At 39.4% G+C, this 116,072-nt stretch overlaps 5 protein-coding genes across 5 annotated transcripts; 3 read left to right on the top strand and 2 right to left on the bottom strand.

The window, feature by feature from the left end:
• Positions 1–7,580: 7,580 nt before the first annotated feature.
• Positions 7,581–13,836, top strand: LOC140245086 (protein phosphatase 2C-like domain-containing protein 1). Its single transcript, XM_072324683.1, has 3 exons — positions 7,581–7,684; positions 9,981–11,288; positions 11,890–13,836. Exons 2-3 carry the CDS (start codon positions 10,004–10,006, stop codon positions 12,945–12,947), a joined length of 2,343 nt encoding a protein of 780 aa, XP_072180784.1. The 5' UTR covers positions 7,581–7,684; positions 9,981–10,003; the 3' UTR covers positions 12,948–13,836.
• Positions 13,837–20,651: 6,815 nt separating this feature from the next.
• LOC140245478 (ras-related protein Rab-5B-like) lies at positions 20,652–55,897 on the bottom strand. Its single transcript, XM_072325049.1, has 6 exons — positions 55,779–55,897; positions 50,797–51,143; positions 40,751–40,902; positions 38,461–38,583; positions 37,058–37,151; positions 20,652–25,264 (listed from the first exon to the last, which is right to left on the bottom strand). Exons 2-6 carry the CDS (start codon positions 50,954–50,956, stop codon positions 25,140–25,142), a joined length of 654 nt encoding a protein of 217 aa, XP_072181150.1. The 5' UTR covers positions 50,957–51,143; positions 55,779–55,897; the 3' UTR covers positions 20,652–25,139.
• A 795-nt stretch (positions 55,898–56,692) lies between these two features.
• Positions 56,693–69,470, top strand: LOC140245098 (EF-hand domain-containing family member B-like). Its single transcript, XM_072324696.1, has 9 exons — positions 56,693–56,946; positions 58,370–58,429; positions 58,821–58,964; positions 59,809–59,989; positions 60,774–61,014; positions 63,547–63,853; positions 64,753–65,095; positions 65,658–65,839; positions 66,401–69,470. Exons 1-9 carry the CDS (start codon positions 56,812–56,814, stop codon positions 66,590–66,592), a joined length of 1,785 nt encoding a protein of 594 aa, XP_072180797.1. The 5' UTR covers positions 56,693–56,811; the 3' UTR covers positions 66,593–69,470.
• Positions 69,471–79,763: 10,293 nt separating this feature from the next.
• On the bottom strand, positions 79,764–93,324 carry LOC140245337 (uncharacterized). The gene is made up of 6 exons (XM_072324915.1): positions 93,083–93,324; positions 87,797–87,865; positions 86,577–86,844; positions 85,543–85,647; positions 83,047–83,213; positions 79,764–82,241 (listed from the first exon to the last, which is right to left on the bottom strand). The coding sequence occupies exons 1-6, from the start codon at positions 93,322–93,324 to the stop codon at positions 80,177–80,179; spliced, it is 2,916 nt and encodes a 971-aa protein (XP_072181016.1). The 3' UTR covers positions 79,764–80,176.
• Positions 93,325–95,323: 1,999 nt separating this feature from the next.
• LOC140245119 (uncharacterized) lies at positions 95,324–101,075 on the top strand. The gene is made up of 3 exons (XM_072324718.1): positions 95,324–95,832; positions 99,006–99,211; positions 99,926–101,075. Exons 1-3 carry the CDS (start codon positions 95,405–95,407, stop codon positions 100,456–100,458), a joined length of 1,167 nt encoding a protein of 388 aa, XP_072180819.1. The 5' UTR covers positions 95,324–95,404; the 3' UTR covers positions 100,459–101,075.
• The last annotated feature ends 14,997 nt before the right edge of the window (positions 101,076–116,072 follow it).

The raw sequence follows: 116,072 nt of genomic DNA, 5'->3' as shown, positions 1-116,072 counted from the left end.
GGGAGGGGGGATTAGAGCAGGAGGGAGGACAGACAAAAGGCAGAGGAGGGTCATTCAATAGCCTGTCAAAGCTTCGGGGTTGATAAAATGATGGCTTTGCAGTAGATGAAGCAGTGGTTATGCCCAGGATTTCCGATAGTTTATAGACTATCACCACCTAACACCAGTAACCCTTGGGGGAAGTTAACCCTATCTGAACATTGCCCTTTGTGATGGGGTACAATTACCCCATGACAATTGTGCCAGTTGGTCAGTGGCCTGAGGGGTAATGGTCAAGGGGTTAAATGGCCTTGAACAAGACTTTGTGCTGTACAATGTAGCCATATTTTTTCATGTTATATACTGAATTGAGCAAGATCTAGACAAGTACAATGTGTAGTTGTTTAATGATATGCGATAACACCGTAATCATCATTTACATATCCTGCCATTATTTAATTAAAAACTGAATGTCAGAGGGCATTGTGACCAAGTGAAATTCTCATATATCGGGATGTACCTCTGTCCTTTTTCTCATTGATTATTTCTGTACTGGCAATATAAACATCATCAAGATTTTCATCCTCGATCGTTTTGGATTGGTGTTTTTTGTTTGTGGGGTAATATCAATAATTAGAGTAATGTAAAGTTATCAAAATGTTTTTGAATTTTTCTCTGCGGACCTTTGCATGCTATAGTTACTCCTGGTGTGGTGGTATTAATGCATCCAACTTATTTTGGCTTTTCACTAGTAGTTAAGTATTGGAGAGTCAAAATTGCCTTGCATTCCAGTGTTTTATAGGCTGTGGGGCAAGTTTGATTGACTGTTCAGAAAATACTAGAGTAGTGTTTGTGGTTTATGTGAATGTATAGATATATCCATACATACACACAAAGTGTAGATATGTTTTCTTTTCTGCTTCCCCTTTAAAACTCATGAAAATGTGCCTCACTAGTTTTCAAAAGCTGCTTCAATCACTGTAGGTCTATGGTCACAGGTTAAATCTGAGGGAAAGTTATGAGTTTGTGCTTTTGTTGTTTCTTTTTTTTTGGGGGGGGGGATTGGGAGGGAGGGTTGGTTCGTCTGTTGCCTTCTTTCAAGCCTCCAACTCCATTTTTTCCCCCTCTTTCTTAACTGGAGTGCCTCAATCTCAGTTTGCAGCCACAATCATGGTGCTTTATGAAACTACATTTTGTTTGTGCTCCTGTGTGCATTTATGGTAATACTGAAAGATATTTTACTATTCCACACCGAGCGTAACCATGAGTGTTTTGTGATAAGCTATGGTGTATGCGATAGTGACTGCTTTTTCTTGAAAAGTAATGCGAGTGAGCAGATATCTGATATTATGGAAACTTGATATATGGAAGTGTTAGTAAACTAATGCACCTTCATTATCAATTCCCCCCCCCCCCCCTGCCATTTCCATGCTCTTATTTAATCCTCTTATGACTTGAGGGTTATGCAAAGCAAAAGAAAAATTCTCGTCTAACTTCGCAAGTCATGTTTGACGTGTCACTGGAAAGTAAGGTCTAAGATACAATAAAAGCAGTTCGTGATTATGCAGGAAGTTTCCCATTCAGAGGGACACATTTTGAATCTCTTGTCACCAATACTTCAAACTGCTTTAAACAAAGACATTTTGAGGATGGGACAGAAATTGTTAGATGATACTGACAGTAAATTGCTTCAACCGTAGAAAAGGTTCCTCTATAAAAAAAAAAAAAAAAAAAAAAAAAAAAAAAAAAGTGAAGATAAATAATTTAAGTAAATTGGGTGCTGATTTCTGTTGCTTGTACGAAAGTCGATCTTATCTATTTCATTTCTAGTCTGCAACCAATATGCAAATAACTTTGTGATTTGTTTTGTTTTTGTTTTTAATGAGTAGCATGATGGCAATAGAATGACTAACACACACATACAAATCTTAGCATATAATTGATTTGAAACTCCTTGAGATTTTACATTGTATCTTGATTGATTACAATCATTGCATTGATGGGATTGGGATAGCTGTGAGATGTGCAATGAAAACAGCCATTGAAATACGATGGCAAAGCAGAATTTGCTTTGGATAATGTGATTATTCTGAGTCTATGTGTTCAGGTTATTGACCTGTTTAGCCGATTTCAATCTGTTGGAGTGTTGGTATTATGAGGTACATATTTCAATCTGAAAAGCAACTAAAAAGTTTAAAGAATGGTTAAAAGAAAGAAAAATATCGTCTTAAAAAGTGTTAAAGCCTGTTATTCCTGTAACACAAGTCAATTGAAGCAGAAAGCATTGTCTGTTGTTTTGTTTTTAAGTAGATGCATAAATTAGTGTATTTGCAATGTGAGAAAAAAAAAAAGCAACAAAAGAAGAGAAAGCTAGTCTGTGCAGTTAGAAAGTCATCTTCCTTTAGGATATCTAGCATCGAGTGTCATGCCTGCTGAATGCTGTGATGGTGGGCATCGCTGTACGATTGTCGAGAGTGATCTGTTGATACTTGCAATTGCTTCCTCAAGATATTAATCAGTCAAGATGTTAATCAGTCAAGATGTTTGGAAAGTGGGCATGATGAGGCGAGTCTGCAACGTGTGCCTCAGCAGCCTGGCAAGGGTGCACATAAGTCTACTTGCCTGACAGTGAAAGGCAACTGTGTATCACTCTTGGATGTTTTGGGTTTCCAGTGGAGCAAAAGTGATCCGTGTGCTCTTCAAGTGCATCTGATATGTAAAGCAGATTTCTTATTGGATCATCAGCCAATCACAGATTAGATTGGATCTAGATTTTGTAAATACAAGTATGTATTCACTCCTATTGAATCCTGAATAACATGTGTCTTACTGTGAAGAAAAAAAAAAAGACCTTTATATTTTCAGAGTGAAAAGTTATATCATTGTGGAATTCTGTTGACTTTTTTTTTCTTTTCTTAATGTGATTATGATTCCTTTCTTTTAAACAAGGTATACATGGTGTACATACTAAAGAGGTATATGTACATATGGACATTGTCTAGAATTAACGATTGCAAGTATCATTCAAAATTATAGTGGGGAAATATGCAATTACTATTGTTTGCATTTTCTATGTTTGTCAATATGTTGTTGTTTTTTGTTTATTTATATTTGCCTTTCATTCATGAGTTTGTTAGTAAGGTGTAATCATTGAAAAAAGAATAAAGTAAATACCAAAATATGGTTTCTCAAGAAATGACACCATTGTGATGTTTACTTTGTTAGTCAGTACAAAGCTGGATTACTCTGCTACACGAAGAAAACGACATACTACCCTGGTACTTCTGGCCTTCCATTGACGAGCTCCCTGAAGAAAAAAAGACATTACCTTCTTGATTCTTTTCCTTGTCTACCATATGTTGTACACATTATGCCCCTGCCTATCTTCGAAATACTCTTTCATTCTCTCATTTTCATCGTCATCTAACTCAAAACTTTTGCAGACACCGCAGATCAAACGTGATGTGTGTGTGTGTGTGTGGGGGGGGGGGGTTGTGCTTTTTCATACATGGGCCCAAAACTTTGGAATAATCTTGCAATACCTCTCTGATAAGCACCTTCTATTAATGCTTTCAAATTGAACCTTAAAACTGACCTTTTTGATTTACATTGACAATTATGTATATGTTTGTTTGCTTATCTGTTCTATTGTTCCATGTTTCATGATATTATTTACAATTACAATTTTATTTATTCCACATGCTAAAAAGTATTTTAAAAAACACAAATACACGTACACGGACATATTGCACGTAACGTTTACATAGGAAACAAAAGGAATGATGCAAACAGCTATAGTTAGCATGTGCAGGAATCAGAAAAAGACCACATAGGACTTATCAAGGCTGATTCCCTTACAAATGAAGAGGCTACAAATTGCAATCAAAGATATACATTTTTGGAATAAATCTTTACCATTAGAAACTATACGCAAAATTGCAAAAAAGGACAAAATACACACATACCATATCATACTCATTTCTGTTTCTGTAGCGCTATGAGTATCTTGGCTAGAATGTAGTACATGTAGTAGCTCTTTATAAGAGTTCACTGTTATTATCAAGTAGCAATTGTTATTAGACACAACAGTGAAGTGTACATAGATGTTATCCTTCCTCCACCCATTATTCATTATGATAACATTAATTTTTTTTTTTCTAAAGCTAGTTATCACATTCTTTCATTTTCAAACATACAGACATTACAAATTGAGTGATGACATGACTACTTGTGAATCTAAGATCAACAATACAGACAATGGTAGACAAACAAAAGTATATCGGGGAAAATTGCAAAGTCCAGATGTTGAAACCAAACACAATAACACGGGTTGCTCCAAGTACCCGGTAGATCATGCTCATGTTGCGAGTACAGTAACTGCTTTATACACCATGTATTTCACAAGGTTTTTATTTTCACGTAATTTCGCGAGTCGGGTCCTTTTGCGAATTTAACAACACACAAAAATATTTACTCTGATTCTGACTGTGAATTTAACCACTCACAAAATTGTCAAAAAGTCCCGATTTGCGAAAAAAAAAGAAAAAAAGAAAAAAAAAGAGAGACTTGCTAAATATATGGTGTATACAGTATTACTTGAAATCAGATGGACCATTTTTCTTTCATGACATACCATGAAAATACAATAAAAAACCCCAAATATTTGTATACATAGATATAGATAGATAGATAGATAGATAGATAGATAGATAGATAGATAGATAGATAGATAGATAGATAGATAGATAGATAGATAGGTTTATTGCAAATGGGAATCTACAGTGGTAAGTGGAATTTCATGGAAGCTTGCCAGGTTCCATGACATTTGCTATTGCGACAATAATTGCTCCTATGAAATATCTGCACGCTGAGCCAAACATAAATTCTACCCACAAACATATTGATTTTACCCTAACCCTAATCTTGATCCTCACATCAAACTAAGTCTAGAACTCTATCACAACCCTATAACCTTAACCCTAACCCTAGGTCCTTGGAGAAAATAAGAGCGGAACAAATGTCGCAGGAGCAAATGTTTTGTCATCAGTTTGCCAAGTAGCATGCTTGTCTTCCATGATGGTTCCCCGGCCAGGGGGATACTGAAATAAGCCAGTTTCTAATTAGCTTGTGTCCATTTCCCAAAATGATCTTTCCTTTTTTTCTCAGTTGATGGGCACTTCACTCATTTTGCTTTGATGTAACAACTTGTTGAATTTCATTCATGTCCACTTGAAGAATGGTATTGTGTAGACAAGGTAATCTCATTTTTGGAGTCACCATTTCATTGTTTTGCATTGAAAGCATTCATGAGCTTTTTCTATCATTATTGCCAAATACATGGCTTTAATGAACATTTAGTTGCTCTCAGGTTGATATACTGGAAAGCACCATTTATGAAGATTGCATGAAAAATAATTACATCACAGATGCTTATCTTGGTGAATCTAAAATCCACCAGCCTGATATCATAAATGACCTTTGTTTCTGCTCATGGGCAAAGTGGAACTAGGAAATGGCTTTTTGCCATAATAATAGACCTAGACCTTGTACGGAACCTGTATACCAGATTGCTATACACTTGTAGACAAAGGGCAAATATTAGTCTCCTCTGCTGATCTTCAGGAGACTAAAAGAACAAACAAACAAACAAACACACAAAACATAAGCTGTGAGTACTTGAAGAATTTGATCATAAAAAACAGAATTTCTAAACATTTTTGAATAAGTCCATCATCAGAGAAAAATAAAACCTTCCCAGTGATTACTTATTCATTACATAGTAAGAAATATTTCTGAAGGTATGATTAAGAATATCCCATCTTTTTATTTGCTTTGTATTTTTAGCAGCTTTAATCACAAATAGCTCACATTAAGAAGGAGTTAACTTGTACTGCAATTAAACTCTTCACTTATTCATGAGCACAGGTGAGGTCAGTGGACTTTTGCTCATTGCAGGTGAGGACTAATGTCAGATGAAAGACCTAGGGCCAATGATATATATATAAGTGTTTTTTTTTTTTTTCTTTAGGATTCTTCCAGGCCCAGAAAATTTTGATGAATGTATAGGTCAATTCAAGCCAATTCAATACAGGTCTTATCAAAATCATGTCTGGCAGCCAAAGGCTGAATTGCACATGTTTTACAATAATAGTCATTCATACAATTTAATATATATAAGTACTCTAAAATAACTGTAATTCAAAGCTAAGATAATAAAAAAAAAATCTAACCTTCTTGGCAAAGCTATAAAAGGTAAACTATAAGGTATGTGATGTGCAGAATAGATAAAAAGACAATATGATATGATAATGAAACAAAGTAGAGTGTATATGAAAAGATTATATGATTTCAAATTCATGAAAAACATGTAGTTGTGTTTTTTTTTGTAAGTATGCATAAAGGTTTTTTTTTTTTAATCTAATATGCGACAATATGAATTCATACTAAGCAAACTTAATTTCATTTGATAACAAAAATCATACTGAATAAACTCCTATTAACATATCTAAATGAATAAGTGTATCAAAAAATATATATCATGGCCTATATTCATGAATTTCATGACACAAAGCTTTATTTTTATCTTTAAAAAATGAAAATATATTTACCCACATGACACAACAATACCATTACAGAACTAGATCTAGTTTACAATTCTTTTTAATGTATTGCAAATATGACAGGTTGGCACAAGGAAAAAGCAAATCTCCCAGATCACCCCACAGGAAAATGGTAGCTGGTAGAACAGGAGCTGACCGAGTTTTTCTTTCCTGATGTTTTGTATTAAAAGGAACTTATTTTGACAGCAACAATTCATTTCATAAAGGAGAATAGAATATGGTGTGTGGCTAGTTTGTTCACTCTTTATCTTTTAACTTATTTATTCAACTATTTATCAGATGAATAATTAATTCAGTTGATATTTAAACTTGTTTTATCTATCATGATACTAATTAATTAACCAATTAATTCATTCAATAATTAAATATATTCATTTATCTTTTAATACAACTGCGTACCTACCTCTCCCATCATTATTTTTCATCTGATGTTGCCCGTCGTTTTAAAGCTAATAATATAACCTTGTACTCTATATTTTTTTCCATCTCATCTCCTAGGTCAGTTACTGTGTACTGTGCAGAAATCAAGGTGAATTGATGACAGAAATTACCGCGATGCTGGTCTATTCATAACGCTGTCGCTTTTAAACAACGGTAAATGGCACATCTAATGGAGGGATAATACAAGAGAAGAGCATACTTCATTTGCCTTCTAACTGTTTGCATTAGTATGTAAACTATCGCGAATGTAAAAGCAAGTGAAAACGGTCTGACCGTCAGCGCAATGAAAAAACCTCGTTGTGCGAGAGCGAGCCAACGGATCCGTCAGGTGGAGGAGGGGCATTCCCCTGGTCAGACTTTCCATGGAAACGAGGAAATTGTTTGAGAGGGCGCCATCTCTAGTCCAGTATTTTGGATTCACAAGACGCACACAAACACTGCACACTAGCTAGCACATTTATACAGCTAGCTTGAGCTGCTCACATGCACTGCATGCACAGCTCAGGCGTTTACACACACGTACACAATCACCACAAATGTAAGTTGACATTCATTCCTCTTCCCGTTCAGATGTCAGTTTTCAGGATAAACTTACTTCTCTTTCGGCTAGGCCTACGTGAAGTTCTATCGAAATTCTGAGGAAGGTAAGTATAGAATCTGTAGACCTATAACATAACTTTCCAAACTGAAATATGACAAAGGCAGAAACAAAGATCGTAAACATGGTAAAAAAAAGTAGGATCTTTGGCAGAAAGAGAATCAGCGCAGTATCTTTACCCAGTAAACTTTAGTAGTTTCCGTCCAGTCCAGCTGTACAATAAAGTTTAGCCATCTAAGCTGTAACAACTGCTATGTAGCTGCTGTAGGGGTGTTGCCTACTGTGAATGCGCATGGAGGTCTCTGAGCTCTTGCATAATCCCTAGGTTTCACAACAACAAGGGACTGGTAACACGTAGGTCACCAATGGTCACTGAGGTAACACGGTACACTGATGGTATCTGTCTCTTTACGGTGGGCTTTCTTATCTGATGTTGGGACATGGTCAGCCAAACGGGCGGCTGACCATCAACGAACTAGATCTAGGCCTACATGTCCCAACATTAGATAAGAAGCCCACCGTGACGAGACAGATACCATCAGTTCTCGTCTAGTATTTAGTAGTAACACTGATGTAGAGTCTAGTGATGGTTGTTACTATAAACCTTTACTACTGAAAATATTTGATAAAGGGCCTTGTACTACGTATTGGCAGGGTACGTTAGCGTGTAAATTTCAGTAAGAGTGAAAAGGTATGTGTGGGATTATAAGCACCATAAGCCTTGAAAATAATACAAATGAAGAAACGAAAAACAATCTCATAGTCATAAACAAACTAACGAACTAAACTTAACACGATTCAGTTACACATCCGCTTAGTAAATTAAGATTCAGAATAAGAACACTACGCATGACTGTGAAATTCATGTGTAAACGTTAGGCCTAACCGCAACAGCGACCACAACGTGTACCCAGTGCCCCGCAACGGGGTTAATGTAGGCCTGTTACCTATTAAGGGAGGGGGTGCTGGTCTTGAGGTACCCTTTTAAGCCGCGCAAAGAAAATGCATTGCACACACTAAAATGGCATTATTTGACTATATGGAGATTCAGAATCAACAGGATGGTCATGAGATTTGAAACTGCAGTATTTACGGCATATTTGAGGCAAAAGGTAGGCGACTTTGTCCTATACTTTTGGAATAAACGAGCAGCAGATCCTTAGGGTGGTGATAGGTGTTACCCTCAATCATACCGTAGTTTATGGGTAAACTCGGTCTAGCGCCAGTAGCGGGTAAACTCGGGCACTTGTTATGAGAGTGCTAGTGGCTGAGTTTACCCGCTAGGCTGAGTTTCCCCAAAACTATGGTACTTGCTAACGTCAAGTCTAACCCTTAATTGGTGGTGGTCCGTTGACATTCATGTCTGGAGAAGACCTTGCTTGGTGTAATAACCAGATGACCTGTCTAGAAACACTTATTCAGCTGATGATTGTAATTGTGTAGCAGAAGTTATAGCAAACCAAACTGATTTTGATTGAGAGCAGATTGCAAATGTTTCTACTTTAAGAGTAATCCAGTGATAATGTGATGGCACTGAAAGCTTAGAAATTAATTTTAGCTTTTGAATTAGGACTTAACTGTCTGATTTTTCTCAAACTTTCACTGATGTGTTTTACTAATATTGCTCCTTTCACTCATTCTATGTTTGGGCTTTGGTTTCCTGTAAGAAAATTGCATGTGTGTGTGTGTGTGTGTGTATTTATCCTCCCCCTCTCTTCTCTTGAAGCTCTATAGACCTACATGTACATGTATGTGGCTTATCTGTAACCTTCATCACTGAAAGTAGTGCGTTTCCAATCACATTTATAGTGGAGAAAAAATATGTTTACAGGCCTACCTGCAGGTAATGGTAATTGCAGTTAGTGATTGCAAAGTGGCATAAGCACTCTGTCAGTTTTGGTCCAGGGTCCAGGGAATTATTGTTTGGTTTGCCCCTTTTCCCTCACACAGACATGTATAGTCCAGAGAAAAATTGACATCAGGATAATACAGCAAAACACAATACCAACCAAGATATTTTTATCATCTTTCTGGCCATAAAACCATTCAGAACTCATTTAAAATTACAGGCTTGCACTTGTCATCAGAATGCCCTTGAGGCGTACTCGCGAAACTAACTTTCAACCTTCTTGATTGCATAGTTGTACAACATCCACTGCTGTTAACAAACACCCCCAGGAAACAATTATTTCTGACCAGAAAAAAAAAATCTAGAAATTTGGTTCAGCTATAAGCTTCAAATTATGTACCAGTATATACACGCATGTGTTTTGCAGCAAGACATGTAGACTCTCAAACTCTGTGTTAAATTGTGATTTTCTGTGCATTTTATGTCATTGCAGATTGAAAGGTGCGGCCTGTTAAGATGAGCAGCGATATCTCCTCTGTGTCTGGAGGAGGGGGTGGGGCCGGCGGGCCAGCTCCATCGGTTCTTCAAATCAAGACACGCAACATCATACGACCCCCAACCCCCGAGACAGTCATCACTGAGAGACCTATGGACCCGGACATCAGCATCTATTGTGACAGCTGCCGGGAGTTCATCAGTGTCAGAGCCACGCAAGAGCACCGGGCATTCCACAGCGCTCTGACGACGCTGGGATACAAGGGGAGTCAGCAGCCTGACAATGTCAAATCCCTCCTGAAGAGGCGGCAAGCGCTCATGAGGGAGTTGAATGCAAGAAGCGACTGCAACAACCCTGTTCCTTTCGACCGCCTCCAGAAGATCAATGAAGCGTACGAGATGGTCAAGGCACATCTTGAGGACACCTATGAGGAGTTGATCCATACAAAGGAGAATCTAGTCTACGAGTGCAATGGCATAGCGCTGAACTGCAGTGCTCCTTGTGTTAGAGCCGTGGGCTTTTGCTCAGACGACAACAAGAGATGGAAGTCCAAGATGGAGGACACACGCGTGTTTCAAGATTACTATGGCAACGATGTGAACAGGTGTTTCTTTGCCATCTACGATGGCTATAATGGGAGGTTTGCGGCAGACATAGCTGCCAATGATTTGCACCACCTCTTGCTGAATGAGCTGCAGAAAGTCGATCAGGACGTCTCGTGCACGTGCACCGTGAATCTCGCGGACAAAAACGACCTGAGCGATTACCAGCTGGAGCGGAAGTCCGTGGTGGTGAGGCGGGACAGTCTCCGCCACATTCTGCACGAGGAGAGCGTGAACATCATCCAGCAGATCATGCACACGTGTGAGAGCAACCTGATGAAACTGAACGAGACGTCTCCTGAGGAGGAAGAGGGGGAGACACCCGCGCGCAGAAAGAAGTACCGTGATCCCGAGTCGGAGAAAATGGGTCTTGCGTTTCACAGAGCGTACACCTCCCTTGATCGCTATCTGTCTTATGGGATAAATGAAACATCTTTGGTGCGCTGGAGTGGGTGTTCAGCCCTCACTCTAGTCATTCAAAACTCTATGGCCCCAGAGGATAAAGAGGAAGAGACAAAAGAAAAGAAGGAGGAAGAGGAGGAGGATGTGAGGACAATTGAAGAAAAAGAAGAGACGGTTACCAGGAAAAGTGGTAAAGAGGAGGAGGAGGAAGAAACACATAGTGGGAATGACAATGAGGAGACCAAAGACAAAGAGCTACCACCCTTACAGGAACTTGGTGTCTTACACCTTGCTAATGCTGGTAAGACTTTGTGCTGTAACTCATTTGACAACTTGCTTTTAGTATCTTATTGCTTTGTCAATGACAATAAAACCAGGACGGAGTATGAAGCTGTTTTTAAAGGGTAGCAGCATGTATCAAGACCCTAAGTTTATTCCGAGCTCATGCAGGATAAATGGTAGCTCGTAATGTGAACATTTCTAATCAGCTTGATTTCACTGCAATATTTACCCCATACTGTACATTAGTACCTCTTACTGTAAGGGACTGGGTTATGCCATAAGCATTCAGGCAAAACTTGGTGAATGTTTCCACACCTCACAACAGAGTGCAATGGTCATTCACATTTCGATCCAAGATGTGACTCATTTCATTTTGTCACTTCATCCTCAATCAAAAGTTGGATAAACATTTTTGAGACCATGCAGAAGGGCACAACAATGGTATCCATGTTTTTTTGTCAGCCACAGCAGATCAGTAAAGGACTACTTTTGACTATACTTTTTGAAATGTTTGGCAAACAAACTGTTTAGATTGTTCGTTTATAAATTTGACAGATGATTTCCAGCACAGTACTCTCAATGACTGAATGAGGATACCTTCTTACCATTTTCCTTTTCAGGTAACACCCATGCCGTCTTATGCAGAGCTGGAAAGGCCTACCGTTTGTCCCGGGACCACACTCCTGGCAATGCCCAAGAGCGATCACGTGTCAAGAAGGCTGGCTCATCAGTCCAAGCAGGGGGCACATGCGGGCGTGTCAATGGCATCCTTGACACCACCAGAGGACTTGGTAACTATGGTGATCCACATCTTAAGAAAGCAGTCATCCCAGATCCCTACACCACCAGTGTCAAGATTGACCAGCACGCCCAGTTTATCATCCTGGCAACGGCTGGCCTCTGGGAGGTTCTCACAGATGACGAGGTGGTATCCTTGGTGAAACAGACTCTTGTAGTTCAGCACACCAAGTCGGGGATCGCTACAGTTCCTGATGGATATGGGTATGAAATGTCCGAGGCAACAACCTTCGGGGAGGACTTTGGTGGATCGGCTGTTGGTGGCCTTGAAGCAAGCTTGGGTCAGACTGCCTTCGACAACACCGAGGCCTCGCACATTGACATTGATGGGGCAGAGGAGGCAGATGGCGCTGGTTCCAAGTACCAGTACAGGAACCCCGATGCCTTTCCAGAGGACAATGAGGAGGATGCAGACAGCAAGTCCCAGATAACATGGAACCAGCCCCTAGTCAATGGGGATCAGCCGGAGTCGGACCAGCAGAAGAGTGTGGTAGATGAGGAGAACGGTCCGAAAGATGGCATCCGTGTGAAGGCAGGAACAGAGGGTTCCCAGGCTGGCAGCAGAACGGACGGAGGATCGCTGAGAAACTTCAAGGAGGAATTCAATGACGACGTGGCCAGTGTCAAGACGGACTTTGAGAGCATGATCTCCGCTCTCTGTGAGGATGGCAACGAGGCAGACATTGATACTCTGACTGAGATGCACACGCTGTACACCAAGTCTCGCTTGTCAGAAGGGCTCGGAGCTGTGGACAAGAAGGAGGAATACCGTATGATGGCCCAAACGGTCAGCGAGAGACTGGTCCAAAGTGCCCTGTTGGCGGGGTCGCAGGATAATGTCACTGTCATGGCTGTCCTGCTTGACGGCTGCCAGTTGTGAAAGAACAACTTTCTGATTTGTCACGAACTTCAGGCTTTGTGAATTTTCAACTTTGTACTTCCCGACAGCTGACCCTTTTGCTCAGTCCAGTGCATTCGCAGCAGTTACAGTATCCCACAGTCAGTTCTATGGATTTGTGCTGTGATGTTGGCATCAGTGCTTTCAATCACTAAGTGATGTAACCTATGTCGTCATCCTCGTGTTAATCGTAGCTGTGTCAACTAACTTTAAATTTGAGTGTAAAATGTCATTACACACTTACGAAACATAAAACACTTATGGACTCACAGGGATTTGTGCATATGGTTTATGATCTACAATGATATCTTTCAATCACAGGATTTCAAGACTCATGGTTACTTGGCACTTCAGAAAAAAAAAAATTCCAAGATGGTCATATAGTATGTACATGCAGTGAGTGTGGAAGAAAATCCATTGCTGACACAAACAAAAAAAGAATGGTTGTTTTCAAAATTCTCAAGTAGCTGTTGTTGTGTTTTTGTAGTTGTTGATACTACCAAAGGTAAATAGCCAAAATCAAGATATTCCGTCCAGTTATGTGTGTATTCAAAGCATTACTGTGTTAAAAAATAAGAGGTCTTTTTTTTATTGTTTTTGATGTGGATTTGTATACTGCTACACAATGAAAATTGTACATTCATGAAGTTGCGCAAAGGTGCAATAAACACATTGTATACACTTGCCTGGGGCTACCAGGATGAGCTGTGTAGGTATTTTATGCCTGATAAAATCAGAACACGAAATACTAAGCTTGGTAACTGTACTTGGAAACTATTTGTGCAAGATGCAGTGCTCAACTAACCAAACAAAGGGATAGATATGTTGTAATTCTCTTCTCTTGTTATCTTATTTTATTTTATTTTTGTTTTTCTTTCGATGGGCAGGTTTACAGCTGTCATCAAGTTGGACAGCCCATTTTTTAATGTTTAAAGCCAGTTCGCAGTTAGCTCATGGGCACATTGGTATGAATGACCTTTCTTTTTTCTCAGTCGGCTAGGGGCGCTGCACTCGTTTTCAGCGCATACGCTTTACGTAACAATTTATGGGATTCATCAATCCTGTTCAAACAAAGAATGAACTTGTGTAGACCAGATGGCCAGAATGATCCGTCAAATAACACAATTGGAAAAGCATCCATTTCATTACTTTGCACAGAATGTATTGACTATCTCTTTCTATTGATATTGCCAAATACCAAATTTTTAGGTGGATGTGCTGGTAATCACCATTTATAAGGATTGAATAGGAATGAATAATCATTGTACATCACAAATGCTTATCTATGTGAATTTTAAAAACCAACGTGCCTGTTGGTTCCAATGACCTTTTTCTGCTCATGCACAAAGTGGAACTGCGAACTGGTTTATTGTGCTGTAAGTCCCTTGTTTTACATAGTCATTATATGAGTTGTCAAATATTCCCTTTGATTGCTATAAGTACATAATTCTTTCTCTTCAGGTCTATTGAGTGTATAAATGCACATGATTACTGTAAAACCGGAAGTTTTCGTGGCATGAAATTTTCATGAATTGCCACAGGCATTCAATGCATAGTGGGGACAAAAACTTTTGCGTGCATTTCAATTTTGTGCATCGTTGCTCCTAGCAAAATTTGCAAAAATTTCTTGCACATACAAATTTTCTGGTTTTACATTATGGCAAAATTGTAAAGTGGAATTGAGAGCAATAATTATGCTTGTGGAGTTGCAAATCACCACTTTTGTACCCAGTCTAGTCAATATCCTGCACAAAATACAATGTACCTCCTAAGACGATAGGGGTACAATTAATTGTTTGTCTTGTGAAGAAAATCGTAGATGAGGTGTACAACATTTCGCTCGCTACCTCATCTACGATTTTCTTCGCAAAGCAAATGATTAATTGTACCCCTATTGTCTTAGAACTCACGGCGCGATGGTCAGCATCTTCACAATGTATCTCCTGTCTGACAAGTAGAGCAGGGTCTACAGTGGAACCTTATGTCATACATCTGTAACAAGGTTGAATGTAGTGAGATGCGCGACTTTATGAAATCAATTTTGCAGGTTCTATTCCTTTTATATGCTCAGTACTGTTTTTAGTCCTGATATAACAAGGTACTAGCTTGTTACGAGATCCCCCTGTACTGTATAATGAATTTTCTTCCAAGATAGGATAAAATGGGATGCATATGACTGTGAGTATACAGGGTAACCCCATTATAACAAGTTCACTAACAATGAAGTACTTCATTTAATGAGGTGACTTCAGCGGTCCCCGACTTTCCATTACTGCCCTTAGCTGGTCTACATTTACAACAAGAAAGATTGTCAGTTCCAGCGACTTTGTTATATAGGCCTAACAAGGGTTTCCCCTGTACAAGACTGTCACCTGATCACACCGTCATTTTTATACCCCCGCCAAACGAAGTTTGAAGGGGGTATATAGGAATCAGCGGACGGTCGGGCGGTCGGTCGGGCGGTCGGTCGGGCGGTCGGTCCGTTGCAAATCTTGCGTCGCGAACTACTTCCTCAGTTTTCAACCGATTCCCATAAAACTTGGCACAGATGTGTGCCTTGGGTTGTAGATGTGCAAGACGTATTTTTTGACAGTACCCAAAAGTATGTTGCCATGGTAACGGCATATTATGGGCAAAAATGGGTACAAATCTTGCGTCGCGAACTCCTCCCACAGTTTTTGATCAATTTTTATGAAATTAGGTACAGATGTTCATCTGAATATGTTAATGTGCAAGACACATATTTCTGCAGTGGCAAAAAGTGCGTTGCCATGGTAACGGCATGTTATTGGTAAAATATAGGGCAAAATGCTTCATGGCAAAACTGCTTCATCAGTGTTCTTCCAATTCTCATGGAATTCATATTGAATGTTTGTCTTAGGATATAGGTCAGCATGACACATTTCTTGACAGTGACAAAAAGTGTGTTGCCATGGTAACAGCTCACATATTATGAGCCAAAATGATGGAAAATTTTGTTTTGCAAACTACTTCCTCAGTTTTTGCCCAATTTCCATGAAACTTGGTACAGATGTGTGCCTTTGGTTGTAGACATTGCAAGACGCATTTTTCGACAGTACCCGAAAGTACGTTGCCATGGTAACGGCATATTAATGGCAGAAGAGCAAGGAAAGATCTTGCGGATTTAACTACTTCCTCAGTTTTTTGACCAAAGCTTATGAAATGTTGTTTGGCGGGGGTATAACCAGTCGCTGTAGCGACATTTTTTAAATACGTGTTCAGGGGCACCTCGTTATAATGAGCTGCTCGAGGCCTCTAAAATTTCCTTGTTATATCAGGTATCTTGTTTCATATTCAGAGGGGGAAAACAAAGAATATCAAAAAAGAATGGGACCAACAAAATTACCTCATGATATCTGGTTTTTCACTACATCTGACGTTGTAACGATCTGCCACTGTATTACCTTGAACATTTTCTTTACAGTAGACAATGTGAAGCAGTGTAAATGCGAGGGTTTCACATTTCTCTGTTCTCCCTTTTCTTCGTTCTTTGCTCCCGTCTTCTTCCTCATGCTTCCATGAAACCTTGGAGACCAAAACTTGAGCTTCAGATATTGCTCTTTGGAACCTTTGAAGGGGCAATATTTGCCTTAATAATTGGCTAATCAACTACAAAGTGCCCAATATCACAATGTTGACTATATGACGGCATTTCCCTCTCGGTCTAGATTTTATCGCGTGTATTGGATAGGCAAACAATAGCCCGATTATATAAAATGACTGACTAATGGGTGATAATGCCACTGCATTGGGGTTCGGGGTGCAGAGTGGTATGCTGTACCTGGAATTTGTACTCGCTGATGTTTCAGTGTATGATAATGATGTATGTACTTTGGGGGGGGGGGGGAGGGGGGAATCAGAATCTTAAAAAAAACCAAACAAACATAGTTTAGTGGGCTGGACTAAAATACACATGTTGTGTATTAAAAAAAAATCCCCTTTACAAAATCAATGTTTCTTTCTATACAGTACATTTTTGCATTTTCTGAAAAAGAACCCCATACATTTAGAGCCTTAGGAGCAGTGTAACACACCTTTCCATAACAGACATCTCTTCAGAAGTGTCCACTGAACATTAGGGTATACATTTGATTAGACATGCAAATACTTGTACCTTTCTCAATATAGATCAGTGCCCACTTTGTGCCTTTCTCAATATATGCCCACTGTGTGTGAGTGGCTTTCAAACTCCATATTGTCTTTTACTATGGGCACATTCACAGAGTTTCTAGCTATTTTCTCTTGGGATACAATGTACATCTCCAGACTTTAAGAGGTTATCTGGACTGTCCACTCAAGTGCCACAGGCTGGCCTCCTCGCATAGTCCAGTTCTGACAATCCGTGCCGAGTAATGCATTGATATCCAATGTTTCCATTTGTACAGATGTCCACAGCCAAATGAGTTTACAAGTACAGCACAAGTGTACAATATCTTGCTTGATTGGACAATAAAGATGCATGTACTTCTGTTGAATTCCAGTGTCATGTCGTAATTTTTGCACAGTAAAATGACATGTATGTCTGAAGGAAATACCTGGTACTGTAAACGTTAATACTTTCACGCGATTATTATTATTATTATTATTTTTTTTTTTGGTGCTGAATGGCTCAAAAACATATTCAGAGGTTCTTGAATTTGTGCTATGCAATTGTCAACCCATTCAAAGTGTGCAGAGAAAATTGTGAAGATACTTTCACAGGTCTCAGAATTTGCACTAGCCAAAAGTAGCCCGAAATCTGTGAAAATTTCTGTGTTAACAGTATACAATGGAATGGGATGACTGAATGCCTTGAATTAGCCTATACTTTTGCTCCAATTTGCTATTTTCATCCCCCCCCCCAAGTGGAGTGCCATTATTACCTCCTCCAAGGGGGGAGGTTATGTTTTCGTTAACCGTTGGTTTGTTTGTTTGTTTGTTAGTTTGTTTGTCTCTGTGCAAAATAACTCAAAAAGTAGTTAACGGATTTGGATGAAACTTACAGGAAAGGTTGAGAATGACACAAGTAACAAATGATTAAATTTTGGTAATGATCCGAAATTTTTTTCGGAATTTACGAAGGATTTTTAATATTTTGACAGGTAGGGTCAATGAATTTGGGAGTTCAAGCTGCGCATTTTTTGTGGTTTTCAAACGCGTACTAAAGTGCGTGCTCCACTTTCTGCTAGGGGCGAGGCGCGCCGCGCAGCTGAGGGTTTATGATGTAACAAAGGCTTCTATATTGGGAAATCGGGCAATTTTTCAGCATGTACAGTATACCTATTGGTGGAAATCGCAATCTCTATGGAAGAGCCCAAAGAGCTTTTCCCCAGGGGTGGAGAGGAGAAAAATCTCCTTGGTGGAAAGTAGGTGCTTAGCGGAGGTCTGCTCTCTCAGAGTGCTTTTCTAGTTACATAAGGGTTAATTTTACTCAAAGTGTATATTTCACTCGGTGACTACAAAAGTGACCGTTCTTTTAAAAATATGTATACATGGATGAGAATGGGTGAAGTAAAAAGTAATCTTTAAGCTCCAAATGACATTTCAAGTTGTGATACTATTGGACCAATATCTCATCATCAGAGCAGCATTCATGTGTATTGTATGTAAACTTTTCCTTGCTTTCAATAACTAGATCACATACACATTGAAAGAGATGTTGACCCCCCCCCCCAAAAAAAAAAAAAAAAAAAAAAAAATCCTTGCTTCTTATATTTTGACCTGTAGATATTTTGTGCAATACATGTAGTTGAGCATTCACCTTTCTGATCTCATATCATGGATATTTGGGATTTCTAAGATACTGAGAAGAGGAAGGAAAATGACAGATATGCAGTGGCGGATCCAGGTGGGGGCGCGCCAGGCGTGTGCCCCTTTATTTTTTGTCAAAACAAAAGAAATTTTTTTAAAAATGGGGGGGGGGGGAGCATGTGTGTGCCCCCTTTCATTTTGCAAAGCCCCCCCCCCCCCCCCCTCCATTTACGGAATTCCTGGATCCGCCCCTGAATACGTATTATATGCATTATGCATCTTTTCAGCAAGAGAAAAAATACTCAACATAAGTAGAGTATGTATATGTAAGAGCATGCAGTACAAAACATCACTGGGGCTCTCTCTGTGTCAGCATGTCTGTGTCTGCATGTACTGTATACGGCATTTATTTCACGAGTCTAAATTTTCGCGTATCGGGACTTCCCTACAATTTCGCGAGTCGTTAAATTCGTGGAGTCCTGTACTGAACGGAGAAATGTTTACGTGTATGTCACATTCATATCGGCATTAGAGTCAATATTTTCGCGTCTTTAATTTCGCGAACAGCAGCTGACTTGGGAAATATTCGGCGTATACAGTATCTGTACATTTCAAATAATACTGAATCTGACATAAAACACTGTACAGTGTATTTAACTGCAGTTGCATTTTGCCAATGTCGCCAGTTGGCCAACAATAACATCTTTCAACAGGAAGCCAAATGATCGTCTCTTACAATACAATGTCTGTTGTTGTGTCCAAGGTGGCAAATGGCCAACTTTGCTCTTCTTGCAAAAAGGTATATAGTACTCTTTGACTTCAACTATGTACCCACTCACGACATTGTTGTACGAAGCCTTGTTTTCAAAACACATGTATGATCATATGATGATATACTATGTACATGTACATATACATATAAATGCATATTACACAGCAAGTTGTTCTGGATGATGGAGCACATATTTTACATGTACCGATGACATTTCAACTTACTAGTACTAGAGGTTCTTGGGCAAATCTACTGTAATACAGGTCGTAGTGCATGTACACAAGAAATGACAGAGAGACCCGTGTTCCATAGCAAAATTGTTTTATTTATTTCGCACTGTGAACGGAGTACACATATGCCATTTTACATGGTAAATAGTATACACATTGACGTTTCATTCAATTTTCTCTAAATTACATCATTTTCTTCAACATTTTTTCCTTCTTTTTTTTTGTTGGGATAGAACAAGCATGATCAATACATTACGACGAGAAAAGAAATAAAATACACCTTAAACTACATTGTAATGTCGGGACATAGTGAAACCATTCCAATATGAGGACATACATTCAACATTCATTCCTGTTTGGCTACACTGCACTGCTGTAACAATAGTATCTTAAAGTTAGAGCTTGGTAGTGTCACGTATAAATATCAAAATATCCCTTGCCTTGAACACAAGCATTCAAACGTCTGAACGTCCAAAGAAAATAATACACAAACTAACTCCCCACCAAGTTCCACCTTAGCAAAGAAAATTCTCAAGCCATTCTACAAAACACTGCTGCAAGTTTCATTCTGCATAGTTTCATGCAATCCAAATGACTTGCTTTTTAAAATTCTTTGCTACTTAAAAAATGCATGTTACTTAGATAAATGTGCAGTTCCACCATGTGTTGATCCCTTGGATTTCAGGTTAAGCAGCCAGAGGGCCAAATGTGAACATTATCATATTTTTCATACTCTACAAACACATAGCAAAAGCAAAACTGAAACAACTAACAATAATTTGAATAATAACAATAACAATAATAACAATAATAATAATAATAATAATAATAGTAATAGTAATAATAATAATAATAACAATAATAATAATAATAATAATAATAATAATAATAATAATAATAATAATAATAATAATAATAATAATAATAATAATAATAATAATAATAATACAGACAACAAAAGCAATGCTAATAATTATGACAGTGCCTAAAAGTTTGCTATTCCCTTCTTTCCATGTCTTCTAAATGTAGTCAATCATGTTTACAAAGTGAGATGCATATCACTGAAGAGAAATATTGAAGTCCCTTGATCTTAAACTACTGGCAATGTTGATAAGGATAAAAGATCATCAAAATCATGAACCTAGCATTTCCTAGCTGATACGTCTAACAGCTCATCTTAAATAATATCCATTTGTTTTTTTTTTTCACGAAGAACATTTACATGATCCCAAAATTACGAGTATATATTAATATGCTTTACTTTGTTTGCTGTCGGTTTCATACAGAACTCAAACAGCGCTCGCCCACTCGTATTTACATCGACCACTTACTACCTAAATCCTTATATTGTGGGTCAGTTCTGCCGTGCCATTACCACAAGTTCATATGCACATCTGTGAGATAGACTGATCTACATAATGTGTGAAGTCTTGCCCCCAGAGGACACTTCTAAGGGGTGCTGGAGTGCTCCTCTGCGTAACAGGCACGGAGTGACAACCTGCTTACTACATACCTGGCACCATGTACATGGGTAGGGCTACAGTGCTCTTTGGGTACCAACAGAATTGCACACCACATGGGGTCTGGAAAACAAGTCTAGCATGTCCTGTCCAACGATGCTGATTTAAAGTGCCACACCACACTCCAGAATGTCAGATGCATAAAACATGTGCTTGTTCTGGTAGCTTTACAGTTCTCTGCTGTGTTTTTGATGTGACTAGAAACCATACAGACCTCGACAGCAATTTGCTACGAAAAATGTGAAGCTAATCTCCCTTCCTGTGATCATTATCTAGCATGGAGGGGTGATACATGGTTAAAATGAAAACAGGTGAAAAACAAAATGAAAGCTAATTCCGTACAGAAATCCTTTCAGTGTTTCCCCACCCACACAGCAGGAACCGGAGACAAGAAATGTACAAAAATCCTACATGCACTTAAAATATACTAGCATGCGACATAAACAAATCCTGCATACATGTGGGTATAAAATCTCGGAAACACCATTTTCTCGTCCTCAGCGCAAAAGAAAAGGAAAAGACAAAGATAAGCACATAAATATTTCGTATTGTCCATAAGTTTACCGAGTGCAAACCAGTACTTAGCTAGTGCAGATGATTGGCATATTCAGCATGGCTTTTTTTTCCCCTTCCCCCACATGAAATTTCCAATCTGAAAGCATAAGATGTCTTTTGCTAAATATTACACGAGCAAGAAAGCTATTCCCTAGAAAAGTTCATAAAACAAAATGCTAAAAAGGCAAAATATCACAGTGGTTTATCATCTCAAAGATTGTCAAAGGGCACCTTTTAAGTACAACCTTTTCAACACAGCAATTCTCCCAATCGCATATAAATGTGAACATTTTGTCATAGGGGTTGGGTGCGTAAGCTGGTCATATGCTACTAGAAAATGAATGAGGTGATCTCAAGCACCCGCGTGCAACACACGGAGGTCAAGCGGGGTTGAATTTTCGGTGTTCTCTTGTGCACACCCAGTAATACAGAATCACTGTGCATCAGGCATGGGCAGGGCATAATGTGCTGTATTCAAACCACATTTAATTTTTTATTTTTTTTTTATCAAGTCTGAAAAGATTGTCACTTCACAACAGAAATGCATTTTCAGAACTTATGTGACCTTTCTTTAACCAACATGCAACAATTCCCAAGAAAATCTACAAAACTGTGGTAGTTTTGAGATGGAAAAAATGCTCCATGTTTGCGTGTATGACCAACTAGAGCTTGCGCTGTGCATCGTCGAAGCGTTGATGCCACACCGTTGATAATGAAATTAAACGGCGCTGCCGCTGTTTGAGTTTTCATAGTTATATGCAATGGGGAGAATTCACATTGGCAACTGGAAACAAAATTAGATCTAATTATGTCTGTTTTCATCAGAAGTAATGGTATGTGCCATTGGTATTGATAAGTTTCATTGTTTATGTAGATGCTGGCAGAGAATACACACTCAATTCTCCAATGCATGGCAAGTGATTTCCATACACTTCAAATTGCTGGGGGTTTAGAAAAATAGGAACATATTCAAATAAATGAAGATGGGTCAATCGCAGCGGCTGGCACAGTGCTTGTATAATGCCTTCTAGCAGAGTGCATCAAATTGGTCAATAAGAGAACGCATCTAGCCAGTTGGTCAACTGAATACATAAGAATATCATTGATCATTTGTCTACATAATCTGGCTAAGGTTTTTACAAATAAGTTTTTCTCTGAATTATACAACCGCTGACCAAATCCCAAGTATATAATCTAAACTTTGAAAGCAGAAAAGGAGAGATAAAGATACCCATCTCGTACAACCTGTATGAATTAAATATGTCTCCTTATCATTAGCCTGGCAAAAATTTAAAGATGGATTTCAACAAAAATGGAAAAAAAGTTGTCAGCGTGATCTGTTATGTAGGTTCTCACCATTTCAGCTTCTGAGAAAGGAATCTATGGACTCTTGAGAAAGGCAACAAGAAAAAAAGACATGTACATGTGCCTCTTGTTGCCATTTAAAGCAGAAAGTTCAATGATCAATTATGCATACCTATGGATGGTCTACTTTCCACGTTCATTAATCAGGGCTGCACACTAACTCTTTTTTCTTTTTTTTTTTCACTGGTCCGACCTGTCTGTTTCGCCAGTAGGTACCAAGTTTTTCTATGTTTTACTGGTCCATTCCTGAAAAAGCTACTGGTCTGACAGTAATTTTTACTGGTCAGGAACCGTCGGACCAGTGCCAGTGTGCAGCGCTGCATTAATGATCTTCTCGTACACATTTTCAGAGTGCATCGAGTGTGCTTGCACTAACAAAACATACACAAACAGAACGAACAAACAAACTCACACACACACACACACACGCACACATGCACTTACACACCCACAAGTTTACTTGGTGTAGACCATAAAAATATTAGCATCTGGATTGTTTTGATCTGTCTTTATAAACAATGAATTACCAGTTTTAAAATTCACTCATATGTCCAGCCACCTACAGACATACATACACACACACGCACGCACACACAAAGAGGAACGCCCACAGCGCAGAAAAAAAGAGATAGAATAAAAGAAAGAAAGAAAAAAAAGATGATGTCCCCATTTCCTTGTGTACAATCTCTCCCTACAGACCACACAGTTTGCTGCTAAGAGCAAACCACCAACTATAACTTAACTCTTAAAAGACTTGAACATTTTGTCAGACATATCTACCAGCGACACAGGTTGGAACTCTGGGGTGAACTGGCTGAGATATAACACACACAGATACGTCTGCTTCTGCTCGCTACAATGAAACCAGTTCTCTACAGCTACAATTCTGCCAGGCGTATACTGGAACTGCATCACGTTGCGACGGCATCGAAGGACGGCTGACGCTCGCCGTAGTAAATGATTTCTTAGAAAATATAGAGGCCATACACATACACATGTTAGTGAGACAAGGAGCTATAAAGGGCAACTTCTTTCCCACCGTAAAAATAACCAACCACAGGAGACTTTATGAGGGTGATAACTATACTGCAAGATTACTGGTATACTTTGAAAGAAATGGGAATAAAGAAATATTGGAACACATGATACAAATAATAAGCATATAATTCATATTTACAATAACATTCACTTTGTTTTTTGTACTTATTTATATTCAACAACCATTACATTTTGTTTTAATATACATATTGTTGTCTATGAACATGTTAATTTCTTGCTGCACAGGAGGAATCCCTTGTTGTGGATGGATTTGCGTGGGATGGTGATCACATCTTTACATTTATTCATACAAATTTAACCATGAATATTTTCTCCTATCCTTCCACAGATGGCTTCTCTTTGTGTCCACATTATTGGGGGTGGAATATTTCACCCCTAGCTTGGATTCCCACCCTGCAACACAAAACTTGGCAAATAACGGCTGATGAGCGTAATACAGTGTATCATCAGCCTTTGGACGCCCCCCAAGTCAGAGGTGAATAGTATTCTAGGGTAGAAGTCAACTGTAAAAGGGTAGCTTGTGATTTCCAAGAATTCATGGTACTTGGGAACAGAGTGCTATTTTTTTTCTTTCTCTACCAGGCCTGACAATTGTGACCCAATTCAGGATATGAAAACATATGCATGGGAGGGTCCAAGGATTTCTTTTTTCTTCTTTCCCACACCACACATCATGAAAAGGAAAGGAGAACCGTTGGTAATACTTGAATTCTTTTTGATATACAGACTTGTTTACTGAAAAATCACAAAGGGGAATTTGAAACACACGTTGGCTGTTAAAAGGGATATCTGATTAGTTGCTAGAATGTTGACTGATATGTCGCTGACTCGTCGGCTGCTGCTGGGCAAACCCACGCTGAGTTTTGCCCTGTCTCACTGTCTCTCATAAGATACCGACAACCGTCCCTCCAGCGGCCCTTTGCTAGTTTTTGCAGCAGCCCCCTGACGACTGTTGGTTAGTTTGCGTTAGGTCCACACCGCCCCTGGATCCGCCCCTCTGCGCGCTGCTGGCTCCGCCCACTTGGTCATTCTTTGGAAGTTTCTTGGCTGAAAGATGCAAGTAAGACAAGAGAGATGAACAAAATTTCAAATCTGAATGGATGGCGAGGTACTGTGCACTCATTTCACAGCAATGTGATCACTAGAATAAGCGATTTGAATGAAAGTCTGATAGCATGAGTAAAGGACTGATAAAGAAAAAAACTGTACAAATATAAAAAAAGATTGTCACTGAGTCCTCTACACAAACCGTTTGGATTGTACACCAATCCTAACTTGGTCAAACCATCACGACGTTGCAAGAGTCAGGACTGTATGAGAAGTGTCATACAAGCCCCATTTTCTCTAGAACTAGAATATGTTTTTAATTATGACTCGTCTCAGGATATGTCAAGCACATACTTCATCACTGCAATATATGCAAGTTATGACCAAAGTCATATCCTCCACAAAAAACAAACAACAAACAAACAACCTGTCAATTTTTTCTACCTGCAAACACAATGCAAACGAGTTCTCCACCAACAGTGCTGTATAAATGTAATTGAGTACCACTAAGACGTAGGGCGGTACAAGCCCACACGCCAAACTGCCCATTACAACTAAACCTCACTGTTGAGCAAGTAATAAGGAGCATAGCCCTTCCTTCTCAATATGGGGACCTTGCCAAAATGTCCATGCATGTCAGTAGGAAACATCTTCTTTTTTTTTTTTAAATGCACCAAGATGAATAACAGACAGTCAAAAACAGTTTATGATTTCATCTTTTCCCCCAATTCCCCACATCTCAACTGCTATGCTGTCTTCACATTTACGCTGTCAAAACTAACTCTCTTGTTGAATTCCTCAGTCAGCTGAACTTTTAATAGATACCTGCTTTCACAATCATACAGGTATCTAGCGAAAATGTGTAGACACCTTTTTCTCACAAGTGTTTGTACAGAACACACTGAGAAGGTAGAGGTCTGTCTCAAGACATTACAGACAGTCCCTAGATCAAAACCAGTGGAGCTCAAGAGAGAGATCGGTGAGATACTTGGTGTACTTCACTTGATTCGCAACGAGTAAAAAGTTTTACGACGTCTTGTCAGGACAAGATATCGAGAGATAGATAAATTGGAATTTCCAGGGGGCCTCCTGAAAAAAAAAAAAAATCTGGGAGACTTCACGGCTGTGCTCGTACAGGTACGTGATGCCGTCTTTGATGAGACAGCACCATCAGTGGACAAATTACTTCGGGCCTCGGCAATTACGCTCTCTGTCATCGACTCTGTTGCTCATTAGAATGACTTAGCAAGTTGTATGTGGTTTCCGCTGAACAGACTTATTTGTGTCTAACTTGTTCATGGCTGATGGTGCGCAATCAACACGCCGTACGACCACACTCCTGTCACCATTAATACCATCTTGTCGTTTTATCTGATGAAGGTGTCTAGATCTGGGAAATCACCTCCCAGACTTGTGTACATTTTCCCCTCAATCATCATGCTACTCTTTTAAAAGACATTCTTAAATACCATCTAAGGAAGACTTGTCACAAATGTACACACAAGTAGTTATGTACATGTATCAAGGCTGTATGCATGGTTGTTTAATGTGTATGTACACAGGGTGACCAGATTAATGGAGAACATTCTATATGATATAGATATTGTACATACAGGCTGACCAGATCAGTGGAGAATTTTCTATGTGGTATACAATGTAGCTACAGTACATGTATGCATGTGACAGGAAATACATTATAGCTCACTCAATCTAGAATGATTTTGCCCATTCCAGAATATTCTAGGAAGTGCTGGCTGAGTGAGGCACTGCCCTTGTAACCCAATGTGATTGGTAGTTAATTTTGGCAATGATGTTATGCACATATTAGGCAGTGAGTCATCCAGGATTCCTGGAATTTGGACTTGCTAGTATGTTCAGGTATGTGGCCCCAGGTTGGAGAAAATTACAGAATGTACTAGAAAGGGGTGAATGGATAGTATATAAGCAGGAGAAATTCTGAGGTAGGCAGAGTACCCAACACCTCTGCTCTGAGAGTTACGTCACTTCTGGCTCTGAAACGACTTGTTATAGTCAGTCCTGTGTTACCTGCTGACCTGCTATACAAACTGTGTTTGTGGAGATAAGGCCTGGGAGACATTTTGCCTGCAGAGAATTAATTTGCCTACATTGGAGATAGACTCCATATTTTAATGTCAGCGGACATTGTTGCGGCAAAGCTGTGACGGGCTGGATTCCTCGCTGGACATTATAAAGTGAATCGTCATTCAACACATCAACTGAACGTGGTCGTCATAACGTTTGGATTTTGCACGTTTTGCTGTGGACACATAACTTGGATTTTACCCCGGATTTATATTTTGGACTATCGTAACCTGCACCTCTGGATTTACGTCGAAGGTATCATTCATCGGTGCATCGTGGACCATTCCTTTGTGCATCGAGCATCGTATTTGGACATTTCCAGGGATATTGCATGTAATAAGTGTAAGTGATATTGATTTGTAATTGTTTTATTGATCATTATTGTACTGATGTGAAAACCGATTACGAGTCTGTACCCACAATATCACTGTTAATAAACCGCCTGAACATTAGTTGATTGTTTCTTTTGGTGCGATCATTCTCAGAGTGATTTTGGTCGTAACAAAATTGGGGGCTTGTCCGGGAAGTGAATTTAAAGCCAAAACTTAGAATTTGGAACGTTCCGGAATCCAGAATATTGGTACATACAAAATATCAGTTGAGTTGATTGTTCAATTGTACATTGTGTGTAATACATGTGACAATGTCAATCAGTACAATGGATGTTCAGGCATTTGTTCAGAGGACAGATTTGTCCCTCAAAGATTTGCAAAGGTTACGCAAATGTGATTTGACTGCTATTGCACAGCATTTAAATGTTGATGTTCCACAAGGTGTAAGAAAGGCAGAAATTCTTGACTTGGTAGCTGGTCACATGGAGCTCAAAGAAGAAATTGACACTCCAGATCAAGCTCAAATTTCAGATCAAACACGGCTTGAGCTTGCTAAATTGCAAATGAAGGAGAAAGAAATGGAACTGGAGAAAGAGAAGATGAGGTTAGAAATAGAAAGAGAGCAAAGGGCTAGAGAAATGGAATTAAAGGAAAAAGAAAGAGAAAGGGAAAGAGAAAGGGAGAAAGAACAAAGAGAGATGGAAATGAAGAAATTCGAAATGGAGCAGCAAATGAAATTGCGTGAGATGGAAATGGCTCATGCACAGACTGTTGGAAATCGTGAAAGGGCTCCCTCTGAATTTGATTTGGCCAAGAACATTCGATTGGTGCCAAAGTTTGAAGAAAACAGAGTTGATGCATATTTTGTGTCATTTGAGAAGGTGGCTGACAGTTTGAACTGGCCACAGGAATTTTGGCCCATGCTCCTTCAAAGTGTGTTTGTCGGCAAAGCAGCCGATGTGTACTCATCTCTCTCAAAAGAGCAATCACGTGACTATGCTACAGTCAAGAAGGCAGTGTTGAATGCATATGAGTTGGTGCCAGAGGCGTACAGACATAAGTTCAGAAATTCGTACCGCAAACCAGGCCAGACACATGTTGAGTTTGCTCGTGAAAAAGAAATGATGTTCGATAGGTGGTATAGATCCCTGAAAGTGGATCAGGATTTTGATAACCTACGTGAGGTTGTTCTTTTGGAAGAATTCAAAAAGAGTGTTGCTTTCAGTGTGAGGTCGCATTTGGATGATCACAAAGTGACAAGTTTGCATAAAGCAGCCTTGATGGCTGATGAGTATGAGCTGACCCACAGAAATGACAACAGACCACCTTTCAGGAATTTCTCTGGAAATAAGAGAGACAAAAATCAGTCAAGCAATCCAAAGAATGCTGGTTCTGAAAAAGGCACGAGTTCTGAAACTTCATCGGTACCAAAGCCTCAATCTGACAAAGGGTCCAGTACAAGTGCAAATGTCATCAAATGTTTTCACTGTAACAAGACAGGGCATGTAAAGTCACAGTGTTGGAAGTTGCAAAACAAAACAAAGAAGGACATGGGATTTGTCATGTCAAAAAGTGTCCTACCAGAAAATAGTGTCCCGTTCAGTGAAACACAGGCCATTGAAAGTCAATCTCCCAAATTCAAAGATAGGCTGAAGCAGGTGGATGAGAGCTATCGTAGCTTTTTGTTTGATGGTGAGGTGACCCCATGTACTTCTGGTGAGGCAGGTAAGCCAGTGGTCATCCTGCGGGATACGGGGGCCTCTCAGTCGTTGATGGTGGATGGTGGTATGACTTTTCCACCAGATAGTGCAGTGAATGCAAAAGTCTTGATTCAGACTGTTGATGGCAGTTATATGTCAGTACCACTGTATAGAGTGGATTTGAAGTGTGACCTAGTTTCTGGTCCTGTCACTGTTGGAGTTGTTCCTGAGTTGCCCATGGTAGGCATTGACTTTTTGTTGGGGAATGACTTGGCTGGGGACAAGGTGGTTGCGTCTCCAGTTGTTTCGGATAAACCAGTGGTGGTTGCTGAAACTGAGCAGTTGCAGGAGGAGTTTCCTGGGATTTTCCCAGATTGTGTTGTGACTAGGTCTCAGGCTCGTAGAGCTGTTCAAGATGATGCGGATTCTGTTGATGTGGAGGAGAATTCCGGTGTTTGGTTGGCAGAAACCTTTTTCAAGGATTTGAATGATGGGGTTGCTGTATTAGGCTCCGAGGCTAACAGTGATGGGCTGTTTAGCAAGTCTTCCTTGGTTGAGGCACAGCAGGCAGACTCTGAGTTGAAAGGCTTGTCTCAGACGGCGTGTTCTGAGGCTGAGGCTGAAAAGGTCCCTGAGTGCTATTATGTCAAAGACGGCATTTTGATGAGGAAGTGGAGACCTCCCCATAGGCCAGCTGATGAGGATTGGACGGTGGTCCGTCAAGTTGTTGTCCCTCCCTGTTACCGCGGTGAGATCTTGAGGATTGCTCACGAGTTACCTGTTGGCGGCCATTTAGGCGTCAGAAAGACAAAGGATCGGATCATGAGACATTTCTATTGGCCAGGGTTGAATGTGGATGTGGCTGAATTTTGCAAGACTTGTCACACATGTCAGGTGGCTGGTAAGCCACAGCATTCGGTGAAGCCGGCGCCATTGATTCCGATACCTGCGTTTGAAGAACCATTCAGTCGGGTTCTAGTCGACTGTGTTGGACCTTTGCCTAGGACTAGGTCGGGTCATAAGTACCTCTTGACAATCATGGATATGTCTACACGGTTTCCAGAGGCTATCCCATTGAGAAATATCACTGCCAAGACTGTGGTAGATGCTCTAGTGCAGTTTTTCACTAGGTATGGGTTGCCCAAGGAAGTGCAGTCTGACCAAGGGTCAAATTTCATGTCAGGCATATTTCAAGAGGTGATGTATCGTTTGGGTGTGAAGCAGCTGAAGTCGTCAGCTTATCATCCCCAATCCCAAGGTGCGTTGGAGCGCTACCACCAGACCCTAAAGACAATGATTAGGGCATTTTGTGAGGAGTATCCCGAGGATTGGGATAAGGGCATCCCTTTCCTGCTGTTCGCAACGAGGGACTCCCCAAATGAGTCGACGGGTTTCAGCCCATTTGAGTTGGTGTACGGTCATGAAGTTAGGGGCCCACTGAAGCTCATCAAAGAGAAATTCATGATTGAGGATGATGAGGTCCACCTACTTGACTATGTGTCAAAGTTTCGTGAAAGGCTTTCAAAGGCTTGTGAGGTAGCTAGGGAACACTTGAAAGTGTCACAAGACTCTATGAAGAGAAAGGCAGACAAAAATGCCAAAGCCCGAACCTTCAAACCAGGTGACAAAGTTCTTGTACTGCTGCCCATACAAGGTGAACCACTGAAAGCCAAGTTCAGTGGCCCATACTGTGTCAAAAAGAAATTCAATGATGTGAACTATGTGATCAGTACACCAGACAGATGCAAAGAACAGAGGATGTGTCATGTCAATATGTTGAAAGAGTGCTATGACCAAAAGTCAGTTGGTGTGACATAGATAGTGGATAGCACAGTAGAAGTTAAGGGTGAAAAGTTTCACCGGCATATCACTTACAGTGTATGTGTTTAGCATATCCATTAATGTATGCAAAACAGTTTGACATGATTGTATAAGCTTCGAGAATCCAAGCAATATCATTGTAAATGGTATCCATGAAAAGAGAACATGGAATTAATGCAGCTATTCAAAAGGCATGTGATAGTATGTGATTATTGTTGCTTGACTTGGATTTTACCTCACATTTGTTGCAAATAACAATGAGAAATTGTGAAGGTAAAAGAAACCCTTGCTACGGCAAGGCTTTCTTTTTCCCATGGGGGATGGTGTCACAAATGTACACACAAGTAGTTATGTACATGTATCAAGGCTGTATGCATGGTTGTTTAATGTGTATGTACACAGGGTGACCAGATTAATGGAGAACATTCTATATGATATAGATATTGTACATACAGGCTGACCAGATCAGTGGAGAATTTTCTATGTGGTATACAATGTAGCTACAGTACATGTATGCATGTGACAGGAAATACATTATAGCTCACTCAATCTAGAATGATTTTGCCCATTCCAGAATATTCTAGGAAGTGCTGGCTGAGTGAGGCACTGCCCTTGTAACCCAATGTGATTGGTAGTTAATTTTGGCAATGATGTTATGCACATATTAGGCAGTGAGTCATCCAGGATTCCTGGAATTTGGACTTGCTAGTATGTTCAGGTATGTGGCCCCAGGTTGGAGAAAATTACAGAATGTACTAGAAAGGGGTGAATGGATAGTATATAAGCAGGAGAAATTCTGAGGTAGGCAGAGTACCCAACACCTCTGCTCTGAGAGTTACGTCACTTCTGGCTCTGAAACGACTTGTTATAGTCAGTCCTGTGTTACCTGCTGACCTGCTATACAAACTGTGTTTGTGGAGATAAGGCCTGGGAGACATTTTGCCTGCAGAGAATTAATTTGCCTACATTGGAGATAGACTCCATATTTTAATGTCAGCGGACATTGTTGCGGCAAAGCTGTGACGGGCTGGATTCCTCGCTGGACATTATAAAGTGAATCGTCATTCAACACATCAACTGAACGTGGTCGTCATAACGTTTGGATTTTGCACGTTTTGCTGTGGACACATAACTTGGATTTTACCCCGGATTTATATTTTGGACTATCGTAACCTGCACCTCTGGATTTACGTCGAAGGTATCATTCATCGGTGCATCGTGGACCATTCCTTTGTGCATCGAGCATCGTATTTGGACATTTCCAGGGATATTGCATGTAATAAGTGTAAGTGATATTGATTTGTAATTGTTTTATTGATCATTATTGTACTGATGTGAAAACCGATTACGAGTCTGTACCCACAATATCACTGTTAATAAACCGCCTGAACATTAGTTGATTGTTTCTTTTGGTGCGATCATTCTCAGAGTGATTTTGGTCGTAACAGACTTTTTAAGACAATTTTGCATTAAGTATCATCAATGTTCAGTCAAATGTAACTTAATTAGTGTATGTGTGTATGAATGAAACAAATATCTCACTCATCCGATGTATTGTTTTTAAAACATTTTTAACAAAATCAACAACTTAAAATACAGATCACAGGGCTGATTGAATTATGATACTGGTGTGTACAAGATGTATGATGTACATTTGTCTGGACAACAGTCAATGCATATCAAAGCATTTTTTTTTTATTCATTATTTTTTTTCTAACAATTTCACTTGTGAAAAAAATCTTGCTACTGTCATCTCTGTGGCATTAAAGCTGACCTGATAAGAATGATTTTCAATCAAATCAAAGAGTCTCTTTAATAATAATAATAAAAAAAAAATGGCATTTGCAGCTACTACACTACACTACACATTTTTGTACACAGTACACTGAAAAAATAAACAGGCATGTGCATAGTACACATAACACTGTTTATTACACAATGATAAATGCTGTACTTTTAAAAACAAAGGGCCAAATATGCTTACATTGATTCTTCTTGAGCTCTTCAAACAGAGTTCGTTCTGAAAGAGCACGTGAGAATCTCTCCAGTATAAAAAGCTGTTTCATGGACAAAATCTCCAGCTACACACTGAACACTGCACACACAGCACACATAACTGGATGAATTTGGATGGCTGCACTGGAAATGACAACTAATTCATCTAAACATGTTTTACACTGTGGCTAGATGTAGAAATGATGTATGTCCCATTGAAGGTACTTTTGTTGTGCTAGCCTTTCTACGTTTATAGCAAGTTTTTCCAGATTACATCGAGCTGGATTTATACACACATGTGACGCTAGAATTTTCGCATGCCAAATTTCTATCAAACTGCCCAGGTACAAATTGTACAGGGGCAAGTTACACTGATTCTTGGATTTATCTTTGAAGATTTGTCATAGCACACTGTGTATGGAAACATCTATTGTATTACTCTTGTGCAAATTATTACAAGCCCATTTGCCTCCTTGCCCACACCAACTACAACTAATCATCAATCACATAAAATGAATGACCATTTGTTTGTCTGAAGTATGGAACCTTCGCTCAAATGTTTATGCAGGCAAATAAAGCAACGGCAACAAGATCTTAATGCTCTGATATTATTACAAATTAGTAGGTCATGACTGCCTCATCAGACTATGTATACCATAAGTTGTGTTTTCATTTAAATAATTAATTTCAGTAATTAATCCCTTCTCCCTCACCCCCCCCCCCTTTTTGGTTACTTACTGTCTTTACGGGTGAGTATGCATAGGATGGAGTGGACAATTAAGGGGCGAGTACATGTACTTTTTATTGGCAGCACACATGCTGTACATGTTAGTGCATGACTGAAACACTAGGGAGGCGATGCCTACGATGCTGTCTACACCATCAGCCTCATTGATCAGTGGCCCTTGACACACTGCACTTGTTGTGGTTGAGAGTATCATCAATCAATCAAGGCGACGGCTCTGGCACACGATTGAACACCATTTTATAATAGGTAATGCCTGCCTGTATACAATGTAATGTTAGTTGGGGGAGGGGGATGATTACCACACACTTGCACTTGTACTATCAAGTGAGATTCAGCTTCTTTGAAACACAATTTTTATGAACACAGTTACATCACTGTATATGAGTGTGACTTTCTTATTCCTAGGCCTGCCATTGCGTTATGGCAAATATGTGCACCTTTACAATGTACATGGCAGTCATTTTGGTTTCAAACTTGCACAATGTGAGTCATCTTTGTGGACAAAATGCATATTTGACTGCAAACAGTAGCATAAAAGGTATGCCAGGCTGGGTGATGCAAAGGAAAGTGGTTTCTCATCCTAGCTAGATTGACGACTGTAACTAATCAGGTTATGGACACAGGAACCCTGAAAACACTAGATTTATGCATACGTGATACAGATGTAATGTTCTTTTGGCAAGTTCCAAACCTACTTCTGATAAAAGAACATCTAAATGACAGAAGCACACTGCATGGATGGTTGCGAGATGAATGGCTCTTTGTCTTACGAAGACACAGCAGCAACTGCCATCATGTACCGTGGAATGACACAAACTTTAAGCATTTTCCATGAGTTGATGCAGAAGGAGAATTGAAACATAGGCAAGTGGTGTGTTTCAATTCAAGCTCGTCCTGCTCTGGGCTTCGGTCCATAATTCACATGGTGTTACTTAACACAAACGTTTTAAATCACGAGCTTCAATCAATGAACAGGTATCATCCCATATCATCATGGGAACGAAGTAGAGTGAAGTAAATGAGTACAAGTACTGTACATGTATGTCTGACTGAGGGAGGAACATGTAAAAAGGCTATATCCGCCATTCCAGTCAAACTTGTTGAAATTGAATAACCTGGGTTGAGCTATTAAGATGAGGGCCTACAGTGTATCTTGTCTAGTCAGCCTCAACACAGTATCGAGGCAAGTATTAAATGTTCAGGGGACTTGCCTGCTGAAATACTGAACTGTTGCTTGGTCGTCTAAAGAGGCGAGTGTGAAACACTTTGGCAGAATTCATAAAAGCGGTTTATATCAAGCCCATGGATTAAGCAAATTTTGTTTGCATTTCAAATGTGAAAGAACGTGTAGCCAACATACATCTTAAAATCAATGCGCTGATACGCACATAAGGAAGGTATGCCAATTTTGTGCTTGTTTAAATCCATGGACTAGACTTTAACAACCTTTGTTAATTAAGGCTATACCTCTTCTGTTGTTGTTGTTTTGTTTTTTTGACGTAAGTGCAAAGTTTGACATCACTGTCAATAGCAGCTCATTTGCATTATGAGGCAATTAAATGACAGAGAATGTCTCTGAGGCCATTTCCTTTAAAAAGCCAAGGAGTAATGAGTAAATTCATTCACACAGGCAGATTCAAACTTGATAAGCGACTTCATGATTTTTTTGAGCAGCAAAGCCTAAACAACTTTTGGCGATGACAAAACTGTAGATGAAAACACTGGCTACAGTCATACACATGTCTTCCTTGCATAGGTAGACATGGCTCAAGCAGCTCAAATAAATATAACTTTGACATGATGGATATATTAAAAGTAATGAAATGGGAGCTGTTCATGCATTACAAGACTTGTAATAAAACAAAGAACTTTAACACTGAATAGAGGAATGATAAAACACACAAATTAAACAAAACATTCATGCCTCTTGTACCCTTCTGGACAGAGGGATAAAAACACCTTTAAATCTTTGTTTGCCATGGTACAAAACCCCTGCATGCAACATTATTCTGAAACTGCAACATACAGGCTGTATATTTAAGCACGTCTGGAAAACAATCTCTTTATATAAAACCATGTGACTTTCTACAGAAGCATTGACATCAGGAATGCAGTAAAGAAAATTGCATGTTATGCTGTAGTGTAAATTTCATGACAAAGCTAAAGGCAATGGCATTGTCAATGTACTGTGGCAAAGGGCAATCTATTAACTGGCTTGTCCACAGTTATACATGTTTTGGGGAAAATATGTGAAATTGGCATGTCAACAAGGTCGAGCATGTGACTGTGGCAAACAAAGAATTAAAGCTCATGACACTGTCATTCTGATATCAATGACAATGGCTGTATGAAGGAATTAACACTGCCACATGTTTAGAGATCTGATAGAATCACAAACCTTTACACCAAATTCCTATTTAAATCACAAAGCTTTTACACCAACCTCATCTTAGCCCAACAAAGACATACAATGGGCAACTCACTTATCGTCAGAATAATTTGTTCTACTTTTCTTTGAGGAGGCAGAGGTGGTTTTGTTTAGGAACCAAGGTTCTGTAACTTTTTTAAAATTCATTTATTCATTTTTTTTTTTTCAAATTCATCTATATTCATCACCAGAGAAACACAGCGTTTGTTTTTTCTTAATGATGTGTTATACATTTGTCAGTGTCTTCACTGTATATGGCATGTGCTAGAGTCATCTGGAAACTCTCAGAACAGGATTACCATCTTGAGCATCTGTTAACATGTACACACGACACACTCGAACTATTCAAGTCACTACTGCTCATCAGTGCATAGAATTAGGTTGCCAGATAGAATACAAAAGCATGTATATAGGCTTTCTTCTGGTCATTAAAATACGGCTCTATGTCAGATGCTCATGTATTTTTACTTTTTCAACTTTTATAATCCAAGGCTGCTTTGCAATCAGAAACTGCACCACCTCAATGAATCCCTATTGTTCTCACTTATCTTGATTCTTGAAGTTTATAAATCGAGACATGACAAAAGATAAGGGAACAATTCCTCACAGGTGGTTGGGGAAGAAAAAGGGGGCAGGTTTTACACTCTCCTTCTGACTGCAGCTTACCTATTGCCAGGAATATGTCATTGACGTTCATGGCAGTCTTGGCCGATGTCTCCATAAACAATAAGCTGTTCTCCTCCGCGTACGCCTGGGCCTCCTGCCGATTGGGCACAAACACATGCATAAATGAATACAACCCAATGCCACAACACCGGCTCCCTGCGTAACCGGCACGTAAATGTACAGTGTACGTGCCACATGTGTGGTTATGAGTAAATGTGGTGTTTCATGTGTTGTGTGTGCAGCCTTTAGGGGCACACAAGAGCATTGTGTGTTGGTTAAGTGTGTGTGTGTGTGTATGTGTGTGTGTTTGTGAGCATGAACAAGTGTAGTACAACAAATATACACTATGTGACAACTAAAATCCACTTGCATACACACACACACACACACACACACACACACGAACACACAATACCTGAAGGCATAGAAAAATATGAGGATGAGAGAATGGGAGGGGGAATCACCTATCATAAGGAATGAGAAGCAACTATCAATGATATGGTACCTTTAAAGAGATGGTACCTTTAATCTAAGTTGCCACAGAACGAAACCATCAGTACCCACATATTTACATTTTTCAGTATCATTCTCTCAAACCAGCTCCACTTGACAAAATTAGACCTACACCTGTATCCTTCATATCAGTATTAACAAAATAAGAGCTTTACTACCAGTATATTTAAAAAAAAAATCCCATTCTCTTCTTTGTAAACTGAGTATGAACTATTGTCTTCTTAATCCTGTATTTGAAAAGCACACAAAAAAAGTAACTTCTGTAGTGCTTAGAATGACTAAGACAGAAAAAAACAAACAAACTAAAGTGTGTTCTCGTATGTACAGACATATGGCACATGTGTGTCTATGGGTTATGTACTGACCCACACCATGAATATCCATGTACACTTGTGATGTTATAATGTTCTGTACCATGTCTTTATTGTGATGTTTGGCTGGCTGCATCGACATTGTATTTGCACCTTTCAGCAGCGTTAGATTATGCTTCATAAATGTAACTAATATACATATTGTATTGTTAGATATAATTTTTTGAAGTCCCATAAATATCAAACATAGTTTAGAATATCACTAACATGTCTTACTCCATTGAAATGAAATTCAATTTAAATTCAAATTTTCTATATGATTATTTTGTACAAAATTTGTTATTATGCAACTTTCGAAGAATACCTTTAAAAGCAAAATCCAAAATGTTTTAATGAAAACATGAGAAATTCAACAGAACATGTTATCAGTATTAATGCCAGAACCATCCTCTATTATGCTACATATTTCTTGAACTTTTTATTTCTAAAAATACCCGTCAATATTTAGACTCATGGTTTTATCTGTATGCTGGAATCTAAAGGAAGTATAATGTATGTGCTGAGTAAATTCCACTGCACCTCAAATTCCACCATCCTCTTGTTGGCAAGATCTGCCTTGTTTCCTGCCAGCGCGATGACAATGTTTGGACTAGCTTGTCTTTGTAGTTCTTTTACCCATGTCTTGGCCCTTCCGAATGTCTCCTGCAACAGATCAAAGTCATGTTTAAAGAAATATAATTCGCGATGCCACATGTGCAGTGTACTCAAGCTTATCACATTTGCACAACAGAATATGTTTTGAAAATCGGTGGCAACACTCAAGTGCACAGTGCAGATCCACATCTACATTAAATTATCAGCTGAACTTTGTAACCCCTTGCAAACATTTTCAAGCAATGTTATGTCTTCGCAAAAAACAGCTCAAGTGATATACATTCTTTGTCCTACAATACACACCATCTAAGTCTGACTTCAGTGCTTGAAATACCCATCGGCCATCGGAAATTTGTGCCATGCCCCTCCAACGGAATGCACCTTTCAAAACAGTTCACGGCCACAATCTTTTTTTTTTTTTTCTTCTTTTTTTTTTTTTTACTCACTAGTGCCCCTCTGAGTGGATTTGTGCCCCCTCAAAACAGTGGCCTTGACCCAAATTTCATGAAATTTGAGGCCTGCGACTTGTACTTGTATACTGATAGCTACAAGACAGGCATACAAATTCTCTTTCCCCTTACAGCTGTATACCCAACAGGCTCACAATGCCTACATATGTACAATGTATTTGTATACAATTACCTCCATAGTGCAAGACACAATTCAATGTCATCCATGAATCAAGCAGAGAGCTCACCTTTTTTGATGAGACGATACACAGGGGGAAACACAGGCTATTCAATAAAGCCCTGCTTATCCAGGTAAATCATACAGCTCATACTATAGTCATTACACTTGATGTGTCAATATCCCCCCCTTTGGGCACCATTATTATTCAATGAACATTCCAAAACAGTGAATAACCTATTGACAAATTATACAACATCAAAATGACTTTTGAATTTATCATTCAAAGAGTAAAGGGGGGGGGGGACATATTTTATATGCTATCACTTTAAGTAACAGAAAATTGCTGTATGTGATTCTGCAGTTGATGGTAATTGCACTAGACAGGAGCCCATACTCTGCTCATAATCTCATCATACGACAAGTGCCCTGTGATCATTCATGCTATCCTTCTCATCACTTATTTTTATCACATCTACATGTACATGACAAACAACATATGTAACATGTAATAAACCACAATAAAACATCAAACAATATGAAACAATTTGAACAAAGTAATATTTATATATTCTTTTTAAATGACGGGCACAAATTCACACAGACTAGAAGGGGGCTCATTCATTCTACCTGGACTGCAATTATTTTCTCTCCACAATGACAGCGCAAAACATGCTTTTCTCCAAAATATTTGGATCCCAGTATACAAAGTACACCTGAAAGCTTCCTTTCAGCTGGTCCAAGCACGCACCAATCTCGCTGATCCCAGCGAGAGAAAAAGAAGAAGAAAAAACCCACAAATAAAACAGCTGTCACATGACTGGCTCCTTCCTTCCATGTCGTTTGTTTTCCCCCATACCCTCCAGCCGCGGGAGCTGAGTCATGTCCTGAAAATACATTTTGTTAGCGTTCTAAAGAAGGGCATTCATTCGTGCATTCCTGCTGAGCTCTCATATGTTTGCTGGATGGCTGTATTGTCACCAACTTGACAATAATCTCATTGATATTGCAGTCCTCGGCCAAAACGCTGACAAGTACATTGTAGGAAAGCATCACTCTCTAGACCCGTATGTACAAATGTACTTGCTTTTCAAGTAGACAAGCATGAGCTGACAAGGGGGTAATTCTAAACTTTACCTGCTTGCTAAACTTTTACCTGTCTTGACAAAAGTTACTCTCATTCACAATTTATGCAGTGGACATTATAGATGAAATGTGATTATTCTCACAACAATATGCTTCCAAACATGAAAACAGATTTCATTGCCAGAAAAGGTACATGAATATTCAAAGACTCCATTCTCTCCTCTGTCTCTACTGTACGTCTCCCATTTTCCAGCTGAAGATATAACTTTTAGTCTTTAGCCAAACCTTCCAAGCTTTGTTGAATTTTCATTTAACAATTAAAAAGGATGTTCAAGGGAGGATAGAGCATTAAAATGACAAAATATTACAATTCTGAGAGATTATAGTTTCCTTCTCCACCTGAAACTGAGATGTAATCTACATAAATATGAAATCTTATTAATAAAACAATATAACTACATCTCAGCACAGAAGTGAATGAATGGGATATCTTTGAACTTACTTGATTTGTAATATCGTATACTACGATGGCTGCTTGAGCTCCGCGGTAGTACATTGGGGCTAAACTGTGGTAGCGCTCCTGCCCAGCTGTGTCCCAGATTTCAAACTTTACCGTTGTGTCATCTAGGCATACTGTCTGTGTCAGGAATGCAGCTGCGAGGATTAAATTGTAAAAAAACAAATCTTGAGTTAAAAAAAAAATCAAATGGGGAAAAAACAAAACACAAACAAATCTGGCACATATTGACTTTGACCAAGTCAAACCATTTTTTGGCTACTGGAGCCACAAACATTTGTTTCCTTATGTAGATTTGGGGGAGTGGATTAAACAGGAAAAATGGATCGTCAATATTGAAATTTTACAATATGTCACTGCCAACAAGAAAACAAAGGAATGTAGTAACATCAAGGCCCTGTTGCATAAAAGTGGACATCAATGATACTGATACAATGTACAACATAAGTTAGAAAATTAAACATTTAAGTCTCTGAATACCTTGAATTCTGATAGGCTGACACATGGGGCCTGCTGCATAAAACGTTTAACCTGAGAAAAACTCTGGTAAGACCTGAAAACCCAGGTTGGTATGATTCTACCATTGACTTTACACAGGAACAAATTTGTTCAAAGTCAATCTGAGTTTTTCTCAGGTATTTTTAAATTCATTTTGTTGTTGTTGCTGGTGCAACAGGCCCCTGATGCATGATTCATCTGAGTTTTAATAATTTGTATGTTTAGATTGCATCTTTTTTTTGCAATACCGTAGGTCTCTTGATAATGATTTTTACAAAGTAAGCAGCTCATGAATGCATTTCATTATGATGGTAAACTGTATACATTGTACATGTTCTTTTTTTTTCCCTCCCTCCTTTTTTTTTTTTTTTTCTTTTTAACAATGCACTGATGTTGCAGCTTACCAACTTATTGCAACATGGAGCAAAAGTGCCCATCAGATCTCTTCTGGCATAGAATTTAAATACGGTTAGAAACATGTTTCTGAAAAGCCAGAAAAAGTGTGATGGTAAGTATGTTTGAGCCAGAAACGCGTTTCTGTGAAAATGATAATTCATAAATGCAAAGTCATTTCAAAACGTGTTTGTAGCTCTGACATGTCCAAGTCAAACACTGCCAACTACAAATTTCTGCTCCTTGGGTCAAACTGGACAATAGAGCAGCGCACTGACAAGGCCTCCCAATCAACTCACAATAGAGATGATAAATGCAACAACTCCAGAAACGCGATCTGAAAAGCCTTTGCAAATGCACAAAATGTGTTTCAAACATGGGAAAGATGATTAACGTATCTCTTGTATTGTATGCATGTATGTCTGGTTCTGCACATACAATGTAAACATGTGCAACAAACAGGATGTGTGCATACATACATGTACTCGGTATGAAATCAGTAGGCTAGCAAACACATTTGCCAGAGAGTGTGAGCTCCAAGAGCACTTAAAAGGTTACAATTTCTTGAGGTCAATTCCTTTCAGTTCAAGGAACATCCTGCATTTATCTACATTACAATGTATGTATTGTGCACTGATAAGCATGCAGCATGCTTAACAACATTATGTGAATGTAATGATAACTCTCTCCCAAATGGGTAATATTACAAAGCTAGAAAAAGGCTTGTAATCATGAAGTTGCACATGGGAATATGATGCAATGGATACATTGTACAATGTACCAACAATGTTTGCTGAATACAGAACACTGGGCACTTGTTCTGTCTCCAAAATTAACCCTACATTCACTCATTTTCACATGTGAATTCAAGCCACGAGCAGTAAATATTAGATACAAAAAGCATGGAACACAGTTGTAAGAACACAGTACTGTAACTGTGAAGACAGCCTCCTCCAGCCATATCTATCCACACTCTGTCTTCAGGCACTGTGCTGTATCTGGCTGTGTAAAAGCACATACTGTTTCAATGCAGTGTACACCCCCCCCCCCTTTTTTTTTTTTTTTTTTTTTTGGGGGGGGGGGGACCCACACCACATACATGTACTGCTGATTATCATTGCATGAACTGCATTGAAGGACTGCATTCTGCATAATGCACTGCATTCATACAATGTACAAAATGTGAGTTTGTAGAAAGACAATAGTCAGAGATCTATTCTAATTATTAAATCATTATGATAATGAAATCCCTGCCACATCAAAAGTGTACTTTGTAGTATATTGTACAGTACTAGACAAAAACAAAACAAAACGAAACCAAGAAAAATGTCTGCGGCAATGTGGCATTTGCAATGTGTACATTTTGTATCAATTATAAACTACAGTCATCTAAATGGCAAATTAAGTATTAAACTGCATGTTGATGTACAACTTGCACATCATACAATTGTATCATCAAGTCTGTCCCCTTTTTTGATAGAATATTTTCTACCAAGCATAATAAAAAAGAATGTTTTACATGATGCATGGGTCATTTGTTCTGTTATGCTTTTCTCTAGGAAACATGTCACTCTGACTCAAATCCAGTTAAAATATGATCCCATCCCCGCCCCCCTGCCCCCTCTCGCCCCCTCTCGCCCCCTCCCCATTCACACAAACCACACATACATTTGTACATTGTACCATGCTTTACAGAACAAGAAACATTTAAGAAACAAGCCCCGTTATACAAACAGCATCCAAATGCAGAGGAGAAAGGAGGATGTGTTTTGATGCCGAGCTTCATCTCGGTCTCAAGTGGCTCATGCATACATGTATTACCCACCGGCTGTATTCGCCACATTGCGACACAACCTAACAGACGTAGTTGTCTGTGTATATTCACTTGGATGCATCTGGTTTCCCTTCCGTCATTTAAAAGGTCACCAGCAGAAAGGGTGCAACAGCACATGAATAACTCTGCAGCAAACAGTGAGAGTCAATAGACTACTGTAGGCACGTGGTGTTAGCATACATGTACATTGTACAGTTGAACCTCTCGTATCCGGACAAGTCGGGACCGGGGCTCATCCGGATAAGGGATTTGGCCGGATAAGGGAGACTCAATGCTTTATACATGTACATACATACACATGTACTGATGTAGCCCATTGTAGTACCACATGTAGTAATGTGTATACTGCAACCTTTTCATTGTTACATTTGGGGATGTTTGGGGATGTTAAAATGTCTGAGGGTAAGCAATTTGGAAGGAAATTTGATGTAATGTATGTTAATCATGTTGGAAGTAATATGTAATTCATGTGTGTTTGTGTAGGACTTCTCAAGGAGTTGGGCAAAATCACGGCGAGATTGCGTCCGGATAATAGAGAGATCCGGATAAAGGGAGGCCGGATAATAGAGGTTCAACTGTACATGTCCAGTCAAGTGTGAATGTGTACACTGCAAAAGCCATCAAAAATCAAAAAAAGGGGGAGAGGTTGGATGCCCTCATCATGAATGTAACACACTTTTAAATTTAAGAATGCATCGCACACTTATATTTTGTACATATTACCTGTAAAATACAAGTCAAATAAATTACTTCTAACTATGACTCACACATGTTCTACAACATGTGGATTACACAGGTTACAACTTACAGAACATGTTCTCCAGCATCCCTTGAGATTATTCACGTACAGTACAAGTGTACATGTACAATTACATGTACGTGTACATGTACAGCTCAGATTATCTATAGCAATAATAATTTATGTCAAAGAAGAGGAATGCATTAAATGCCAATTGCCTTGATTTTAATTCAAAATCCGAATTTTCGGGGGGCCTCCCTCTTCGTCAGGGATGAAAGTGCAAAAAATTTTCACAGTGATATTAATATCACAGTGATAATAATATCACTGTGAAAATTCATTAGCATCCCTGACGAAGGGGGAGGCCCCCGAAAATTCGGATTCTGACTTAAAATCAAGGCAATTGGCATTTAATGCATTCCTCTATTGTGACATTATCATTGCTATTTCTACTACTGTTAGTACTGCCAATATGCAAAGCAAATACAATGTTCATCTACATGTACAAAATAATATGTGCACATGTAGACTTCTCATGGGGGTTTTTGTATCAATAACACAAACAAACATCTATCTCCATGAGAACCATCTTATAATTGTAAATTGTGATCGCAAATCTAGACAATCAGTTGTACAATTTTAAAGTATACGATGTATTATCCATCAAAGAGAATAACATTATCTTTCTCAGTCATATCACTATCTGGTGAATATTTCCTCTTTATGACTGCATTCTTCGCATAAGGGGGAAAATCTGTACATCGATGTTGTAATTAAAAGTCATTCTCAATCTTGTCCATAAGCGTGTAACCAAAAAATAATCCGAATAGAACAAAAACATAATAAAATCTAGAGTAATTGTACTTCAACAACTTTCGACTAGGATATCATGATTTCCTCTGAAAGCAATTGAATCCCTACTGTATGTCCTATAACTGCCATGAATACAATTACAACAACTGTACACATTGTAGTACAGTGTACAGTGTACACTGTACATGATGTACAATACAATACTTTTAAAGGGATGGTACAGTATTGGTGGAGATGAGAATTGGGCTTTTAACTTTTTGCGAGATACCAAGAAAACACTTACATGTATGATATACATGTACAATGTAGTACAGAGCATACCATTTTAAGAGGAATTCAAAGTTTATTTGATGAAAATTGGGCGTGGAATGACTGAATCATCCAAAAGCAAAGTAAAACAAAGCGATCGTAATAAAGTGTGGGTCCCACACTTTGATAGAATCGCTCTTTTTTGGATATCTCAGCCATTTCAAAACCAATTTTCATCAAATAAACGTTGAGTTCCTCATAGAATTACATGCTCTTTCATATTTCTTACGAGATTTCTCATTATCTCATCAAAAAAATGTTAGAAACCTGAAACTAGGTCTCAACCCAAACTATACGATCCCTTTAACAGATGTACACATGTACATGTACAACTGAAGCTACTCATTCAAATTTTGATTTAAAGGCCCATGGAACAGGAACAAGAACCACATGGCAATCCATCTTGAATACATGTGTCATAACATGCATTTATAATGAATGTCAAATGAGGACAATCGTGGAGAAAAATTGTCTCATTTGAGAGAATGCATTCAAGCATAATTACACAGTTGAACATACATGTACATGTACATGTATAACGTACCGCTGTAAACTACTGGTACTGGTGGTACAAGGTTGTATGGCAAAGCAATCGTGTGAAGTCACTACAGTCAACTTTGCACACAGCTGGAAGGCCAATTTTGAAGGGACTGAAGAAAATGCATCAACTTTACAGCGAAGGTGATATTCAACATGTCATGCACAGAGGAATGTACACACGTAAATGTATGTTTAAGGCTATATGTAGAATGTATTATAACTATAAGACTTTTTATTTTCATCAACTTTATAACCGATGACTCGACATAATACACTGTCAACTTATGCAGAGTTGATTGCATTTTGAAGTGCAAAGAAGGTAGTATAGTGTTCATGATATTATGTAATACTTAACTCGGTCCAATGTATTGAACACCTACAGTGTACACTGTACTGTAGATCATTTTATTATCAAAAGTAACTGCTGTGGTATTTTACATCAGCCTTTTTTTTTTTCCCCTGAATGTGCACCCCTAAATCCACTACGAACAAATCCTCTATTTTGGCACACACACACAAAAAAAAGATGAAGCAGTCCAAATTTAGAAACTTAGCTATTATTAATATCATCAATCCATGGTTTAGAATAAAGTCAATTAACTGATAGACGAATTGCCCCACACTGACGTAAATAAGCACTGAATTGATCAATGTTTTAGTAGTAGCCATGATAGAAAATCATGGGCGTACATTCTTGAGCATGATTCGAACCTACAACCTCCTGATCTCCGGACGGGCATCATTTCCACTAGACCAACCAGCTTCCGCCCGACAGCAAGTGTTGGTTCTAATCCTTATAAAACAGCAATTAACTATTCAAAAGCAAGATGAGTGTGAAATAAGTGTACCATAGACCTACAGTTTGTACACTGCAAATGGTAGCATGGCAGCAAAATTGTGAAATCTTTGGATCACTTTTAAACCCCCTTTGTGAATTCTGGCCTAAACTTCACTGTTGGATAGATGGAGTTCCATGCACTATTCTGCACAAATGACAATATTGATTTTTCTCAAGGACAGATGAGTCACTACTGATTTGCACAATTTTTTTTTGCACATATGTCGGACTAGACAAAGCATTACAAATTCGCATGTGAATCAAGTCCACCATGCACAGTGACACTGCAATTTGCATACATGTACATGGTACATATACAGTAGCTATTACAAAGCTAGGGGCTATAAAATAGAAATAGTAGATAGTCAGGACTACAGTAGAAGTGATGTGAAGCTAGAAAATCTACACTTTTTGTGAAGGTTGCAGATCTATACCTGTTTTCTTCCATCATAATACATGTAGGAGCATATCAATCCATGACACAAGAATATTACAACAAATTTTTAAAAATTGCCTGCTGCAAGAAGTTTGTTTGTTTTTTTCAGTGTTGGTTTATCATGTCTTTATTGTATTGTCACACATGCATGATTAAGTGCGGTCTGACCAGTGACTTCTTCATTCCATAGCATGGGCATTAACAAATCCATTCCTTAATCATGGTCCCAACACATTCATAGATTTGTTCTGAACACTCATTTGTCCCTTCAAAGTTAAATTTGTCTGGAGTTCAGGCAAATTCCTTAAAGCGTTCATCTACTGTACGCGTATGACTACAAGTCCTTATCAACTCACTGCACTAGAAAAGTCATAGCAAACTCATTGCACTGTGAAAGTTATAGCAAATTCAAAGAAGAATCTCATCAGGATATATATTCTACATTGGTACATTGTATGTCATAATATCACAACAATAGGAAAAAGGAGGAAAAAGGCAAGGCATGCACTCATTATCTAAGCCCAAAGGGGCTTACTATGGCCTTTGCAGTGTAGGTTTGCTCTTATTATTCAATGGTAACATACATGTACGTCATGCAATTGTATCAGAATAATCAAGAAATGGAGGCACACTTGGATTCTTCGGCAATTCCTCCATTTACTTGGGACAAAAATCACAGGCAATAAAGTCTGGATGGTGAACTTGCTGACATCAATGGTAGTCAGGTTTGAAATTTCTTCTTTGCACAGGTACCAAAGTGTGTCAAAATAAAACGGCCAAAATCACAGTGTATGATAAACCACATTTCCAGGGCATTGCATACAATGTACACTAGAGGAGGGGAGACTGGGAATGCAGTCTTTATGCCCTGTAATGACATGATATTGTAACTATAGTTAAACTACATGTAAATTCATGATTGCACTTCAGAGTAGGCAGCTCTGTCTTGAGTGGGCTTCAGAAATTGAGAAGCAAAGTTCTGTCTTTGTACATGTAGCTGCTCCACACACTGGATGTTGGAAATTTCTGGCACATTTCTTTACCTCAAAATGCTTTTATACTAAATGGAAAATGGATGTACATGTACATGTACATCACAAAAGAAGGCTAGAAACTTTCATGCAACATGCACATTGTACTGGGGAGCTAGTACTCTCGCTTGCAAATCATGTGCACATATAGCCCGACCAGACGCTGTTAGTACGCTGTGCGAATACAGTGTCTGACTAACGAGGCATGCACCTTCAAAATGGGGAACCACAACACGACTACAAAACTTATTAACATTTATATGTTACTCACGTGAAGTGCATGCTTGTATTACAGAAGGTTCATAAGTCCATAGAGAGCCCTCACGGTAAGTCCATTGAACAAAAAAATAACACTTTCTAGCGCAGCAGAACAGCGAAGGAGTCCCCGACCATCGGGGTTCATCGTTGCAGAATTAAAAAATGGCAAGTGGACTACTCAGAAAATTATGCGTGCACGTGCGTGGCTGGAAGTGCAGCGATCTATTGCGTGCGTGCGCTCTATGGTAGCAGCACGCACGGTCGACAGATCGAGTGAACTGCCGATTATCAGATGTTCCGTTTGAACATGCTGCATATTAAATCATCATTTTCGGTAAGTTGTAAAATGTGAATTTCAATTTTGATAGCATAGATATAAAGTCTCAGTATCATTTTGTTCGTTCGATTAGTTTGAGGTGACAAAAAATGAACTAAAGTACCAAAATTCAAGCCGATCGCCATGCGATCGTTAGAACTCTCTTCGTGTTTGTCGGTCCGTTGGTACAGCCCTGTCGCGCTACTTACAGCAACTGGGCTGTGTATAGTTAATGCACATAGAACACACACAAAAAAAAAAAGAAAAAAGAAAAAAAGAAAGAACAAACAATGAAACAAAACATGAACCATGTGGAATCTTTCTCACTCTCTCTCCCAAAAAGTTTAAGTGCAGATTTCAGTAATGTAAGTTACCACTGAGTGGTTAACCACATGCATTACAGTATTTGCACTATTGACTGCAAGTTGGCATACACCTGTATACAAAGTGCTAGTATTTGCGGTTCAATCTCCTCATTACAAGTGAGACTAATTTGAAACTACATTTACATGTAATTCTCACCCCCACCCTCCTTTGTGCACATGCAAATGACTACCTGTCAGACTCTTTGACTCTTTGCTTTGTAAGCACTCTCCTGCTTTCAGTCTCAAAAACAAAAATTTAGTAAGAAGACAATAGCTTGCTTGGTAATGATAATCATTTCCACTGAAATTTGGGCAATGTACATGTAACATGACATCGGTGTAAAGAATACTGTGTATGCCATACTTAGCAAACTTTTTGTGTTTGTGTTAAGATCATCCAACAACTTTGCGCTTGGTTAAATCTGCCATTGTGGAGTAAAGCAAAGGAAGGAGAAAGGTTACAGTACTTGGCACCCCACTGTACCAACAACACCAACAAAAACAAATCTGCCATTTTGTTGAATTATTCATTCAGGGAGGATGTATACTTGGCAAGGAACGCCCCCCCCCCCCCTCAAAAAACAAAAAAGAAACAAAAAACATTTCAACAAACCAACAATATACTTCCCTGAGGTTGGCCGACTATCCTGAATCTGGCTTCTCTGGGCCAACACTGTTTACCTATTGATATGGTACTGCTGTTGGGTTGAGAACTTGGGACACACGGTACACTGCCCAATGGCTCTATTAAAAATCTACATTGTACATGTACATGACGGCATCACTATTCAGTAATGAACAATTATTGGGGAATTCCCCATGAAGTTAAAATGCACAAGAAGGGGAATACAATATCACACAAGAGGATACGACAACACTTCAAGAAACACAATGCTTCCTCTCTTTTTTTTTCTTTGGGGGGGGGGGGGGAAATTTCAGATAAAGGTGCCTATAGATCATGATGTGACCTAAAGTGGAATTGTATGATGTTGATGTTCTCTTTTTATTTTGATACAAAATGTTACATGGGGTTAGCTCCCCCTTTCTGCTGTAATCAATGCGCAAAACTTCAGTGGGTAACTGTTTACGATAATCATTTTCTTGTCAGTCTGGGGCTTATCAACCAGGCCTTGCATCCTTTGCTTTGTCTATGAACTCATACTCATGAAAATTATCTCTGAGGAGATAAAGGTCACATCACCTTGTCACTGACATTCAAGTCCTACTAAATCAAACGATAAAAACAAATCTTTAACACAATTTTGTTGTTTGTTGTTCTTTTGGCAAACCACGCACACACACAAGTAAATAGTCCCAACATGGGTTTCGGGTGGGTGGGGGGTGGGGGGGGGGGGGGCTTAATTAGGAAAAAAAAAAATACAGATGCATTGATACACATGTGCGAGTTCTTGATTTTGAGTGCATAACACTACCCAAAATCTTGGTGATGGAAAAGTGAAAACTAAACCTACTTTCGGGTGGTATCAGCTGCACTTTTCTGTAACTTTTATCCTGATGTTTTGTCCGAACAATAATCAGTTTAACCCATTTGATTGCTTGCCACTAAAAGCAGTGATCATTGAGCATCCCATGCGAAAAAAACAAGTGGTCACATAAAACACAACAACAGACGAGCCAATGACTCAGACACAAATGATTACCTCCTATTGTGCTTTCTTGAAACTCGTGGAATTGGCCCTTCACAAATCGCAGGACTAAACTGGACTTGCCGACAGCAGACTCTCCGAGGAGAACGAGCTTGAACTGACATATCTTGCCCTGTGTGCCATTTGGCCTCTGTGCCCCTCCTCTATTTGCCATTGTTCAACATAAATTGGGACGAGCAAAAAGTTCGACAATGCAGACTCCACCACAGGTTACCGTTTGCGGGCAATGTTGCAGTAAAGGTTTGCGGTGATGTCGACTTCCAGAATGAATAAATTGTCTCCTCACTTCAGTCTGGCGGGCTGTATTCAGAGTAGACTTGCCTTGACCAACAAGAGCAGTCCTGGTAGAGAATGATAAACACAAAATATCAGCAGTGTAGTAATGTGCAAAAAGAAAAACATTAATAAGAACATGGACTGTACAACTGGGAGGTGTTTAGTACCACAGCATCCTCGACAATCACACAAATGGTGTAAAGCTCCAGTACACGCGAATGGAAGACTTCTGAAGCATTTGGCAAAAGGTATTTGCATTTGTTCATGAACTCTTATCACTTCAAAAGGTATCAAATACTGTGTCCTAACGTCTGGTCAAGGAGATTCAAAGTACACACTACAAAATACTTCATCAGAGTCACATGTTTAACAATGAGTCACAACAATCTACAATCTAATGTGTAAACATACCAAAGACAGTATATACTAGTAAAAAACAATAACAAGTTTTAATAAATACTGAGGAAAATATAATACTGAGAATGTGCACAGTACATCTCTCAGAAGTATTAATGCCAAAATACATGTACGCAGTGTACTTGCTTTGGTAGCACCTTGAATGGAGGGGGATGGGCAAGATAGTACTTCATATCTGTTATTGAAGGTATAACAGATGAAATGGTTTCCCAAATACACACATACATTATTACATATGTAACAATTGAAGCTCAGTCAGCAGAGTTTAACAATATTTGAATGAAACTGCCAAACAGAAGCGAGCTTTCGATGTCAGAATGGTATGTAGAGCATAAAATATGCGCATGCACTGAACCAAACATCCCTCCATACTGTCAATTTTTTTTTTCCAGTGGAAATTGTGTTTGGTTGGTAAATGGGACTAGTGATGTATGTTATTTAAACAGTGTACACAGTGTAGGTCAAGGGCATCAGCTTATACAGTACAGTGTATGCAAATGGGGAAAGATACTTATCCTTGTAAACTACAACGATCACCACATATTACTCTACATACTACATAGCCAGTAATTGCCACTGGAATTATATACCCCCGTTTTTCATAACACTGTAGTACACAAATTTGAAATATCAGGAAAAATATTAACTTGTTTGACTTGTCTGCATATTTCACTGTGAAGATTCACTATTCTCTGCTCGTATTTCATAAGAATTTCTCCCACACATGAATTCAGGAGAATGATGCACAATTTCAAGGTCGGCAACATCCTTTGATGACGGAATGCTGTCAGTGTACATGGTAGCATACTGTAACACAGTAAAGCATAGATTCATCAAACTAACATGCTTTGTATATACAGTAATGGTTTCGTACTTTTTTTTAGTGAAAGCTCAAATACGGATGATCCTTGCATGGAGTTGGTCCTGTGTGCATGGAGGAAGGGGTGGTGGGTATAGCGACTGCGATTTATAATTTACAAGTAATCTCAAATGTTGATGTTTTTATTGTAAATCTCACATGTATTTTATCTGTTCCATTTTTTTTTTGTATGATCTGTGCATGTTCTTGTAAAATCTAATTAAATACCAGTACTGTACTTCTAGTAACAATACAAATCTAGACTAGTTCTACAGAATTCTCTGATTATGCTATTGTCTCATGTCACGAATGTGTCATGAAATTACACCTACACGTACAACTGTAGTTTCTACTCATCATATTTGAATACACATAAGTGTTCTGCATTCTCTACAAAATCTTTAAGCATAACATCCACATCCTGACCCAATCACAAAGTGGAATACAGTGGACTCCCATTATAACGAAGTCCTCGGGACCGGTAGTTTTCTTTCGTTATATGAAACTTTTATTACAACCTCGCTAAATAAACAATTTTAACAAAAACTAAAAATAGAACAGATAACACTGCGGTCTAAATTTTTACTTTGTTGTAACCATGTTTGTTATGACGGGAGTGCACTGTACATTAATAATGCAGGCAGTGTATACAATTACACACGTCTTAACCATCCAGCCAGATGCATACAACGTGGCTGTAGCCATGGCCCTGAGTTGCTGGATACAGCCACGTTTTCACTTTATATCAGTAAATACCACTATCTCTCTAGAGGTCAGTGATACACACACAAAGAAGCTGCATGCGCATTCTGGTGCGCCATATGGGGATCACCCGGTAGTTAACATGTGATGTATGAATGCAACACATACCACCACCTCACAAAACTACAGAAATGAAACTAACCTCATTTTACCTTCAAGTTTAAGTTTTAGAGAACTTTATTTCTCTACAATGTTCTTTTTTTAAAAACTCCATTCATAACCTTTTAGTAAGCAACACATGATTGGTGGATTCCGATTGATTAGGAATCCACCTGATCAATCATAATGCTACAACGGGGTCTTGATGTATCAGGATTTCAGCTAATATATAGCTTTAATATTCGCAGCACAGCTGGTGCTGGCCTACACATCAACACATTATGTCGCAACTATTGAAGAGCGTGCATGTGCTGCGTACTACTGTGTACCAGGTATGTGTATTCACAAAACTCTAGAGTAACTGCGGCAGTAAGCAGCCGTGCAGTCGTTCGCGGCAGGTACAACATACACGGTAATATACCGCTAAACACAGCATTGCACTGTTACATGCACACTACACATATACTAACACACTAGCAATCAACAAAAACCAACCGGTAAAATGGGCACGATCTCTGACAAAAGTGAAATTTTCTCACCTAAATGACAACATACTGCATCCAAAATAAAATTTTCGGTACTTCTTAACGTAACAATTAAGAAATTATAGTCCAAGAAACTTGATTTTTTGTCGTTTTCCCGATGCTCATCGATTTTGAAAACATATCCTCACATAAAATAGAACTTTCGCGAGCCGATGTGGGCCGCCAGTTTTGTTCGGAAAGTGGATGTTTACCATCGAAAAAATTCAGAAAACACGAGAAAGACATCAACAACACCGCCAGAATTGCGATCTTGTTTGCGGCCAATGCATGTGCACCCGCTATTTTCATGTGCTTTCGCAATGGGAATTGGCGCTTACGCAATGTTCGCGAGACATGTGAAGGCATTCAGCTAAAGATAGCGAAGCACGCGCGTATTGCATAGGGATTGTACATCGTGCCGCAAGCAGAAATACTATGTCGCATATCGCCCTTATATCGGCGAAAATTGTGCCGGGTATTGCAGTGGTAAATCATGAAAACTGCGTTGGTCAATGGTAAATTTCTGTCATGAAAACAATTGCGTTAATGAATAATCTTGTCTATGATATATGAAATGGTTGAAAATAATTTGCCTGATTTGTTAACAAGTTGAAAAAACCCTTAACAATGCTTAAAGTGCCACAAACGGGACATTTTACTCTAGATGTTATCAAGCTGCTGCGACTACAGCGCCGTGGTGCGCGCGACTGGCTGGCCGGCTGGTGGTGTAGGTGGTGGCTGTCGCGTCGATGGTGGAATTGATCAGAATGCAACATACCCGAGGCTGGCCTTAAGTTAGGAAGTATGATCTCTTTCAAGAAAACTTGCAGTTAAAGCGGATAAACGTTTGTGACAAGACTAAAAAATTAAAAAAATTTAATTAAAAAAGAGGAGAAAAGACGAGAATGAAATGAATTTGAAATGATTTAAAAGAAATAAAGTTGTGTAGAATGTAAGAAAAACAAGTTATTTTCATTGTAGTATTGCATTGCATTCACGTGTGGCTGTATCCAGCAACTTGGCCTTTTGGGCCATGGCTACAACCACATGCATGCGTGCGGCTGGACCAAATGATAGACACATGCGTGTGGTTGTAATGCACTGCCTTTTTAAAGAAAATGATGTTGATGATGATTGTGGTTAACTGTGCTGTGCTGATACACTCGTGCTGAAAACCAAAAAATAAATACAGCAAGCTGCCCGTAATCTGACCACAAACTACCCAAATTCGACTGCCTGCAACATGTAGAAACCTATGTGCTTTTGCGGACGGTAGAACCTTGGCATGCACAAGAGGTCGAACCTTGGTGCCCTTTACCGATCGGCGATACTGGATACAGTTAGTCAATTACACTAAAATATTCTAAAATAATCTGTGCTAGTAGATGTGGTGATGCAGACGACGAGATAGATCTGGCGGCTTTAAGTTAAATCACAGTGTTGAATGTGTTTTCTACCAACAAGCACTTGTTGTCAAAATAGTCAAATGCCTAAATTGTGTGGAACTAGGTTCAAGACTAGAGTCAAGTCTAGAGACTAAACCCCTTGGCGTCTTGGGCTCTATTTAACGTATCGCAAGTTAATTAATAATAAAGACTCAAGAGGCAGGCTGGCTGTTCAGCTGGTACTAATAAGGCAAAACGAGCTAGCCCATCTACTCTCTAAGAAATGATGAAACAAAAAGCCTCCTGCATTACTACAGTTTCAGTATCATATTTGGGAAATCATTACATTCATTTGGCCGTATAATATCTCATCGCACCACCATGGCATGGGTCCACAAGTGCCATTCCGCATTCGTTCCTACGCTGCGACAGGCACGGAATTACACTGTACATGACCTCAACCGGTACGGACATCAACATCGCACTGCAACGTACGCAAGTCAATGGGAATGTGACTAGGTGAACGGAGACACCCCCTTCATTACAGGCCTACTTTTAACCAGCAGGTCCTCTTAAGTTTACTTCGTGAGGTTTTACGGAAAGTTTCATCATACATGCACACAGCTGACATACTCATATTCTTAATATCCTTACCAAACGGCATATATTGACTGAAATTGGTCATCTACTTCAGCGAAAAATTCATAACAGGAAGATGCAAGCCCTTGTGCGCAATCGTGAAACCCCACCTGCATTACGTCATGAGATTTATCCTCTCGTAAAATGCGAGAAATTTCGGCAGACTCAAACGAGAAAGGCAATGACCCCATACTTAGCCTTTACAATATATTGCTTACGAGATATAAAGAGACAGATAATCTGCACATATACACCATATATATCTTGGATATAATATAATTTATCTAAATTTTAATTTTTTTCTAATACAAAAAAAAAATAATTGAAATCAAAACGGATAAATACTTTTTAGAAATAAATATATTGAAAAAGAGCCTTAGCAACATCACGCTCTAAACAAGTTGCTCTACGTACGTACATGTGTGTACTGCTTCGTATCTATGTGCACTATGTGCACTTTACGCTAGGTATACCTTTGTACGTGAGCTATACAACACACATACACACACCGTGAAATCTGTGTAGCGTATCAGTCTTCTGATGAAGAACGAAGGGCCAGGGGAGGCAACAGGTGTGTGGCCGCTCAGTCAGTAGATGTGGACGTGTGTCAAGAATTCTTCGTATGGATGTGTGCGGCAAACAAGTCCTGCAAAACTTGTGAAATATTGGCCAAGTATACCAGCCAGATATCTAGACTCTAGGTCTAGTTTGTAGTTTGAAACAGCAATAGTGATTCTATTTCTACCGCTGAGCTTTACATTGAGATCAACGAGACTCGATCACACTGCATTGGACTTATGAGAGTTCATGCGCCTGGACGGACGGCGTAGAGATCTGGTGCAACAGCCCTCACTCTGCTCAGCTCCAATTTTGTATTATAGCAGCACTGGCATGCTCTGTGAAGTGTAGATCCCGAAATCTATTTACATTTGTTTTGTTAGACCCTACTCAACGTCTCAAGTAACGTAGGACTAGATTTTCTACCACGATACGATTGCCCCTAAGCCACTGTCCTGATATCAGCAGGGAAGTGTGATCAACAGGAACCATGGCTGCTGTTGCCTCAACAAGTGCATCAACTGGTGTGCAAGGAAGAACGCCACCAAATTCAAATGGTAGTGAAATTCCCACCATTGCCAGCAACACAGGGAAGTTCATTGACAGAAATCGTGACATGACTGCGGTAAATAGAAATCCCTAACGTAATAGAACTAACCATTGTTTGTTAACAGTTAGGGTCTAGATGGTCTAGCAACCTAACGTTCGTTAGATTCTAACAGTTAGTAGGCCTACTCAATTAGTGGACTTCAGATCCCTATCTAACAACGTTAATGTTACATAATGCATTTTTAACATTTTAACTTTTAGGCCTAGTTTCTAATCTTAAATTATAAGACTTGAATTTGTAACAGGCCTAGGTTTGTATATCTAGATCTAGATAATCTAGGCCCTAATTGTTATTTCATATTTGTATTGTAACATATGACAAATGACGTAGGCCTAAATGTCATGATTTGTCACGGGTAAATTACAGAATACCGGCAATTCGCAACCAATCATGGAGAGCGCAAATCGCTCTGAAAAGAGCGTAATTACGCTTGCCATCACAAGAAATGTCGCAAGAAGAATTGTATTGTTTGTAGCTAGGTTCTAGAGTTGCAAACTTGTCCACTGCATTGTACTCTAGAATCCAGATCTAGAACCTTCTAGGTAGAACTCACAAAACACTTGAAGTTAAAAGAATCACAAGTCAAGTGACCACGCTGACACTGAGACTTTGACCCGAAGTCAACCCCCACCCCTGAAAAAAAAAAAGGAAAAAGGGAAAAAGAACTTAATTGTAGACCTGTGTAGTGTTAAGGGTTGTGTAGATCTATCGTCAGAACACTAACAACTGTTAGTCCACTTTGGGGGTGTAGTACTTAAGCGTCTAGTGAATGTATTTTGTTCATTGTCTGCTTTCTCAGTTACAAATAAAAGTAATTGTTCGTGTTTGAATATTCTTTGAGTTTTAAGCTGCTCAAATGTAATAAAATGTGTGTTTTTGTGCCGTTTTGCCTTTCTTGTTGATGTGCATCACTTCATGGTCTTAAACTTCCAGGCCAGGAGTGGGGGGGGGGGGGGGGGGGGAGTATGGGTGGGGCCACTGTGGCCCGAGTCATTCACTGCCCATGCCATAGGGGATAGATGTTCTCTCCATTTTTCTTCCTTCCCTCCCTCTTTTTTTCTCATCTCGGCCCTTCCTTCTGCAATATATTGTTTTCACTTTAAGATATCTGCATAAATGATAATTAAAGTAAAATCTATTTTATATCTTTTTTTTTTTTACTTTGTTTTTTAACTAGCTCTGCTTTTTTAGGTCCCACACAGCATTCTGTGTACCGATATATAATACAAAACCTGCTTCTGTTTGGTAATTGATACATTGCAAGTGATACATGCACATGTTCTGTGATTGTTTGAGAAATGAAGTCAATTGCACTGAATTGAGTTTTTCAAGTTTTTTTTCTTTTCTTAAAGTAACCTAAATAGCACAGAGACTAAATTTTTTTTCAACAATTTTACCTTCTTGTATAACATTTAAATCTGTTCTGTGTATTATACAGGCAGGGAAGCTCATCACTATGCCGGGAGAAACTGCAAGAGATTGCATGAATATAGAAAGGGTAAGTCACACTTTCTTGGATTGCTTCATATTAGACATCATAGCCTACATGTAGTACCGTCTGTAGTATGTAGTCTTTATGTACCGTGCAATGGCTGTCATGTAGTGAATCACTGAACCAACATGTTCACAGAGATCATTTTTGGCATAAAGAGACATTATCAGACTACTAAAAACTACTCAACTGTACTTGTAGGAATTTGATATTGCCTGAGATGTACCTGGATTTCTCATGTTTATAATAATATGCTATCTATTGCATACATCCTAATGATGAAATTAGTACTAGTATTGAATTCTAAATGTTACATTTTATCTTTTTATTTTCTGTATTCTTATGAATCTCAGTTTGAAGAAGTTTCAAAATCATGGATTCTCTCATACTCCTTCAGGTTCAAACTCCTCCGATCGTCAAAAAGTTCCGTAATATGACACAACCCGAACCTCAGGTAAAGAGAGTGTTCTGGGGCAAAGCCGGTGATCCAGACACTGCTTCCACAATTTCCCATGGAGTGGAAACCAGCGGTTCACTGAAGGTAAGTTATTGGTTTGCAGCCCTGCAGTATTTGAAATTGTGAATACAAGTTTAGAGTGAGAGTGTACATATGGAACTTACCTGATAGTGTAGCAATATCAATCTTGCTTGTAAAAATGTGTATATATGTCAACAGCTTGTCTGTGAGAATGATATCTTTTCACATTTTTGCAGAATGAGGGGAGAGGTATGTAGGTGGAATCATTAAAGACAGTATTTCATTTGTATGATTTCAATTGCTTTTACCTCAGAAGAAAGGGTGTTCAAAAATCTCAAGACTGGTACCAGTTGAGTCCCCCCCCCCGGTTCCTTTCACCTTTTATCATGCATTGATATGAAATGCACCCTGTCCTTCAGACACATGTCCACACTTACAAAAAGAGAAAGATACAAGAGAAAATGTGGAGTAATATCTATCACAGATAGATCACTCACATTGCACCCATACTAAGACCTTTATTGATTTTGAAGGGGAGAACAACTAGTTAGCCAAAGTTACATAGTGATCTGGGCGATTGGGGGGGGGGGGGGGGAGTCATAGAAATCATGTCATTGATGCTTATTAAACAAAGTCTTGTGTAATATCTGAAATGCTGACAATATTCATTGTACAGATTTGAGGTCCTCCCCTAACAGATGCACAATAATTGTAACAGTTTCACTTTGAGAAAATAAAGATTAAAAGCATGTGAATACCACTAGTAGAATGAACAATGAAATGCTGAATATTTTTATTTCCAGTGATGGAAAGGCAGGGACAAACCAATCAAAAAGAAAAGAAAGAAAATTATTGTGTATCTTTCAGCTGTGAAGTGTCTTGTATTCTTGTTTCATATGTGTTATAGGCTGGTGATGTTGTAAACCCACAACCGAAGACACTCTTTGAGCAGCGCCTGGCGGAGAAAAAGGAATCACTCTACGCCAGCAAGCAGAAAGCTCCCCTCGGACAGTCCCATGACCAAAGCCCTGGGCTGCCAGCAGACATTGACCCCTTAAAAACAGCATTTGGCACCAAAAATGTCTTTGGTGAGACGATTGTGTAGTCAGAACAAGTGCATGATCATTTCTCCACTACCTATCGTCTAGAGATGGTATTGGTGACTGCCACAGAGCAAAGGAAATTTTTAGATGCGGGCAGTAGAGTGAGAAAATTACCAGAATTCAGGACTGAGATGTAGACTTGATCTGCCCCAAAGTAGATTAAACTACCAGCTGTCAATTCACACAAATTGCAAATCTCTCCAACAACATACAGCGTAATGGTGTCTTTGACAATACAATGCTCTTTCCGTCTATGCAATCGAATCATCTATCATTTGCCTCACTGATCAACAAGATTTCATTAACTAATCAAGTTTTCAGATTTTTAGATTCTGTAATGTGTACATTTTACCTCACAAGAAGTGCATTTCACAGGATACACGTACATCCTGTAGTGCCAGATGATTTATAATATTTCTTTCACTACTGATTGATTTTGTAAAATTAGATTTCAATACTAGTAGTATCCTCTTGGAGCAGAAAAGGTAGTGATTTCGCACCTTGGAAATATGCAATGCTTTTGTGTTACAAGAGACAACATTTCTACCAAAATTGTGTTAATTTTGTGAATATCAATGGATTTGCCAAATGAGAAAAAAAAATAATAAGACACCATAAAATGAACCATGTATACAGTATTAATTTTTGGTAGAAAAAAATCAGAAAAAGTTATATCAGAAATTTTGAAGAGAACTCACTGATAAGATTAATCTCAACTAACAAAACTCTTGTCTTTCTTTCTTTTGTGTATGTGTGTATGTGTGTGAAGATTGCACAGCAGGCGAGTTAGTCAGTCCAGCCAAGACCTACCAACAGGTGTTTGCCGAGACTGAGCAGGGCAGGGACCTCTACAAGTTCACACACCATGACTTCGATGTGGGTGAATCTGTCGACCGCAACTACGACTGGTCTAGCTACCCGAAAGAGGGCTTCTTTGGAATCTCCACCCCCCACGACAATGATGGCAAAAACGTGGCACAGACCCTGAAGTGGTTGCGCAACAATCAGCTGTGAGTACAGATCTTCAAGGACAGTGAATGCATGCAAAGGGTTACATATTATGCATATACTCTGCAGAGACTCCAACCCCAAGCACCTTCTGATCTGGAGATTCTCCCGCCGGAAACCCCTAGCAAACGGGAGACTCCAAGTTCATCAGTGCGAAGTTTCTAGGGTTCCAGATGCTCTCTGGTGCTATCCAAGGCTTATTTTTTCAACATACGGTAGCAATAAGTAAGAAATCATTTCCAACGGGAGACACAGAGCCAGGGCGGGAGGAATTAGATCTCAAACGGGAGAACGGGAGATTTTGCAAAAATGGGTTTTTCGGCAGGAGATCTCCTGTCGAAAACGGGAGAGTTGGAGTCTCTGACTCTGGAATGGCCTACCATTAGTAGTCAGGAAATCCCCAACTGTACTCATAGCAGTCTTTAAATCATGACTCAAAACACATCTTTTCATTCAAATGTTTATTATCAAGTACATCAGAAGCTTTTTGCAGCGCAGAAGAATAAATGTATATGTTTTGTGCTTTATAAATTGATATTATTATTATTATTATTATTATTATTATTATCATTATTATTATTATTATTATCATTATTATTATTATTACTATCATTATCATTATTATCATTATTATTATTATTACTATCATTATCATTATTATCATTATTATTATTATTACTCAGAAAACATAGAGCACGATTCTGTTGGAAGTACTTTGTCATCTCTAAGGCCACCAGCTATAACCTGTTTAGCACTTTGGCTTGGCATGTGTAGCTTTAAAGAGTGTGACAGGATATTGATTTTCTTTTTCTTGTAATTGCCCTTTCTGTTCTATATCTATGTGTGATTTAGTGAGTACAGCAATACTAGGAGATCAGTGAAAGTTTGAGGAAAATTGGACAGTCTGTTTAAAAGTTATGAATTTTTTAAGTTTCAGTGCTGCCATTGCGGGATGGGAAGACTACAACAGTTTGTGATGTCATATGCATAGACTGATACAAAGAAAATATAAAGAAAATTCAACATAATCCCACTTATTCTAGAATAGTAAAAGAGCTTGACTTGCTCTTTCAAAATGCAGGGGGAGGGGTACAACTGTAGGATGGCAAGGAGAGATATGAACAAATATAATGAGTATTTAAAGCAATTGTACAATGTGTTTGGCATTCAGGACCAGATTACACAATAATAATTGCTGTGGCTGTGACCTACACTGAACGCTATGCTATATTTATGCCTCCGCAACGAAGTGGCCGGAGGCATTATGTTTTCAGGTCGTCCGTCCGTCCGTCCGTCCGTCCGTCCGTATGTCTGTCCGTCCCGTTTTGTTTTTGTCGATATCTCAAGTACCGTGTGGTGGTTTTACATCAAACTTGATATGAGGGTATATCCTTGGGGGATAATACTTTGTGTGGATTTTAGGGTCACAGGGTCAAAGGTCAAAGGTCACAGGTTATTTTGTGAAAAAAAAAAATTGAAATTTCATGTTTTTCTCCATATCTCGCAAATGGTTCAAGGTATCTTCATGGAACTTAGTATATATGCTTGTACCGATGGGCAGTGATTATCTAGGGAAGTTGGGGGTCATGGGTCAAAGGTCAGGGGGGTCAAAGGTCAAGGTCAACTCCTCAAAATATCACTACTTTCCTTAAAATGCAATATGCCTGAAGGTTTTTTTTTTTTTTTAAACTTGATGTATGGCATGTATTACCCAATATATATTTTTGGGGAAGTTTCTTGCCTAAAGGTCAAAGGTCAAAAGTTCAAAGGTCAAGTGAAAGTGCTAAATTGCACTTTTTCCTCCATACATGTATCTCGAAAGTAACTCAAGGTATCATCATGAAACTTACATGCATGTTCTACCTAACAGTTATTCTCTGTGGAACTGTGAGGTCAAAGGTCAAAGACCAGGTTTAGATAATGCTATTTTCCCATTTGATACTGAAATTATACTTTTTCTCAATACCTTGAAATTACTCAATGCATAAACTTATAAAAGGGTCAAAAGTCAAGTAAAAATCATCAGTTCCCCAAATACCTGCACTCTGACATTTGAATAATTCATCCAATTGAACCTAGTTCTAGGAAAGTGAACATTCAGCACATTTGTGGCAAACCTGTCATTTTAATATTTTGCCAATTGTGTGAAACTGTCATCACGCATTGTCAAGACATTGTACTATAGACCTATTAGGAGAACCATGCATTATGGCGGAGGCATATCAGTCGCCTTAGCGATATATCTAGTTTGTTATTGTTTTGTTACCTCTGCCAAAGAAGGAGGCGTTGGTTTGTCTGCAAAGACATAAAAAAAAAATGGTTCTATTTGGGAAATAAGCATGAAAGTAAGGGTGGAAAATGAGTTACAGGCTTGGCAGATGTCTGTGCTCTCCGAGTGCTTTTCTAGTTTTAATAAAATTGTTCTGCATTGTCATGCCTGGAGCATGGTAGACGTCCAGAAATTATAACCTGGAGCACAGATGTCTGCATATTGGAATTAATTTTCATATAATTGGTTACAATTTGCAAACCAGTGACAAAGGTACGAAGGTGGTGTCCAAGCGAGTGGATGACTTCCGAGAGCGCACCCAGCCCCAGCTGGGTGAGGTCCATGACCCCATCAAGGAGACCCTGACAGTACCCCCGGACCACTCCTTCGGGATCCTCCTCAAGCCGGACGAGTACGGCGCTGGGGACCTGATCCACGGCCGCTACCCCGGCAGCTATCTGCGGGGGAAGGACAGGGAGAGGGGACTGGTGGCTGCCATCCGCCAGCAGCTCAAGAAGGCCAACTACCACAACTTCAATAATCTTCAAGCGGCTTTCAACCACTACGACAAGGTAAAGCCACAATTGTTTTAATACCCTTTACTGCATTTATGATTTTCCATCAAATGTCAAATAAAGTGGAGTCAAAGGGTGCCTGATCTTTCTCGATCCCAACAGAATCTTTGTCAGAGGCAAAATGACAGTCATAAAGGGATTTGCAAACACTTTGTACTGCAGACATATGTAACACCATAACAATGCAATATAGTATCAAAATTAATATTCTGCTAGAACTGAAAGCTCATAGGCTCCTTTTGACTCAAATGTATTCCACTTGCTCACTGCCATGGAATAGGCTAAGCAGCTTTTGCCAGCTTTTTTTTTTTTTTTTTTTTTTTTTGACAATGTACATGTATAGCCAATGCTGATTTTGCATTTGTGATTTTGAACCCATTTTTGTTTTTATTTTCTTGGGTTGGGTTTGAATAGGAATTGCTATGTATTGATGAATGTACATATTTGATATGGTTAGACTTGAAAAAAAAGAAAAAAAAACCCTGGGAAATTTATCTTGTACTGTTTCTGATCTTAATAGAATTTATTGTTGTAATGTTCAAAGAGATTCAGTTTTGATGATTAATCAGAGCACTCGCATTGATGAGATCAAAGTAGTAGTCCACTGAAGTATCTCCTTGACAACTTCCTGATTATGTGAATTTCCTGACGGAGATCACCGAATCTCCCAACTGAATGAGATACAACAAAGTTATTGCTTGTAGTCACTGTAAGGCCAAACTATATCTGGCAATGGATGACCGGTTTGAAATAAGATATTAGACGTTTACCTAAATATGAAAACCAGGTTTCGGAGAATTAACTTAACACTCTGAGCATTCATGGTAAAATTGGAAGGTGTATACATACAATATTCTTAAAAACCAATCTGTGACATTTGTTTGCAATCTCTGCAGAATGGTGACGGAAAGATCGACATCAACGAGCTGCGGCTGTGCTGCGAACAGTTCAGCCTCCCCGTGGAACCGGAGCTCCTGGCCCAGCTCATCCTCTACGTGGACGCAAACTCCGACGGGTACATCAACTACAACGAGTTTGCCAACTTCCTGAACTGGAAGGACAAGATGGAGGAAGGCCAGAGGCTGACCAATCCCCAGTCCACCGTCCCCAAGCAAGAGGAGGAGAAAGAGAAGGAGGGGACGCCGGAGCGGATCAAGAAGCAAATCGACGAGGCGATTGGCGGTCATCGCACGTCCGCGCAAATGATTAATTCGGTGGTCGGTGGTGTGTCAACTAAAGGTAAGATTTTGTTTTTCTTTCCTGGTAAGGTGTTGAAGTTCTACATTGTAGGTCACACAATTTGCAAAGGTCAATAGGGTTATGCTGTATTCTGCATCTCTGTAGGGATGTTAGATATGCATCTGTTGACTCGTATTTGAGTATATGTCCATGAATATAATGACCAAGGAGTATTAGATGCCAGTGAGTGTCCGTAAGATAACACTTCCTCCCAATCACTAAAATATTCTGCAACATCAACTTAGACTTTGATTTAAATCAGGATCTATAATTCCAGCCCAGATGTATGATTTTTAGTAATCTCAAGATCCGTTATATTAAGGATGTCTCTATTCTCAGTGATATCATGCTCACTGTCAACAGTAAAATGAATTTTGCTATGTTCATGTGGGAAAGATCATTATGTTTTTTAAAATCTGTGTTTATGGGGGGAGAGAGAAGAGCAGGTGACTAAATAATTGGTGGGCAATTAATGACTGATTAAACTAATCTGATTTTTATGAATGTGTAATATGACCCTTTAAACCAATCTGTTTTCCCTCCTGCATACCTGCAAATTCAGATTACAGAACATATGGTGTGCCAACGATACGTAGTGACATCGCGGCTCCCAGGGTGAAGCGCATCAGCGATTCGAAGAATTATGGCGACGAGTCGGATGCCTATGGCCTCATCAACCCGTCCATCTACAGCAATAGGGGCGTTTATGAGAAAGATTTCTTCCAGCCAAGGCATCCAGAGCAGGTAAATTTGTGATGATTGACGCACCTGTATGAAAATGTTATGACTTGGCACTGAGTGAGTCAGAAGTTCCAAAGAGTGAGTGTCTGTGACTTTGCTGGGTGGTACAGCCATGAAGAGAAGGCATAAAATTACTTTGCTCAAGTCCGTACTAGTGAGACACTGCGTTTGTGTTTAATCGCGTGCTCAGCATTTGAGGTTCACAGGACTATACAATCATGTAGTTTGTACAGAAGGTGACGTACAGAATATCCAAGTAACTTACGCAGTCATATATTTTCTGTAACATGAAGAGTATGAATACGACTTTTGTAAGAGGCAGTGACCTGCTGAAATAGTAAGATAGAAGAGGCTCTTCTCTTAAATCTAAGAATGTGTCATTTTTCTTTGCGAACTTTCACAGAAACTTCCATTTTGTCTTTGTTTATTCTTCAAATTCATGAAATTCTTCTGTCGAGAAGAATTATTCAAATATGTTGTTAAATGTAGGACAATTTGTCAATCAGTTGTAATGAATTCTTGCATGGAGTTGTTTTTATTGCAATTATTCCATTGTGTTCACAGATCAAGGGCATCTTTTCCAACATTGGGGTCGAAATGGACCAGGACACCTTCCAGAAGCTGTGGTCTCTGGCGGCCTCGCGGAGCAACCGCGGCCAGGTCAGCGTGGAGAGCTTCAGGAACGTGCTGGACGAGGTGCAGGCCATGCAGCTGGCAGACGAGGCCCAGCAGAAGGGCAGCCCCGAGCTGGTGTAGGCTGATGAAGTTTTTTGGAACACCCCCCACTCACCAGTCGAGTCTACCAAGTTAACAACATGCATCGTATGCAGCGCTAGTTTGGCTGCGTATTCTTGCGGATTCTTGCGGATTCATGAGGACGAACCCTGAACTTTTGATGGATTCTCAAAGAAAAGAAATGTGCAAAGGGGACTTGGTTGCATGGAGTATTAAAAGTGTCCCAAGGCTAACCTGTCCTGCAGAAGGTCATCTTTTCATCTATACTCCTTTGTAAAGCAACAAGTATCAAAACGTCATTGAAGATTTCAAAGAGGACGAAACTTACACTATCGCTGCTCTCTGCCACAGAGCAACAACAACAACGAAAGACTGATGAATATGTGGCTATTTTCTATGGTTTCATTGGTTACATGCTAGTTTGTGTCTCTTGACACTAGTGCCTTTCATTTGCTTGCATCAATGTCTTCACAAACTCTGTCCAAACCACATTCTATGCAATTGAATTGAGCTGAATCCACCGTGCATGCAAATTTGATATATTGACACATAGTGCTTACTATCAGTCCTTCCACTTAGTTTGTAGATGTCTGATTGAAGCTTTTCTTGAAGGTTGACAATGCACAATGTCATCACTTGTTGCACAAGAGGTGGCATTTCTTTCAAGCAATTTGCGTTTGTCTTTTAATTCATACAGATGATTGTATTATATTACCAAGAGATATGTTTCAAAGGGAATTACGAGCATCAGCCTGTTTATATATTCATGCAGACTGTGCAGATCAGACAAAGTACTCAGGACAAATATATTTATGACCAGGTCCCACCATGTGAACTATATTGACAGTTCTGCATATCTAATACAAGTAATGTCTGTATTTCATACATCTCTTCCACTGCTGTTATTCCGGCCATCTGTGCAATGCACATATGAACTCTATGCAAGCACATTACGAGAACTTTTGTGATTTTTTTTTTTTTTTTATGTTTGTTTGCTTGTTGTTGTTGGTTTTTTTTTTTTTTTTGAGTTTTCACACCTGAATTGTCCATGGCATCTATTTCTTTCCTGGTTTTTGCATTCCACCGATTACCATACGAGTGATAGTTTTGACTGAACTGGTGCGTAACCACATCTTTTTTGAGTTTTTTTTTTTTTTTTTTTTCAAATGGAGGAATGGACTTGGTGAAATTTGTTGCTGCTATAAAATGCAGCAGTGACTCATGCATAATTTCATACGCAGAAATCATAGAACTTTGTAATCCCTGCTTGTCTGAATAACTGCTGTACTGAACAAGTGTTCATATCTGATATGAGTCAGGAATATTTGCACTTCATACTTACCTCTGGACATCTTTATGTTCTCTTGCAAGACTTTAAAGTACCCACAGGCTGTTTGGTATTCAGTCAAGTATGCATTCCCTCCATGATTTACTTATTTGAACATGTTTAATGAATAATTGCACAACACATGTGCTATATTTTCTTTTTCTATTTTTTTTCAATTATTTGATATCTTGCTTCTTCCAACTTCTTGTACTATGCCAATAATATCTACACACCATGTTCTTCATCAGCAGGGCTGAACTATTGTCATCAGATAGCCACCAAGAACAACCTGCAACTGCCCAACACTTGTGCAAATGAAGATGAGTTTAGTGAAGTGAAGGATGACTTGAAATTTACAGTCTTCATACTTGTTGCCTTACAAAGAATTAGGTTACGTTACAATATCGATCCGTCCATGTATTCATATTTGATGTATCAATATTGTCTGTGATGCAATTTTGAATTTGTGATGATCTCTTCAAATACAGCCCGAGGCTGGAGGGGTGATCTACCCTTCATAGGGAAATGAATTGACCATGTACTGCACATCAGGCTAGACGTATTGTGCCAGCATATTTTACTGATACTCTTCGATAGAGCTAGAGGATAAACTTATAAAGATTGTATTTACTTTTTTTTATACATATCGTCGCCAGTCACACGAACCGACGAATCACTCGATTTTGGGTCAAATTTTCGATTTTGAGATTTTCAATCATTTCGACAGTAGATATTCCATACTACATATTCTGAAATTCTCAGTGTGTAATTCGGTGTAATTTTTACGTAGTTATCACTTTTGTAGAAGTATGTAATTCCATTTGTGAAAATTATTTGTTTTCCCCATAGACGCGTGTGTTAAACAATCAGGCGATTCGACGGTTCGGTGAACGCGCGTACTAGTAAGCGCGTACGCGCGGTCACCGAACCGACGAATCAGTGCGCATTGACCATGGAAAATGACAACGTTCTTTGCAGACCGAAAATACATGCATGCGGCTCTTTGACGATTTCCCGCTTATTTGTTAACAATACAATTCGATAAAAACTTCACAAGTTAGAGCAAGAGTTGAAGTCTGATGTACTACAAAAATATTTGGAAATTATAGACATGAAAGTGTAGCAACCATAAGTCAAAAATGGGTTAACTTCAAACGCGATTTTCTCAAATTGTCATTCTTACGCAAACCTGAGGGATTCGTCGGTTCGTGTGACCGGCGACGATATATGCAAAAAACTATGCTATATTGCTAAGAGATACTTCAGAATAAATACATATCGAATTTCATGTTAAGTACACATCAGCTTCTCTTACTAAAGTGCTATATACAGTAAATACATTATATGCATTTCTCTCTGTGCCTTTTTTGCTGTAACTGTTTTCCATCAAGCACCCACTATGTACAATAAGTCTGTGGACTGGGAGATATAATTGATTTTTTTTGTTTTGTTTCTGTTTTTGAGGACAGAAGAATATTTAATGTGTATATTAATATTTGATGTAAATATAATGTATAGTACAGAATTATCTCCTCATACCTTGTAAGTGTTGAAATATATGCCACTTTGGAAATTCAATGGAATGTGTGTCTCGTGTCATTGTACAGCAAGAATGTGCTGCATGAGGATATTGTGGATGTATGCAAACTCTTAATCCTTACAAAAACATTCTTCATCTTTCTTTCCCTTACTTCCTTTCTTCTCTCCTTCTCTTCCTTCTTTCATACAAATCACTGACTTGATATGGTATGGATCATTGCACTGTAAGTTACTAGCATGACTAGTTGAATTGAATAGGACAAAGTAAACCATGCAACATCCCGGCATACCTGTAAAGGCTGCCGCCGCACCCTATACGACTTTTGGTCACACGACTGGCAGACATTGGATCTGAAATAATTCACAATAGCCTCAGAGTAAACACGCTTGTATATTTCAGCTCCAAAGTCTGTCTGTCTTGCGACCATAAGTCGTAAAGTGTGCGGCGGCCTTAATGTGAGCTGTGTTTCACTTGACGGAAGAGTTACAGAGAATCTGAACAGTGGATAGAAGTATTTCATCAGTTCTGAAACAGAGGGGCTATGAAGCTATTCAATAAATCTCAAGAAGAGAGTTGATAACCAGGGCTGTCAATATCCACATATCAAAACCAGACAAGAGTCCACATCAGCAATGGGGGAGATACCTATGTGTTGCATGCATCTTCAGGGGCGGATCTAGGAATTCCATAAGGGGAGGCGCCTTTGCAAAATTAAAGGGGGGGGGGACATATGCACCCCCCATTTTGTTCTTTTTATTTCTTTTGTTTTAACCAAAAATAAAGAGGGGGCGCGCGCCCGGTGCACCCCCTCTGGATCCGCCACTGATCTTAATCGGCAAAAATTGAAAATTGGGGAGACTCTCGTATTCTATTATCCTGACATGAAGAAATATTTATGTTTTCAGGAAGCCTCCAGTAGGATCAGGAAGACTGGGCAGCTCTGATTACAATTACCCTTGTGGCTCTAGCCATCACAAAATCACTGTCACTAAAGAGCTGAACACATCATTGCAAGTTTTCGTTTTGTGTCAGAATGACATTTAATGTTGTGAACAAAATGGCACAGGGACACATACACAAACAAAGAAAGGGATATGCTTTTTGGTTTTAAGAGGACAAAATACAGGAAAAACGACATAAAAAGTAGCTTTGCTACGAAGACACAAAATTTAAAAAAAAAAAATGTCTACCTAACCATAAATGGTGTACAAGGTCATTTTTGGGAACTTACATATCTAGTTTAAAAAATACTGATAGTTTATAATTTAAATTGTTTTTACATAATTTTAAAATCACAGTTGTGATTTGAAGAGCAAAAGAGCAACTCGCACTCGATGAACTCACTCACAGTTGGACCCTGTTGCTTCCATGTACAAAACTCTTCATACCTACCTACCCTTGTAATGAATAGCACAAGTATTTTTTAACGCATTTAATGCTAAACGTATCTACCCCTCATAACAAAACACATCTGTTCATAGCACATAATTCTTATCGTTAGTACATATTTGTTGGATGAAATGTGAAGTAACAACAGTGTTTACAATGATTTCTTATCAACAAGATATCATAATAGTCCATCTCTAGTGGTTCGTTTCAGGTTAAAAAAATGGGTACAATGATGCACTCTTGGGCTATAAACAAGCCAAACACACTGTAAAAGTCCCGTCCCTTCGCTATAAATTCACAAGGTGCAAATGGTATCAGTGAAGGCGTGTATGAATAATGGCGGGAAAATATCTAATCTATCTATTTCTCCAGGCATGAATTATCAAATAATTATTCTGAAGTTGGTACAGGGATTGGTGGTGTGGGTATCCCCACAAAGCTAACATGAATAAATTACCACAGGTTAACTGTACCAACAGCTGGATACAGTTGATTGATAGTAACCATCAATGGCATTTACTAAAATATAATGTATCATTGGAGCAAGACTACATGAAGTAAACTTTCAATGTGCTGGAATTCATTGACTTGACCACAGTTGATGCACACATTTAGAAATACATGTATTTCTTCATTTTTTCACAGAGCCTAAAAATGTCAACCTAGAGGATTACCAGGTACATAATATGAGAGATGTGCCAATTATGACTAATGGTTGTTGAAAGTCTAATTGAAAAGAACATACAAAATTATGCCGTTCACAACCAGGAGAAAACAGACAATTACCTCATCATGTAAGGGATATTGATAATATCTTGCAGTTTCAGTATTCCTGTGCTGTTAATCTTACAGGGTTTATGGACACGAGACACCTCGTTTAGATAACCATCTGAGGACAAAAGTCAGTGGCATGGAGCAGAATATGATGATGATCTGGGTCCCGTTTCATAAAACTTGTTATCAGTGACAAGTTGTCACAGATGTCATAAGCTACTGAAATCCTTGCATCTGATTGGCTAAGAGCAAATTTGTCACAGAAATGTGGCAGTTGTCACTGATAACAAGTTTTATGAAATGGGATCCAGATCAATATCTTTACCAAGGGATAAACCTCTCTGTTCATATTTCTGGAAGAATTCAATGCAGGAAATATCATCACAGAACTACGAACAGAAAGGACTATTCACGCAAACCTTATTAAAGGCAATCGTTTTGTTTGCAAAATGCGTGCCTCATGAATAATTACTTGTTACACAACACACAGAACAGGGTTACACAGAATGCGCAAGTTGAGTAACGCCATAATTTTTCTCCGCCTGTGTTTTGCACAGACAGTACGTACGGGACCAAGAGTATAGTATGCTTGAGAAATTTCTTGCTAAAAATGGATGAAACATCAGACCATGACGGAGACTGTATCCCAAATTTGACAAAGCAAAACAAGGGCGTACCCATGGGCTATCCCGTTGAGGACGGCTGAGTTTGCTACAACGTGCATTTTCCAAAGATACTTGCCCGAGTATGCTCGGGACTAGTCTTCAATGGGTGGATATGAATAAGAATGAGTGCACGCATGTTGATGCTATCAGAAGACCTGGTGGGAAGAAAAATTCTCTTGGTCCCTGTTGCCATGGATACAGCAATAAGCAGCATGGTTGACACTAGAAATAATGGTGATGATGATGATGATTACTATGCTGTCAGTGATGATGACAAAAACAATAATAACATGGATAATAACAACAACAATAGTAATAATGACAATACTGTTAATACATACAATAACAATCATAACAATGATGGTAATACTCAGTTTAGATTTTTGACACAAATATGGTGATTGCTCATTACATTACTATCAAGCCCTCATTTTTCTATGACATACTGCAAGTAATCTTTAGGTTTATTGAGAAAAGAGTTGTGTGTGACAGGGAATATTTGGCAATACATGATTATGGAAAAAGTAATGGAATACTAAGAGACTCATAATACTGTCAGCAGGAAAAAAAAATGTATTGGGAAATTAGGCAGAACTCTGATCCATGACATAGCCCGAATTGGGACAAGCAGGTCACACAAGGGAAACAGTATAGGCCTATACAAATGGCAAAATACTGTCCCTACTAGATGCCTATAACAAAGTATCTAGTTAAAAATTATTCTTGTTCCACAAAAAAAAAAAAAAAAAAAAATTACACAACTGTCAACATAAGACATTTATCTCTTCTATGGGAGCAACTACCAACCAGCAGTGCATATTGCAGTTGTTACCATGGTAACGATTATTACTGTTAAATTGAAGTTTTATGCACATTTCTATATGAAACTCGCCTCAGGCAGTGGCTACAAACAGACTGGCAACCAAGACTAATTTGCAGTTCATGTGGGCTGATGGAAGGGTATTGACAAATCTTGATTACTGAAAAAACAACACAAAAAAAAAAAAAACACAACAGTAACCACATTCCAATTTCATTGATGTCATACACTCTCTATGGTTGTCAGCATATAACTTTCCCGTCAGACCCCCCCCCCCCCCATAGACCCTACACAAACACACAAAGAGCACACACTCTTGTAACAGGCTTCAACCAGGGATAGGTCTACATTGTAGTTTGCTCAAGGAAACTGTGCATATATTACATTCCCGACCTTTCTGACTGAAAAAATACAAAAAGGATGGTTTGGCTCAAAAGTAGGAAAGAGAGAGCAGTTCCCACAGGAGTGTGTCGTAAAATCATTAAGAATAATAGGAAATTTTTACTGACACAAGAGCTGGGAATCATCGAAATTCAGACACCCTCCTCCACATTCAGAAAGGTTGGAGGTCTGCATTACTTGTTTCTGAAAAATATATTTTTCTTTATTTCGCTATTAAAAATTGACAATTGAAGCAAAATGGAAAACCAGTAAAATTATATTCAAATTCAGTTTAGTTTGCAAAAAAAAAAAATATGTTTAACGTAGAGCATGATGCATACTGTATTAATCAATGATGTACAAAAATTTCTGAATTTCCCCATTTGCCCAGTGTGAAGTAGGCCTATGTAACTACCGGTATTCACTCACATACAGGCATTGTTGTGCAGCATAGGACGGTGTACTATATACCTCTAAGGTGAGACCTACTCCTAGGGCCTTACGAGGGTGTTTTTTATAATTGTTTTAACAACTCTGTTTTGACTACCCTCGTGTAAAATGTATCCCTGGTTGCCCAGTGTGAAACTAACCAATGTCTCCAACTGAAGCCATTCACAAGAACACACACAGGCACAGACACACACATATAACATATTGAAAGGGAAGAAAATTAGTAACACATGTAAAAAAAAGTCAAAAAACACAAACCACAATTTGTTTTTGCATTTGGTGAGTGAAACAAGCATATGATCTATGTGTAATGAATAGTCCTTAGGATTTTAACTTTTGCTAGAAACAATAACAAAAGACCAAGCATCTTCAATAGCTATTTCGTTTATATCTAGTTTCATGCACAAAAAAAAACCATTAATTGTATATTTTTGCTACACTACTAAAATTTGGCTATTTACAAACACCATAGAATACTCACCAAGTAGTCTTATCTTTTGAAGAATTTCAGACCTACTGGTTTGCTTTCTGGTCTTTTTTTTTGGTATACTTATTACAGCTACAAAGATGGAAACACACTATGAAGCTTTCAAGGTAGCAGTCAGTCCTCCTTTGCAAATTTTCACCAAGTGATTTAAAAAGCTGCAAAGCTCATAAAGAGATTTAACAGACAAGTTTGATTTAAGTCTACGACAATGTTAGATCCAAGGCTAACATGCGAGATCGACTGCTCGAATCAAATTCTGTCATCTTAAAGATCCAGTAGCGTGGGGATACCATAGTGTCGGAAAGCTGACCCAGCTCGGATATTTTCAAGAGTCCTCTGCTGTAACAAAGTGTATCACTGATCTCTGTAACACACACAGCCAATTAAGACTCTTAACTGGAGTCGACCGGCGCCGGTAAGCGTAAGCTTCAACGCACATACTTGCCGGCTGGTGCTATTCATGGTTTTGCAATGTACCCAGGTGGGCAGTGAATGAATTGGGCAACCCATGAATCTTCATGTTACTGGGTCTTTTGAGCGCAACCGGAAGACATTCTCCCTGTGCTCAGAAAATAAAAAGATGATGAGTGGATCACAACTGCCTGGAACGAGCGACTCGCTGCCCAATTCTTAACGCAACATTTACGAGCAGGCTGGACTTTGTCCATGACCAGAAATATATTTTCGACACAAATTTACAATCTCTGGATGAAACTGTGTCGGTAGCCGAGAAAAGGGTTGGCAAAGGAGCACCACTACCTCGAAATCTCCACTTGTGGTCGCTCTCAGCTTTGAGAGACGACATCTACAGATAGAGTCAAAACACTGCCACTATGAGAGAGACAGAGAGCACACTTTTGATTTTGCGACAGAATTCGTGTGATACCAGCAGAATTTTGAATACACCATCTCCGGTACACAGACTTAGCACTTTAGTGTATGCTACGACATGCATTGAAAATATAGTAAACTTTGTCATGTTGCTTGGAATATCAAGCAGACCACCACTGACACACTGTCTTCAAACAAGTTCACACAACATCATATCATTCGAATCCATCTAAATTGTGAAACGTTTGGGAACCTTGCCAGTATCCCATATGGATTTGTGGAAGAGATTTTTTGTCTTTTCTTTTATAGGGCATTAGAGTCCTACTAACAAAGAAAAGTCATTCCACACGAAAATTTCTCATGCAGATATCTCTTTCTCTCAAGAATTTCAGATGTCACAGTCAAGAGTACACACATACAAAATTTCTCCTACGCTACAAATTAGTCCAGTTATACTGGGGCAACAACATCTAGAGAATATATAATATCGCACAAAACTTCACAAGCAAAAATTGTAAAAAGATGGCTAGCCATGCACTTTAGACCCTTTTGGGGGTGTGTTAAGGTTCACATTGAATTCTACTCTGACAAACAAGCTGAATATCTACAGCAAAGTCTCCTTACGATGCAAGCTCCTTTGGATAAACACACGAAATGTAATTTGTAAAGCTTTCATTAAATGCATAAATACTCATAATTTTTAAATGAAGATTTCAATTGCAATACTATTGATATTCAACCCAAACCAAGGTGTTAATAGCTTCTTCTTTTTTTAGCACATTTTCTTTGCTTTTTCATTACTTTTCATTTTTACATTTCATTCCTTTTGTTACAGCAACACCTTAATTTGGGTTCATGCAAATTTTGTTCATATTTTCCATTCATGAATAGCTGAACATGTCAGATTCGAAAAACAGAAAATACAGCATATATGGCGAATGTATACATTTCTTCAAAGGATATACCATAATAGCTTTATCATGCATAACTTGAGTGATACGACACACACATACTACAATGTACAGTACATTAGGTAATGTATTTGTTTTGGTGACTACGTGATGACATTCCGTTACCAGCTGTCTGGGGCTCTTCGGTTTTTAAACCAGCCACCAGAAGCAATTTCTCAACATACAATATTGGTTGAAAATGCTGAATGATTATTTTCATGATTTCTACTTTCATAGCACCTCAGAGAAAGCAAGTAAGAAGGAGAGAAAAAAAACCCCACAAAAATAATGAAAACTACTCCCATCCCCTACCCATAGAGGCATAAAAATCATGATACGACATATTAATATTGGCATCCAACCACAAGGTCAGGCATGTTTCATGTCTGGTGCTGAACAGATACCACAAAGCCTTTCCAACGGCATATTTTCTCTGCTCACGTTCGACATTAACAGCACAGCCATACTAGAGGCTTATTTGCTGGTTGCTGGCACCAATGCCACTTGACAAAACTTTAAATTTTTGTTTAGAGTATGCACCTCTCTTGAGAGAAAAAATAAAGCAGCATTTGATGTCGATCATGTTTCTCAATGAAGCTACCGTGCCAAACAGTGCACTGCTATCAGTCTGATATGATTTCTGAAGTCCATCTGATGAAAAAGTCAAACTACAACCATTTGTGGTATGACTGACAAGTAAATGGCATATATGGGGACATAGGTTGATTGTTCCACTTTTCAGCTGCATTGCTTATTCACTAATTAATCTTGTATTTTTCTTCCTCGTTCATAATTTTTTTTTTTTTTTGCAGCTATGATGCATTCAATGCTACATTTACTTGATTCATTAATCAAAATGAAAAAAAAAATTGCCTCTTGTTCACCTGAAAGCAGCAAAGAGAAGCCCCCTGTAAAGAGACATAAAAACTGAATCGTTACATGGCAACCATGGTCTTGAAAGGGTGGCACAAAGCATATCAGGATAATCATCATTATAATGATAATCAAGATGATAGATATCACGTTTATAAGGGCTAGCCTCTTGCAGTGTTGATACTATTCTACAAGTAGGCTTCTCCATCATCATTTATTACCCCTCTGAAGGGTGCCGTTCGTACTTGTGGTCCAACAGGGGCACAGCCGATAAAACATGCCATTTTATAGATGCATGCACCTGGTGGGACTTGAACCCCGGGACCTTCTCTTCATGGTCCCAGAACTGTGGGTTGCTGAACCCCAGTACTCTCATGTAAAGTGAGGAACGATCCGCTGAATGAGATGCAAAGGAATGGGGAGGTGATGGCAGTGCCATGAGAGCTGCGTGTGCTCTAAGCAAGCCTGATTTGCTTCTTTCCATGTGACTGGACACTGCTCCAGCGCTGTAAAGCTGTGTAATGCTGCCCTGTCAGTGGCAGCTGAAGTCAGTGGAGAGTGCAGTTACATTGTAAATACCTAGCTCTTTGCTAATATAATGCCACATGCAGCCATCCCTTTTACCTATTAACACACTATGACATGCACAGAGATATCACTGAGCTGCTGTGATGTGTACTGCTCTGCCACTGGTACACTCTCTTGACCTTTATAGAACAGGGTAACCCCCATTATAGAGAGCCGCTTGGGACCCCTGAAATTTAACAATTAGACTAGTTTTCTCTATTTGCGACATCATGGTGCCTATTGGCAGCAGGGGCAATTTCATTCATCAATGAAATAGCTAAAGAGCATCGAGTGTGCTTGTAATACTATAAAACAAAAGTGGGAGTTACTCGCAAATATTACAGGAAGTGAGAGTACTCTCTCACCAGATTGAGCAGTTCCATCGACAAATGAAACTGCCCCTGCTGCATATAACAGGGATAATTACTCTTTATATGGTACCTCATTATAACAGGGATAAAAAAGAAAGAAAGAATATCAATAAACAGAATGCAACCTGCAAAATCACCTCATTATATCAGGTATCTCATTATCAGGAGGTTACACTGTACATCTGATCAGCATGAGTAGCAATTCATTTGTCTCCTTCAGAGGTTTGGCACAACATGTATGCAAAAAAAAAAAAAGGTTCCTTGCATGTACTCTACAGAGACTACCTTGCTGCAGAACATAGAAATATCAGGCCAAAATAGGACATCACCGACAACACCCAATAAAGAGTCTCACATGCCAGTTACGAGACTAGCACCATTATGGTTCATTATAAATTCATTACAGATGTGTACTGTTATTCATTTTGAGTTGTTGATATTTCTGGCACACACAAGTCATTGGCTTAAGATGAAACATTCTTCAAGCCACAGGCATTTTTTTTCTACTACTGTTTGTTTATAAGATATTCACTTCATTACGCATTTTCTACGAAGCGCCTCGCAAACAGCTCATGCATGCAAAGATAACAAGGATTGTCTACTGCAACAGCACTTAAATAGACTACTTTACTAGAAGCCCATAAGTATGGATGACACATAACTGATACTGGATGATGAGTATCGTAAACTAAAGCTGGCACACTATCTGGAAATGACGCCATTTATCAAGGCTGTTGGCATTTGGATGTGGTGAGATGCAGTGAACTGTACTCTTGGAATTTGAAGGTCACCCCATGCTGGCAAATTACTTTAGAGGGCCTACCACCCAAGACTCCAACAGCACACGCCTCACAGCAGTGTTGATGATTGCCGATCACTTAGCAGTTTGGAATCATCACTGAGTTGAAGAAACCACATGGCACATGAGTCTTTTTTTTTTTTTTTTGGGGGGGGGGGTGGGTATAATTTGACATACAAATCCCACTCGTGCTTCCTGCAACTTAGCAGCAGTCAGCCGAAGTGCAGGCCTGTGACCAAAATCAGACTTGTAAAACTGAATTAAAAAGTAGATTACATCATCTGGTCTGATACTGCAGCATCAAGTTGCAACAAACGTTTGTACTTTTGTTAATTCCATTTTTTCTTCCTAAGGGAGAGAAAAAGTTGCTTGGAGGAGCTCAGGACTGGAGAAACCATGGAAGAGTTGAAAGTGAAGGGTGCAATCAATATTCATTCAAAGTCATCCAAGCTAAGTTCAACTTCTAATTTTTTGGATAAACAAGATAGCTAGACATGCATTGTTTTATTTGTTTATTTGAAGGCCCCAGCATTATGCATCTTAACATGTTCTTGTTTATATACATGAAACAACATACTACTCACAGCTCAAGGCAAACTACTGCTGAATTAATTGTTTTACCGTACCTGTACTCAATCCATGTGTACAGCATTGTGAAAAGTCTCTATCTGATCATGCTAAAGGTTTACTTTTCACGACACTTCTCAGAATGTACACATACTTTGTTCTAATCATTTGTGTATGCATACTTCCAATAATCTGATTTCTAATCATAACACTTGCTGTAATGCTGTTAACCACACAATGAAAATTGCATTAAAAAAATCTCCATACTTAGCCCTTATGATACTGATCATGCAACAAGAATAAATCTTTAAAAAAAAAAAAAGAAAATCAGAATATCTTACTGAATACACACAATGATATTAGATATCTTTCAAAAAAAAAAAAAAGAACTAAGTGGTGGGCACAAGTGCATTTCATGCTGTACAATGCTTACTTTTATCTTATTTATTTCAAGATTGCATAATTTTATATCTGGACACGAACTGAGTTTCTTAATTCTGATATTCAAATGTCAAAATATGCACAAATTTGACATCTGAATATCAAATCACATAATTTGCCAATATCAACATGTCAACATATCCACATCATCACTGCATGTAGTGAACGTGGTATCTAAACCATAGAACATGTTGAACCATGTCAAGATTATGCAGTGGAACCATTGCAATATTCAGGCATAACAAATATTCATCAATAAATGATTCCAGGGACTCTATGGATACTGCATTCTAAGCATTATTTCACATTGGAACATGTCAGAAAATGTGATTCATGGAAAGGGCTCGGCTGGAAGGCAAAATGTGATTATTGCCTACTGTGGAAACACAGGAAACCGCATCCCCATTCCATCTCCAACATTTCCCCAGGCGCCCCAGGGGTACGGAGGGTGGGGCGGGTTGCTCTGGTGAGGGGGCTGGTCCAGCTCCTTCCCTTTCTTCTGCCTGATGAGGTGCTGGTTCAAGTCTGGACGGGCGATCAGCGGAATGCCCGCCTGGTGATGATGCCCCATGTGGTGGCCATGGGCGTTGCTGGTTCTTGAATCGATGGGCGGGGAAAGCCCCTGCCTGTCGGTCAGGTGACTGGACAATGATCTCTCCAGCAGGGGCATTCCCATGGACCTTTCGAAGTGGGCGTGGCTGTGGCCACCCCCGCTGCCGCAACTGGTGTTTCCACTGGGACCGTGCCGGTCCATGCTAATCACAGACCTCTCTATATGCGGGTTTCCTAGGTGCTCTATGCTTGGTGAGTGCCCGTCGCCATGGCTTCCACGAGGATGGCTGTCAAGGTTGTGGATCGTTGCATTGGACCGCTCGATGGAATCCTGTCTGTCCCGGTGGCTCCTGTCTGGAAGTCGAGTTGGCATCATGGCTTGCCTGCTGTTGTCAACAGGTGGAGGGCTTTCAGGGGATTCCATGCTCAGATCCATGCCTTGGCGGTCAGGGTTGATGACGAGACCCATTGGCAAGTGGCTGACAGGAGGGGCGACCATTCTGCACTCTGAATACTGTGACACCGGTGGGTTGTTGATCACAGACTGGTTTCTCGTCTGGGATACCTTCTTGGCCGATGCGGACTTTGAGCTTTTGCTTTTCGGTGCTGCCTCCCCACTCCGCTTAGGTCGTCCCAGGTGAGGGTTGGCGCAGCGGCCAACGTCGATGCCGTGGTCCCGCTTCTTGTGGGTCTTGAGGCTGACGTTGTGCGTGAAGGCTCTTTCGCACATGTCACACTTGTAGGGCTTCTCTCCAGTGTGTTGCCTCATGTGTGCATTGAGCTGTGAGCGCTGCACAAAGCCCCTCCCGCACTCCTGGCACAGGATGGGCTTCACATCGCGGTGGATGATGTCGTGCCTCTTCAGCTGCCTCTGAAACAGAAATCGCCGGCCACAAATCTTGCACACAAACGGCAGATTACCCTGGTGCCGCAGCTGGTGATTCTTCAGATACTTTGCCTTGCGGAATACATCCCCACATAGTTCACACATGAACGTTTTCTCCTCTTCATTTCCTTTGGGTGGTTTATCTAGGTGCTTCTTCTGGTGGTTACGCAGAAGGTTTGGACGGCGATAAACCTTCTTGCACTTGTCACACGGGTAATCCTGCCTTGGCTTGCTGTGATGGAATTGATGTTTGGGCAAGCTGTATATACTGACGAACTCACTACAGTCCGGACATGCTACCATTATGACAATCCAACCCTGGAGTTCGTAGAGGACATCAACATCTTCCTCGGGGGACAAACTTTCAGATGCATTGTGACGATCCTTAAAGAGATCATCTGTTTGTCCGTCACCAAGGAGTGCTACTGCCCTGCGTCCTTCAGGCTCTCTTCTCTCACCTCCTTCTTCATCATCACCTCCCTTCTTCTCGTTGCCATCGCCTTTTCCATCCCTCTTCAGAGACGCTGCTCCACTGCGCTCGTCTCCTACTAATAGCGACATGTAACCTCCTTTTAGAATGCCTCCTCCCATCGCGAAGCCATCCCCATTCCCTCTCTCTCCAGAATTCTCCTCTCCCTCATTTCTCTCATTCCTGGCCTCATCCAGCTTGGACAGAGAGCTGACGGCGTTGCTGTTCCCGTCTCCTTGGGGCCCCACCTCCTCCTCCTCCTTTTCCTCCGTCTTGCAGGCCACGTCTTGTGACGTCCCCCTCGCCTGGCCAACCTCGGAGTCCGGGAGCTGCCAGACGACGGTCAGGCCGCACCTCTCCAGGTGAGGTCCGAGCGTTGCGCGGAACTCCCGGATCTGGTCCGGATGCTCGTTCTGGATGTGGTCGATGACCTCGGTGATGACTGCCATCTGCTCCAGACAGATCTTACACTGAAACTTTTTCCTGTATGCCATCATCTTCTTGATGCGGCACCTGTACCACGTTTCTCCCCTACAGACAAATACACAGAACAAAGATAAATATTTCATTCAAGGGTAGAAAGTACGTACTCCCATCCCCCTGAAAATTGAATCACATTTTCCCCTATCAATGGAGAGTATTGTAAACAACATTTCCTAGGCATACAGGCATTCATTCTTTGTATATTGATATTCATTGTCTTTGGTTCAGTGGAAGTTTAATATTCATTTGCAGAACTACATCTGTAACAAGAGAGAAGAGACCTGGGGGTCCTCACACTCACCTGAGTATCACAAGTTTGCCTTCCATGAATGAGAACAGAGCAAATTTGGGGCATCCAGGGGGACATGGTGTTTATCTGTACACTACTGTAAAAGTGGATATTTTCGCGCGAGTAATTTTTCACGCTTGGCCAGGTAAGAAGAGTTTCGCGTGTTTTTAATTCCACGGATCAAGACATCACGCACAGGAATATATGGCAAGCAAAATTATTCGCGTGCTTTTATTTTTGCCCTGGTTTCTGGTTGCGCGAAATGCACGAAAATTTCAACACCGCGAAAATTTCCACTTTTAAAGTACATCACTCTGGTAAAGATACCTGCAAAGTATTTTGAAAATTCAACTCTGCACTTAAAAAAAAAAAGAAGAGAAACATATCATGTAAGAACTAGCCCCACACTGGGTTCCTGCCCGATCCCTGAATGTATAATAAATGACCTTGAAAAGACATTTACTAATGCACAATTGCATAGAAGAACAGGCACATTACACATCATAGTTGCCCAGTGTTTGGTACAAAGGAAGAAGAAGAAGAAGAAATAAACGTGGGTCGTACTTTAACCTAGTCTTGTCTAGGTATTTCCTCTTCTTCGGTGGCAGCTTCTCCCCCCGCCGCACCTTGCGCTTCCCCCTGGCCGCGCCGACTCCTTGTCTGGAGCGACGGTCCTTCTCATTCCCATCCTCATCTGACCACTTTTCATCTCTTACCAGTTTGGGTCGACCCTATTGTACAGGACAACAATCAAAGACAACCGATGGCACTTTTTACTGCATTATACAGCTGTATGCATGAGCTCTCCAAACACTATTTAAACAGAAAGAAAAATGGGTCAGATGAAAAAAGATGAAAAACTGCAACTGAGACAAACAAAGAAACAAACAAACATATTACAATGAACAACAACAACAAAAAAGATTCATATAGAGAAAATGTTAACTTTTCCTTTTTCAGCACTAACAATCAATAGTACAGATCAGATAAGAATAGATGAGATTAAGGTACATAACAAGGCCATGGTAATGTGGTGTCTAGAAACTGGTGGGTTAAGAAGTTTGGCATGGTTTTTTTTTTGTGTGTGTGAGGTTTTTTTTTTTTTTTTTTTTATTTTGGCGATAACAGGAAGGAGTCTTTTAGGGAGACATTCACACAATGCCTTTTGCTTCCTGCACATTGTGTATCACTGCGGTGAGGACTCACAGGTTTGGAGAAAACATTACCTTTTATAGAGAAGTGAATGTGGACGAAGGATTAACAACTTCCAATCCCTGTGAGGCTATGACAAAGCACCTCTTGCGCAATTTGTTATTTTCATAGAAAGGCCACATCCCTAGAGACACTGTACAGTCAACCTTGTCTAAGTCAAATCTATTTGGACTTGAAGAAATAACTTTGACTTAGAGAAAATTTGACTTATGTGGGATTAAAATCAATAGACAATAAAAAGGAGAGGACTTGAAAAGATCTTTGACTTAGTCAATTATTTGATTTATTTGAGGTCGACTTAAAGGGAATGGCTAGTAACTGATCAGTGGGAAACAGTGGGAATGCTGGGGGATGATTGTTCCAATCCTTGTGGGATTCATTTAAGAGTACATTATATATCTATTGTTGTGTGAAAACTATTTGCTTCAGAATGGTCTCATATTCAAGTAATGTGCAGTTTAATGTTTCCAGGTTAGCATGCCTGTACAGTGACGAGGAGATCGTTAACAATCGCCCCGTGTGAATGTGGCACATAAAGAGATAAAACCACCACACCAGGAGGACCTCACAAAAAATTTGAGAAGTAAGAACCTGTATTGAAAATCTATTAACCTGTTCTTCTTGTAATTTTCCAAGAGCCTTCAATGCGCCCAAACGAGATTCTTTTTGCGATTCAACAGAGAGTGGACAGATTTGTAATCAACCTGTGCAAAAGCAGTCAAGTGGTACATGTATCCCCTTTCCACGGTCAACTACATGTGCCATGAACAATAAAAAACATAGATTGAGGCATGGATAGAGCATGCCCTGACGGGCTCACAAGCTCTTTTGTTCTACACAAAAGAGGCACCTGAATCGGGTCAGAGAAAGATGCTATCTACTGAGCTTAGCCTTGATCGCTATTTACATCTTCACATGAGTTCTATCTTGAAACAAGTGCACACTACATTGGGGAAAGGCAAATAATACTATAAGATACACACAATTTTTATATAGCAAAGCAACAGATATTGATAGAAAAAACTCTTTAAGCCATTTTCTGGGAAGCATAAAACAAATAAACATGAATTTAGGCCATAAATACAGGCAGTCTTGTCTACATTCTGGGAACCTGGTATACTAGGTTCCCATATATCAGTTGATCATATGGGAACCTGGTACACGTATACCAGGTTCCCGTAAGGAGCTAGCCTATCCGATAGGCGTCGGGCTGTATTGATACTAGACTGATCGCTATCTGGAGACGGACATGCGAGGGCTTCAGCCCGAGCGCCTATCATCACTCGTTTTCGAATCATTAGTTTTCGTAGATATTATACGAAAACCTGGTATGTATGTATGTTGAATATGCATAACACGTAAAGGCTATATTAGGCAACTCCTGAACAGCATAGGTAGAAGATGGTTGATAGCCAAAATAATTCTTTCAAATTCCCAATAAAGTGAAATTGTCAAGTAAAAGTACAAATCAAAACGAAAAATTTACAAAACACCGAGACTAATGAGAATCAAAATTGCAAAGTAATTATGAAATCACGTAGTAGTTCTTATAAAAATACCCTAACAAACATGGATTCGTCCAAAAAATATGCAGTGTTGGAGATGATATTTGATTGGTTTAATCGCTGAGGTCGATGACCACATAAGGCCTGTCCTATGAATCATGAATAAAAATACGCGTCTTGCATACGATCAGCATATCATGAATAAGGATTCAAAAACGAGTGATGATAGGCGCTAGGGCTGAAGCCCTCGCATGTCCGTCTCCATATAGCGATCAGTCTAGTATCGATACAGCCCGACGCCTATCGGATAGGCTAGTAAGGAGCGGGCTCACACAAGTCTTACCCTTCCTCGCTTTGCTTGGGGTCTGTAGTCTCTGTCATCATTATTGTCTTCCATGGACACGGCCCCATCATCTTCATCATCCGATGGCCAGACAGCAGTGTGGGGCTGTCATAGGACAAAGGACATGCGGAAGGTGATAATTGCTTTATCATAGCCTGGAATCAGGAATAAGATTAAATGACATCATGGATTCAATCACAATTTACTTTTCAGACTGAAGTCCTACAAAAATCCCAGTTCATGAGCTCGTGTACAACAGGATGATTCATGGATCATTGTGTCAGCTTTTGCAACTGCTGTAGATACACTGTGGAAAATATCAGACACACTTGCTGCAGTCACACTACCCAGTATTTTGTTTTGCTTGGGAAGTCTCTACGCAAACTTCTTGAACCAGCGAAACTTTCTACGGACTTCCTGCATGTATTTGGGAAGTTTCTCGCTTCTCGAAAAAGATGAGCGTAATTTTGTTTACATTGGTGTGTCACTAGCTTCTCAGTCACCTGTCCTATATCACATCACTAACAGGCCTTCTGCTACTGTAGAATGAGACATGCCATCCTTCCGCTGCTTTGATCCACTGCCACGATTCTACAAGAGCCATCCAGGAACAGCAGGTATATAATAGCAATACTAATAATATGTTAGTGGCTATTTGTATTGTGCACAGGTCCACCTTTTGGTCCACATGGCGCTTTAAAAAAAGGAAAAAAAAAATATACACGTACAGAACATGAAAACGAGGAAGAAAATAACAAACAACAAACAAACACATGCCTGATAAGGAACACAATTTTACTGAACATCATGGATGGCAGTTATGTAATTCTCAATGGGAGAGAAACATATACGTGTTTCCAGTTTGAATTTGAATGTTTCTGTAGATGACAGTTGGGGTAACTGAATAGGCAATTGATTCGATAACTGGGAAAGCATGATCCCCTCCCCCATCCATGTTTTATTCTGGGTGTTTGAAGTGACTGTGCATCTATCTGATGACGAAATGAGAGTTCGTGTCAGGTTGGTATATTTACCTTTGATGCCGGTGACTTTTTCTTTGGAGATTTGACGCTCGTTTTCACCTTTAGCGTCACCTTCTTCTTCCTCCCTACACCCTTCTTCTGGTTGGCTTTCTTTATGGCATCCTGCTTCTTCTGCAAGGCAACCTGTCGCTTCGACTTCTTCTTCCGGTAATCGCTGGTCAGCTTAACTTGAAGGATGTTTGGCTTGTAGACGGGACGCCCTCTACTGGTCATGCGAACTGGTATCTTGATTTTAGGGGCTGGTGTAGATGATTCATACCTGATGATAATGCAGGATGAATATCGAACGAAAAAAAATTAATAAACATTCTGATCTCTTTGCATCTTTAACACATTTTACCCTTTTCATATGGGCGTATGACTTCAATATTCATCATTTTTCCCATTTTTAAATTGGTTTCTGACTGTCAGTTGAGGACATCCTCTACAGTTCTGGTTATCATAACTGCACAGATAAACTGCAAAGTCCATAAAGAATAGGACAATACATTGTACACCGTATATACAATATGCAGGACAATTTCACACTAAACAATAACTATGAAGGTATTTTCCCTCATAATATTCTTTCTTAAAAGTATATGTAGGGAAGACTGACATTCCAAAGGAATTTGGAGTACAGCTGAACCTCTCGTATCCGGACAAGTCGGGACCGGGGCTCATCCGGATAAGGGATTTGGCCGGATACGGGAGACTCAATGCTTTATACATGTATATACATACACATGTACTGATGTAGCCCATTGTAGTACCACATGTAGTAATGTGTATACTGCAACCTTTTCATTGTTACATTTGGGGATGTTTGGGGATGTTAAAATGTCTGAAGATAAGCAATTTGGAAGGAAATTTGATGTAATATATGTTAATCATGTTGGAAGTAATATGTAATTCATGTGTGTTTGTGTAGGAGTTCTCAAGGAGTTGGGAATCCCCCTTTCCTCCTGTAATTATTAAAAAAAAAAAAATCACAGCGAGATTGCGTCCGTATAATAGAGAGATCCGGATAAAGGGAGGCCGGATAAGAGAGGTTCAACTGTATCTACATCTGTACTCATCAGAGCTTAATAAAAAATGTAGGGCTTTGATTTGACTTGCTCTACTTTAATGTTCTTGATCATGGGTAGAAGAGATGACATGTTATGTGCTTTTGAGATTTGAAATGACATCGCAAGGTTGGGGGCGAAAAAAGGAATGCTGTCCAAGCTCACCTTTGCTTGTGCTTCCTGCCTTTCTTCGTCTCTTTCTTTTCAGGCTCTGTGCAGTCTCTGTGTCCATACCTATGATTAAAAAAAGAATAGCGACTTCCGAGTAAATCAAGAAAACTGTTGACATATATGAGAGTACTGCTCAAAGCAGGGCTGCCGTCCTATGCAGAAAAAACAAACAAACAAACAAACAAACAAAAAAGATTGTATAGGCATACTGATGCTAAGTAAAAACTTTTTTTTTTTTAAACAGCAAAAACATATTTTAAATTGCACATATCAAGTATGCCTAATCAAACTGAAAAAAAGCAAACAACAACAACAACAAAACACAGCAGAAACTGGTAACATAGTTCCAGTGACATTTACTATTATACAGATTAAATAATTTGTACATCTAAATAATGCGATGCTTTGTAAGAATCTGCACAATTTTTGCCTAGCCCCAGGTCTCTAGATCTAGGGTTTCAGGCCCAGTTTCTAGATGAGTCAGTAAAAGTCTTCATGAGCGCAGGGGATGACACAGCAGAAAGTGTATATTATGGTCTATCCAGCATATTCCATGGCCTGCTATGGGTGATCTTCCATTAACAAGTTCCAGTCACCAACTTCATACCAGCCTTCCTCAAGCTACATCTGAAAATAAAAATTGCCACAAGTATTTATTCATACCAAGGATCTTCACAGAGTGGAATGCACTGCCATCAGCAGACTCCGCAAAGACATAAAAAACTAGGAAAGCACTCGGAGAGCGCAGACCTCCGCCAAGCAGCTTATTTCCACCCATACAGACACGCTGAAAATCGCCCTTACTTCCCAATATCAGTGATAAAGAAGCATTTCTGTTGTGTGTCCTCAGAGTATACCTCATCAGCAGCTATCCTGTGCAAGCTGTGCCTCAAGTACACACTCAGTGCACGTACGCACACCTCAAATATGCACAGCTTGAGCTCCCTTGTTTGGTGGCCCTATTTGCCAATGGTAATCTTTCAAAAAAGGAGAAAAAAAAAAGTAAACTGGATCCAGACAATTAGCCAGATCACTCCCAAAATTTAATCATCTGTTCCTTACATCATTATCATTTTTCCTGTAAGTGTCATCCAAATACTTTGGCAGCTTTCGGAGTTGTTTTGCAAACAGACAAACAAACAAACAAACAAACACACAAACAGCAACATAAACATAACTTCCTATAGGCCGAGGTGACAAAGATACTTCCAAAGCAGCAGTTCTCCACAGCATTCAAAAGCAAAGCCATTAAAGGGACATTCAAGACGATTTATATAATTTCAAATTACATGTATGTATCTTGCTGAAGCACGCCACGTAGACCAGGTAGCGCTTATGTAGTACATAAACTGATAGTGCCTAGTAAAATTTGTGGAATTTATTGTGGTCCTTGAGCAGATAAGCCAAACTCTGAAAAACATATTACCCTGAACACAGATGATGCCATAGGAGGCTCATTTCCAGTGATTACATGTACAGTGTAATTTCACCATACCAATTTAATTTCATTACAACACCACTTGCTTTACCAAAACAAGTTCACTTGTATAGAATTTATACAGGTTTTCTTCTTACATTATTTTTGCTTCCATGAGCACCCAATCACACATTATGTGAAGCTGAAAGTCATCACCCTTGCTAACTATGATTTGTAATGAATTTGGAACATTCTCATTCTTTATCCCAATCACTATAAATTCTTTAACTCTGTACCCAGTATAATCAATTACATAGATGTTCAAATGCAAAAGTCTGAAAATCATCCAGAGGTCTCCTCAATTTCTTCTCTTTTGTGCTATCAACATCGGCGTACTCAGTCCAGTTGGTCACTGCGTCGGCAGTATCCGCCAAGAATGGGAAGTTGATGGACCAATAACAGGACATACTGTGCATACAGGAATCCACAGAAGTTGCAAGTTCCATTTGTACTCCAATTCTTGTGTTCCTAAGTCATGTTCTGTTCTACCCAGATGGTATGGCTGTGGAAGTCTTATTCTTAAATTTCACCTGCCATCATCAGACATCTGCTGCATCTTCTTGGAGCTCTTCAACTCAAGCAGAAAGTGCAAACCATGTCAAGCTCCTTCTACCTGGTATTTAGCTGCAAACAGAATTTACAAAAATGGGAGTTCTAGGCTTTTTATTTTTAAATTATTTTTATTTTATTTCATTTTTTTGAGGGGTTTTTAAAATCACTTTTTTTTTTTTTACTTTAACGGCTCTCCTCCGTAGACAAGTATAGATTTATAGGAGAGGATTCCATGAAGCCAGACGTGCGTAATCTCCACAGAACATATCCCAGACGACAAGATACAGACTGATCTTTCAGTCAAACTCAGCAAAAGTTTTGGACAATAGGGGCCAAAGTGATCTAATAATCATGGATTTTAAAAAAGCCTTTGATGTGGTTCCCCATCACTGACTACTCCATAAGCATGATCATCTTGGAATTTGTAACAACATGCATACTTGGCTGAAGAATTTCTTACTCAACCGCCGTCAGAGAGTCCTTCTAGGAAGGATTATCAGTGACCCCTTACCTGTGAAGTCAGGCATCCGCAGGGCACAGTGATGGGTCCGCTGTTGTTTCTCATCTATGTTAATGACCTACACAGTAACCTCTCATCCAAAGTGCGCCTGTTCTCGGACGATTGCATCTTGTATCGTGGGATTGAAACCCCTTCAGACCAAACCTCACTCCAAGCTGATATCGACACACTCCGTGCCTAGGAACAAAAGTGGCAGATTGGCTTCAACACTTCCAAGTTAAGTTATTCCATCCATAGGAAACAACACACTAGAGCTGATCATCACACATACCTTGGAGTTGAGTTGATATCAGATCTATCTTGGACCATGCATATCAACCAAGTAACCAATAAAGCCAATCGTCAGCTTGGTCTACTGAGAAGGAATCTGTACGGCTGCGATATGCAAACCAGTGCCATAGCTTACATCACCCTAGTACGCCCACTCTTGGAATACTGCAATGCAGTCTGGGGTCCATGCCAGGAAAACAACAAGCAAGCCATTGAAAAGATCCAAAAACGAGCTGCAAGATTTGCATGCAACAATTATGACAGAACAGCTAGCGTGACAAATATGATGAAGCATCTGGAATGGGAAAGTCTCGAAAGACGGCGATTCAAATCTCGCCTTCGCATCATTTACAAAGAGACTCAAGGACTAATCCCTAGTAACATCAAACATCTACAAAGCACCAATTTGGCTCGGAGAAAATCAAGTACAAGGCACTCTTCTAGGAAATTTGTGTATGACCACATAAGGGCTAATAAGAGCTGCTACCGGCAGTCTCTCTACCCAAGGAGGACAATTCCCCAGTGGAATGACCTCCCAGATAATGTAAGGGAAGCCCCAACAATTAAAAAATCTAAAGACCTTCTTGAAAATATAAAGTTTGAATAAGATAAGCCTCCGACTCATGCATTGCTGCCTAAATGTATGGGATAGCTACACCAGGTGTTTGTACATCAATGACATCAAGATCAAATGATAAGCACAACTTTCAAAGTTTATACGATAACATGCCAGCAGCACAGCGGACTGCACTACCAGACCAGAATGATAAAGAATGTAGAGTCTAACTAAAGCACGGCCTGCCTGCTCTAGCTCTGCACAATGGGCCGGATGCATAAAACAAGCAATTGCTTGTAATAATTGCTTCAAGCAAAAGCACAAGCTCGTCTAGCAAAAAAGTCTAGCTCAAGCAATTGCTTGAAAATCTTATGCATAACCTTTTGCTAGTGCTTATACCTTTTGCTTGTCCCGCACAAGCAATTGCTTGCGTTTTCAACAAAAGGGACGTCACGCCTGTGCGAACACAAGAACAAAGGTGAGTGTGGCGGCATGTATTTGAAAGGGCATGTGTGTGCAGAAGCATTTCCTGACATAGCAGAAGGGCTATGAAATGACACTCATAAATGCACACACAGACGCACACACACACAACTATACACAGACTCGTATTACTGGCTGATTCCCATCACTGCTTACAGTAGCCTGGATTTGCCAGATCACACGTGGAGAGACGTCTCTTTGCTCCCCACCGAAGTGAGACATCCTACCTGTTTTTCATCACATTTTGCGTGCCAACCACTGGACATTCCCGTTGTTGAAGTGAAAAATTTCTTACTCTACTTATGAGTAATTTCTTGTAGATTTATACCACTCCTTCACAAGTGTGGTCTTTCTTCCATGAATATGAAAATGATACTTAAAAGGGAACGTCCCAGATAAGCAAAAGCTCAAGATCATTTTACAGAGCTTGGAAAATCGTAAGCAATTACTAGCAAGAACTAGCAAAAGGTATGTTTTATGCATACGTTTTTAAGCAAATGCTAGTCTCTAAGCAATTGCTTGCGGGCAGCAAGCAATAGTTTGGGATTGCTAGCTAGCAAAAGCTTCTTCTCACAAGCAATTGCTTGTTTTTGTGCATACGGATTCAAGTAAAAGGCTAGCACAAGCAATTACTAGCGTTTATGCATCCGGCCCAATGAGACACTCACTAAAGTTTACACTAGTCACTAGAACCTAGATCAGATGATCTAACACTTAACAGACACTTTTGTAGTCTCCTTAATTAGGCCATACTTGACATTATTTACATTCAGTGGTGTAGGCCTAGAGTGATTTTCTGCGAAGTATTTATGTTGTAGACTCTAGACACCAATGCAGTAGTAAAAGTAGGGTCAAGATCGGATTATCCAGTTAAGTAGAGCCTAGTGGAGGATCTAGACCTGTCTACATTCTTATTTCAGACCTTGTCCTTGACCTCCTTCACACATACAAATGTAAATTTTACTCTCTAGGTCTAGTCAGTAGTCCATCTGAATGCGACAGTTAAAATTTATAAAATTTTACTGCATCTGTAAATGCCTGCAATTTTAAATTATCTGTCATAGCTAGGTTGTCTACATCATGATTCAAATGTCATTATGCTTCGCTTCTGAACTGAACTTGGAAGTTCTGTCACGCCCCGCGCTATATGATGATAGACCTAGATAAAGATAGGGCCTTCACTTTCAGAATAGACACCTCATAGGCGTAAGTGTCAACACTATTTGCCTGGCATCGTATTTCTGAATATATTAGTCTACACCTTTTTTGGTTAAAGTAAATTCTTTCATATCGTTGTCCATAGTATTTGTTTATGTTGTACCGATGATGCATCAGGAATTTCACATTGCCAATAGATAGTTAAAACCCAGCGCAAAGCACACATTTATCAATACATGGGACCATGAAGCAAGTTCTATTTACCAGAAGTCGATGAGGAAGGCCGCTAATCGAGCGTCACTTTTGATCCCCGACAGACCTACGAGATCTTTTAACTTTGTCCATTTATCAAATTCTTCTTCTAAGTCTACACGTGTGTCTTCTTCCACTTCTTGCTCCTCAAGTATCTCATTAGACTGCCTGATATCCTCTCTCTTGTCATCTGGTTCCGAGCCTTCCTCACAAGGTTTGCTTTCGTCGCCCATTATTTCTGCAGTCGCCTCCATATTGTCCACTTGTGTGACACTACTAGTCTTCGTACCGGACCGTTGGGCATTATTACTACCCATGCAGGAATATGGCATAAGGACTCTGGAGTTCAAAGGAAATGTCAGTATCAAAATATGCAAAAGAGGAAAATTAATAGACGTTTAATGACAATAACAATACATAAATTGATAACATCGAGTAAATGATGTGATATGGCCCACACTTGATATAACATTTCGGCTTACTCTGAGTCTGAACGAAAAAGTTGTCTCAAATGCTTTTTTTTTTTTTTCCATGATTGGAAAGCCATTAGGCCTATATGTGTGTGTTTTTTTAAAATCTGTTCTCTTTTTTTGTGTTTTGTGTGTGCGTGTGTGTGTGTGCGCGCGCGTTGGGAGTTTTTTTTTTTTTTTTGTGAGGAGTAAGAAAAGGTCTGCCATGGGTGTGAAAGGACCCTGCAGCGTCGGGACGTCACCAGCTTTTTTTCAAGGGGGCTGGGGGGGGGGGGGGGGGGGGGAGAAAGGGCGATGCGTTCATTAACTGGTTCTACTTCCGGGTTTTTCAGCGCAATGTCTGATTCCACTTCCGAGTTTCTTCAGCTGACAAGCAAAAAAAAAAAAAAAAAAAAGCCTCTTACCCGCGCGCATGCGTGCGTGCATACTTGATAAGTAAAAGTTTTTTTTTTGTTTCTTTTTTTTTTTTTTTTTTGGGGGGGGGGGGGTTAGGTCTGAAGGGGGTGCGGGGGGTGCGTTCGCACCAACACACCCTCCCCCCACCGAGACGCCCATGAGCGTGCGTCTCGCCCATAATACATGAAACATGGTAAGTCTGCACACAATTTGATTCTGAGACATCAGACATCTGTTCTCGCGCGCATCCGATTTTGGCGCCGCGTCATTTTTTTTTTCTTTTAAATTCGTTATTTTTCAAATTACCAAGGAGATCATACAAATATATTTACATTTATATGAATATTCAATGGTGTTTAACTTCCCCGTTCGCATCATTTTTTAAGTTGCCACATCAACTTTGTGATATGTATTACCAGTATATCACTTTCGTCTAACCTGAAGTTCACTCCAGATTCAATTCAGGTAGATTTCGGTATAGGTCTTCATCATTAATGATTGACCACGTTCTTGTACTCCGCATTGATGTCGTATACCTCTGGATCCACACGGATAGAGCGTTTACAATTATTTTGGCAGAAGGCCGGATCTACAGATGCTCCTTCCTGCCTCAGCAATACCAGTAACTCATACATATCAAAAAGAGTGGCAGAAGGGCGTATCTGTAAAAATACGTCTTTCTAATCGATGGCAAAGTGCGAGAATTTTTCACGGTGAATCTACATAAATAGGCCCATCTGTTAAATTGAATGAGTTGTGCTAATTCCTTAGTATGATGTCGGATTGTTCATGACTTGAAATTTGGCCGATGTTAATTATCCTGCATGGGTGTACGTCACTATAGTCCGACGCCGCGAGCAGGGCCACGAGTCACGCAGCTCACGAGTCATACAGCTCACGAGTCATACAGCCCACGAGCTCGACACTGGACCAATCTAATCCATGCACGAGTCCGACACAGTCAAGCATCACGGGGCTTATGCATTGTTGGTCTTGCGGGCTTCGAGCTCATGGGATTTGATATGACTCGTGGGTTTTATGGCTCATAGATCTTTTTTCATTGTCAAGATCGTGGGCCGTATGGATTGTGGGAGTTAGGCTCGCGGGATGACGGCCAACAATAGAAACAGCAATCTTTGCCAGGTGAAAAATTTGAGCAAGCGAGTTTACGGAAATAGAATACAAAGTTTGTATTTTGACAACATGTAGTGGGAGAAAACATTTTTAAAGTTCATCGAGTGATGCACATGATTTGTTTTCTTTGAGGTAATGGTTATAGCCTTTATAAGGAGAAAAATATTTACCTCTTAGCGACCTCCCGCAGAGGATGTAGCAGGCTGGTACCCTTGATCCAGCTAACTTCCGCCCATTCTTTGCGAGAGCCCGATTCTAATATAAGAGTTCACACAAACACTGCATTCGAGTCGTCATTTCAGCCTATCTCGAGTTCGACAGTAGGTCTGAAAACATGTCGCGCTTCTCGTCGCCTGCGGTTCTTGTCCTCTTTCTGGGGCTTGCAGCCGTTGCCTGCGCCAGAATTGATGTAGGAAAAGCTCTGGGAAGGGTGAGGTTGGCAACCAGCTATCGAGGAATACTCCCGCATGAGAGAAGCAGACCAGTTCCCGTGGAAATCCCATCGGGACTGTTCCCGAAAGAACCTGCCGTCCGTGGAAACGGGGTGGAAGACCAAGTTGGCGCCGGTGGCGTGGAAGCGGCGTCGACGCCCACGGCTTCGGGACCCACAGCACAATGTCAGACCGTAGCCCAGTGGGAGGGGCGAGCGAGTGAGTGGGATCACCTTCAGGGGAACAACGACCGCTTCAACATCAGCTTCGACGGCATCAACCGCCGCAAACACATCAGAGAAGACAAACGCGCTCAGTTGCCTGGAAAAAGGTAGGCCTATAATTATTGTCTTCGAGTACGTTTTAAATCATTGAATGGATCTGGGTTACGGCGCGTAACTCATTTACAACTCTTTTCACTGGGTGCGAATTCCCAATATCACAAATTAAACAAAACAGTATGGATATATCCCACTCTCCATATTTGATTTGAAACAGCCACTTATTGTACCAATTAGGGAAACAGTGTATATTGGAAACGAGAGATATGATATGATAATGACTGTTCAGGGGCGGATCCAGGGAGGACCGCAACCGGCGCACGCCCCCCCCCCTTTATTTTTTGTTGAAACAAAAGAAATAAATAGAAAAAAATGGGGGAGAGGTGCGTGCGCCCCCCTTTAATTTTGTAAACGCGCCCCTCTTTACGGAATTCCTGGATCCGCCCCTGCTGTTCATGATTTGCAAATGTTGGATACGTAAATGTTATAGCCTAAAATATGTCATGTAAGCCTAAAAGTGTATGTGTGTGTGTGTGTGATGTATGCAGTGTATTGTGTGTGTTATTTTGTGTAAAATTGCATACGAGGGGGATATTATGTTTATTTCAGAGGTTATAACTCTGTAGAAGTTATATAATCTCCTTCAATAGGAGTTTCAGCCCCTCTTTATCCTCACCAGTTCTTATCAGGACGTATAGAAAGTGGATTCCTCTCAGTTTCCATGCCTTCAACATTGTTCAAAAAGCACAGGGTGTTGGTATGTGAGAGCTATAAATTCTACCATATCCCTCCTATGTCTTGAACAATATTATATAGATGACTGAAGTTTTGTCAACAAATCAGATGAAATATTTTGTTTCTGGACAGATATCGGGTTTTCCCGTACTCATATGTCACACACATACACACACACACACACACACAATTTGAGTATTTTACTCAGAAGATTGAATCTTCTGTCTTTAAGACAACTCTCAAAACAGTTCGTTTTGTGTTTTTAGACAGAAACGCATTCGATATTATCTTCTGAACTAATATAAGTGCGTGGTTTATTATACGCGTTAAATGGTGATATATGGAATCTAACCAATATTGATTGGCCGAGAGCAGTCACGTAACAAGTCTTTCATTTTGCCTAACATGCCCAGCGACCGCTCGGAGATGTTATTGCTCAAAATAATCCTTGTTCATTCCATGACTTGCCGTAAATCTATACAAAAGCCATGTCCACTCTACAGAATTGGCTCACGAAGTGTCAAATATGGACGATATATGGGGGAAAATTCCTTTTTTTTTTCGGCCGAAACTATCTCTAGTCGAGTTGTCTCATTACCCGTTAATTTTCAGGGTAACGATCGTCTCCGCTGGGCTAGCTGCATGGCCTATTTCACATATTGTATAGTACATTGTGTGCGGTTCCGCGGTCGAATTATTTCTTACACTTTGTCTTATAGCTTCGAATAGAACTGGTGCTGCTGGCCTGGGAATTTCTGTACAGCACAAAGCATGGGCATAATATGAAGTTTAAATCTAGTAATAAGGATCCATGCCATTTCTTTGTAAACAAGGATACACATTTCTAGGTCGGAAAATTATCCACCCTATGTAACATTGGAACAGTTCAAAACATAATTATATTCCGGCCTTGCCTCGTAGTTTCACGCTTGGTTCCAAAGTTACTATCGGGTGGATAATTCCTATTACCGCCCACTGCAATGTGCATTATTTGTATATTATCTTCATAATACTAGTAACACTTTAGCATATTCTCCATGATTTGCTGGCATGAACAACTGTAGTTATCTAAAAGTGATGTCCTTAAGATTACAGAAAGCGAACTCGCTGCAGGATCGATTAAGGTCAGGCCGATTTCCCGTGGCATTCAGCGTCCACGAAAGACAAACACGCAAGCTATAAAATGTTTTGGTAGAGAGATTACAGATCACCGTGATTTCCTTTTGTTTGAGACGAAGAGGAAAGAAAGAGGAAGTCATGTTGCCCTCGACATAGTTATCTATTGCTTTGCTTTTGTTTTTGTTTTTTTCGTGTGTTCATTTAAAGGCATAATTTACCATTTGCAGATGAAACAAAAACCCAGCAGTAGTGCTTGAAAATTATTGCGAAATTTTTATATGGTAGGATGTTTTGTGATACAACAGACCTACACATAATTATTATGCATCAAATGTGATACCTTGAACATTTTTGAAATCACTGCTCCCAGGAAGGTAGACCGGACCTTTAACTGTCACCAGTAAGTGGTAGGAGGTGGAAGGTTAAAGAAGGCCATTATCATCTGGATCATCAATTATGACGCTGTTGGTGTTAGCATTTTTGGAATAAAAACAGCTTAAGGACACATCACCCCTGGGATACTCATAGATTCGCATAATGTGCATGACGATGGGAAAGATTGCTTGAATCCCAGCCAGGTATGAAAATATTTTGGCATAAGAAGATCTGGTGTGTGTGTGTGTGTGTGTGTGTGTGCGCGCGTGTGTGTGTTTCACAGGGCGCACACTTCTCTGTTTTGCCTGCCAAGGTTCCTGTGTAGTGGTTGTTGTGTTAAAGCTATACCACCAAGATTATGGAGATAGACGGGTGTAGCTTAAGAAATATCGTAAATGTATATTCACAGAAGCAATTTTTGTCAATATAGAATAATATTGCCAACCAACAGATACGATATACTGGCAATACAGATTACAATTATTCCTGTTCTCAAACATTGACTAATTCCTTTGGTCACCTGTGTGTCTGTGATATTGTTTTGGCATTCTTACAATATTTCCTTCCTTTCTGAAGTTAGACTCTTCATGATTCAGCTAAAGATGATAGGATATGCTAAATCTTTAGGCAATTTATTCCCTCTTATATAATTATTGATAAACACTTCCGAATTCTTTTAGCAGTGATTGTTGCTGTGTTCATTACCAATTTCTCCCAAAGATTCTTAAGCTATAAACCTGACATTTTGCAAACATTCTTGAAAGAAACGTGAACTGATGAATAATTCTCCAAAGTTAACTCTACTTGCCACAAAAAAAAAAAAAACCTGATTCGCGGTAGCATGAGATTCAGTAGTCACGAACACGAGTCGCCATCTGAAACATTACAAATCTGATTTACTCCTTTAAACTGATGTTTCTAGAAGCGAAAAATCCTCAATATCGAAGAACTATTGTAATAAGTCGTATCTTATCTTTCTCTATCTCCGTTACAGGATCTACGAGTACATTCAGCTCTTCGATGACGGTATTCAGTATGTGATCAACCGTAATTACAACACTTGTCACGTTGAGCCTCTGGGCACATGGCGCAATCACACGATTCCTCCCAACGCAACGCTGGAAGACCGCTACGAGGTCGGAGCTCCTGGTAGTGGCTTCATGGTGCAGGAGTGGTCCGACAGGATCCCGGGACGACGCAGTAAGTTTGATTGATTGATTAATTACTAGTAGTTGACCGGTTGAATGAATGATGGATTGATCGATTGATCGGTTGCGCGATTGATTGGTTGGTCGATTGATTGATTGATTAAATTATTGATTATTTGTTTGATTGATTGATTGGTTGACTGGATGAATAATTGATTGATAATTGAGTGTTTGTTTGATAGATAAATTGATTGGTTGATTTGATAGATTGATTTCGTGATTAATTGGTTGATTGGTCGGTTGATTGACAGATTTCCCGACATGACCACAGATGTATTTTGGTTTGACCGATTGACTATGTAATGATCAATGAATTGGCAGATTGATATAAAATAGCAGCTAAAATTTGCAGTTGACTGCGAGATAGAGAGACATTCCGGGTAATCGACCGATTGTCTGATTGGATAATTACTTGGTTAGTTTGAGGGACTACTTCTTTTTCCAATAAATTAGCAATTTTTTTTTGAGTAATCGAAACTCAAAAACGAAACTGTAATGTTGTGAATTAGAAGAGTGAAAAGTTTATACTTGTTGAAAAAAAAATCCAACAGAAAGAAAGATAAAAACAAGGTGAGGAGAAGAGTTTAAAAACGTTTAGTGTTCAACACAAGTTTTCTTTTAATGGTATGTCATAAAATTGATATGAAGTCTAAACAAGAAATAATATGCACCATAAAGTAATTACAACGTTTTTATCCCTCTTCAGAGGAGACATGGATTGGTACGTTTACTGACGTTGGTTGCTGGCCAGTCACGGAGACTTTCATGGAGCGAGACGACGAGACCCTCGAGATGGTACAGTCAGTCAGCACTCGATTTTTCGACCTCTCCCAGGGCATCAAGGATATGTCCATCTTCACACCGCCGAAATTCTGCAACAAGTCGGCATCGTCGTCAGCAACAACGGCAGAACCATCGACTTCGAGCCCACGACGCGTCCCCGTCAGACCGAGCACCCAGTGGCGCCGTGTGGATGTTCCGCTCGTCGCCCCGCAGCGGTCTGCCGGACCTCTCTACGACGTCCTGTCGAATCCTTCTCGCGAGCGTGGCCCGATAGATCAAGATCACGGCTCGTTCTTTAACATGCTGCGAGTGACGTGTGAGAGAATTCTAGGCCGTCCAATTCACCTCCGAAGAGTCCGACCTTATCTCATCTCACTGATGAGTCAACAGCGCTTTCTCAGCATGTCACCGGATCAGAAGTTTAATTTCTGCTCCGGAAAATTCCTGCGAATGTAGAAGACCACGCAGCAGTGAATGGCCGATTTTGTTTTTCTTTTTCGCTGATGCCATGGTATCTTAATAAAGGTACGCAAATGAGCACCAAAAGTTAACATATTTCGATGTATTTTGCCAATACATTACGAATTGCATAAAAATCAAAATGATTTAATATAAAGATGTCTGTGTGCTTCATTACTTGCTTTGAGATATGTACGCTCTAATTCTGCTTTCGCTCAATTACACCCCCCCCCGAAAAAAAACAAACAAACCTCTTAGCGGTCGATGTGCCGTAAAAATAAGTAGGTCTATGAAGGCGTAGTGAAGAGACGAAACTTCTTCTCCTTTTTTTTCTTCTTCTTCTTTTACTTACAAACGAATAAACCGTAAAAGATGACACAAATTGTATATCAATATTCTCCCACACTGTCGCATATAAGATTTAGAACTTCTGTGTTGTCATACTTTTAATAATTTAAGCACGAAAGAATAATATCGGATCAGAATGTGAACATGTGAAACTCAAAACGTGAATTTGAAATGAATAAGACATGAATCTAAGCACTATATTTAGTTCGAAAACTAAACTTAGGTTTAACCTGAAGATAAACACGCACACACACATACACACACAAACACAGAGACATATATATATATATATATATATATATATATATATATATATATATATGGCGGACAAACAATGTAATTGCTATATAATCCCCAAAGTCGGGGACGTTTGTTACATACTGTATCAAATTTGAACGGCATACTTTTCCATAATTACGTCAGCTTGTGGAATGTACGATTCAAATAAAGAATCAACAATGCTAGCCTCAAAGAAATATGTGTATTCTGTGTTGTGATTTTTGTCACTTTCAGATGTTATACCGATCCTAGAATTAGTAAAAGCCTGGGTATCGCTGTGGTTATAGCTCCAATGATCACGAATGATCGTTCTGACTCCTTTGGCATATACTATCGGTCTAATATGTTTGAATGCACCTAAATTTTTTGTTACCGATAGCAATATAATGTTATATTCGTGTTCTAGTGACTAGAGTCAACATAATTCGGAAACAGAATTGAATCCTTAATCAAGTCGGACATGATAGTTATAACTAGAATGTTACGGAATTTGACAGTTTCACGTGCTTCCTATCATATACTTAAAGAATAGGTGAGATAGAGTGCACATGGTAGAGGCATGTGGCTTCATCAGTATCTTATTCTCTTCCCTTGCATACAATATTCATCACATTTTTTTTTTTTCATCCAAAAGAAATTAGATGGAGTATTGAGTTGTAATATTCTTGACTTTTAGCGGAGCAACGGATTGTTCAGGGAAAATTAGACATAATGAGAAGGTCGGCACCTTTTTGCTCATTATGACAAATACAGTCGACTCCCGTTATAACGGATGAAAGTCTTCGGGACAGGCAGCTTTCTTTCGATCTTTTTATCAAAATTTCCTTATCACTGAACAAATAAACAACAACAACATAGGGGGGATAATATTGGTGCTTGAATTTTTACTTCCTTGTAACCGGAATTTCGTTCTTATCGTGTTCGTTATGACGGAAGTTCATTGGATCTTTTTATGTTGTAAGCACAAAACGCACAACACATATTTAAATGTATGCGTGGGATTACATTTATGTCATTAAAGAGCATAGTAGATGACAGTAAGAGTACATAAATTTACAACGTGAATTTCTTTTATTCACTTTCCGTTTATCTATGATGTCATAGAGCTTTATACAATCACATAGTGTCATGGAAATCTAAATACACGACGGATCAGAGCTGTGGATAATTGAAATGACGTCAGTGCAAAGTCACTTATCTACATAAGATATGAACATTCTTCAGGTGCACGTCATGAGTTCGACACCCACGAAACATACAGCCCACGAGTCACACAGCCGATGAGTTATACAGCCCAAGAGTTACGTAGCCCATCCATGAGTTTGAAACTAAGCAAACAAGGACCACGAGACCGATATTCAGCCCCGCGTTGTAGTGTCGAACTCTGGGCTGTTTTTACCTATATAGTGTCGAACCCATGGGCTGAATGATTCGTGCATGGCCGGCACCACGTTTTCAAAAGTGTGTGTGTGTGTGGGGGGGGGGGCATTTCAAACTTCTGCTGCCACTTCTGGGTTTAACTAGCTAACAAGCAAAAAAGAAAAAGAAAAAAGAAAAGGTCTTCAACGCAAAAAAAGGCCTTACCGCGATCACACCTCAAGGTTTGTATCTAACTGTATTTCTTTTTAGTGCCACTTACGCACTTCCGGGGTACAAAAAAAGTGTGTGTGTGTGGGGGGGGGGGGGCGTCCCAAAGTGGTGACATCTTATGTATTCCTTTGTATGGTGCAAAAAAAGTGGCCGCCCAAGCCCCCCTTCCCCCCCCCCTTCCGCCGGGCCTGTCGTGGGCTGCATGACTCGTGGGTATCGGTCTCGTAGGATGACCCCCATTCTTTTAATTCGGGGATCATGAATCAGGAGAGAATGTGCATGCCTTTGTCGCATCGGCTGTCAATAAAGAGATTTATTGGACAGGTTTCTCCTGCCAACCATAAAGTTTTTCAATCTTCAGTGTAGAAGGGTGTTGATCATTATGTGCAAAGCAGACTTTCGAAAAATTGCCCGGATTCTCTGGTAGTCTTGTGTTAAATGGAAGTTAAAACATGAATATAAAAAACACTGAAGAAAAAAAAGCCAATGGTGTTATCAAATCTTACATAGGGTCTTCTACAACCTATTGGCACAGCGATCGATCACATCGATCGATCACATAGATAATTGCTTTCTCGAGAAAAGTTTCCATGCAGTAAAGGTTCTTTAAAGTATGAGCAATACGGCGGTGGTACAGAGAAGACAGAGAAAGAAAAAAATATATCGTAAGAAAGTCTTAATTGGGTGAAATAACAAAATCTGCATTTCACATTCTTGGTATAATGACACAAACGATGACAAAGAAGTGAGAAAAACAAACGAATCAGCAAATAAATTCTTAATTGAGCAACATGAGGATCTCAGTGTTAATTGTAAAGAGAAATAAATTACACATTTCTTTTTCTCAGTGCTCATTTTGAGGTTTGCTCAGTACATGACACTACGTGATAACATTCTTAGGCGGCATTTTGTCTTTTGTTTCTTACATTCTTTTAAATGCTATCATTCTATAATGTGCTATATTTTACGCTAATTCATGATTATGACAATATAAATGCTTAATGGTGATATCACTGCGTTCTTTAGACAGCGTAATAATTATGTCAAAAAGTGTGATATCAATGGAATGTACTCAAAACATTTATTACATGCCCTGTGGTATCTGGACTTTGGATTGTGCTCAATTTGCCGATTAGATTTGGAAACACGTCATCTCAAAAGCAAAACAAAACAAAGCAACTTAAATTGTCAGCAGCGTTTGACAGTGGGGGACACACAGCCACAGCGTCATATCCATTACGAGAGTTCTCTTAATCCGAGTATTTTCTGTATATAGTTTTCTACAATCTCTGGAAAATGTCATGTGCTTCTGTGAATTTACAATAGATGAAGAGCCGTACATTTCCCTAAATGAGTGAACGCAAATTTATCCTATCAGCAACTTTCACATTATGTTTTCAGTAAGTAATAAAGTCATTACCAATTTATTGTATCGATGAACAGATGAGCTGGGAATTAAAAACAGCAGTTTCACAACGCATCAGATAATTACAATTATAAGCTAGAATCTCTACCGCAGACCATCTCACTGAGCTGTTGAATTATAGCTATTAATAGGTCCCTATGAAAGAGTTATACACAGCACATGTGTTTTCTCATAGTTCTTATGTCAAACTAATATGTGGAACCAACGAGTTGCATCTTCTTCAGTTTGCTGTCTATAATATCGAAAAAGTGATTCCCTAAACTTTAGCTATCAGATAGTGATGTAGATGTAACATAAGAAAATGTTATGAATATTACAGCTTCATGTGTACAGCACATGGCCCGATCGTCCAGAGCTCATAGTTACACAGCGGACTTGACGACAGACGTCTTAGCGCTATATTATGCCACTATACGGATCCGCGTTGTGGGTTGGGGAACACAACTTCACTGATCATGCTTGGAGCGCGATGCAGCGCAGACGTTTTGGTAAATAACCTGCGCATCTTCATTAGGGGGGAAATTGGGTATTTCGTAGAGGCTCCAAGTACTGCCCACATCTCCACTCGATATCACTTTAAGATCAGGAGGAACATTGGATATTTCGTAGAGGCCAGCAGCAGTGTCCACATCTCGACTCGATATCACTTTCAGATTAATCGCACCGTTGTCCGATTCCCTGACTTTTCTCTTATAACTACGGCGATATTTTGTTTCGTTTTGTTGTGTTTCCAGAACGAACGATGACCACGTGAGGTATGTGTGTCCCGCCAGATTGTATAGCGAGGAAGGAAAAATAACACAAAGAACGAAAGAATAGATTACAAGACGATAAGACCATCCTAATCACTATTACTTATGGGTGCATGTTCACTTAATATACGAACACATATATTGTTATTGGGACCAACAGACTCTCCCATGTTAAGACCGTAAGCCGTATCTTTATTTGGACTGAAGAAGTCTCTTAATACCCATAGTGAAAGAAATTATGGACTTGAGGCGGACGTTGCTCTCTTGTTCTCCCATTTAATCGAGCTTTCGGCCTGTCATCGGGCCTTCATCTGGATAATTTCTTTCACTATGTGCTACCCACAATAAATAGGCACTGCGTACGTTTGGGAAGGAACAATCTCTCGCACTATACATATAAATATATATATATATATATATATATATATATATATATATATATATATATATATATATACATACATACATATATATTATATAATATTGTTTCATTGTTAACTTACCATGCACAAGTCATGGCCACAAGATTTCCAATGACAGAAATGGCCAAACTGATGCCATAGCAGAGGTGCAACCACATATCTCCTGTAAGCCAGAGTAAGAAGAGCGCACAATATAAACACTTAAGCATCTAACTCTAAACATTATTATAGTATACAAACATTCAATGTTTGTGAGTGCGATGGTTCCAAACATTACATTCGGTGCAAGTTAACCGTTCTATTCAACTCCGCTTCGCGTCAATAGAACAGTTAAACTTGCTCCGAATGTAAAATTCGAAACGTCGCACGAATGATAAAACATTGAATATTTCTTTCATGCAGCACACAATATTATTATGTAGGCCAGGTCTAGACCAAAAGAATTACGGAAGCAATTTTCATTAATAATCGGCCAGCAGTAGGACTACATGCCCCTCAAACTTCACTTCCTCCCCGTATTCTTTTGATTATGACACATTTTTTTTTTCATCGTAGGAAATTTCTGGCATGAAATATCAAACAACCTGCGTGATTTTATTCGGCTGGTTCGTTAAGACTGACACAGCTGCATCGTTCCCCCTTCACAAAGTGATACTGCCACAGATTCGCACACCTGTGCTTTCACTTCCTTACACAATAACATGTTCTCATGCCTATATATATACCATTTACATGCACCATCATGAGCACAGTGCCAACGTTTAGTGTGAATGATACCAGTTCACACAATCGCATTTCATCATTCACACAATTCCAAGACAGCAGACCTCCCAACCTTTATGACTGAAAATAGGGATGATTTGGCTCAAAAGTAGGAAAGAAAGAGAAGTTACCATAGGAGCGTGTAGTAAAATTATCCAGAAAAATAGGAAACTCCTGTTGAAACAAGAGCTGGAAATGGCCAAAATTAAAATTCTTTCCTCCAAATTCAGTATGGTTGGGAGGTCTGAGACAATGTCACTGCTCTCAAGCTACATAGCCTATGTGCCCCACTTTCACTAGTTGCATTGAGCATACTTCACACAGTGAAATTATCCACCATTCACAAAGTATCACTTCACCATTCACACTAAACACTGCGCAATAGCCGGACAGTGGCACACTGGCGATAGCGAGTGCCGAGCGCCGAGTACTAGTATCGAGTATTTTGCCAAACTACCCTGCATTCAATTTGGCATTGGTGTAAAGCCATACAGGGCTTACCATAATAATATATGGCGTCGCAAGGGTAAAAATTCAAATAGCTTTACCTTGATCCCAGTGCTGTGCTGCGACTGTCGTGTTGGAAGAAGTACCATTCACACCGGCGTGCTGTGAATCATGGTCTTTGCGTTGTGGAATAATGTAGGGAAATATCATATGAATATATGGCACCAGTACTGTATGGCACGCATAATAAACACCTATACAGTGTGTATCAAAAAAAAAAGGGTAATCCAACGTTGGATGGCTACTATTTCGTAATCGTCAGCTATGGAGAGCGCAATGTTGGATGTGAGGAAAGGGGAACTCTTCTTCTTTCCATTGGTACCTAATTATGTTGACAAATGGCATGCATGACTGAGCACATGAACTTTAAAGGTCCTGTTTACCTTTGGGAAAAGTGATTTTAAAAATGTTCAAGGTATCACGTTTGATGCATATGTGTACGTCAGCTGTATCACAAAACATCCTACCATATGCAATTTTCGCAATAAGCCTAAAATGTAAAGAGATTTCAGGGCTTTTCTCAATAAACCATTACTGTAGACGGTTTAGTCCGGAAACATTCTTATTATAACTATTGCTCACATTTTGTATATTTAACAATACCTAACATTGATTATACTGATTCAAATTTTTACATTGGTTGTTTCTATCCCTTACTCACATATTTAAAAACTATTTTGAAACACTATACTGCTGGGTTTTTGTTTCATGTGCAAATGGTAAATTATGTTTTTAATGACAACTTGCACTTTTTTTCAGGTTTTAGTGTTATCGTGAAGGAACAATGAATGTCTTACTGAATGGATGTGATCTGTCAATGAAAGTAGTCGAAGTAACAGGCCAGGATATCCTTTTTTAATACATACTGTATATACAAACAAACAAACATACAAAATTCTCCGAGAAGAGACAGACGGACAGACAAAAAGGAAGGGGGAGGGGACCTTGTCACCCTAATAGTTGAGTGACTCAATAACGTTTGGCAATAATGTTGCTGAAATTTGAAGTCATTTACCTTTTACGGTATAACTATAATTCAAACTACAAGAGTACACAGTGGAACAATTCACCATTCACTAATATCGAATGCCCAGCGTCTTAGCGTAAAGCCATGCGGTCATAGCCACAGAACTCTAGAGTTCTGTGGCCATGGCAGTGCTCACCACTATAGGGCGCCGCATGTAGCGGTCAAACATCAGATAGCTTTACCTTGATCCCAATGCTGTGCTCCGACTGTAGTGTTGGGAGAAGTACCATTCACACCGGTGGACTGTGACTCATGGTCTTTAAATGCGTTGTGACATGTAGGGGAATGAATGTATACGAATCTAACTATATCATAACACACATATTACGTGTATTATGTATACATAAATGTATATTCACATACAAACATACATACACAATTCTACAAGCGAAAGATGCACAGAGTCAGTGAGAGGTGCTAAGTCACCCAATAGTCGATTGATACGTAACCGCTTGGCGATGTTAAAGGCATAATTTACCATTTGCAGATGAAAGCATTAGTGCTTTAAAATAGTTCTAAAATGTGAGTTAGGGATAGAAACAACCACTGTCAAAATTTGAATCCGTATAATCGATGTTAAGTGTTGTTAAATACACAAAATGTGAACAATAGTTATAATAAAAATGTTTCCAGACTAAACCGTATACAGTTACGGTTTACTGAGAAAAACCCTGATATCTCCTTATATTTTAGGTTTTATTGCAAATATTTCATATGGTAGGATGTTTTATGATACAACAGACCTACACATATGCATCAAATGTGATATCTTGAACATTTTTGAAATCACTGCTCCCAAAGGTAAACTGGACCTTTAATGTTACTAAGAAATTTTGATATGGGCCTTTCACACGGTATACGTTCAACATTCACACTGCAACAAAGCGCAGTATTTGAACAGCGGCCACACTGGCGAGTGCCGAGAGATGAGTAATTACCCACCGTTCATTCACACAGTGGATCAATTCACTATTCCGTAAAAAAAAGTGAAACTGCCAAATATTACAGGGTCTATACACAGATAGTTTAAAGCTATGTGGTGCTCACCATAAAATTATGGCGCCACTTATAGTCAAAAATCAGATTTCTTTACCTTGATCCCAATGCTGTACTCCGACTGTCGTGGTAGAAGAAGTACTATTCACACCGGCGCACTGTGAATAGTCTTTGCGTTGTGAAATAACTATAATGAAATAAAAATGTGCGAATGTGTTAGAACACACAAACTTGTATACATAAATAAATACATACATACAAACTCACACAGCATTCTACGAGAGAGAGAGAGAGAGAGAGAGAGACAGAGAGAGACAGAGAGAGACAGATAGACAGGCAGGCAGACAGAGGTGCTTTGTCACCACACGTTGAGTCGATTGATAGGCCTACCGTTTAGCAACAATGTTTCTACAATTTGAAGAACATTTTTGCACATTCTCCTGGAGTCCTTTTTTCTTAGGTTAGAGCTAGGTTTAAGAAAGATACCAAAAATGTTCATCGCATATATAGATCATTTTTCAGAATGTATTGTGTGAATACATTGTAAACAGGAATACAAGAATCAGAATTTGTTTACTAGTCAGTGAATGGAACAGTACCGTGGATACTGCATGTTTGTAAGGATAAATCAACCTTGATCAAAAATGCACTCCCCCGTTGTCTTGTTGCAAGGTGTGCCGTTCAAACAAATACACTTGTTGGTACACTGAGGTCCGTAGTATCCTTTGTCACACACGTCTGGGACTGTAAGAAGATGGAAACGGACAGACATATTTTAATGCTTTAAAAGAGACTACCCCCAAAACAAACAAACAAACAAACAAACAAACAAACAAACAAACAAAACAACTTAACTAAACAAAAACTAAAATCCCCCCAAATTATCTTGTATCTGATGATTTTACCATACAAGGGTTTATACAATGCCTGCATTAATGCTAGTGCCATTTCAAATCATGTTGCTAGGAAATATAGTAAACATGCATTCTAAACAATGCAATAACTCATGGTGAGTTATTATGAATAAGTTACTGTTGTGCGTCACGAGTGTATAGATTGATCAATGACATACAATTACATAATAATATTAAACAGATTAGAAAGAGAAATTGCATAAAATCCACTGGATATAGGTTATACTTAGCGTCTCCAATCTGTCAACTACATTGCAGGCCTAATATCTATGTGGAAGGGGTGTCTCCGTCTTTACAGACACACGAAGACATTTAGTGTTGTCTTTGGTGCAAAAGCTATATAATGCAATTATTTCTTCAGTATAGTCCAATATCAGTTTATGTCTAATCCACTGTTTTTGTTCATTCTTTTATTCACTTATCCACGTATTTCTGTATATATTTATCGTTTGTATATAAACTTAGCACATGGTGCAAGCGAACATTGAACATTATTGCAACAATCATCATGATCGAGAAGGCCTACATTTAGCGTTTAGAAATGATGTGTAATGTGACGAAGTCACAGCTAAATCAAATAAAAAAAAAATCATTCTATATACAGAAAGATGACTTCAATGGAAATTAGGGAGAGCTTTATATATAAGTTAAAATATTCACAAACACTCACTCTGACAATTGTCGCCGGTCCATCCCGCCTTACAGTCAGTATTCTCGCCCCTACACACCCCAAAATTACGGCTGCAAGTCCCCGACTGGCAGTGGCACGTTTGGGAGCATCCTGGACCGTACGTGCCCGGAGGACATGCTGTGGATGTACCAGAGAATGTATATTATGCATTTAAAAATCGAAGATCACATGTATGACGATGACCTGGAGCTATTCTTCACGGCAAGCAGACAAGGTACAATATGTATTCTTAAGATACACCTGTGCAGCAAGAATATAAAACATGGTGAAAAAGTAAGATAACATATGAAAAGAGAGATAAAAAGAAAACGGGTGCACGTCACGAGTTCAACACCCACGATTCAAACAGCCCTGGAGCCATACAGCCCATGAGTCATACAGCCCACGTGTCATACAGCCTATGAGTTATACAGCCCATGAGTCATATAGCCCATGAGTTCGACACTAAACGAATAAGGCCCAGGAGACCGACACATTAAGTCCTGTGATGTAATGTCGAACTCGCGGGTCGTTTTTGCCTAGTGTCGAACTCGTGGGCCGTATGACTCGTGGGTGTCGGTCTCGTGGGGTGACCCCCAAAACGAGAGTTTAAAAAACAACAACAAGCAAACAAACAAACGAGAGAGAAGATTGAGCATGCGGTTCCACCTGTCATACAATTGCAACGAAAGCTATAGGAGATGCTTCATAAAATATTACATAGGGGCATTACTCACGAGTTCTGCAATGCGGACCATGACCTCCATGGTGGCAAGTGCATCCATAAGGGTCTGGAAGGCAAAAAAGCTGTCCACTACAGCTGTTGTCATCACATTTAAACTCGCACCTTGCCCCAAAGCGATTTCCAGATCTGCAGACTGAAAAAAAGAGTATGAATCATATCAGGAGGAGATGCGGCAGACAATATTTTGTTTCAAATCAGAAAGCAGTGGCAAATACACACACACACACACACACACACACGCACACCCACACACACACACACACACACACACAAACACACATAGCTACATTCCCGTATTCCTCTCTCTCTCTTTAAGTTGTTCAAATCTTGTCCGCTTTGAAGTTCCTCAATGATCGACATAATGTGTTAACAAACTGTCCTTCATAATCGAGTCAGCAGCTTTTTTTGTCTGTTTCAGAGCATTACTTTTTACTGCACACTTATATTCTCAAGTCAGGACGCCCTCTTCAATCTTGAGCGTTCTCGTATAGAATCCCATTTTTCACGGAAATGCTTTGATTTGGTTTGATTTGACCTAAGAGCCCCTTTGAAGACCCATGAATTATTTCTTTTCTGTGATTTGTCAACTCGTCGTTATTTCACAATACGGTTAAGTGCGATCGAGTGTAGTGAATCTAAAATTCCGACACCTGACATCTATTCTGTTTATCCTTTAGTTAAAATTGTATGCCCTTTAACATTCATAAAGTGGTTTTTAAGTATCTCGCAAAAAGGTACAAGCAGAATCCTCACCTTACCATCCCTGTAAATAAAGTGTCTGTGCGCGTGTGGTGGCGGGGGGGGGGGGGGGGGGAGTAGAGGAAACAAAAGAATCGCAGGTGTCAACCTCAACGGGCAGATTTCAAGTACATCTGCAATGGCGCACAGCAATAGAAAATAAGGGCAGATTTCACTGAGCACTATTTTTCATTCTATTTTATTGATTGATTGATTTTGATTGATTGATTGATTGATTGATTGATTGATTGATTGATTGATTGATTGATTGATTGATTGATTGATTGATTGATTGATTGATTCTTTCATTCATTGATTCCTTTTTTTATTCATTCATTTATTTACTTATTTATTTTTCTGGAGCTAGGACTATTTTCTTTTAATGCAAGACAATATCAAAAGCACTTACTGTATAGGCAATTGGGTCCCAGGAAAGAGTTCGGGCACACACAATGACCAGACTTGTCGTCACATATTCCTCCGTTGTAGCATTTATCGCAGACTCCATGACAGAGGGGTGGGCCCCATTTACCGGCAGGGCAATCTACGAGTATGAAACATATAGGGGGTCTATCTTTGCTAGTAAAAACATGTACCTGCATATCTCCCTGTCTGTCTGTCTGTCTGTCCATCACTGTCTGTTTGTCTGTCTTTTTGCCTAAGTTGAAATGAACGCATATTATGTATATTATATATAGGGCCTACTTTCATGCATAAACATAGAGCGTATTCTAAAATTCTGACATAATTATATATATATATATATATATATATATATATATATATATATATATATATATATATTATATAAACATTCTTTCTAGTGACTTTTGCCATTCTAAATCGTGTGATTCCTCCCCCAACGACAAATATTTCCACAAATATAAAGGTAATGTTGCAATTTCACATGCTGTTTTCAATATCGAGTTTAACAGAAATCTGTTGAATGTCTGGAAATGCAGATGAAAAATAAACCTCAAAAAATGAAAGAAGGGAAATACAAAAGAGTTTGAGTCGTGGATAGCCACAGAGCGTCTTCAGATTCAATGTCAGAAACACTTTACTTCCATGTTATTTCACACTGTTGAAGTTTGTAAATAACACAACGACGTAAAATCCTTACGCATAACACTGTTTTTTACAGTCAGACCGCAGCACCCGATAATTCGCTCGTATTTATTCAACTCGTATGCAAGCCCCGCTCGAGGCTTGCATACTAATGAGCTGAGTAAGGGGATTTTGTCCTTTGGCTTTCGGCAACAAAAATACACCTTATATTCACAAATTTGGTATCAAATTCAAGGAAAATATGTAAACTATCGTCACGTGTTACTCAAATTATTGTAAATGAAAAATATCATAGCGTAATTTGAGCTTGAAAAATGATGAAAAAAGTAATTCGTGCAGTACACGTTCAAGACGTCAAAAGAATACTAAATTCATTTTGCATCTCAATGAAAATGCATTATTTGGTAGTCTATCTCTTAATCTTTCTATCCATGTAAATATCTTGACAATTTGTTGCTTAAACCGGTCAGGAACCAGTAAAACATACATCGATGTCAGTGCTGATTAGCTTGAAACCGTGCAATCTCAAGAGTAAGTTATGTCATTGGACAGCGCTTGCATTCAGCGCTTGCATTACGTCATTACGCTGCTACATAACGGTCTGATGCCACTTGCGGTTTCTTGGCACGCGTGTAGTTCAAGCCAAGTTCAAGTGCTGGATGCAAGCACTGTCCAATGAGAGAGCTCTTTCGCGCCACTGTACACTTTGTGTGGAGCATAATTCCGGCTTAGGAGTGAATTTCATACAGACATTTCAAAACAGAAAAACTAGTATAAATCATGTTTGCATCTCCTTGACTCCAATGTTTTTTATGATGAGTATCTAAGTTTCCTCTCTACGAAAAAGCCAAAGTCAGAAACAACAGTTTCTTAAACCGGTCAGGAACCAAAAAAGAACTTTAGACGACAAATCTTCCATGACAAGCAGGTAAAATTCACGCAAATTCAGCTGATTATATCGTCATGATAAGATCCGATGTTATACGCAAATTTAGTACGAAAATAAAGATCAAAGTCTGCAGAACAATTTATCGCGACTTGTAGCCATGACGAATGTATGTACAGGTCGCTACACTGTGAAAACCATAGTCCTGTCAAACTCTCGCAAAATCTCGCACGACGAGACACCTTTTGAACGCAAAGATCGTCAACGAGAGTGCTGAATAAATCTTGCCGGATCGGCTCATTAGCATACGTGCTGCGGTCTGACTGTTTAGTACGAACTTATTAAGACCTTCATTTATCAAAAAAAAAAAGAAGAAGAAGAAGAAGAAGAAATTGCGTTCTAAAGAGCCTTCGGAATTACGACCCTTATTTCGTTTTCTGTTTAACTCTCATTTTCCGATTAACGAAACTTTGGAAAAACAAGATTCGTTTATTTTCGGATTAACGAAACTTCGGAATTATGTTCTGTAACAGTAGGACTATATCTGGGGTGTACACCTCGTACTGTGGACTCCCGTTATAACAAAGTCCTCGGGATCGGCAGTTTTCGTTTGTTATATTATCGAAATTTCGTTAAAACCGAACAAATACACAATTAAAAAACATAGAGCGGATAACTGAATTTTGACTTCGTGGTAACCGAATTTCGTCGTAACCGTGTTCGTTATAACGGGAGTGCACTGTACATCCTTACGATGTAAGGCTACATCGATACAACAAATTAGTACCCTGAATATGGGGGACGAGACAAATACCTCGGACAATGAGCCTGTAAAATGTTCCTCTGCCCCTCTTCCGAGGATCTTCACAGTTGATTTCGTATAAACACTCGTCTGCTGGAACAACTGGCTTTGGAAAGAGAACTGCAGTGTTGAGTGCTGTCGTCAGCAAACTGCCATCCTTTCTCCAAGTAATCAAGTTTTTCGGACATTCTATCGATTCTACCATCTCGATGGTCACTCCCGTGTCTCCGATGTTGACCGTACGAGTGACACGTCCATCTCTAGAGTTGAAGAAAGCTGTTGTAAGAATATTAGAATTACATGGAGGTCAGTAGAAATTAGGACACTGAAATATAGAAAATCCAGTTCATGTAACATTTTCTATAGTTTTCTCGTTTTTATGTCACGTCAACAGTTTGGAAATATTGGGCTTTAAACTGGTGTAGGTCTTGTTTTCATTTGAAGACCTTGAAATGATCGCTCTAAATCTGAGCGACAAAGTTCCAGTTGATAACTATTTTAAAAGGAAAAAAAAATCTTTGAATGACGGAAATGCTGTCGTATACTAGGCCCATATTCATTTCGGCACGCAGGATACTCATTTACGATGATGTTTGATAGGTTTTTATATAGATACAATTATACTAATATAAAATAATGTTTTATAGGTTTCATATAGATAAAGGGGATGAAATCCAAATATTGCTATATCATCATGAATATAATATTCATTCAGTGAATGCAGGAATATCAGTAGACCCTCGTTAGTGAAATAATTTGAGGAAAATCGGACAATATGTTCAAACATCATCAATTGTTTAAGTTTCGGTGGCGTCAACAGTGCGTGTCGTCACGGAAGGACAACGATTCATTATATACAAATGATCACCGCCAAGTTATAAATATTGCATCAACATTTTGCTTTTAAGAAAAACCGCGGATAAACGAAATAAGTCTGTCTAAATACTTTGTAGCTCGTCGTCCCTCAACTGACATGACTGAGACTCACGTACAATGCAATTTATTATTATCTCCACTTTATGAACTACACAAAATTTAGATAAAGAACAGAAAAACACAAACACAAACACACAGACCGCTACAAGACATTACATAAATATGCAAAATGTACTGGACATTAACACGTTACAACAGTGCCTGTACACTGCAAAAAGTGCGGTGTTAAATAGCGAACACCGAGCTGGTGTTAAATTTTCGGTGCTCATTTATGGTGTGAAATTAACACCTCCGGGTGTCATTTTCAAATTTTAAACTGTTTTTTGAAGAGTTTCTTAGTAACTGCACTTCTTGTTGATTTTTAATTTAAACAAGACGATCAAGAATTTTACATTAAAATACTAGATTTTTGAAAAAAATGTGAAAATAAATTTACACCAAAGTAACACCAGCTGGTGTGGTCTCTTATTGAAGCTGGACGGGTGTTAAACCATTGATATTAACACCAACAAAAATCAAATCAACACCATGTGGTGTCATTTTTTAATCAACACCAGTACAGTGTCAAAATAACACCAGGTACAGTGTCAAATTAACACCACGAAGTGTCAGGTGAACACTTTTCAACACCATCACAGTGCATTTTTAACACCTGTGGGTGTGGTCCTTTATTGAAGTTTGATCGGTGATAGATTTAACACCCGTGGTGTTAAATCTAACACCGATGTTTTTAAAGTGTAGGA

This window comes from Diadema setosum, chromosome 22 (genome assembly GCF_964275005.1).
Source record: "Diadema setosum chromosome 22, eeDiaSeto1, whole genome shotgun sequence".
Lineage (NCBI taxonomy): Eukaryota > Metazoa > Echinodermata > Echinoidea > Diadematoida > Diadematidae > Diadema > Diadema setosum.
The sequence above is the reverse complement of the archived record's forward strand: the minus strand, read 5'-3'. Positions and strand labels throughout refer to the sequence as shown.

Excerpts from the sequence above, each read along its gene's own strand:
- LOC140245098 (XM_072324696.1), top strand. The coding sequence starts at position 56,812 with ATGGCTGCTGTTGCCTCAACAAGTGCATCAACTGGTGTGCAAGGAAGA. Across the intron at positions 63,854-64,752 it reads CTTTCAACCACTACGACAAG|AATGGTGACGGAAAGATCGA; the intron begins GTAAAGCCACAA and ends CAATCTCTGCAG. Across the intron at positions 65,096-65,657 it reads CGGTGGTGTGTCAACTAAAG|ATTACAGAACATATGGTGTG; the intron begins GTAAGATTTTGT and ends CTGCAAATTCAG.
- LOC140245119 (XM_072324718.1), top strand. The coding sequence starts at position 95,405 with ATGTCGCGCTTCTCGTCGCCTGCGGTTCTTGTCCTCTTTCTGGGGCTT. Across the intron at positions 95,833-99,005 it reads GCTCAGTTGCCTGGAAAAAG|GATCTACGAGTACATTCAGC; the intron begins GTAGGCCTATAA and ends TCTCCGTTACAG. Across the intron at positions 99,212-99,925 it reads CAGGATCCCGGGACGACGCA|AGGAGACATGGATTGGTACG; the intron begins GTAAGTTTGATT and ends ATCCCTCTTCAG.
- LOC140245478 (XM_072325049.1), bottom strand. The coding sequence starts at position 50,956 with ATGGCAAATAGAGGAGGGGCACAGAGGCCAAATGGCACACAGGGCAAG. Across the intron at positions 37,152-38,460 it reads AGAGGATGGTGGAATTTGAG|GAGGCCCAGGCGTACGCGGA; the intron begins GTGCAGTGGAAT and ends CCCAATCGGCAG. Across the intron at positions 25,265-37,057 it reads TGACATATTCCTGGCAATAG|CCAAGAAACTTCCAAAGAAT; the intron begins GTAAGCTGCAGT and ends TGCATCTTTCAG.
- LOC140245337 (XM_072324915.1), bottom strand. The coding sequence starts at position 93,324 with ATGGAGGCGACTGCAGAAATAATGGGCGACGAAAGCAAACCTTGTGAG. Across the intron at positions 85,648-86,576 it reads AAAAGTCACCGGCATCAAAG|CCCCACACTGCTGTCTGGCC; the intron begins GTAAATATACCA and ends GTCCTATGACAG. Across the intron at positions 83,214-85,542 it reads CCCAAGCAAAGCGAGGAAGG|GGTCGACCCAAACTGGTAAG; the intron begins GTAAGACTTGTG and ends CCTGTACAATAG.
- LOC140245086 (XM_072324683.1), top strand. The coding sequence starts at position 10,004 with ATGAGCAGCGATATCTCCTCTGTGTCTGGAGGAGGGGGTGGGGCCGGC. Across the intron at positions 11,289-11,889 it reads CTTACACCTTGCTAATGCTG|GTAACACCCATGCCGTCTTA; the intron begins GTAAGACTTTGT and ends TTTCCTTTTCAG.